This window comes from Monodelphis domestica, chromosome 4, assembly GCF_027887165.1.
Source record: "Monodelphis domestica isolate mMonDom1 chromosome 4, mMonDom1.pri, whole genome shotgun sequence".
NCBI lineage: Eukaryota > Metazoa > Chordata > Mammalia > Didelphimorphia > Didelphidae > Monodelphis > Monodelphis domestica.
In genome coordinates this window covers 241,907,266-242,038,652 of record NC_077230.1, presented here as the reverse complement: position 1 = coordinate 242,038,652, position 131,387 = coordinate 241,907,266, and the positions used below count along the sequence as shown (strand labels likewise).

The following is a 131,387-nucleotide window of genomic DNA, read 5'->3' as shown; positions in this document are numbered from 1 at the left end:
AGGCTGCATTCATTATTTCTGCTTTTCTGCATTTGTGTGCTATGTTTCTGTGACCTAATGTATGGTCAATTTTTGTGAATGTGCCATGTGGTGCTGAGAAGAAGGTGTATTCCTTTTTATCCCTATTTATTTTTCTCCATATGTCTATTAATTCTAATTTTTCTAAGATTTCATTCACTTCTTTTACCTCTTTCTTATTTATTTTTTTATTTGATTTATCTAAATTTGATAATGGTTGGTTTAAGTCTCCCACTAGTATGGTTTTATTGTCTATTTCTTCCTTCAATTCTCCTAGTTTCTCCATTAGAAATTTGGGTGCTATATTATTTGGTGCATACATATTGATTAATGATATTTCCTCATTGTCTATAGTCCCTTTTAACAAAATATAATTACCTTCCCTATCCCTTTTGATCAGGTCTATTTTTGCATTGGCTTTATCAGATATCATGATTACCACTCCTGCCTTCTTTCTATCAGTTGAAGCCCAGAAGGTCTTACTCCATCCTTTAATTCTGACCTTGTGGGTGTCAACCCGCCTCATGTGTGTTTCTTGAAGACAACATATGGTAGGGTTTTGGATTCTAATCCATTCTGCTATTCGTCTACGTTTTATGGGTGAGTTCATCCCATTCACGTTCAAAGTTATGATTGTCATTTGTGGACTCCCTGGCATTTTGATTGCCTTCCCTAATTCTAACCTTTTCTTCTTCGGCTCTACCTTTTAGTCCAGTGATTTACTTTGAAACAGTCCCCCTTGTCCCCTCCCTTGATGTTTCCCTTTTTAGTCCCTCCCTTTTTGTTCCCTCCCCCTCCCCCCTCTCTTTCCCTCCCTTTTTGTTCTCCCTCTCCCCCTCACCCCCTTGGTTTCCCCTTCTCCTTACCCTTGTTGGGTAAGATAGAATTCAAGATCCCAATGGATCTGGATGTTTTTCCCTCTCAGAGCTGATTTCCCTGAGATTGAGGTTTAAGTAACCCCCCCCCCCCTCTCTTCCTCTCCTTCTTATAGGAGTTTTCTTCCCCTCCCCTTCCCATGTGAATCTTTGTGTGAGAATGATTATTCTATTTGGTCTTTCTTTACCCCCTATTTATACATTACATTTTCCCCACATGTTAGTATACATAGGTTGATATAAATGTAGTCCTTATAGAAGAGAGTTTGAGTTAAAGAAGAAGATAACATTTTCCCCTTTCCTTAATATTTACCTTTTCAGGTATTCCTTGCTCTTTGATTTTCGGTATCAAACTTTCCACAGAGCTCTGGTCTTTTCTTTGCAAAAAGTTGGAAGTCTTCTATTTTGTTGAATGCCCATACTTTCCCTTGGAAGTATATAGTCAGTTTTGCTGGGTAGCTGATTCTTGGTTGGAGACCCAGCTCTCTTGCCTTTCTGAAGATCATGTTCCATGCCTTACGATCATTCAGAGTAGAACTTGCAAGGTCTTGGGTGACCCTGATTGGCATTCCTTTATATCTAAATTGTCTTTTTCTGGCTTCCTGCAGGATTTTTTCTTTTGTTTGATAGCTTTGGAATTTGGCAATTACATTCCTGGGAGTTGTCTTTTGGGGGTTTAGTGTAGAAGGTGTTCTGTGAGCTCTGTCAGTGGCTGTATTGCCCCCTTGTTCTAGAATCTCTGGGCAATTTTCTTTGATTATATCTTGTATCACCATGTCCAGTTTGGTGTTTATTTCTGGCTTTTCTGGGAGTCCAATTATTCTTAAATTATCCCTTCTCCCCCTATTTTCCAGATCTATCACCTTGTCGGTGAGATATTTTATGTTCTCTTCTAATTTCTTGGTATTTTGGCTTTGCTTTATTGATTCTTGCTCTTTTACACGATCGTTGTCTTCCAGCTGCCTGATTCTGGCCTTTAAAGCCTGGTTTTCTTTTACAGTTTGGTCAAACTGGTTTTGTAGATGCGTGAATTTCTTTTGCATTATTTCCAACTTTTCCTCCCAGAAGGCTTCCATCTTTTTGGTCATTTCTGATTCAAATTCTTCATAGGTTTGTGGAGAGTTTCCATTTCCTTTGGAAGGTTTTGGAGCATTTTCTTTTATATTATCTTCTGTCTGCTCTGTATTTTGGATTTTGGCTCCATAGAATGTGTCCAAAGTCGCCCCTTTCTTCTTATTTTTCTTGGTATTTTGGGGCTTCTGTGGTTCTGTGGAATTTGCCATCTCTGAATGTGGAGGATTAGTTTTTCTTGCCTCTGTCTGGTGTTCAGAGGCAGTCCTGGGCAGATGGTTCTATGAGCTTTCCCTGGGTTAAACTGAATATGCCTCACTGGAACTGGAATGGAAGGGTCGGACCACGAGGCCACACTCTCCCCCGGGCTCGCTTTCCGGAAGTTGCCTTCAGAATCGCTGGCCATGAGGCTGTTTCGTCAGCCTGCGGGGGGATGGGCTGCAGCTAGCCCAAGCTCTGAGGGCAAGGACTTTCACTGAGACTTGGATAGCAGGATCCAGCCCGTGAGGCTGTCTTGCCCGCCCTGAGGGTTGCTGTTGTTTGGACCAGCTCTCTGCAGCGGAAGCCCCAGGCAGTAACTTTCACCGGGACTGTAGAAGGCCCTGAGGGTTCTGCTCTCTGAGCCCGGCCGGGCTGCGGCTTCTGGGAGCCTTGGACTCTGCGCTCCTACCCCTGAGGTCCGAGTGATCTCGGGTTCTGGCTTTTAAGGGGAGCCGTACCTTTTGAACCGGGTCCAGGTCCAGGAGGAGGGTTCCCAGGGTCTGTGCTGTTGATCGTTTTGAGTTTCGGCGCCTTAGGAGCTTATCGTTTGAGATCGGTCGGGAAGGGTTTTCCGGAGATCTGAGCTTTAGCTTTCTCTAAGCCGCCATCTTAACCGGAAGTCACCCACAGACCTCTCTTTCTAAGCTTCCCTGGGCTGGAAAAATATCTCACTGTGACTTTTTCTTGGCTTTCTCAATCAATACTTGGTATGGCACATTTTTTTTAAGTTGTTATGGAGGAGGCCTGAAGGGTGAGCTGTGCAAAATTAATACTTCCTCAGGGATCATTTCCCTAGAAATTCAAGGCTTTGCTTAGTAGAATAGCCTTTTTGGAAGTCCTCTGCCAACTCTGGGAGCTGCACATGACAGACTAACTCCCAGGTCCTCTCCTTAGACCTATTCCCCTGGATGTCTCAGGTATTTACCAACCCAAATGCCCCCTCCCCATTCCCTAGTGCCATGATGGTGAACCTATGACATGCGTATCAGCATTGACATATGTAGCCATTTTTGATGACACATGGCCCCACGAGGGCTTAGGGCACCTCAGGGAGCTGTGTGCCCTGTAGCCATGGCTGTGGCCATGCCCCAGCCTGGTGGGAGGAAGGGGGTGGGGTGGGGGGAGGGTTGCTCCACATGCTGGCCATGGGGGTGGGGTGGGAGGCCAGCAGCAGGTGGGATACATGGGGCTCCCACAGGGGTAGGGAGGAGGGAGCACTGAAGGAGTGCTCTTGGGCAGGCAGGCTGGCAGGCTGGGGTGGGGTGGGACATGATGGGGTGGGGCCAGTGGAAGACTGGGCAAGGCTCTGGCCCACATGCAATGGAGGAGTGCCTGGAACAGATTACCAGACACTTTTAGCACCCTGAAAAATATAGCAATGGCTTTACACACAATTTTCCCCTCTACGTACTTTTGTGAGATCTCACCTTATTCTCAGTGTTAAATAATATCAAAACCAACATAAGAAACAGACTGACAGATGAAGTTAGTAGCGCTTGCTTGGACTTGAAGTGTACAAAATACCAACCTTTAATTGAAGATTTAGCCAATGAAATTCAGCAACAAAAAAGTCACTAATAGGCAGGTTAGTTAAAGAATTCCCCTCCCCCTCACTTATCTTTACGGCACCCCACATAAGTTAAATAATATCAGGACCAACAAAAGAAACCAACTAACAGATGAACAAAGAAGTCACTAAGCAGGTAAGTATACAGTTATATATTACAATTATACATTTTTTGTTATTTAAACTATAAATATCATGAAATTGTTTTTTTTTTTTCTCAAATTGACACACCACCCAAGTTATGCTTGGGTTTTTGGCAAACTTTGACACACCAAGCTCAAAAGGCTGCCCATTACATTACTGCCCCAGTGTTTCCATCTTCATCACTGGACTTTTTAGGGTAGGATCCCAGTCAACCAGTATTTCCCAGTACTGTGGCTACCACTCCCACTTATTTCCACCTACTTCCACCTTAGTCTCTGTGTTTCAGAGCCACTATATGTCAGCCTATTATTATGACCTTCTTTCATTCCTCTGCACAAAAATCTTAAGTGGCTTGCTTTTGCTTCTGGGAGAAAAGTCAGACCTCTTAGCTTGACATTCAAGACCTCCACAACCTACTTTTTAACTTAAATTTATATGATTTTTGCATTTTAGATTATTCTCCTTTGCACACGGTATGTGACAACCAACCTGTCCCATCATCTGTTTCCTGAAATCAATATTCAATCTTCAGTGTGATGGCATTGTGGTCTGTCCTTGTCAGAAGACAGTCTTCAGTTCAGGTATTATACAAAGCCTTTCCCGATTCCCTACCTCTTCTCTGCCTCTTCCCCAGTTGTTAGTATTTTCTTTTCCTCCTCAAATTATCTTGCTTTTACCTCTTCATGTATGTATTGTATGTAATCTCCTGGAGGGCAGGAATTATTTTATTTTTGTCTTAGTACCCGTAGCACCTAGTATAGCACACAGGTTGCTGTCAATAAATATTTGTGGGATTGAATTGGCATATGCCACTGAGAGCCAGCAAAGTTGAGTGTGTAGCCTGCCAGCCTCTGAGTTCATAAGATCTGGGTTCAGTTCAGACACATCCTGGTTGTGTGAACTAGAGCAAGTCACTTAAACTGTCGGTTCTCCTGAGCAACTTTCTAAGACTGAGCTGCCAGTCCAGTGGCTGATCGCACTGGTAGAGGGACTGTCCTCATCATGAGCTCCTCCCACTCATAAAATCAGAGGTCCCAGGGGGTGGCTGAGTGATTCATCAGATTGAAAGCTTGGCCCAGGGGGCAGCTAGGTGGCTCAGTGGATTGAGAGCCAGGCCTAGAGACAGAAGATCCTGGGTTCAAATCTGGCCTCAGACACGTCTCAGCTGTGTGACCCTGGGCAAGTCACTTAACCCTCATTGCTTAGCCCTTACCACTCTTCTGTCTTAGAACCAATACACAGTACTGATTCCAAGATAAGGTAAGGGATTAAGAAAAAAAATCATAGTTCCTGATCTGTTTAGTTTAAGCTCAATCCTAAACTTTGTTAACCCAGGATCTGTGAACCTTGAAGCTTATCTTAAAACTACAGTAAAATTTTGGGGACACGCTGTATATGTGTAAGTGTAGATACATACACCTCTCACACGCTGGCTGGATGTTTCAGACAGGCCCATGTGGCCTGCCACTGGACCGATGGGACAGGGTCTACCGAGTCTCACCTCCCAAGGGGATGACATACAGGGACAAGCAAAAGTATGGAAGTCCATCAGAAAGCGACCTTCCTTCTTCAAGTTTAGAGAGTGTAGAAAGTAATCAGCTGAGCTTAGGGATCCCCCACTGGCAGGTACCCACTAGGTCTGTTCATAGCAGAATCTTGGGAAAGTTTGGGAACTACAGAAGAGTTTGTCAAGGTACCAAAAATGCCTTGTGCTCCTAGAGCAAGGGTTCTTAGCCATTTTTGTATCTTAGACCTCTTTGGTATTGTAGGGGGTCCCAAGGATCCCTTCTCAGAATATTCCATTTTTAATAAAGTACGTAGGATTACTCAGCAACCCACTCACACTGAAATAGTTTCTCACACACACTCATCCTTATATTTGAAAATTCATAGTCCCCAGGTTAAGACGGGGCCAGCTGGGTAGCCCAGGGGATAGAGCACCATACCTGGAGTTTGGAGGACCTGGGTTCAAATCTGGTCTTAGGTACTTCCCAGCTGTGTGACTAGGCAAGTCCCTTAGCCCCAGTTGCCTTACACTTTTCACTCTTCTGCCTTAGAATGGATACTACAGAAGGTAAGAGTTTGGGTTTTTTTTTTAACCCATCCTATAGGAAACCATTCATTTTATGATTATTAAAAATAATAAGTTGCATTTATATAGCGATTTAAAGTTTGCAAAGTGCTTTACAGATGTTAATTCACTGGATTCTCACATGGACCTTGTGAGGTGAGTGCTATTATTATGCCCATTTTACAGATGAGGAAACTGAGGTAGATGGGTAGAATGATTTGCCCAGTATCAGACAGCTAGCTAGTGAGTGTGTGAGTCTGCATGTAGACTCCAAGTCCAGGGCTCTATCCATTATGCCAATGTGGGGACTTTGCCACAAGGTAGGAGGTAGCTCTGCAGGAATCCTGTTCTGCCAAGAAAGACGTGACAGAGGACACTAGGGCTTAAACTGCAGAGAGGACCTGCAAGTACAAGAAATCCCATGACTTTCTGTCCACCCAGTGAAAGAATCTGGAGATTTCTGCCAAGTGGGAGGGAAGAGGACTCCACCCACTTATGGAGCCATTTACTCACTTACTACAAACTGGAAAATGCTTCCCAAAATGTGGTCAGCCACTTGGAAATCAGATTTAACTTCTGCTGCGCTGCTGAAGTCCCGAGACTCTCAGCGGGTAGCTGGCTGGGTAGCCCTCAGACTGACCACTGTCCGAAGGCAGATCATGGACAGATTTGGGGCTGGAGGAAGATAGGAAAATAATAATGACACACTCAATGCTTTAAGTGTGCAAATGATTCCCTCATACAACCCTGTGAGACGGGAAATGGAAATAGTATCTCCCTCTTGCAGAAGAAGTGGGACTGATTACAGAGTTCCTAAGGGTCCGAAAGGGGATTTGAACTCGGGTTTCGCTTCCTAGCTCCACGTCCAATGCTTCGTCCAGTGCCCCCCCCCCCCCCCCCCCCCCCCCCCGCACTCTCACTTCATCAAAGGAGGGGCAGGTTGACGAATGCCCGCGATGAAGGGCAAGCAACAGAAAAAGAAGGCTGTGCGGTCCAAATCGGGATTAGAGGGTAAAGCCAGAGATGATGTCAATCCAAACCAGAATTCGCCGGACAACTCAACCCAAGGGATGAGGCAAGAGGTGGAACAAAGACCACAGAAGCAGTGCCAACCGGGGAATCAGCCTGGATTATGTAAGGGCGAAAGGAAACGGCAAAGGATCCGCACAAGGGAGAGGCAGGAGGAATCACGTGGCAGGCAAGACCAGCAGCATTAGCTCCACTACCATCTTCCTTCAGATCCTCAGGAGACCGCCCAGGACCCTAAGCCCAAGAGCCCCGAGAAGAGCAGTGGCCCCCCAAGCCACCAGATCTTCCAGTCCAGACCTCACGGCCATCACCAAGGGGAAGTCACTGGGGAAGGGAGGCCCGTTTTATCTCCTCTAATGACAACTGCAGCCCAACCAGCAATAGTCAGATAGACACAGGAGACTACGGAAGGGAAACCTCCCAGAGTCCTGCTCTAGCCCAGCCCTCCCCCAGGGAAGCAGCTCCCCTCCCTGGGAAGGGACCAGCCATCCCTCCACCTGCCGCACACGAGGGCAGGCAGGCCTGTCTGGCTGAAGCAACAGCGCCACCCTGAGGGAGGAGGTAGCATGCGCCAGTCAAGTCTACCACCCTGACCATCATCTCCCTTCAGATTCTGATGGAGGCCACCCAGGGTCTTCCACCAGCATTCTAGAAAGCCGACCGGCAGAGAAGCAGCCTGGCATTTGCTCCTCCTGCAAGTGCTACAGCCACAGCTACTTGAGACCCAGAAAAGAAAGTTCTTACCGTCAAAAAAGTGATTTTATGTCAGAAACGTTATTTTGTCAGTGGAAATGGCAGGAAAGGCATTATCAGCTGCATTACCCCTGCACCCTAAGGATCTTCTTGTTTTTGTTTGCAACAAAAAATCTTCTGCATGTGTGGTTTCCCCCATTAGAATGTGAGCTCCTTGGAAGCAGCTGGGTAGCTCAGTGGATTGAGAGCCAGGCCTAGAGACAGGAGGTCCTAGGTTCAAATCTGGCCTCAGACACTTCCCAGCTGTGTGACCCTGGGCAAGTCACTTGACCCCCATTGCCTAGCCCTTACCACGCTTCTGCCTTGGAGCCAGTACACAGTATGGATTCTAAGATGGAAGGTAAAGGTTTAAAAAAAAAAAAGGTGAGCTCCTTCAGAGCAGAGATGGCTTGTTTTTCTGTTTGTATCTCTGGTGCTTAGCACAGTGCTTTGCATGTTCATTCATATAAATATATTCCAAAGTGAAACTGTAGGCACTGGTGAGCTCATAGTTTGTTCCAAACAACATGCATGCCCCAAACAGCCTTCTGTAAGGAAGATGGCATGCTAGCCTCCTTGTTCCATTGTGTCTCCATGGCATGAGACCAAACATTTGCTACTCACTTGGATAGCAAATGGGTGTCTTGAGGGCACTGAGTGGGTGGGAAAAGCTCTGTACAAAAGACTTCCATCTATGTAATTTTGCCTAAAGCTTAGCAGGTTTTCCAGGCCGCATGTCTCCATCTGCTCCTCTTTCAGGTTATGTTCCTCAGCATTGAGAGCCCTTCTCAAGGCAGCCACTAAACCCATCAATTTCCCGCCTGTCCTCATCCTACTGGTTGGGACTCCATCATTAAACGGGTAAATGATAGGGAAGAGACTCCAGAAGTCAACTGTGAAGTCTGGAGGCTGATGAAAAACAAAGCCAATCTGGTAGAGCAGCACAGCCCGAATGGGAAAGATAGAACTTTGAGACTGCTTAAATCACAGACTTCTGCAATTAGTAATCTAATCTGGCCTCTTATCTGGCCTAAATCGAGAGTTCTCCTTCTACAACCCTGGAAGAGTTTTACTAGCCTGCTAGGCACTAACATATATATATATATATATATATATATATATATATATATATATATATATCAGAAAATGAACCTGTATGAAGGAAAAAAATCTACCCTGAAACTTTTGACAAAGATATCTAGGAAATGTACTCTGAAATTTGGGGGAAAGCTCTCCTGCTTTCATGCAAACATAATCATAAGTCCTTTAATTCTCAATTTAAACAGTATATTTGTTTTAAGAGGTTATAATAGAAATTTCCAGTCTGGTTGCATCACCAATGTTTCATAACCTACGTCCCTGCTCTCAAGTTCTCAATAGCTCCACTTCCTTACTGACTTATTGCATTTGTTTAGATATAATTTTCTCATTATCGATTTATAACTTGGTTAAATGTCGTCTATAGTGGTCTCCAAAGCACTGGCCTACACATTATTTTTTTAAAACTCTCATCTTGTCTTAGAATCATCACTTAGTATAGATTCCAAGGCAGAAGAGCAAAAAGGGCCAGGCAGCTGGGGTTAAGTGACTTGCCCAGGGTCACACAACTAGGAAGTGTTTGAGGACTGATTGGAACCCAGGACCTTCAGTCTCTAGGCCTAACTCTCAATCCACTGAGCCACCTGGTTGTCTCTTGACCTACAAGTTCTTGATGTCTGAACATAACCCTAACTTTTTTACATTAAAAACATCACTTGCTGCTTACTGTAAACAGAACACTCAGTAGCCATTTCTTACTTAAGACCTGTCTCCATCTTCCTTTGTTGTTCATCTTTTTCACCCATCACTGAAATTACCGTCATTTTTTTTGTATGTCGTCAGTGTTTATTTCCATAAGCATGCAGCTGTTTTACCCCAGTAGTGCTCCTGGAGAGGATGGGCTCTTTTGCCTAGGGATCTCTCCAGTGCCTTGGACAGAGCCTGGTACCTAGTAGGCACTTAATAAATGATGGTTGAATTTGTTGAAGCGATTAGCCAGTGCTTCATAGGGAAGTGAGACAAGCTGAGACATAAAGGAATAGAAGGAAGCCAGAAGAATGGAAATCTATATTCCAGATAGCGGAAGAGGTGGTAGGCAATGTCATCTAGTAGAAAGCATGCAGGATTCAGAATCAGAAGAGTTGGAAGTCTCAGATCTAACACTCGCTAGATAAATGTTTATTCATCTGTAAAATGGGAACAAAGACTCACAGTAAATTACAGGATTACTGTGAGAAAGCACTTGGCAAAATGTAAAGCATAACAGAATTGTGAGTTATCACTAAAATCATTTGGTGTGAATTATATGTTAAAGTGTTGTTCAGTCATGCCCAACTCTTCATGATGCTACTTGGAGTTTTCTTGGCAAAGATCCTGGAGTGGTTTGCCATTTCCTTTTCTAGCTGATTTTATAGAAGAGGAAACTGTGGCAAACAGGGTTAAGTGACCTGCCCAGGGTCACCAAGCTAGTGTCATAGGCCACATTTGAATCAAGATTTCTGGACTCCAGATCTAGTATTCAATCTATATTATCCACCTAATTGCCCAAGCATACAGGTAGTTATCAACCTCATTTGCTAAAAAACAGCCCTACTAGGTTTAAAGTACCCCAAAGTTGGGAAAGCTACATAATAGTCTTAAATAACTATATTTGTATGTCTATGCATCAGAACTTTCATATCCAAAAATTAGAGAAGAGGCAGTGATTTTAGGTATTAAATTAACATTGCAGTTAAAACTATTACTGCACTTAGTTTCTCTCCAGATAAAATGAAACCAGCCCTTGTTGGAAGTTCCAAAGGGCTTCTCCTTGAACTTTTCAGGCCATTCTTGACCACTTGGCTTTTGGGGAGGCAATTTGATGTTATGGTAAACAGTCTCCTTTAGCTGCCAGTTGCCAAAAAGGAATGAAAGCCCAAGAGCAAACAGAAAGCAGTCATCTCTTTAAAAAAAAAAATCAAACCAAAGGATTTATTTGACTTTTGGTTCACGGTAAATACAATAAGAATATAATGTAAACAGTGAGACGTGAAATAACAAAGCGACCAAGACCAGGGAGAGAGCAGCACTGGACAAGAGTGTCCTTGCTTCAATGCCGAGCCTCTTGCTTCCTGATTTCATTTGTAATATGAATCACACACTTTAAAACACTGGGAAGATTAAAGCCAGAGCTTGTTTAGATTCAATGACATACCAGAGGCCTCTAAAATCCAATGATACTGTACAGAAGATGTCTGTCTATTTCAAAAGATTAAAGCTAGACACATGTCTATTTGGATCAACCAAATAACATTAAATCCATTTACTCAAGACATTTAGTGGAAGAGCATATAAACACAGTGATACATGATTTTTAATGTGTCAATGGAGGGACTGTCAGTTTAAACTTTTTCTCCCAGGCTGGGAAAAAACAAACTGTGATTATGAGAAATATGACATAAGAATTGGAGTAGTCTAATAGCAACCTGAATACTTGAGGCCCCATACAAATACTTCCCGTCAATGTACTTGCATTAAATGCACAGCTGAGCACCACCTGTTTCCCCAGGAGGTTTCTTACCAATGACTATCCCTCCCATCCCCAGAATTGTGCTAGTTTTCACCTCCTTTTCATCCCTAGGAGCAGTATAATAGAATGACAAGAGGCCTAGTCTGAATGTCTAGAGCTTTGGGCTCTAATCTGACCTTCACTGAGGTGTGGGACTTTGGCAAATCAGACTCTCATTTGGTTTTAATTTCCTCTGCTATTAACTGAGAGTCTTGGGATATATTATCTCTAACATATTTTCAAATGCTAAGAGTCTATGGTTGTGAGGATTCTGGAGAACTCAAAAATTTCTCCCTTTCCCAAGTCTGTGTGTAAAGATAAAATGACTTGGCTAAACTCAGGAGATTCCACCTTGGTTTAAAATGAAAATATTTGCTTCTAAGGGTGGTCTTCAATGATGTCTAAGTAAAGGATGATTGTGGTAGGAATATTCATTAATCATGAATATTCCAAAAGGTTAAAATGATCTATCTATAATGGTCAGAGGACATGAACAGCTTTTAAAAATGGAAATCCAACAACCATATTTCAAATCGCTAAGAAAATGAAAGTGAAAATGAAAAAACCTTTGAAGTTTTACCTTACACCTAGCAATTTGGCAAAGATAATGAAAAATGAAAATGTCACTGATCGGGGGGAGCTCTGGAAAGACAGGCACAGTAATAAGCAATTGCTAAAATTGTGAATTGGTCCAACTAATCTGGAAAACCAGTTGGAATTGTTTGATAAAAATGACCCAGAGATTCCACTTCCTGGGCAAGGAAAACAAAGGCGGAACTGTGTAGTCTCATATATGCCCAAAAATTCATAGCAGAAATTTGTGATTATGAAAAACTGAAAAAAGTCAATGAATGGTTGTACAACTATTTAATGTATCAGTATAATTGAATCTTATTGCACCATAAGAAATGGCAACTATGAGGAATTTGGAGAAGCTCAGAAAGATTTGTAAGAATTTATGGAGAGCAGAACAAGTAGAACCAGAAAAGTAGTTTACTATAAGAATGTGAACAAAAGAACACTAAAATAAAGTTGGATGTTAACGTCAGGCCAGATCAATAATAATTTATTAAGCACTTACTATGTGCCAGGGCACCATGCTAAGTTAAGTTCTGAGAATACAAACACAAACCAAAAGAAAGGCCGTCCCTGCCCTCAAAGAGTTTATATTCTAACGAGAGAAGACAACACATAAAAGGAGGCTGAAAGAGTAGAGGAAGGGGAGAGGGGAGAGAAAAGATACCCAATGCAGGTGTATGGATTTCTGGAGTAGAACCTAGAAAGAAAGGAAGACATTTTTCTCAAAAGCAAAGTTCTGGGAGAAATCATTCAATAAGAAGAAGGAGCCACAGGAGCAGAATGAACTTGCAGGGTAATTGTAATGATCAGCCTTAACCCTGAAGAAAAGATGAGGAAATAACCTCATACTTTTCATTGGAGAGGTGGAGGATCATGGGTATAAAATGTTACCTATGCTGTCTCAGTTGGTTTTGATGAAGATTTTTTCTTTTGTTTCAAAGAAACTTCACTGGGTGATGAGTGGGGAATGGAGTAATAGAGGGGGATATACGGAAATGATGCGGTAGAAACAAAAAGCATCAATAAGACTTTTTAAAAAATTAATTAAATTATCTGAATGCTTTCACATCAGATTAAATCTACCAGGTAGACACTGAAAATAGGTGTGATGAGATGCTGCTACTCTAAGTCACAAAGTCAGAAGTTAAAGTTAGGCAGTTAAAGGGCTTGTGTGCAGAGAGAAATTAATCTACCAGGAATAAGTTCTAATATCTAGTAGTCCTAAATACAAAAACATTAAACAAAATCAGAAGCCTTCTTCTATCCAATTTTGTCCAATGATTCTCTCCACTATGATAATAAACAATATACAATTTACAGGAATAATTCTTTTGTCATCACCACAAATGGATTGACCACCCTGGAAGGGCAGCCAAAATTCTGCTAGAAGTTGATTCTCTGGATGAGGAAAGCTACTTACCTTGGCCCCATAGCAGTTCTCCCTTCTCCCTGCAAACCTATTATACAGTTAGCTTTCTGAAGACAGAAATTGTATCTCCTTACATCAGGTACCTCACACATAACATTTCTTGGTTTGATTCTCTTAACAGACTCAATAAGAATAAGTATCAAAAGGGGTGAGACCTGACGTTTCTGATAAATGTCTTAGATTAGGCTTTTTTGTGTTTTATGTTTCATCAATGCAGACTGCACCCACTCTCTATCCTCTCTACCATCTTTATAAATTAATATGACCCCCCAAATTCATCATCTTGTGACCAACCCTCTGATGATAAACTCCTCCCAACTTAACTAGGCTGGTTACCAAATGATACATAGTCTCTGGTTAGAGCCACACTTTCCTAGCTAGGAGTTCCAACAGGAACTTGGCCATGTAACCTTGGAGTACCAAGGGTCATCTCCTGGCCAAGATGAACCATCAGTATACTTTTGTGCTTTTTCAACTTAATTCCTTCCTTTGAACTACTTTACTTACTAGCAAATGCCTAAGTCTGCAGTGACATGTAAGCACTGCAGTGCATTTACCTAAGTGGCATCCATCAGTGCTCAATCTGTTAACCCTTCCAAAAATGTTGGCAGAAGGTAGAGGCCTTACTTCAAGGTCTGGATGCTTTTAGCCCTTGGTCAGGTTGGTATGGAGCCAGGGTGGGCAAAGAAATTTAAAGTCATGGACCTCTGAAGCACCTAAGGAAACCCACATTAAATACCTTCTATGTTGCTTACAAATCTTGTCTGTTCTTCTATCCAGACCTATTGCTTCTGAACGCTTCTGCTCTGTCTCAGACACTCTCTGAAGTGGGAAAGCAACTATTCCTTCTCTTACTAGCTCTCTTTTCCTCTCCAAGCTTTGGTCCTGCTGAGGTGTCATTCTTTTTTTCTAGAATGTGCAATAGAAATGTCAGAAAATTAATTTATCTCACTTGTAGATACTAGAAATTATTATTCTTGAAGATTTTTGGCACCTTACTTAAACCGAAATGTTTAGGAACAGTACTGATGCTGACCCCTGTGGAGCCCAGCAGAGGAATCTGACTCAACAGTGTACTCTTTGTTCTCCAGAGACAGGGGAGCCCATAGCTATAGAGGGAGCTGCCCAAACAATACCAAAACAGATACTCCCACACACCATGAATATAGCCTGAAAGGAACAGCTTGGTCCCAGTAGTCTGAGTCATGGGCAGCCCCACCCAAACTCATACCCAAATAAAATCACCTCCTTAAAATGGAAAGTTCCAGCATTCATCCAAACCCCCCCTTTCAGGTCATGTTTTCATAGTTGGGTTGGGAACCATCCTGACTGGTCATCTGGCTCTTTCTGATTTTCTGGCTCTGTTTCTCTGAGTGTCTTTGCTACATCACCAAAGATTCTGCTTCCAATGGCACTGCTAGAGATGCATTGAAAACTCACTGGTCCCCTTCACCTCTTGCTTCACCCCCCTACTCATTTCAGTTATATACTTTTTTTCTTCCTCTCAGAGTCTTTTAGAAACTATCTCTCAATCACTGCTTCCAGAATTTGCTATGCATCCTACAAAATATATTTTTTAAAATTATGATGTCATCCAAAGAATTAAGAGTAGGCACTTTCCTCCAAATATTCCCCATTCACTTAGCATTTAAGGGAATGTACACTGCTTCGACTTATAGAAACTCTATATGAAAAGGAATGAGAAAATGGAAATTATGGGTAATTACAAAAGAATACAAATCAGGTCATAGTTGCACAAAAGTTTGCCTCCTTCCTGAGCTACATCTCCAGGATAGAAATCCTGGTCTGGCAAAGTACTTAACAGAAATTTGGTTTTGCTGGGGGGGGAGCAAAGATGTGTGAGTCGATATCTGATGGTCCAAATTCCACTGCTGGGAATAAGCACAAGGAGGAGTGCCAGGAGGAGATGCTGAGCAGCAAAGGGTGGAGAAGCCCCAAAGGCAGGAGAGTGGCTGAGGGTTTCTCTGGTGCTCAACTAGAGTAGAGAACAGCTTACTAGAAGCAACCAGTACACAGCATTTCAAGTCTTCCTGATGGTTAGCTCTGTTCTTTTTTCAGTCCAAAATAACTGAACAGAAGAAAATGCATTTACAGATATTGTAGGAGAAGTCTTCACTGTCATAACCCAAGCTGTTCCAGTTCACACAGCTCTAGAGGCAGAGCAGAGAGAGACAGGCAAGAACCAAGAGTATGTAATTAATTCACTTTGAATAGCCTGAGGCACCTGGATTCCAGTATTCGAGTTGGAAAATCTTTATTGTGAATGTTACAAGTGATGATTGGAGGGTATGCCATGTAGCCACTAGGTAGCAGCAAGGGCTGGTTCTTTGGGAACCACACATGTGCTCCTAACCTCCAATCTTCTTCCTGGCTTGCTTTCCTTTCCGGGGTTTGAGGATGGTATAATTCACATACACTGTATGCTTTTCTGACAGGAAAGGAACATAAAATGCTCGAAATAGTCTTGAAGATCTGAAAAATAAACAAGGGAAAAATAAGGAGTTAATTGAATTATTTAACAATATACCAAGTGATCCAAAAAATGTTCCCATGGGGCTCAAGATGATTATGGGAAAGAAATCAATCAACTGTTATTAAGTACCTACTATGTGTCAGGCACTGGGGATGCAAAGACAAAAATGAGACAGTCCTTATCTTCAAGAAGTTTTCATTCTATCTGGAGGGAAAATGTGCTAGCATAGACAATACAAAATAAAAGGCCATGTAGGGGAGGGAAGGCACCAATGACCAGAGGGATCAGGAAAGGTGGGGGGATAAGGGGGGAAAGTTTATGTGGAAGAGGTGAAAAAGGAGCCATTCCAGGCACAGGGAACAGCCTAAGCCAGTGATGGCGAACCTTTCAGAGGCAGAGTGCCACTGAAGGCGGTACTCTCTACCCCCAGCCCACCCCCTTACCCCACAGAGGGAAGGGAGGAAGTGCTCCCATTGGGCCACTGGGCAGAGGGGCAGGTGATGAGAGGCTTGTGTGGAGAGAGGGGAGGAAAGTGGCCCAAGCACTCCACTCCCCTCCAGCTCTGCTCACCTCACACCTAGCCCCTCTCCAACCCCACCATGGGAATCACCTTCAACACAGACTCAACAGGCTGCCATCTGTGCCGCCCCCTCATGTAGCATATTAGCGCTCCTTCCTGCTCAATTTACCCCAGACAGGGAGGAAGTGCTCCCATTGATTTCTGGGAAGAGGGTTGGGGGAGTGAGGAATGTCCTCAGGCACATGGAGAGGGGGAGGAAAACAGATTCTAGCAACAAACTCTGGTGGTGATTGTAGACATATCCACAGAGAGGGCTCTGTGTGCCATTTTTGGCACCCATGCCATAGGTTCACCAACACTGGCCCAGGACAAGGCTGATGACAACAGAGGTGAGACCACAGAACTCAGGAAAAGAAGTAATGTGGAGTGAGTCTGGGAGGTAGACTGGGACCATCTTGTTGGAGGGTCATGCCAACAGAGAAGTCTGTATTTTATCCTAGAAACAATCATCTAGGGCTTTTATAATCAAAACAATACGAAGTACTATGGTCAAGAATGCATTCCTGGAGCTATATCAGAGAAATTCATTACTCAACAAGATGGTGTTGTTACCTCATCAAGATCAGACACTGTACCTACCCATTCCAAAAAATTCTCCATCAAGGATGACCATATCATCTCTTTCAAAACAGCACTGATGGGTCTATACTAATTTTGTACTAGGTTAATCCCCAGAAATCATCAGTCAATTGCAAAGGTTCATAATGATTAATATATAACCTCATTTATATGGTCAAGGCAAAAATAAAGTACAGGTGTCCCAATCCTCAACAGGTCTAGTCTCTGGCCCTTTCTTTCTTCAGGAATTAAGGACACCTCTGTGGTGAATTTCAAAGGGCTCTTCTGGCTCTAGCTTGGGCTCTCGTCACCTCTCCTCTTAAATTTTGACATTTGTCAAAATGATTTTCTTATTATTGGCCATATCACTCACTCCTTAATCAATAAACTCCAGTAGCAGCCCATTGACGTTTAGGTCAAATACTATATCACCTTTCTCATCCTAAGAAAATGTCTTTTCTTGAGTGAGTTTTCTAATGTATGCAACGAATACACACACACACACACACACACACACACACACACACACACAATTATACTGATAGAGCCTATGATTTTAAAAGTTTAGAGTCCTGAGAAGTTAAGTGACTTGCCCAAAGTCATGCAGATAGTGTGCCATTTAGGACTTGAATTAGGTCTTTATGACTTCAAGGTTAGTCCTTTATTCACTATACTACAATGCCTATCACCTTGCACATAGAAGATACTTAATAATTATTTTAATTGAGCTAAATTGGTTGGGCAAAATGGGAAGACCGAGTGCTTGAGCACAGCAGTTCTGGGCTATAATATGTTAAGCCTATAGGATGTCTGAAGTAAATCTAACACAATGTGAGCCCCTAAGTGTGGCTAATATCCCTGATTGCAAATGGAACAGGTTCCCATGCTGTTCTAGGTCCATGATTGTCTCCTGCACTTCTATCCTAGGTAAGCTAGGGAGACATGGTCTCAAACATAATAAAACTTAAACTAAACTGAATTCCTGAAACATGAGGAAAACCTGAAATCTGAATTTCTGATGAGTTTCTAAAGAAAGGGAACATGCTAATGTGAGAGAAAAAATCCCCCTAGCCCCTTATATGAAGATTAGATTTTAATGTTAGCAGTAGTCTTGAGATAATAATAATTGTAATTCTAAGATAGTTAGTATAGGTCATGATTTTAGCAGGCTTTTGTGAATATTCTGGTATAAGTACTAAGGTTTTTGGATTAAGGAAATAACTGCTTTTGCAAGGCCTTAGTGGCAGCCCCACCCTTCAGTGTTGCTATATCAGGCACCCTAACTTGTGATCCATTATACATCAGGATGCCTGACCTTTAGTTCAGAACCTGGTAGTACTGGTCTCCACCCACTCTTAGCCCAGGCATCACTGCTTCCCCCCTTTCCATCAAGTGATTCTTAAGTCATGGTCAAGAGATTTCTTTCACCAAATAAGGGGTGCTTCCTAATTGACCTAACCTATGAACAAATAAGGAGTGCTTCCTAACTGACTTTAACAATGAATATTGCTTCTGGGTGTCTCTATTCTTTGAGGGGTATGACTATTTTGTACTATTTTTTTTTTACTGGTATAAAAGTTGTCAAATTCTTTGGGGTATAAAGAAAGGTCTCTTATAGTGCTAGGGGTCCTCTGATCATGACCAGGGGTCCAGCTTTGTTGTGGGATTGGCCCTCCCACAATAAACCTCTTCTTTATGGCTTGGATATTTTGCTTATCATTTGCAAACCTGTGGTTAGAAAAATTACACAACACTAAGGGGACAGTTTCTATTCATCAGTAAAGAAATAATACTATACTAGTTTCTACATTAGCCACTGTTTCTGAGCTATATGAGGGATGTTCCTAGTCTTTCTTCAAATCCCAAACTATAAATGTTAGTGTGGTATTTGCATTGGCATCATAACCCCAAGTCTGGCAAATTACTGCAATACCCAAACACAATGCTATCAAGTTTGGCCCACACACTTCTCAATTTGAGAGCTGGCAGCACTGGACTGCCCTTCAACAATCTGCAGCTTAGAGGCTTGAACAGAGAACACTGGCTCTGAAGAGAGGAAGACAAGGAAAGGTCGGGTTCTTATAAAGATGGGCTTTAAGCTTGGGAGATCAAAACCAAGAGGAAATACTTTTGTTTGTCAAGAAATTATCTGTTCTATCTGTGCTACGTGGCTTAGGGGAAAGTCAGAATGAAAGGCAGTAAGCCAGTGTAAATACCTAAAAGCCCAAGTGTAGCACACATGACTAAAACCAAGCATTTCATTGAAATGTCATGCTCAACAAAACACAAATCAGTACAAAATATAATCAGTACCTTGTCCTGATCAACTTACCAGAATAGAAAGAAATCAGATTTGCAAGGATCACAAAAACTCATTTCAAAAGATTCTACTGGGTCATCTATGGGATGTAAGATCATGAACAAATATTTATTAAATATTTACTAGGTGTAGGTCACTTTTTGAGATCCTGGGGATACAAAGAGTTATATAAGGCATGAAGTCAAAGGATCTGGCAATAAGATTCTAGTTGTACCAGTTATTATTTGTGTGACTGTGAGTAACTCACCTAATCTTGAAAAATTTGGGTTTTTTCCACCAGCAAAATGAGAAAGTTGAACTAGATAGTCCTTTGCAGGGCCACTACCAGCTAGATCCCATGGACTCTGCCCCAAATAATAATCCATTTGAGAGGCCTAAACATGTACTTGGTGGCAGCTGCCAACCAAGAACTGAATGGTTATTACAGACTTTAAAAAAATGATCCCCAAGATGTTCAAATGGTCAAAAAAAGCTTCCCAGAGAAGGAAGTAGAAAGTGAGCTGGAACTTAGAATTGGGGGAAGGAACATTCCAAATGGGAAGAACAGCATGACCAAATGTATGAGGCAAGACATGTATATGATGTGTTTGGGCAACAATGAATATACCAATTTGAGTGGAAAGTTCCCATAGAGTAGTTATAGGCAACAAGGTTGGAGAAATAGAACGTCAGTCCCTGGAAGGCAGAGACTGTTTTTCATTTTGTCTCTATTCTAGCACAGGGCCTTACACACAGATATAGGAATAGGGACTGGACCTGTGATTTCACTAATAAAGGGAACTCCTAGATAAAGAAAATCTCTCAACCAGCACTGTTTCTGTAATTTATACCCTTAGAAAATCTTGAATATTGTAGGTTATTATAAAACATGATGGACTAATATGCAGTATGGTCAAAGTAGGACTTTGTTTTGCTTGACTATGTTTATATGATGAAATAGTGTTTTTTTACAAAGTGGGGGAGGAGGTGGGAGGTAGAATAACTTAGTGCTTGTTATATGAAAAAAATTATTTAAAAAAGTACTTGGACTGAAAGAAAGTAGAGCTAAACTGTAGAAGGCCTTAAATTTGAGACTCAGCAATTTAGACTTTATGGGCAAAATAAAAACTACTCTCAATACCACCTTTCCCTGATGAATAATTATGTAGTTCTAAAAGCAACGTAAGACCTTGTGGGGAAGGGAGACTATATGTCTTAAACAGGTCCCATGAACAATAAGAAAGTTGGACTTTCTACTTCCATTGCTAGAATAATTTAAGCAACAAGAATAAAATATCTTTTTGTACTCAGCAGTAAATGACAAGTGACTATGTAAATGTTTCTTCATCCTTCTGAGTGTATAACTTTGGCTGTGAAGTTATCCCACTGAGGATAGATAGTCTTTGGATTTGACTCAGACCTGTCTGTAACCCCCACCAGAGAGAACAAGATCAAGTCTTCCTCATTTGGACTGACTCAGTCAAGGAAGAAAGTCATCCTTACTATTAACTCCTCCCCCACCAGCCCCCCAAAAGATTTGGCCTCTAGCACTGTGCTCAATAAGGAAAGGAAAAAGAAACATCTAAGATCCAAACACAAAAGTTATGTAAAAAAAGATGGGGAGAAATTCAAGGATGAGCCCAGAAAAGGTCTATTCATCCTTGGAGTTCAGATCTGAATGGCAAACCAATTTCACTTTGCTTTTCTCTTGCAAATTCTACTTGTGACCCATAGCACATGAAATTACCAAGTTTTACCAGAAGATGAAGTGATGGGGAGGGGAATCCTGAGTATGCTTGGCTCTATTCCCACCTCTGGGCTAGAATGGGATTCTGTGTTGGGCGTTTTGTTTTATTTTTATTTTTTATAAAGAATAAATTGATTATAATTCATCTCTGATATATTCAACACTGCAACAGCCATCCTGGATTTCTTTCTTTGTGAACAATAGCTTTGATATGCTAAGTAAGGTCAAGAACTTTGAGTATCTGGAGAGTAGTAGGGTTCTTGTGAAAGAAGGAAATTACATGTGTTATTTGCCTTCAGGAGAGAGATAAGGGTTTGGCAGCTGGAATGGCAAGTTTATAATATATGCATACATATACAAGGTCATATGCATAGGTCTCCATTTATTAAAAGAACAAAACAAATGCCCTATAAAACTAATAAAATCAATTAAGAATCCTACAACAAAAAGGCCAAACCATGTGGGACCATGGGCAGCCCAGCCTAAGGAGATCTGAAATAGAGCCCCCTCTCATGAGAGCTGAGGCACAGACCCTCCAGGTGAGAGAGTCACTCATGCAGTAGATGGATGGAAGATGAAACAGACTTGGACAAAGCAGTTGCCTAAACAGCACAATTAGCCGATGGCTCAGAATGCTTTCTAATTCAATTACCTGACCCATTTATCAGGGCTGGGGAGCATTCTGCTGTGGAGATTTAAATCTGCTCTTGCTGACGTCAATGGAAGACTAGCTGCCAGTCCCTGATGTCTCCAACTCAGCAGGCATGAATGGACCTGGTGGGTCCATTTTTTACTTTATAAAAGGAAATGAATCTAACACATTTAGAGAAGAGCTTTTATTATTTTTTAATTTTAATTTCTTCTTCCAGCATTTAATATCTTCTGTGAGCCTATAATCTGAAACCACTGCCAGTTTTCCTCACACTACTTTTGCTAATGTGGCTTTCTGAAGGCAGTATGTTCATGCCACACAATTCACAAACCTAAGCACAAAACAACTTTGAGAGTACTCACTCCTTGGTTCAGAAAAAGTGGTCCATATTCTCATTCAAGTCTCATGCTACAACCTACTCCAAAATCCCTTGCCAATAAACTCGGGAATCTCAAAGAGTTAGGACTGATCAAAAATGATTACTATTCAGAAAAAGTGCTCTTAAGGAACTGGATGGCACGGTGGAGAGAGTCCTAGACATAGAGTTATTAAGATCTGAGATCAAATTTAGTCTCAGACACTCACTAGCTGTGTGACCCTACACAAACGACTTAACCTTGTTCTACCTCAATTTTCAATAGTAAAATGGGATAATAGCCCATACCTTTCAGAATTGTTGTAAGGATCAAATGAGAAAATACTTTTAAAGTACTTAGCATAGTGCATGGCACAAAGTAAGTAGGTAGTTAATAAATGCTTGTTCCCCTTCCCTTTACATTTTAATAGGGGGTGGGGAGGGGAGAGATAATACTTGAAAGAGAACTAAGGCATGGTGGTAAAGAAATAAAGATGCTACCTTGGGGCCTATTCCAAAATGGAAGTTCCAGGAGTAACTAATAAATGGGAGAAAGGGTCCAGAGAGAGAAGGCAGCTGAACCACAGTGTGAAGCCAGGAGAAGGGGAAGCAGAGGTAGGAGAAGATCTACTGATCTTTATCACTGTCATATACCAACTTCTAGGACATCTTGCCACCTTTCTCCATAACTTCAGCACTTAGGTTCTAATGTCTTCTCCATACCTCATCCCCAGCCATCACAAATCTCACACTGTCCAAAAGCTGCACCTCATTCAGAATGCTCCACATGGCATTCAAGAATGGGTTTTTCTTATGCCACCCATGGAATCCATCCAATGACTTCTCAATATTTTTATGTTTTCTTGAACACTCAACTTACTGAAGTTGGTTTGTTTCCAATTTTCCCTCATATTACTTCACAGAGTCACAAAATTACAGAGTTGGAACAGTATCTCAGAAGTAAGTACAATCCTCCTGTTTTACCAATGCAAAAATGGAGTTTCAGACAGAATAAGTGGCTGAATCAAGGTCACAGTGGTAGTAAACAGTAGAATCAGCATTCTACTGAGATTCTGACTATAAATCCATCTGTCCCTCCACTGCATCAGTCTTATATTGATGTAGCCCACTTTAGGCTAGCTTTTCCAACTCAAACTGGCCTTGGCAGGTACTATCTAGACCTGCTCATGAGCAATTAATATTGTTCCAATTTTTTAAGTCTATCCTTACTTTTGCAAATAAATTTTTATGGATAGATTTAGATAATTCCTGAATGTCTTTCCATCTCTTCTTGCTAACTTTTGCTGTATTATACAGGAATGCTGATTACTTATGTGGACTTAAAAAATAAATCTGCAACTCAGATGAATATATTATTTCAATTAATTTTAGGTGGCTCTTTAGGGTTTTGGAGTATACTACAAAATTTTAAAACAATAATGGCTAGTATTTATATAATGCTTTAAGATTTGCAATGTGCTTTACAAGTATTATCTCTTTTTATCTTTATAAAAACCCTGGGAATTATAAGGTAAGTTCTATTATTATCCTCATTTTACAGATGAGGAAAGAGAGTCAGACAGCAGTGAAGTGACTTGCCCAGGTAAGTGATTGAAACTGGATTTCCAATTTCAGATTTTCAAATCTCAGGCCTTCCTGACTCTAAGAGGCAGCTATGTCTAATACTTTTGGGGCAATTTTTATTTGTAATTTAAGAAATATGGTATGCAAGCTGTAATGATGGGGAGTAAGACAAAAGAACTGTTGGGGGAAATTGGAATGTAGAAATGACAGTTGGAAACTGAACAAGGACTTCTGGGAAATGCTCCTGAGGAACAGGGTCTTGGGTGGTGAGACATAGAAGGGAGTGGAAAGAGGAGCTGTTTCTCTGGGCCATTTCAAGACACCTGTGGAGATTTCTATCACTGACTGAAATCCTATTATTGAGGATTCCTGTTTAAAACATCACTGGTTCCTGTCAATAAACCTAATTTCTTCAAAGACTTTCATTCCATGAACTATTGAGATCCTGGACTCTAATCAGTGAGCAGTGCTCTCCCCTTTTCCTGCCTCTCCCCTGGCTACGAGAAAACCTTGTACTTCAGTAATTAGTTTTATTTAGAAAGAGATTTAGGGTGACCCAGAACCCCTCTAACCTTTACCCGTTGCCCCAAACGAACCACAGCACTATGGTAGAGAGGCCTGTGAGCGCCTGAAAGCAGCACATATCCAGATTGAGGTCCCTCATACCTCTCCTTGTAGAGAAGACTTCCCCTCCTCCCTTGAGGGCTGGTACAGCCACTAAGAGGCAAGCCTTCACCGAAGGGAGATCTCCATTTTGTCTCCCTCAAGTAATTCAGGGACTCGGGGTGGGGATAGTGAGGGAGGCCATTTTCATCAACCCTTTCCTCACTGCCTTTAACCCTCATTTCTCCATACAAGGAATGTGAGCCCCCCAAATTTATAAGGCTTTTAATTTGCCCTTATTTTAATATGGTTCAACCATTTTTAGATTATCTCTCCCTGATCTGTTTTTAAGGTAGGTTGTTTATATTATTAATTTGTTATATTTTCTTCCGTTTGCTTTTTATTTTCAATCTTTTGGTTTTGTTTTTACAACCAATTCTCCTTGCCATTCTTTTCTTCTAGGTAATCTTTATTTGTGGCCAGGACATTTTTTTCTCTGAGGCTCTACTTGAACTTCTTGTGAAATTGCTCTTTTCCTTGGGGTATTCACCCTGGAGTCACTTGAGGTAAGGTGTTTTTCCTGACAGTATTTAGTATTTTTCTTGACTTGCTCATTTTAGCAGCCTGAATATCTAGGTTGGCAGAGGAGGAAGATAATGGATAAAGTTCTACTGCACTCCTTAATGGGGGTGGAGGGAGTAGATGTGCCTTGTCCTAACTGTAGTATACCAAACCAGGTCCTTTTTCTGGAGGAATTGTTGGAACTTTTCTTGTACTGTAGTTCAGAACAAGGCTACCTGTATACTGAATTGAGCCAGGGTTTCCAGGATGCAGCTCAGGATCCAAATCTACTGTGGTCAGGGCTCCAAGCAATGCTTTTCTCTTATTATTATAGGGAGTCCCAAGCCACCCCTATCACTTGGGTCTGCCCAGGGCCATTTCCTAATAGGCAGCTGAGATCCACAGGACCCTTCTTCCTCTTTCACTTGATCTGAGGTTTAATGCTCACCAGGGAGTTGTAGGCCATTTCTGAATTAAGTTCTTCCTGGTATCCCTCTCCTAATGCTGGGCTCAAGAGCCACCTCTCACTGAACTCTGGACTCTGCCCAGGGCTTCTCCCTTGCTGGGCTGCCTGAGCTGGTTCTAACCTGGGCTGCTGCCACAGGACTCCAGGGCAGCCTCTGAATTAGTCTCTATGTAGGGCCCATCACCTACCCCTTGAATATCACTGAGCTCATCTTAGAGCACCTCTCCACCACAAGTGTTTGGTGGCTGCTTTTCTTGTACTTTTCACCTTGTTTACTTCAGGGTTTCTACAGGATTCTGAAGGGCATTCTGTGTATTCCAAAACTAAGATGTAGTCAAGGTAATTCTCCTTATTCTTTTTAAAATATCTGCATTTTTAAAAGCTTTTTAAGGGTATTGGAAAGAGATTTGTGTTCCTATGGGTTGTAAACTGCCACCATCTTCTCAATCTCCCAAGACTCACCCATCCTTACAAAAATCTTCATTAGATACTACTACGCCCTCCAACTTTCCTCCTCTTCTCTGCAAAATTCCTTGAACAAGCCATCTACAATTGGTGCCTCCTTTTCATCTCTCACTCTTTTAAACCCTCTTCAATCTCACTTATGACTTCATCATTCGAATAAGACTGCTCTCTCCAAAGTTTCTGCTGATTTCCTAATTGTCAAGTCTAATGGTCTTTTCTCCAACTTTGTCCTTCTTGACCCCTGTGTAGCATGTGACACAATTAACTACTTTGTCCTGGATATTTTCTGGATTTTAGTGGCTTTGTTTTCCCTTGGTTTGCCTTCTACCTGTATGACTGCCCCTTCTCAGTTCCTTTTGTTGTATCTTCAGCCATATCATACACATGGGGCCCCTACTCCAAAACTGTGTCTTAGACTCTCTTCTTTTCTGTTTCTCTATGCTCTCTCACTTGGTATTCTCATCACTACCCCAAACTATTATAATTAGGTAGATGACTCCTAAAGAAAATACACACATACACACACACACACACACACACACACACACACACACACACACACAGAAAAATTACAAAGAATAAGCATGACTTAAAAAAAGAGATATAATATAACACAGACAAAACTGCTTACCAGATCCAGGAAGGGGGAGGGAAGAGAGAGAGGAAGACAATTTGAATCATAAAACTTCAGAAAACTTGGGTGGAAAATTGCTACTACACCTAACTAGTAAAATAAAATATATTTACAAAAAAACATTTTTTTAGAGATATAAGAAGACAGTTCTACTCTTCCCCTATACAGAGGTAGGAGGCTCACAAATGTTGCACAAGACACATTTTTTCAGACTTTTTCAATGTTTTCATCAACTATGATGATGTTTTTCATCTTTTTAATTTTTTCCAGTGGGAAAGCCTCCTCACTCCATTTTCCTGTTGGTTCTTGATTCCTATCATTATGAGGCACTTTTAAAAAGATTCGTTTGGAAGGATAGAGCGGTTTTGGCTCTACCCCCTCCTTTTAATTTTTTTTTTATTTAAAAATATTATTTGTTATATAGTATGGCTCTTTGGGAGGGAGAAGGATACTGAGGAAAATTATGATGATGATAAAAAGACACCAATAAAAATTCTCCTCTCCTGGTCCAAAGAACTGTTTGTGTCATTTCCACTAAGGCTCCCTTCCACCTATTCTGCAAGGTCTGATTATACTTGTTGTCTCCCCTTCTTCCCCTATCAGATTGTCATTTCCTTGTTGACTCTTCCCTTCTCTTTCTTTTGAAACCCAACAACTATCCAATCCAATCTCATTCTTTCCTCACATCTCCCAATATTTGTGCAATTTATCCCTCTTCCTAGAAGAGCTCCCTCCACATTTCAGGCTATTGAAATCTTTTTTCTCCAAAATTTCCCATTCCCTGGATCACTGAGGAAAAGGTGTCTACAGCTCCTCTCCAATCACAAGTTTTTCTCTGCTTCACTTCTTTTTAAATACCCAAGATATCCCAACTTGTCTTATGGTTACTTCTGCATTTTTTTAACCCTCTCCTAGATGTAAGTTCTTTAAAGGCAAGGATTCTGTTGATTTTCATCACTTTATTCCTAGGTACCTAGTACAGTTCATTGCTGTCATTGGCAGCTAAATGGTCTAAGTACAGATTCATGAGAAAAGACTCATACTCACAGTGGAATGGAGTCAGTTTCACCTTCATAGCAGTGTACATTGGAAATTGAACTTCCTATTCTTAAGTGGCTATAAATCATGGATATAAAACATTCACTGCTGACCATTGTTAGAAAATTTTAGGGTTGTGACTTTAAATCTAGATTTAAATGGTCTCCAAATAAAATTCCCAAGTCTGTCTGGAAATTTATGGTAATTTAATTAATATAGAGGGAAGGAATTTAAGGAGAAGGAGAAAAGAGAATAAAGGATTTCTCCTACCTGACCTATGCCAGGGGGAGTTTTAAACTCCCCACCTCTAGGTTTCTGAAGAAGATTAGAGAATTCTGAGAGGAAAAAGTTGGAAAGTAAAGGAGAAAAATTCAGCCAGAAACTCACCACCAAATCAGACAATAGTTTACAGCCACGCTAAGATGCTGAAAGGCTCAGCACACAGCTCTCAGCTAACTCTCCACCACCAGTCACGGAAAGAGAGAGTGAGAGGGTCCCCATGAGGGACCAAAAAATCTCAAATATATAGACCTTTCATCCTTATTCTCTCTCCTCTAAATTTTCACATCCACCAATCATATTCAAGGCTTTTTCTCCAGGACTGCCCATACTTTTAGTTCTCATCTTCTTTGATTTGATTATATCTTTAGAGTTACTTAACACTTCTTTGTTAAGTTCACCTTTTGTGAGTTACTTGACCTTTTTGTGATTAATTTAACCTTTATAGTTACTTAATACCTTTTTGTATTAGATCTAAAAATAGACGTAGCTTAAAGTATTAGCTTCACTATAAGGTGAGAACTAAGTACTTTCATTGTTCAATCAGGAGATTACAACTTTATCTTCCCCTAAAGTACAGTCTAAGCAGGGTGGAGTAGTTTTTAAAGTTCACACCGTTAACATGCATTAAGTACTACAGGGTGCTCCTTCAAAAAACAAGACTGATTGACATTGCTATTCAAGATAGAAAAATCTTAAAGGAAAGTGGAGAGACCAGAAGCTGATAGTGGGAAAAGCATAATAAATGATACACTAGTAAAAGGCAGTTGGGGGCACAATGAATAGAGTTCCAGGTCTGATGTCAGGAAGACCCATTTTCCTGGATTCAAATCTAGCCTCAGACACTTACTAGCTGTGTGACCCTGGGAAAATCACTTAACCTTGGTTGCCTCAGTTTCCTCATTTGGAAAATGATCTGGAGAAAGAAATGGCAAACTACTCCAGTGTCTTTGCCAAGAAAATCCCAAATGGAGTCATGAAGAGATGGACATGAATTAAAAGACTAAACAACAATACCGGTAAAAGAATTGAAAATTGCAGGAATCCAGGCCTTTTCTTTCCTGTCTCAGCATATGTGACTAATGTTCAAACAGCATAAATGAAGGAAAAGCAGGGGGGAGGGGAGTGCTATAGTGATTGACACATGAGGGAACAGAAGGGAGCATTTCAATTACTGGTTGGGAGACAGAACTAATTCTATCCAAAGGATTCCAATACTCACTCGGGCATTCTGAACTGTTGGCATAGAACCAAATTCTGTCAAAGGTGTGTAATCTTGCTTCCCACCTGGGTAGTGAGAGCTACAGATGGGAACAGCTTGCTGGACTATTCTGTGAACCATATGTCTATTTCTTCAGGAAATCTCCTTAGGTAAGAAATTGTTCAGAAATGAGTCAACCAACACCTGTGGGAAACTGCATCAGTTCTCCTAACTTGGTTCCTTACAGTTGGATCTAACAGTTTCTTCAGATGTCTTTGTAGCACTGAGATGGGGAACTTCAATATTACTACCACTTATGCTGCCAAATAGATCTTAAATGTCTATAATGCCCATGGCCTGGCCATAGGATTCAGTTACTGGCTGTTAGGCATCACAATTGTAGGACTGGGGGAGAGAGGGCAGGGAGAACTAAAAGAAAGTATAACCCCAAGCTTTCATATTCATCTTCTACAAACTTAACTTTGTATCTAGTACGTAAATAGATAAAAATCTAGATTAATCAACAAGTTCCCTATAAACCCAGACCCATCTTTAGCCAATTCCTACATTTATTTCCCTACAAAATTTTATTCATGAGAACTTCCATTCCTCTTACATTCTGTAAAAGACTAAACTATGAGCTTCCATGTATCATTTCTCTATACCTGGTAAAATCTTCTTCACCATAATCTAATGTATATGTCACAATGAACTGATCCTCCTTTTTCTCAGATGAAATCACAAGAGTTTCAATTTTCTTTCTGAAAAACAAGCTCTTCCTTGTTGATCAGAATCAGACCTCAAAGGGTTTTGTGAAGGATATTTTCATTAAATCAAGTCATGGAACTACCCCTACAAGTGTCCAGATTCTTCATGTTTCCTATCCTTATACTACATTATGCCTTTGCCAGCCTTCTGATGTATTTCCTAAACTTCTCATTAATCTCTTCTTTCAGTCAAATTGGTCTGTATTATACTTTACTATTTGATTTTAGTTCTGATTTCCAGGATGTTCACACAAGTGTTCATGGTTTCTAGATTTCTTTATGAGCATGCAGCTTTCTAATATATAGTTTACTTTGCTCCTCCTTTACATTTTGAATAAATAAACTATATTCCAGAGCCATATACTAGTCATAAGTCTCATCTCAAAAAATTTCAATATTATAGATGATGTGAAATTTGCCTCTTCAAACTGGAATCTTTGCTTTCCTTCCTCTTTCTCTATGTTTTGTGCTCTTATATACAGACATGTAAGGTTATGAGTTTGCTTACTGGTTCATTCCTTAGATTTTTAGACACTTCTTTTGCTCTCTTCTTTCCTAGGTTTTTCCCATTTCCCTTTCTAAACTAGCTGCTTTGACTTTGTATGAGCAAGTTTTTTGGCACCCTTTCCTCCTATCCTTTTACTTGAGAAATCTCCCTCATATTTCTCTAAAAATAACTAATAATAATAACTGTGGCCACTAACTGAGAGCTCCTACTCTTCTACCCTTCTTATTCATCTAATTGCTTGGATACCTCCTGCCACTGCCACTCTTGTCTCATACGGAGAGGTAGTCCTCCGTGTCATGACAAATCCCATTCTCAGCACAAGTGATCCCATTTCATCCCATTTTCTCCAACAGATTGCCTTCTCTGTCATCCCTGTGACTTCACTTATTTTCAGTCTGTCCTTGTCTACTGACTCCTTTCCTAATGGCTATAAATATGTCCACATCTCCTCCATCCTCAAAAAAAAAAACAACCTACTTTATCTATCACCACTAGCTATCATCCCATTATCTCCTTGAAAAGGCCATCTACAAAAGAGACCTCCACTTTCTTTGCTCTCATTCTTTCTCTTGTATGATTTCTGACATCATTTTCCAATAGAAACTGTGCTCCTCAAAGTTACTGATTTCCCAATTGCCAAATCCAAGAAACTTTTTTCAAGCTTCATCCATCCTGACCTCTCTGCAGTTTTTGACACCCACTTGTTTGATCACCCTCTTATTCTTGATGTTCTCTTCTTTCTGGGTCCCATGATATTCCCCCTCTTCTGGCTGTCCTCCTACTTCAATGACCACTCTTCTCAGTCTCTTTTGATGTATCTTAATTCAGATTATGCCCACTAACTGTGGTTTTCCTATAGGACTCTGTCCTGGGCTCTCTTCAATTCTCCTTCTATATTTCACCTGGTGATTTCATCAGCTCCCATGGATTCAATTATCATCTCTTTCATGATGATTCTAAAAATCTATCCATCCTGCCCTAACTACTCTTCTGACCTTTGGTCTCATATCTCCAACTCCTACTGTACAGCTCAAACTGGATATCCGTTGAAATATTAAACTCAACATGATCAAAACTCTTATCTCCCTTCAATCCCTCTCCATTCCAAATTTCTCTATTACTATTGAGGGTACCACCACCCTCTGAATTTCCTAGACTTATAACCTAAGTACCATCCTTGACTCCCCATTCTCTCATTCCCCATATTCAATCTGTTACCAAATTCTGTCAATATGTCCCCCTGGTATGGGCCCTCAACACCTAATGCTTAGACTAGTCCAAAAGTCTCTTGGTTGATCAACCTGCCTCAAATCTCTTACTACTCTAGGTCATCTTCCTGTTAGTTGCAAAAGTTATCTTCCTACAGTAAATTAAGGAGGCCTGGAAAAGGTGTGTCTCTCTCTCTCTGTCTCTCTCTCTCCTTGAAGAAGTCTTTCCCAGGCCTCCATTGTTTTAGTGTCTTCCCCTCTGAGATTATCACCAATTTATCATAGTCAGAACAATAGACAGATTTAAGGACATCTATTATCCTACACCTATTATCCTAGTGAAAATAAATGACAGATATGAGGATAGATTGTGCATGTTATTGCCTCCACTGGACTGTGAATTCTTGAAAGATGGAACTTTTTCCCTAGCCTTTCTTTGTATCCTCAGTTTTTAGTAGTGATTGACATATATGCTTACTAAATTAAGTAGTTAAAATTATGTCCCTTGATTGGCTAAGAATTCTCTCTACTAGCTACTCTTGTAAAAAAGGCAACTTTTAAAATTATCTTAAAAAAAAGATATGTAGGTCATACCCTTTTTAAACTTATTGTGGTATACACTTTCATAGTCTAACCGTATGTTTTGCTACACTGCATTCCAGGATTTCCAGTGGCACTTGAGGAATAAAGGAGACCTTCTCCAAGAAGTTTATGTTCTTATGTTTATCAAACACGATCACTTCATAAAGTAGTGAAAATAGTGGAAGCAAAACCAAGTCTTCAGAAAACTTGGCTTGCAACCTAACTGACCCATATTATCCAAGAGAACATGCATAATTAAAATGGGGAAGAGGTCAACATACAGAAAACAGGAGAAATTAGCCAATATTTCTAGATAATTTCAACTATCTTCACCCTCAGTGAAAGAAGAATGAAAATTATCACTGAAGAGGAAATGAGAAGCAGCTAGGTGACTCAGTGGATTAAGAGCTGGGTCTAGAGATCCTAGATTCAAATCTGCCCTCAGACACTTCCTAGCTGGGTGATCCTGGGCAAGTCACTTAACCCCCATTGCCTAGCCCTTACCACTCTTCTGACTTGGAACCAAAACACAGTATTGATTCTAAGAGGGTAGGTAAGGGCATTAAAAAAAGGGGGGGGGGGTAGAAACATGTTCAACTCCCTAGGTTCTGCTACTAGTTATGTGATCTTAGGCAAGTTATGTTAACACTTGCATTTCATTTTCCTCATCTAAAAATGGTGAAAATAATAGTTGTGCTACCTACTTCATAAGGTCATTAGGAGGATTAAATGGGATAAAAGTTTAATTATAAATCATAAAACATGAGTATAAATTATTAATTCATGAATCTTCTGGAGTCTTTTGAATTGGATTATAAGAACAGAGAGGGGTTTCCTCCAGGAAACTGATAACAAAGGGAAATGGGCAACTGCTTCTTCTCTTAATATGCTGCTTCAATATGCCCAATTTCCATCTCATAAAAATGTAGTATGAAGAGCATCTGACTTAGATTTGGAAACTGTACAAATCCTGTCTCAAATTCCATTCAAATAGGTCTTAAACTGAGCTTATCTTTTTCACTTAACATTCCTGCTTACTGGCTATGTCAATGTAGACAAGTCACTTAACTGCTCTGAGACTCAGTTTCTTCTTTTATAAAATGACGATAATAATACATTCCTTATCTACTTTTCAAGGTTATTGTAAGGATCAAAATGAGACAATATATATAAGTAAAAGCACTTTAAAAACTGTGGAGTCCTAAAGAAATAAAATATTATTAACATTATTGTGAATCTATTAAGGATATTGCCTATTTAAGACTCATGTTCTAGCCTCAATCTGCTAACTAGCAAAGTATAAAGTTCTTTTGGACAAGACCAATGTACCCTAAAATAGGGAAACTTGAATCTTATACTCTGTAGATCCAGAATAAAAGCAAAAGTAGGGGGCCTGAGAAAGAGCTAGTTTCCTTCTCCACAGGAAGGTGGGAGGAAAGTAATTGTTCATAGAAACAACAGCATCACAATTTGCTTCAGTAAATATAAGTAGATTCTGAGGTATAGGAGCCCAATTCTAGCATTATGGAAAGGCATTTCCCTCCAGACAGCAGGAGCCATATATTCCCACCACTGTTGGAGAGTAGTTCACCAGCAAGCTGGTAATTTATTGCAACACTCCTGCTTCACCCCTCCCTGGGGAATCTCAGAGTTGGCATTATGTCCGCCCACTTGTCAAGCTATTTTATACAAGTAGCAATTATATCAAGCTTCAAAGGAAAAAAATACTGTCTTATTTTAGAATGTATGTAATGCAAGACAGCCACAGAGTGACAAATGTGCCTAGTTTTTAAAGTGATACTGTCAACTAGTTTAGAGTTCCTCCCCTCCACACACAAAAAAATTACCAACAAATAAGAGTAGATTATCCTAGGAATCTATATGGCTTTTATAAAATTAGATAATTATAGACATGATAGAGACAATGCGAAAAGTGATATGGTAATCAACAAACATCATAAGAGAAAGAACTGGGAAATGGTTATTGGTGCCATAATTTTGGGTATCACTAAATTTCATAGGATCTGTGGTCTGTAATGCCCCAAGAAAGAGAATAGTGAAAACTGCCTTCCAATTTGGCAACAACACAAAAAGAGATGAAGCAGTTGGGCTACCACTCCCTCAAACACACTTCTCAACTTGATCACCTCAAGAAAGTTGCTCCAACAGGAGATTGGGGTTTCCTTACTCTCCCCTATTTATCAGAATCAAAATAAAAAATTATTTTAATGATCTCAACAGAAAATAGACCCTTCTCACATTCATGCTAATCAGAAATTCTTGACGCTGGACCATTTATTCTTCTGTCCAATAACTTTGAGGCTGGTATTGCCCCAAGATTTGAGTATAGCAATAAATACTAAGGACAACAAAATTTTTTTTTTGTTTATTTTACTTTTTTTCAACTCTATTGGTGGAATAGAAAAATCAAAGATTGGATAGAACCACTGCTTGGGGTAGATGGGCTGATGAGTGTGGAGTAAAGGCAGAACTACTCAAGTCAATCTTATATTGATTCTGTTTTCTTTATCAAGCAAATGATCTTCAAACTGGAGTGGGGAACAAAAAAGATTAAAATTGAATAGGGAATTAAAACCCAAATAAGAAAATGGTAAGGGAGCATCACCAAAGTATTATCACTGGTATTATCAAATAAACTACATTCTAGGATAATGAAAGAACTGATGATAGGATTGCCGAGTCACTGATGGGCATCTTTGAAATATGAAAGAGAATGTAGACAGTGCTGCTAAACTGAAGATAGGTAAATATACTGATTTTCAAAAAGAGGCAAGGACAGAGATCTTTAAAGAACAGTCTGGTGAGACTGAATACAATTCCTTGAAAAACCATAGATCATATTCGTAAAGGGTGTCTGTCTCTTTTGAGCATTAATTAGGAAAGGGAAGTACTATCCACTAAGAACCAGCATGAACTATGAACAAATTTTTCAGCTAGCGTCATTTCTCCACAAGATTTTAGTAAGGCATTTGACTTATGTCTTGCAATAACCTTATGATAAAAATGGAGAGATATGACCTTAGTGGCAACAGCATTATGAAGAAAAAATAAATGATTTAGTATATCCTTCAACTTCTTAGTTTATGGAATGGAAGTATAGTAAACAGAAAGGAGACTAGAAATGATGCCATAAGAGGACTTGTTGAAAGATCTAGGAATGTTTAGTCTAAAGAAAGAAAAGATTTAGGGTAGAGATGTCAAATACATAGCCAGAGACAGAGACAGAGTAAAATATAATTGGGAAATATTTAACAAAATACAATAGAACATTTGTTAATATGTGGTTTTCTAAATCAGTATGAATATGTAGGGAGCCTTCTGTATGATTTAGTGGCTTCCATTTCAATTTGAGTTTTGTATCATTAGGGTGAATATGATAGCTATCTTCCATTATCTACAGAATTGTCAGGTGGAAGAGGGATTAGACTTGTTCTATTTGGCCTTTGGGGGCAAAACTAGGAGTAATAAATAGAAGTTAACAGAGAAAATGTAAAGAAAAAACTTCCTAACCATTAGAGCTATGCAAAACTGGAATGGGCTATTTTGGGAGGTAGTAGATTTCTCATTAATAATAGTCTTCAGGTGGAAGCTAGATAATTGCTTATTGAAAATACAGTATAATTAACTTCTATTTAAGAAAGAATTGAATGATATGACTTTTGAGGTTGCTTCCAACTCTGAGGCTCCTTTATTCTGAATCTTCCTGGACACAAATTTTGGCATCTGATTTAAGGACCATTCTTACCAACCCTCCAACCCAAGTTCCTTTTCATTCATGAGGCCAGATCAATTCTTACTGGATCCATTGCAGCTCACAGAAGAGGAAAAGGACGTGAACAAATAAAACTCTTGGGTAAACTACATTATAGCTATGGATTAAAGGAAATGATGTTCAGCTGTCTTTTCATTTTCCTAGTCTTGACTTTTGTTTTTAAATGAACTTTATTTTAGCTCCATAATTATTGGAGAACATTTCCATTTCATGAAAAGCAAAGATAAATACAAAAATCATGAGGACATTTCTTATCTGTTCACCTCATATACACTATGCTCTAATTCTGCCCCTATTTATACTATATACATTTCTCCATGAGCTAGGGAAGTTATTTAGCCTTATTTATCCCCTTAAGATCCAACTGAAACCTCACCACTTTCAGGCCCCCTATTCTCCATTGCTGTAAATAAAAATTAATCTGGACTTATTACTAGATTTATAAGTATTTATTAATAAAAAGAGAGAAAGAGAAAATGGGGTTTTTGACCTTTCTAACTTTAGGTAAAAATCTAATCCTCTATTGCAACCAGCACTCCAAGCTGCAGCTTGTCAGGGCTAGCCAGATAAGATAAGCAAGAGCAAGCCCAGAGACAGAGTAAGTTCAGTGACCAGTCCCTGGAGAGAGAGATATCAGCTTTTCTCACTGACTTTTCAAAATGTCTGCTCCTCCTAGCCCCACATCATAGGCTTTCAAACATATGTGACTGGGCTGGGATGCTGGGACACAGCATCAGAAAAGTGACTGATTCTATGTTGATCTGTTGGGGTGAGTCTTCCAGGATTGGATTGGGTTAGAGGTTCCCCCAGATAATTTTACTTCACACCATGAAAACACACACACACACACACACACACACACACTCTCTCTCTCTCTCTCTCTCTCTCTCTCTCTCTCTCTCTCTCTCTCTCTCTCTCTCCCATTGACGTTACGGTGTGTGTCTAATACAGGAATTCATAATCTGGAGTCCATGGAAAGATTTCAGGGGGTCCATGAACTAAGATGGGAGAAGATGGCATTTATTTTTACTGACTTTAACTGAAATGTACCATTTCCTTTAATTACTTAAAAATCTGAGAAAGGGTTCTTATGTATCACTGAACTGTTAAAGTAGTTTATGACACAAAAAAGGTTAAGAACTGCTACACTAATGCTATACTTGTTTTCTTTAGAGAAACTTCTATAGGGCTGGGTCCCCAGCAGGACATTTAATCTGTTCTTACTGAATGACAAAGTTGGGAGACAGACAAGCCAGGTCAGTCTAGAAAATTCTATTCATTTTCATGCTGGCTCCCTACAAATCCAAAGTGAATGGAAAAGCCCACAGATTTGTATTTAGGAACTAATCTACAAAGGCCATATCTGAGAAACTCCTTTTCTAAATACAAAATAGAATTTGAAATATGAGAAGCTTCCTCAAACTTTCTCTCTTCTAAATCAAAAGCTGAAAGAGTGGCACTCTTAATTCATAGATGTGTTTAGTATCTGACCATGGAAAATTGAGCGATGGGGTTGCCTCTGCTTGTTACATAAACTGCCAGAGTACTAAAGCCACAGTTATCTCTGGTGGTAAGAGCACAGTCTTAAGTGCAATGACCTCAGCAAAGAGGATGTAAGCCATTCTAGAATCCTCATAGCATCCAGGAACTTGGAAGATGCCACCAATGCTAGTAATAATTAGGCCAAAGTCAGCTCCAGGGATGTTGCAAAAACACGGCTGACAAACAAACTTTGAGGACATGTAAGCAGCAGGACCACAGTATTTTGTTGCTTGTACAGGTTCAACGTGTGCTATCCAATAACAAACAGAAAAAATGCAAAGAAAATCAGTAGAGAGCATGGACTGACCAGGCCATATTGGGAGCCTGTAGGCAGAATGGGCAAATAACTTGCATCTCTCAACAGGTTTCTCCTTTTAAACTCAGGATATATTCACTGACCCTTTGCTCTTACTGTAATAAATGGGAAATAAAATGTCTCCATAAAATGTTCTACTTGCCAATGACCTCTTTTGCCCTTCCATCCACATAAACAAACATGGTCGACCAGACAAACAAGGAACCCCATGCACACAGACAGTGGGGGGGAGTGGGGGAGAAGGTCATGGTCAGGCTGGTAACTTAAGTATTCTGGCTTCCTCAGAAACTACAAGAATCTCCTAATAGCTAGTGTAAGAGCAGAATTGAAAGAAGGAGGTTTGGAATGTTCAGAGTGGTTTGATGGACAGAGGTGGACCGTTGGAACCAGAAGAAAAGGAGTCTGGGAAAGGACCAAGGAAGCCTGGATAAGAGCCCAGGAGGAGAAGGGGCTTTTGGTCTGAATTGTAAGAGGAGAGTGAAAGGAGGAGGTTTCCTATCCCAGGCTCTTTTGCTCCTGGTTCCAACGGTCCACCTCTATCTATCAAACTACTCTGAACATTCCACACCTCTTCCTTTCACTCTGCTCTTACACTAGGAAATGCAAATTAGATATGTTTTAGGCATTACTCAGTGTAGTCTGCTCCCTTTGTATCAATTTATAGCAAAAGTTCTTTGTGGAGGATATGGAGATAAGAGGAGAAACAACTCAGCTACAGGAAGAAATCTATCTGTCTTAGTATCAAAAAACCAGAAGTGTAGCAAGAGCTAGGTAACTGGGGTTGTGACTTGCCCAGGGTCCAACAGCTAGAAAGTGTCTGCATCCAGATTTGAACCCAGGTCCTTCCAACACCAGGCCTAGAGCTCTATCTTGTAAAAAATAGACTCGAATCCAGGACTTCAATCCCCAGAAGCCCTTGCTCCACTTCCCCAAAATGCTTTGTAATCTCACTGAAAACCTTACCTGGACTGAGAACAAGATGGGGTATTTAACCTGATTGCAAAGGCTTCTGTGCCTCTTTTTTCTTCCCTGTTTTCCTCTTGCAAGCAGACGTGGCTCTTTTCATAATGTAGGTGAGGTTGTGTCTAGGCCTCTCTCTGGCCTAGTCACATGCTTTCTTATCCTGTATTTTCTTTAATCCTTAACCTTTAATAAACCTCATAAAAATATAATACTCCTTGCAGAGAGAAACTAATTTCTACCTGCCTCAGTTCCCTAAATTTTAATCTTTACAATCTACTGTGCTCCTAGCTGCCCCTTTGAAATAAATCCTTAAGAAGGGTGGGGGAAAGGAATCCAGGCCCCTTAGATTGAAAGGTTTAGTTCAGATATAGGTCTAGTTTGATTTTAAATCTCTATTAGGTCCTCAGAGAAGGGGTAAGTAGCATCTCAGAAAGAGCACTGAGATTTCAGGGCTTCCCAGATTTGCTCCTTTCAATCCCATCATGTATGTACATCAGCCCTGGGCTAACTAAGGAATTGGTGGAAAGGCAGCCCCCATAAGCCATTCTGGTGACAAATGGCTTTCCATAGGCAGGCAGTACCTACTGGGCTGTTTTGCCATCAATGGAAAAAATAAATGCACCTCATTTTACATTTCAAAGGTGATCTATTTAGCTCAAATATTGAGAAGAGCAAGAAATTCCCCAATGACATTTCCTAGACTAATTCACTGTTCAAAGATTTTTAGCTTTGACCAAGGAATTAATCAGCACTCTATTCAGCAGTAAGTTTCTCCTTATTACAACAAAGATGGTGGCTAGAGTCCAGATCCTGCTGCCACATCGACAGAGGAGTTGGGGCCAGACCTAGGGCCTCAGGCAACTTTAGTTTCCTCAATTCTAATATGATAACAAAACACTGAGCAAACTCAAGGTGCTACATGGAGTAATGCAATTCACCACTCAAAAGAAAACAAAGAATACAGAGTTTATATGAAATCTGATTTCTTTCTACTACAAGGTAAATTGGGGAGAAATGCAGCAATGTTCCTTCTATACAGAAAGAGCTGCCTAGGACATTGAGATAAGACATGCAGACACTTGCCTCATTTGCCCCAAGAAGAGAGGGGGTTTGTAGGGTATTGATGTGGTTCAGGAATCCTCATTTGGGGACCAACCTAAAACTCCCACCACACAGTTCTACTTCTCAGGCTACCTAAGAAGAAAAGTCTATGAGAAATAGAGAGTCAGGAAAGACTGGGTTTGAATCCCACATTTAACATTTGCTAGCTATAGAGAAGGTTGGCTCTCCAAGCCTTGGCTTTTTCGTGGGCAAAATGGGTATAACAAAAGTATTTTCTTTAGAACTTGCTTTGAGGATCAGATGAGATTGTGTGTGTGTGTGTGTGTGTGTGTGTGTGTGTGTACATGTATGTATATGTATGCATATGTGTGACTGAGAAAGTCACAGCCTTACAGTGTCCTCACACACTGCTCTAAGATTATAAGTTACAGCTGGCAATCTGCTTTAGTAAAGATAATTTCTACAATGGGAGTTCCCAAATAATTATTTTTTAAAACATCAAAATAAAAATCCAAATAAAAAGAGGGAAGAAATAGTGTTCACTAGGTCTGGATTTCTGGATTTCTTTTGGCAACTCTGTTCCTTTCCTTATTTCTTTTGGTAAACAAATATCACTTTTTATTGAAAAAGAAAGAAAGAAAGGAGAAGCCTTTATTTATAGTTCCAAATCTAATGAAAAGGGATTAGATAAAAATAAGGTCACTGGATACACCATATTAGTTAAAAATCAAGATCATCAATGTGAGTCAAGGACAAAAGCTGAGGAACACCTAGGCTTGAATTTTAACCCCAGTTAGTCTTAGCTAGAGTTATCTAAAATATGGGGCACAAAACCCTTTGGGGGGGTCAGTAATTAGTAAAATTATTAGATATTTTTTAGTATAACTTTGGGCAGAAATACATTCATTTTTTTAGTAGTCAACAACAGGGGCAGCTAGGTGGCTCAGGGGATAGGGAGCCAGGCCTACAGACAGGAGATCCTGTTTAGACCATATCCTCTTCTGCCTTGCAACCAATACTTAGTATTGATTCTAAGGCAAAAGGGTTTTTTTTTTACAACAGTGAATTTATGACACAAATGAGCTATAATAAATTATTAATTTTATAATGAAAAAGCTTGGCCCTGAATAAGGGATGAAAATAATACTTTTCTCCTTTTCAGGCAAAGTGAGAGAATGTCTATGAGCAAGGATTATAGCATATAACATCAAACTTAATATTAGTTTTGTAGAATTAATATTTCCTTTTTTTTAAAACAAGAAATGGCTTTTTGGGTAAGGGAAGAGGGGTAAGATACACATTCAAAAATAAAGTGAATGGATAGTAACAAAAATGTTAAATTATTTTTATTTGAATTAAATAGGAGATAAAATTATTTTCATAGATTATTTTATGAAAAGGAGTTATAATGTTTTATTTGATTAAAAAAAGGAAGAAGAAAATGCTACTACATAAAATTTGGAAAATCCTGATAATCATTTGCCTCTTTGATGGTCAAAGTCACATACCTGGAAGCATCAAGGAATGGTCTGTTAGCAAGGATGATCCATTCATCTCTATTGGATGAATACCTTGGCTCCCGAGGTGTTTCTGTCATTGTATCTAAGTCCACTAAATAATGGCATTTGCTGATGTCAACCTGAAATGGAGACAGGATACAATTCTTCAACAAGACTGTAAAAGGCATATGATATTATCTGAAATCCCAGGGATTTCCAAAGGATCTCAAGAATCAGAAATCATTTGCATCTCCATAGTAACACACTGACACAAAAATCACAAGTGTTCCCTCAACCACATGTACTAGCTTTGGATATAATGGTTTAGGAAACTTGGAAGGATGTTTTAACCCAGTTAAATATGCAGGGGACTCCTCGTCATCACAGCAAATGCTACTGTTCTTAGAATTATTATAAATCATTGTTCCTACCCCAGGAAATACACCATCTCACACTAAACTTTCAATTCATCACATCTTCTAACCAAGCACCAAGAGGAGCAGAGGTAGAAGAATAATGACTAAACACAAATTCTGGCCAAGGTATGAGGGAAGTCCTAACTCTGCTGCCTGAGTCATAGCATCTTCAGGAATCAATTATATAATATTCATAAATGTGTGCACAGGAAATCCCACATAAGCTTTTACTTCAAAAAATGAGTAGCATAGAGTACAACAATGCCACTGCTATCACATTACCTATCCTTGTATAGGTAAAGGAAATACTGCCCCCCCATCATTATAAGCACCAGTCAATCACCAGTATTTATAATAGGATATGAATCCAACTGAATTGTTTATTTCTTGTAAAATCTTGTGGGGGCTGTTATTCTCACAAAATTCATCAACTTAGAAGAGGATATGTCAAAAGCCCTATGATCTTCAGTGGGAGGAGGGAAGAAAAAATTTGTTAAATACCTACTATGAGCCAGGCACTGTGCTAAGCACTTTGCAAATCATTACCTCATTTGGTCTTCACAATAAATCTAGGAGGTATATGCTTTCCCGTTTTATAATTAGGAAATTGAGGCAAATAGAGGTTAAGTGATTTGCCCACGGTCCCATAGCTAGTGTCTGAAGTTAGATTTGAACTCAGGTCTTCCTGACTACAGCCCAGGGTTCCATTTCCTGGGCTAAAAGGCAAAATAAAAACTGAGAGTTGGGAAACTACCAGTCTTGATTGAGCCAGCTTTAGGAGGAATTGTAGATCCAGCAGTGACTTACTAAGACATGGAAAGAAGCAATATCATAAACACTGTAGGAGCTGCCTGCAGTTCCTATACAATTTACTCGTGGGTGGTTACCTGAGAAGGAGAATGGAGACTGGAGGAAAATGGATGAATAGATAATAGAGATAGAGGGAGAAACAAAGAAATAAAGACTCAGAGACAACAAGGTAAATCATGAGGGGTGAAGCAAGCTCTGGTGATGCTTCTCAATAGAAAAAAGAGGCCAGCCAGAGAGGCAAGCAAGAGGAGCAAGAGAGGCAAGGAGTAAGAGTGCAAGAGGGAGGTTCGCACGTGTCCCTGAACTTTTATTGGAGATTTGAGGCTTGTGAAGTAGGAGGTTAATTAATGAATACATGATATGGCATAGGTATTAGCATTGGTTGAATTGATAATCACAAAATCAAAGAGGAGGAGACTAGTCCAACATGCAACTTGGAAAGGAATGTGGTCTAACAAGGCATGAGCTAGGACTCTATGGCCAACAATGTCCTGCTCAGGAATTCTCCTGTCCTTTGGACTGAAGATTTAGAAATGCAATAATCAATAAGTAACATGACCATGAGTCTGGCATATGAACACATAAGATACAATATCAATACATCAATAATACTTCCAAGATGCTAATATGCCTGGTATGCTATAAGCACAGTACTTTTCAGAGTTCAAATTAAATGTCTTTCTAAAATTTAACAAGGAAGGCCTCCTGGGTTGTGAACTTCAGTCTGAGAGAAGACCATTAGGAAAAGTAGATGGAGAGTTTGATTTTCTCTGGACTAAAGTGAACTCTGTTATTCCCATCCTCTTTCCCCTTTCCCTCCAGCTCACAGCAATGTTCTCATTCTCTCACAGCATTATTTATATGTAAATAGGGCTTCAGTCTCACATCTGTCTCTACATATGGGCTATTCCTCCAGGGGAGAAAAAGCACACTGAGAATTGACGTCAGAACCAATTCCATTCCACAGAACTCTCTAAAAATGATCCTTTGCATAAACACTCCCAGCAGCAGTTTTTATTGTTTGAACACCCACTCTGTGGCTCCCATGCATTTTACAAACATGAAATGAGTTTAGAAAAACTTCCCAAGAGTCATGTCTGTGCAATCAAATCAAACCACCAAGAGACAAAGATATCCTGCATTACTGTTCCCCAACTCCTGGGGATGCTTCAGAAATGTCACGTCAACATTTCTGCTCTTGGCTGTAGCCAGCTTCCTTATATTATAGTCTATAAGGGGAAATGTCTAATCTAGTTTTACCCTTGACCATGAATATTGCCCTCCTACAGGTATGACCTGTAATCCTGCAATAGTCTAACCACTCCAAGCCTCAAGTCACTTTGGTTGGCACTATCTATTTAAGATAACAAAATAGATCATTTAGGCTTAGCATAATCAAATCAATCAATGGCTATTTGCTGTGTGCTGCCCTCATGCCCTTCAAGAGGGCCTGTAGAAGATACAGAGGAAGAAAACACAAGGCATAGTTTCTGATTTCAAGGTACTAACAATTATATTGGAGAAGCAAAATTAACATATTAAAACAGAATAATTGTTATTCTAAGTGATAATCAATGTAAATGCAACAGAACTACAAAAAATTCATTGAAAGCTAGAGATCATATGTAGTCCAATCCTTTCATTTTACAGATGAAGAAACTGAGGTCTACAGAGGAAAAGAAAAAGGGAGCTTCCTATCTAGTTTTCCTTCCAGGACATCATCCTGCACCTCCCAGTGGCTTAAAGCCCAACTCAAAAGCCTCTTTCATTGAGCCATTTCTCTAAACCTGTTTGTTCCTCTACCCCTTTCTTCATCTATGATCTCATATAGCATTTTGTTTTGCACCTCCATAATGCATATATTATTTTGTGTTAGTTATCTGTGTAAACATCTAAACTGGCTATGGTATTATCAGTTCTCTGAAAGCACATTGTATACCCAGTTAGATTCAGGTATCTCCTTCCCAAGCCCTAGTCCACTGCTTTGCATAAAGCAGGTATTTATTCATAATTTTGTAAATTGAACTGAGTGCTAAAAAAGGTTTCATGGAGAAATGGAAGTATTCTAAGTTGAAGGGTTAGAAGAAGGGAATTCTAGGTGTAATTAGAGCATGTCCAAAAGCAGAGGTGGGAAGGGCATGGTGAATGCCTATAGGGAGGGTAAAGTGAGGAAATCTAACAAAATAGAAAGGGTAGGTTGTAAGTAGGAGAAACAAAATCAAACAGGTAAGAGGAGAACAGATTATGGAAAGGACTGAATACCAAGAAGGGGACCTGAACTTGACCAATCAAGCAAGCAACACACATTTTTAGGTACCTAATATACTCTAGGCCTGGGGCTACATGCTAGAAATACAAAAACAAAAGGAAAACAGTCCTTACCTTCAAGGAACTTATATTCCATTATAGAAGGCAACCTAAACATATAAGGGTATATACAAGACACACTTCCAGGACTCCCCAACAGCTAGTATCCTCCCTTCTAAGGTTACCTAGAATCTGCTTTGCAAATGTAATGGGCCCTTTTGGGTATGGATTGGTATCCCCATTATACATACAGAGTAAATACAAATAACCTTGGAGGGGAAATAACTTGCATTTAGGACAGGCCTCTATTGAAGAGGAGATTTGAGCTGAGTCTTGAAGAAAGAGGAAACTAAGAGGTAAGGACAAGGTGGAGGAAGGGGTAGGCATGAACACAAATAGCCAGTGAAAATGCATCAGAAATGGGAGCTGGAATGCCATATATGAAGAAGTAGGCCAGGAAAGCTGGATCATAAGGTGCATGGAAGGGAGCAAAGCATAAGACTGGAAAGGGAGGAAGGGGTAGGCACGAAGAATTTTAAATATCAAACAGGAGAGTTAATATTTGGTCTTAGAAATAACAGGGAGTCAAAAGAGTTTAATGAGTAATGTAGTAAGATGGCTAGACAGGTACTTTAGGAAAATCACTTTAAGAGTGGGATGAAAGATAGACTGGAGAAATGAGATGCCTAAGATAGGGAAGAGAACATTTAGACTTCTGCTTCCAGTCTAGGAGCAAGGTGATGAGGCAATGGGCTAGAATAGTGGTTATGTACATAGATCTAAGGGGATGTATACTAGAGACGTTACAGAGAGCAAAAGGAGCAGAGGAAGACACTAAGTTTGTATACCTAGGTGACTGGAAGGATTATGGCATCCTCAACAGCAATAGGGAAGCTGAGTCAAATGTTGCAGAGAGGGAAAAGCCATTAGACTTGGTGAATGCAATAACAATATGCAATCAGTTCTTAAGCATATCAGTCAACAAGTGTCTACTACATACCAGGCACTTAGTGCTGAAGATACAAAAAGAGGCAAAAGACAGACCCTGCCCTCAAAAAGTTCACTATCTAAAAAGAGAGACAAGAAGACAAATATGTATAAAAAAGCTGTAGGCAGGAAAAATAGGAAATAATAAAAAGAGAGAAGATACTACAAATAAAAGGGGTTGAGAAAAGTTTCTTGAAGAAAAGAAGATTTTTGTTAGGACTTGAAGGCAGTCAGGAAGCCAGTGGGCAAAAATTAAGAGGGAGAATATTCCTGGCCTGGGGGACAGCCAGAGCAAATGCATGGAGTGTTTTATTTAAGGAACAGCAAGGAGGCCAGTGTCTCTGGATCAAAGGACATGGCAGGGAATAAGAAAAGGTGGGGAAGCAATAGACTATGAAGGACAAAACAGGTTACTGAAGACCAAACAGCGGATTTTATGTTTGATCTTGGAAGGAACTAGGGGTCACTGGAGTTTATTAAGTGGGTTTGGAGGGGTGTGACATAGTCAGACCCACATTTCGGAAAAGCCTTTGGCAACAGAAGGGAAGACAGGCTGGGTGTTGGGGAAACCTGAGGCACACAGACCCAACATGGACTACTGTACAAGTACCAGTATGAGGTGATCACAGGGGCCTAGAACAAGGTGGTGGCAGTGTCACAGGATAGAAGTATATTCGGGAGATGTGGCAAAATTGAAACTGACAGGCAACAATTAGACTTGGAGAATGAGAAATAGTGAGAAGTTAAGGATGACACCTAAGGCACTGGGAGGACAGTGGCACCCTCAATGGTAATAGAGGAGTTAGGAAAGTGGAAAGGTTTAAGGGGAAAGATAATGAGTTCTGTTTTGGATGTCCAGTTTGAGATGTCTAATAGGCTTTTAGAGATATGAGTAAGGCAAGGCAATATTGAAGTGGTATGTGGGTATGACAGAGAAGACAATTCACTGGAGATGAGAAGGAATGAGACTGCTTTTTCAAGAGAAGAGGTAAGCCTTAATAAGGAGTAAAGCTACCTCTTCGTGTGAGACAAGGGTGTGAAGGAGAAGATAGTGACAGAAGTCATCTGAGTGATGAGACATAAGGAAGAGGGAAGAAGAGGGAGCTCAAGGCAAATGACCTCAATTTTTTCTATAAAATATGAGGCAAGCCATGGGAGGTTTGAAGAAGGATGAAAAGGCTGGAAGAGCTACTATGAAGAAGGGGATAATGATTTGATAAGAGAGGTATATAGAAGGATTTCCTATCAGTAGTGAGATTGTGTAACATCAATTTGTAGCCGACCTATTAGAATGGTTGTGTGATTTTTCTCCACCAACATTCAGTAGCATTGTGTGGAGTGAAGGTGATAGATGATGGAAATGGCCCAGGACTGAGGCTTGATGCAATAAGCAGTATAATAAGGGAGCCAAGGACTCTGGAGAAATGAATAGTAAAGAGCTGATCTGGTTTGTAAAAATGGAGATTTGAACCCTAGACTTCAATCCCCAGAAGTCCTTGATATTTCCCAGAATTCCCTAAAATCTCACCTGAGTCTCTACATAGGCGAGATCACAATTGGTATTTTACTGGCAATAATGCCTACCTCTCCCTCTTCAATGCTTGCCTCGGCCATTGCAATGATGTAGGAAATATAGTGGTAAACTAAGCTAAGTGCGGGGATTTTGAATGGGCTAATCAGCCACGGGCACATGGTTATTGTGTAATTTCTTTATTCCTTGATTTCCAATAATCCTTAATAAACCTCTTAAAATATAATAATTTTATTACAAGACACTAATTTTAAATGTTACAGGTTTACTAAGAGGTCAAATATGGGGGGGGGGGAGAGGAAGACAGTGGCTAGTACAAAGGAGATACCCTGGGAGAGAACTAAGAGTTCTAAGGCTACAGGTCACAGTAAGGACAATATAGAACAAATGTTACAAATACCAAGGAGGGGAAGAATTAAGAAAAGACTAAGGGGGATAGGTAAAGAAGCTGAACTAAGAGGGTACTCACAAGCAGGCTAGTAGTATTGTAAGGCTATAAGGACGTCACTAATAACCTGACTTCTTGTATCACCACTCTCCTGATCCTGCTGTCAACAAAGCTGCCCCAGCTAGAACCCTATCTATTATGAAGAAGAAAAGGATACAGATTCGCAATGAGGCATCAATCAGCTGGAACAATGACGCAAGTAGAGCTAAAAATAGATGCTTGATGAAGGGCAACGTGGAGTTCAGGGAAGAGCATACAGAAATCATCTCTTACACAAAATAGATCTCATTTTCCATAGAACTCTCTAAACTTTCCAGAGTACAACCATCAAGGTTGGGGACGTGGGGGTGGAAGAAAGCTGAGGGGAGCAGAGAAATCAACCACAACTAGTTATCCTGTATAAATCACCAAAACAAATAACAGGATTACAACAGCCTACTATGAAGTTACAATGAATAAGAGAAACTGTGCCCCCCAGCTAAATGTGTTACTTAGTCACATATTATAAATTCCTGGGACACAGTAAGTACTTAATAAATGTTTTATTCATCTTACTCAACAGAATGTATCAATGACTGATTTTAACAAAAATGCATTACTTTAAAACTAAGCAGCATATGGAGCATGATTTTTATTTCCAAGGTACACAACTGATTCACTGTCTTCTAATATCACCTTAAAAATGAATGCAATAAGTTTCAGGGGTTTCCTAAAGGACAATCCTCATGACTGAGCATATACAACATGGAACAACTTCAAATCCTGAGCTTCTGAATATCATGAATACCTATCATAATTCTCATCTAAAATTCATGGTAGGAAGCAACTAGGTGGCTCAGTGGATTGACAGTTAGGCCTAGGGATGGGAGGTCCTAGGTTCAAATCTGGCCTCAGACACTTCCTAGCTGTGTGTCTCTGGGCAATTCACTTAACCCCCATTGCCTAGTCCTTACCACTCTTCTGCCTTAGAACTAATACACAGAATTGATTGTAAGACAGAAGGTAAGGGTTTTAAATTAAAAAATAAAATCCATGGTATTTCTTTCACTATATTATATAATGCTAATCAAGTTATTATAGCAAATTCTATTAAAATATCTTTGTATAATCAAAAGACTTCTAAACTTGTCAAATGTACAGTTATTTTATTTTTTAAAACACCTTATTAATGCGCTTTAAAAAAATTGCATTGTTAGAGGCAGCTAGGTGGTTCAGTGGATTGAGAGCCACACCTAGAGATGGCAAGTCCTATATTCAAATCAGGCCTCAGACAGTTGTATGGCAAGTCACCTAACTCCCACTGCCTAGCCTTTACTACTCTCTTTTGCCTAGGAACTAATACACAATATTGATTCTAAGCTGGAAGGTAAGAGTTTAAAAAAAAAAAAACTTCCTAAAAACTCCACTCTGATTCTGCCCTTGTAGAGACTTCTCTCATAATAAGTAAGGTCAGTCGAACAAACCTGGCCAACAGATATAAAAATGTATTCACCTATGGACTGTCACCTCTCTATAAAGTGCTAGAAGGTAGTTGTATCATCAGCCCCTCTGATGCTGGATTAGTTAAGAGTTCTACAGCCAGTGGTTACTCTGAACATTGATCTCCTGGTTCTCCTTATTTCATTCTGCATCAGTTTGAACAAATGATCCTAAGTTTCTCTGAATTCTTCATATTTGCTATTTCTTACAAGGTAATAGTACTACATCACCTAAGAGGTACTCACTCTATTTCCAGCCTTTGTGACTACAAAAAATGCTGCTACAGTTCTGTGTAAAGGAGGTTCCAACTCTCCTTCTTAATGAATGTATTCACCGAAAAAAAAGAAGCAAGAAGGGAGTTATCTCCCCACATCAATTGATGCAGTTGTAGAATCAATTAACATTATGTGATGACAATGTCATTCACAAAATATAAAGTAGGTGTTAAGGAATTTCCTTAACAAATGTGAAAGAATTATATACTTTATAGCCACTGGATAAAGCCAAATAATAGTGCAAAGGAAACAGCTGAGAACTGTCTTAAAAAAAAATGAGTCATGACCCTTAGACCTATGCATAAAACACCAAGTTAGCTCAGGAATTCATTAGTCCAGTGATAGAGGATTCTGTTCTGGGAGTTGAAGACTTAGTACTCAACTTTCAAGACAGAGACAGAAGTGGAGGACAGGTTCTTAGAAGGAAATATTCTTCCTTTCCTACAAATATTAACTATGTTATCTGAGATACTAGACCAGTAATAATTGACAATGCATCTAATCAGAAGCAGAGAACAAGGACAGGCATGAGTATGGAGAAATGGTCACTTGAAAGAGGAGGAAGCTGCAAGAAGCATTACCCCTCACATTTAAGAATACTAGTGAGGGCCTTACGAAAGAAGCAGACCCTGGAAGTTGAGCATAGCAATTTGCCCAGCAGGGAACTGTACCCAAAGAGATCTATGTGAGAACTCTACAAAGAGAGAAAAGACTTTTAGTGCCATAAGTGGTGAGTTGAATTTTGTCACATGAATATCCAAATATGTACCCTACTATCATTGTGCTTCAGGTCTGTGCACTCAATTATACAAATCACTGAAAATTTGACTTTACATAAAGAATTCTGAAAGAAATTTGCATTCCAAAAAACACCTATGTATTATATTGGGCTCCTGCCCTGTGCTTAGCACTCTGTAGGCTCCCCACCACTACCCCCCAAAAAACCCTAAAAAGAAAAACTCTCCAAGTGAAAACAGAAGAACAGATGTGAGGAGAGACTACTAAAACAGGGATGGATAGGGGGTTTGATTTGATACCTCTAGGGCCAAGAGAGAATACCTTTACCCAGCTACACCCATTCACTCACATATTGTCCATCTATCCTCAGGTATTGCATGTTTGTCTTTGGTCCCCCATTTCACCCATCCATTCCTGTCTATGTCCATGTCCAAGCCCCACATGTCTGCCCCTGCATGTTCTTCTTCTTCTGGGTTCTGGCCAGGCCCCTACTTTGTCTTCCAGCTCTTACTTCTCTGTCCCTAGCCCCAATTCGTCTTTGAACCATGTGCCAGCCCCCTCCTTCCACAGAAGTGACCCTGTTTTTTGCCTCTCTCTTTTACTTCTCTCCTTCCACAGGTGAATTCACATTATGAAAAATTTGTTTTACATGTTTTACACAGAGGTCTACAGAATGGTCCATTTAGATAAAGCCATAACTGTCTGTGGTTGGACCAATTCATTGCTCCACCATCACTACATTTATGTACCTGTCATTTCATAGCTCTTCCAACATTTAAAAATATTTTCATATTTTGTTACCTTTTTTCAAACGTCTAGTTCTTTATTAAGATCTGTGATATAACTGTTGTAGGGAACTCCCTCATCAATCAGATCCACAATTACTCTGCAATTTTGTCTCAGAGAGCTGCCCAGGACCGTAGGATGTTGGGGGACTTGCTTAATATCACAGAACTATTAGGTCCCCAAAGCAGGATATAAACTCAGGCATTCCTGACCTCAAAGTCTATTTCCCATGTTAATTTTCAAGTGAAGCAACATATGGCACAAATTTGGCAACCCATGGGAATCCTAAACCATAAGATTAAACCTAGATGGGCCTCTAAGCTGGTGCCTGGACCATTAAAAGACTATGAGCTCTTTCAGGGACTAGTTTTTTGTCATTTTTTATATTCCCAGAACCTAGCACAGTACTCAACATACAGTAGGTGCTTGTTCACTGAATGACTCCAATAGGAGAGCTTTCAATTTATCTTCGCTAGAAATAAGTCAATACACCACTTCCTAACCATCACCCAAACATGCCACAATACAGTAGCCTCATTTTCTATGCTTTCTTATTCCAGTTCCTTCAAGTATAGTGTCTTCTTCTATTAGAGTTTAAACTCCTTGTAGGCAAGCATCTTGCTTGTTTGCATTTTTATCCTTATCACATTTGCCTGGCATATGGAGGTATTTATTAACTGTTTCTGCCATTCATTTAATCATTCATTTACAGAAGGGAAAACCAAAACATGAGGGAAGGCACTAGCATTAGAAGGGGAGAGGGAGGTAAGACACTTGGAAAGGCTTTTTGCAGAAGGGGGGGGGTAGAATATTTATATAGAACGTAAGATATGCCAAGCATCTTGGTACTTTACAGATACTATCTCATTTGATTCTCTCAATGATTCTGCTAGGTAGGTTTTGTTATGATCTGTTTACAGTGGAGTAAACACAGGCATAAAGAAGTTAGGTGACTTGCCCTGATTCACACAGCTATTAAGTGGATGAGGTCATAGCTGAATTTGGGTCTTTCTGATTCTACCTAATTGGTAGGATTCGAACTGAATCTTCAAGGAAGTTAGGAGTTGGAAAGAAGGAAGGAAAACATTCTAGAAATCAGGAACAGTTAGTTAAAAGGCAGGGGATCAAAAGATGAATTGTCAAGAGAAAGCAAAAAAGCTAATGACACTGCATCAGACCAGAAATGGGTGTAAAGTGTAAAAAAACTGGAAAATAAAATGTTGTGAAGGAATTTTTAAGAGCAAACAAGAGGATTTTATATCCTGGAGGAAACAGGGAACCATGGGAATTCAGAGGAAGGAAGGGTGTGATATGAATAGACTTGTATTTGAGGAAAGATCATTTTGGCCACAAAGTAGGGGCCGGCCTGGAGTAAAGAGATTTGAAGAGGGGAGACATTCAGTCTCAACAACTATTTCAAGATCTAATATATAAAAACTGCTGTGCCTGATACTTTTATGAAGAGTAAATGAGATGGATCTGATAAAATAAGATATGGCCATTGCCTTATTGGAACTTAAAAGTTTTAACTGAAGGATATAATACAAACACAAAAATCTACGTTATGCCGAGGCTAAGAGGAGATGGATCATTATTGACTTAGAAGTGGAATCAAATGGAGGAATGTAAACAAAAAATTAATAAAATAGATGGCATTTGAGCTAGACCTTACAAAGGATGGGAAGAATTCTAAGCAGAAATGGGGAAAGAGGAAGGGCAGTGGAGGCTGAGCAGGCTAGGCATGAAAAAAGAATAAGAAAAACAGGTGTGAAGGCAGAACACTATGGGACATTTTTGGATATTTACTTACTACAATAAGCAACACAGTTTAGATAAAGCATAGCTCATTTGGAATGAAGTAATGAGAAAACAAACTAGAAAGGTAGCGTGAAACCAGATTGTGGGAGAATAGAAGATGAACTTTAGAAGGCACTGTATACAGTAATTAGCAAAGGAGTAACAATCTGTCAGATGTATTACTTTACAGTAATTTGAAATATTTGTAATATTTGTACTGTAAGAATTACATAAATCTCTAGCTCCCAATCAATATGGTGAATTTTCTATAAATCTCTACGATTATGTTATTTGAAATAATGTGGTAATAAAAAACTATAAATTGAAAACACAATTCAAAATAGCATTATTTCCCTACATCAAATCTTCTGAAGCAGACTAATGACCTACTTATTTAAAGGATGAATAAATTAATGCTTAAAAAAAAGAGACTGATATAGAAGGTTGACTAGCCATTTTCTCTAATAAGAGATTCATGATGAAAAAGGACATCTACCACTATAGAAAGAACAGAATCCAAATACAGATTGAAACATACCATTCTTCACTTTATTTCCTCCATGAATTTTTCCCTAGTGCAAGCAATATGTATCTTGTTTTACAACATAATAAACAGGGAAATGTGTATTATATGATAATATATGTACAATCTATATCATATTACCTGACTTCTTGGAGAGGGGAGAAAAGGAGGAAAAGAGAATGAGAAAATTTTGAACATAGCAAATCATATATATTACATTTTTGTTATATTACATATTATATTGTTATATATAAAAAATAGTAACTCAAAAAGAAGAGAATCATAGAGTAAATAAGACAGAGGATTGGGGAGTAGTTTATTGTAATTTAATTATCTTAAGACAAAAAAGGAAAGGAAAGGAAAAAATAATACTTTGGAAAGAAAAAAAAAGAAAGGGAATGGAATGTAATATCTGATATAACCAGGATATGTAAGGAGACTGTATAAATTTGAAGCATGGGATGGGAGGACCAGATCAATTGAACCTCACTTTCATTTGCACCAGACAATAGAAGATTGAATACATACAGACAGTTTGGCGCCAAAAAAAAAAAAACAACATTAAAAAATTGAGAATGAGGCAGGAATACTGGAGGTGTGGAGTTGAAGAAAAAGAATGGAGAGGTCAGTCATAAGAAAAACTTTTTTATCATCAACTTGGAGAAAGGCACAGATAGTAAGTAACCCTATCAAATATGCAGAGCCTACAAAGCTTAGAAAAGTAATGAACACACTGGATGACAAAGCATGGTCCAAAAAGATCTTGATAGGTTAAAAACATCAGACTGAATATAATAAGATGAATTTTTTTTTAAACTCTTACCTTCCATCTTAGAATCAATACTATGTATTGGTTCCAAGGCAGAAGAGTGGTAAGGGCTTGTCCAGGGTCACACAGCTGGGAAGTGTCTGAGGCCAGATTTGAACCTAGGGCCTCCTGTCTCTAGGCCTGGCTCTCAATCCACTGAGCCACCCAGCTGCCCCTTAAGAAGAATTTTTTTAAGTTTTTATTTTTTTAATTCCAATGAACAACAGTAAAAACAAACATTTTCATATACAAAGTGGAAAAAAGAGGATTATATGTGAAACCACAAATCTCTATTATGTGTGGATTGCTTTTTAAAAAGTATTTAATAAAGCCAATGTCTCTGGGAAAAAAAACCCACAACAGCAGCTACCACTTATATAGCACCTACTCTGTGCCAAACTTCACAAATATTATCTAATCTTCCTGACCCCTTAAAACCTCTCCAAAAATAGGGTTATACACGAAATAAAGCAATTTCAGTCATCTCCATAATTTAGAATATCTAGGATCCCAAAGAGGTAACAGTCCAATAAACAAATATCAGAAGCTAACTTCTAATGCATTCTTTTAGTATCCCCTATTCCATGGTCTATCATGCTCCTGCAGAAATCAAAAAGGGAAAAGCTTGCTCATGCTGTGAGTCTATACTGTGCCAAAACAAAGCTTAGGCAGAGAACAAAGAAACTGAGGGAACAGAGGCAAGACAGGTGTGGTTGTAAGCCTAAGGAAAAGAGCCCAGAATCCAACTGGGACCAGTTCTGCATTTCCCTGGAACATGCTTGGATCATGCACCAAGGCTGTTTAGCCATCAATTGCCTGGCATGGGACAAAACTGATATAGTTTTGAGGTTCAGCCTCTGGGGAAATTCTCATCAAGGGGGAAGGAGACAGAAAGTGAGCAATTGGAGAGTATGAGAAGGAAAAAAATAACGAATTACCAAAGTTCTCTGGAGAAGTAAACTCAACTAGAAATCTTGTATACAAGCAATCAATGGGAGAGACTTTGATATCAGAAGGGAATGAGGCTTCCAGATCAAGCAAAAGAGTACAGATATTTTTAAATAAATATTGCAAGACAAAGGAAAATGAATCAACACCTGACAAGACATGGCTTACCAAGAAAGTAGGTAACCAGAAAATAAGACATTCCTGGTGGTTTTAAATAGAAATAAAAATTATGAAAGCAGAATTTATGGCCTACATAGCACTAACTGGCAAAACAGGAAAACAAACCCATGGTAGCAAGTATTCCCAAAGAAATAAAAAGAGAAAATAACCAATTGGAATGCAAATATTCAGAAGTAAAGGACAATCTAGAAGAAAAAAAGAAAAAAGTAAAAAATTCAAAAGAAACTATGGTCTCCATACAAGCAAAACATTCATCTTGAAGACAGGATGAGTATAGACAAATTAAGTAATATACACTGAAGTCAAAAAACCTGAACAACATAATATAATAAATAACAACAAAAAAAACTGTCTAGAACTTCTGAACACAGTAAACAAAGTGACATTCAAAAGAATCCATAGATTGCCTCCAGAAAAAAAAACAACAACTGAATGTTACAAACTGCAAAACAAGTAGTGTTAAATTTAACAATTCCACTGACAAACTAATTCTGCAAAGGTCAAGAACAAATATCTTCAATTATAAACACAGCCCCTCCAAACCATAAGATAGAACGGAATTACGTGTACTGAAAAGCAAATGAGCTCAAGATACAACCCAAGGTGACTTATCCTGCAAAACTGAGCTCTAACCATTAATGAAAAGAGGTATTTGAAACATTCCTGGTAAAAGAACCAGACGTGAAGAAAGTATCTGATTCTCAAACACCTTAGAGAACAGTACTATAAATACAACACCAAATGATAACAATGACCACAAAATAATAAGAGACCACTATAAGATTTCTTTCTAAATTCACAGAAAGGATATGTTTGGAGTTCTATAAGATTATTTGCTTATAAAAAGGAATAATATGAAAATATGTTTTGTGTGATAATACATGTATAACCCAGACTTAATTGCTTGTCAGCTCTGGGACGGGGAGGGAAAAAGGGAAAGAGACAATATGGATCATATGACTTCGGAAAAATTATGTTAAAATTTGTTATTAAAATTTTTAAATGAAAAATATATTAAAATTAAATCAAATTAAAAATAAAATAAAATGAGATGGTAAAAATTACTAATATGGAAAGATATTTCACTATTACACATGTAATCTATATCAGATTTCTTACTGTCTCAGAGTGGGGAGAGAAAGAAAAGAGGGAGGGTGAGAATTTGGCTCAAACTTTAAAAAATGGAGGTTAAAAATTGTTTTTCAGGTAACTGAAGAAAAAAAAGATATTATTTTTAAAAATTAAAAAAAAAACCCACATAAGGAGACAAGTGAACATAGTGACTATAGAAATCAAATAGAAGCGATGGTAATGAAACAGGCCTGAAATGTCATGGACTAAAACTTCAAAACACTTCATCTGAAAGTGAATTGAGGTCTTTTATAAGACTAAATTATGGGAGTGAGGGCAGTTAGGTGGATCAGTGGATAGAGTGCTAGGCCTGGAGGAGGGGGGACTGGGGTTCAAATCTAGCCTCAGACCGTTCCTAGTTGTGTGATCAAGGGCAAGTCACTTAGCCCTGATTGCCCAGTCCTTGCCCTTCTTACTAAGACAGAAAGTAAGGGTTAAAAAAAAAAGACTAAATTATTGAGTGGAAAGACACAGTAAAAAGGGGGAAGATGCTAGAGAAAAATGTGGTATATTCTAATCAAGTCAAAAGCTAAGAAAGAAGGGAAAATAACTTGTAGACTCTCAGGAAAAAGAGAGATTACAAGGGAGTGGGAAAGGAGGCAAAAGAATCAAAAATGAGGGAAAGAAATGGAAACAACTTGTTTTAGCTGTGGGATGGGGCAGTGCTAATGAAAGCCCCTGTGGGAAAAGAGACATATAAAGGGAGATTGGGAGTTAATGGGTATAATTTGCAAGGATTTGGGGGTATAAAGAGGCCACTCATCCTATGTTAGGAGAAGGGAATCTAAGTTTAAAGAATAAGAAGGCATAGGATCTGAGAGGAGATTTCAAGGCAAATGGGGGGGGGGGGGTGAATTATAATGGAGAAGACAAAGGTCAATAAGGAAATGCACAATCAAGGACAAATACCATGGAGCAATATCTTCCTCTATCACCTGTAGGAATTGATATATTTCTAAAAGTGAGGCACAACACATAAAAGGGAGGTGAGGTCAAGATCTATGAGGTAATAATACCTTAGAAGCTTTAATTCCATGAGGAATACAGAAACTACATAATTATATGGGACATGAATCAAAGAAAAAACATTAGACTAGATAGAAAAGATTAATAAAGAAAAAAATTTAAAGGAATAGAAATATTAAAAACTTACAGCAAAATAAATTGAGAAGGCTACTTTACTTAACGGGGAAGGGAGAAAACTGAAGAATCAAATAACTCATTAAAAAAGTAATAAAATAAAAAAGAAACCAATAAGCAAAACTCTAAAACTAGGGAAAAGAGTAATAAATGGAGAGGGTGGGGGCAATGTTTAAAGATGGAGGAAAGCTAGTGGGAATAGGGTTGCCTTACAAGATATTAAGCTAAAACAATCTGAGGGATGCAGTATTGTGTTTAGAAAAGAAGAGAAGGGAAAAATCCTAATTAAAAAAAAAACAAACAAACAGAAGCACATGGATGAAAATATAAACTTAAGCCTTATAACTTTTAATGTACTAAACTCAATAAAATTAAAAAGGGATAGATTGGCTATGAAAATAAAACCCTACAATTTGTTCCTTATAAGAAACACATTTATAAACAAAGCTATACAAAAATAAAAATGATGAGCCAGAAGATTTATTATCCATCAGATAAGTGAAAAAAGTAGGAGTTGCAATAAAGCTATCAGAAAAGACAAAAACATTTAAACGTTTAAAAAAAGGGGGATCTTCAGTTGAAAGTAACCATAGACAACAAGTCAATATCGGTAAGTTAAATGCTCCAAATGCTTTAGAATCTAAATTGATAAAGGAAAAGTTAAATGAATTAAAAGATATATAGTAATACAATAGTAGCAGGAAATTTTAATATCCCTCTGCCAATTTTAGGTAAATCTTAACAGAAAGATAAATAAAAGGAAAAATATAAAACTAAGTAAATTGCTGGATAAATTAAAAGATTTGTGATTCCTTTTAAAGGAGAAGGCTAATGAGATGAACTTTTAAAGTTGAACATGTAGGAGGCAGATGGGTGACTCAGTGGATTGAGAGCCAGTCTCAAAGATAGGAGGTCCTGGATTCAAATATGGCCTCAGACACTTCTTAGCTGTATGACTTTGGGCAAGTTACTTGACCCCCATTGCCCTTATCACTCTTCTGCCTTAGAACCAATACACAGTAGGGGTTCTAAAACATAAGGTAAGGTTTTTTTTAAAAAAGTTGATCATATATTAGGACACAGAGATATTTGCAAACAAATATAAAGGAGAATTAATGTAAATATATTCTTTAAAGATCACAACACAATAAAAATAACAGTTTAGGAACTACAAACAACAGACATAAACCTAAATGAAAACTTAACAATCAAATCATAAGTAAACTAGAAACAAAAAATTATAGAAATTATAAAGAAAACTAAAAGTAGGTTCTCTGAAAAGACTAATGAAAATATTTTCCTTTAGCCAATATTATTTATTAAGAGGCAGAAATCAGATCATCAAAATAGCAAAGTGAAATCACAAAACCAGAAGGAATAAAAACGAATTATCACAACAGTTATATACTACCAACATTGAAAACATCAAAGAAATATAGGAATACCTTAAAAAATATAAAATGTCCAAACTAACAGACCAAATAAAGATCTTAAATAATCCAATCTCAGAAAAATAAGCAGAATAAGTTAGAAAAGAAGTACCAAAGAAAAAAGTTCCTAGTCTTGATGGATTGGTTCACAGTAGCATTTTATCAAATTCTAAAAGAATTAGTATTCACACTTCCCAAATTATACTCAAAAATTGAGAAAGTACTCTACCAGATTCCTTTCATGAGCCAAATATGCTTTTATTATCTAAACCAGAAAAGGATAAAGCACAGAACTATAGTCCAATATCATTAATGAATATAGATTTTTAAACTTTAAATAAAATACTGTCAGACTATAAAAATTCATCCAAGAAATCATTCTTTAGAGCCATGTTGGATTTATACCAGGGAGACAAGGATAATTCAACATTAAGAAAACCATCAAGATAATTATTGATATTAAAAACCCAAATACCTAAAGCCACATGAGTATCTCAATAGATGCAGAAAAAGTCTTTGGTAGAAAATAACATTCATTCATGGCAAAGAAAAAAAAAAAGCCACTATATAGACATAGAAGGGCCTTTTTTTTATTTCAAAAAAAGTATTTATCTAAAACTGAAAGCAAGCATCACATAAAATACACCAAAAACTTTCCCAAGCAATATGAGAGCAAAGAAAGGATGCCCATTCTTCCTAATATTATTTGATAAAGTTCTAGCAAGCAAAGGCAACATTGATAAGACAGGTGAAAGAAATTAAAGACATAAAGATCAGTAAGAGGAGATAAACAATCCTTATTTACTGTGATATTTTACTTAATCCCAGGAATCAGCAAAGATAGTGAGACAATGGTTTCAACAGATTTCTAGGCTACAAGATAAAAATCTCAAAAAATCAACATTATTTCTATATGATTATATCAAACCCCAATAATAATAGGAAGGAGAATTGCATTCCAAATCACTACAAAATGCATATAAAGTCTCTGAGGATAAATCTACCAAAGTACACAAAATACTTGTAAAAATCTGATTACAAGTACTCCTTAGAGAAATAGCTGGAAGAATTTTGAGTACTCCTGATTGACTGTGCCAATATAATAAAAATAACAAGTATATACAAGTTGATTTACATTTTTAATGCTATACCAATCCAATTGTCAAAGGAATACTTTACAGAACTCAGTAAAGTAATAACAAAATTAATTTTAAAAAAAGGTGCTAAAATATCAGGAGAAACTGAAAAGTAGCCAAGATTGAAAGGGGAATAATATTTCCAGAATGCAAACTTCATTACAAAGCAGGAGTCATCAAAACCATCTGGTATTAGGTACTTAAATAATTTATAGATATATATGTACTTGTATTTATGTATGTGTGTATATACATATATATCAAAAAACCAAGAGTCATTACCTAATGAGTGATCAATGTATATTAAGAAAATTTTTTTTAAATTACATACTATTAATAACTATGTAAAAGAAAACTTCAAGTCATTAATAATTAGAGGAATAAAAATCAAAACAACTCTGAGGTTTTACTTCATACCCTGCACATTGGCAAAAATGACAAAAGAAGGGAATAGTCAGTGTTGGAGAGGTTATGGGGAAAATAAGCACACAAGTGCACTGTTGGTGGAGCTGTGAATTGCTGCAATAATTCTGGAAAGCAATTTGGAATTATTCAAATAAATTTACTAAAATGTCCATACTCTCTAATTCTAAAATTCAATTAACTAGGTTTATGCCTGGCCACTAAGAAGAATAAAGTCCAAAATACTTATTACAATAGCAAAGAATTGGGAATAAAGTAGATGGTCATCGACTGGGAATGACTGGGCAATTGTGGCATAGGAATATAATGGAATATTACTATACCAAAAAAAATGATGAATTGATGAGCATAGAGAAGTATGGAAAGATCTATATGAACTGATACAAAGTGAGGTATGATGCAGTCAAGAAAATTATACATATAATGAAAATAATGTAAATTAAATCAAAAGTATATGTTGCAAGATTTTAACAACAAACATGATTCAAAAGAAGAGATGTAAGAACTTCTCACCCCTAAGCAAGAGTGGAGGTACACAGGTGTTACATATAAATCTTTTCAGTCTTTTCCAATGTATGGATCAGTTTTGCTGATTTTTTCCTCTTCCTCTACTTTTTCTTATCTTTAAAAATATTGTTATGTAGAATGACTCTTAGGAAGGGGGAATGAAAAAGGTACTAGAGGAAATTATGATGTTGTAAAAACAAAATTCATCAATAAAAACTTTTTAAAAAATAAAAGGAGAAAGTATATTAAAACGAACACAAAAATTAGCTTAGCTCCATGGACCAGAAATCAGATTTGGAGTTCAGGTCTTAGCTTTGAGCATTAACTAGCTGTATGACTTTGAGAGTCATTTTATTTTTCTGTTTCAATTCCTTCATCTATAAAAAAAATAAAAAAAAAGTTGGACTATATGATTCTTCAAGCTCTATAATTCTACAGCCTAAAATAAATCAGTTGAAACAAGAATAAGAATTTAAAGATCAGAATGACATTAGATAAATAAATGATTTTAGATAAACAAATTTCATAGTACTATGTTTATCTTCTATACTCCTGATGCTCTCTATCACTGATAGAGACATTTTCACAAGAATTTGGACTTGAAATTAAAATTATATATATATCCTCCATAGAATCTGCAATGGTCCATAGCTATAGATAATTTTTGTATCTTATTTTTTTCTATCTGTAAAATAAAAGTGATAATAACTACTTATGAGGAAAATGAGATGACCTATTCAGGAATCTGTTGAGCTCTTTGACATTAAGGAGCTACTAAAGCTACTTAAAGATTGTTAGGACACTAGTAAATGTGGTAAAGGCTACTAACAACTTTATGGGAAGTTAAATAATGTTTGGAGGACCAAGGGTTTTTGCAATCCATCTATGAATCTATACTCAATCCAAAGTAGAAATACTGCTTCCCATATCTAAATGGGAGCTAAGTTCTCCTTCCATAGTCCATTTGAACCTGAACAAATGTAAAAGTATATTCCATTCTAAGGAAACACAATATATGAAAATCTACTGTGGCATAGAATTTTAATAGAGTATTATTGCACTCCAGGAAACAGTGAATGTGAAAAAAGCAGAGAAGCATGGAAAGACAGGCATGAAATGATATAACATGAAGTAAATAAACCAGGAAAATGATACAATGATAACAATGTAAACAAAAAGAAAAATAACAGCAACAAAAAAACTCTTAATGTTGTATAATTATAGATACCAAACTTAGACCCAGAGAAAATTAACCTCCCTCATTCAATAGCATTTCAACAGGTTTCAAACATTCCTTTGACATTTTATCAAAGTTTATGTGTTGCTTAGTTTTACTGAACTACTTATTTCCCTCTTTATTTGTTATTTTTTTGTTACAAAGGACCATTACCTTATAAGGGAAAGGTTCGTGAAAAGAAAAAGTGCTGTAAAAACATAAGATACCAATAAAAATAATTTTTTAGAAGGAATACTAAGTATTTTCCCATAACCATGGGTGCCTGGTACAAAGAAGACATTTATTTAATAAATGTTTACTGATTGATATAATCACAATGAGATCTCTTGTGGTCATCTTGGAACAAGATTTCTTAGATAAATATTTATGTCTGATGATACCAACTGACTATTACTTTATGTTTAAAGATCAGAATAACTTTAGGTAAGAAAAAAGGACAATCAGGTTCCACTTAAATGTACCAGAACCTCAACCTGAAAAGTCCAAAAATCCTTTTCAATAACCAGCATCATCAGCAACTCAAAAATCAAAAGGTTTTAATCTGACTTAAGAATTACACCAAAAAGATTATTTTGCTGTTTCTTCAGTTTTAATCATTCTTTCCTGCATCAAAAATAAAATTGCAGGGTGACATTAAGGCATGATCATGAAACAAAAATGTACTTCATTTCATTAGTCACAGGCTACACATCAGCCAGCTGTTGAAGCTAAAAATATGTAGCACTTAAAAATTTGTAAATCATAAGGCCATAATAAGATATAATACAACACTGAGAGAAATGTGCCTCCTTTCCAGTTCTAGTAGTCAGTTATATTTTAAAGACTATCTAAACCCTTCAAGATTTCCCTTACCAAAAAAATGAATCATGTTATAACTTACTGATCAACAATGTTCTGATTACAGTTCCTACATCACTGAATACCTGAATCTTGGAATCCTAGAATTAGAAAGGTCTTCAGATCAACCACTCCAAACCTCACCTAAAGCATCAATCTCTTTTTTACAATTACCTAATTATAAAATCTAGATCAGAAAGGAATATGAAATGTGATCTTTCTATCCTAGCCCCTTGCCTAAGAAACAAAGTCCACCAACCCCATACATACCCCAAAGTGGTCACCCACTGCTTTGTAGGATGGGATGTAATAGGGAACTAACTACATCAGAAGTTAATTCCAATTTCAGAAAGTACTACTATTTATGAAGTTCTTCTTCATCTTTAACCCATTAGTCCTCATCCTCCACTGTGGCACAAAGTGGGAAATGTCTAATTCTTCTTCCATCATTCCCATCATTATGGTAAGAAAGGCATTAACAACTAACATTTACTTAGGCACCTTAGGCACTTAGGCACTCAAGGCACCTTAAATACATTTCATTTGAGCATCATGATAATCCTGAGGTGTAGGTACTATGGAATTTTTATTCCCACTTCACATATGCTGAGTGACTTATTCAAGGGTAACAGCTAGAAAATATTAGGTGGGATTCAAACCCAAGCCATCCAAATTCCAAGTCCAGCACTCCATCTATTGTATACATCACCTAAAAAAAAAAAAGGCATCCTAAAGATATCAGATAACAGTTATAATGTCTAATCTTTGTGGTTCTTGTTCACAGGTTCCAGAAAACCCAGAGACCCTTAACATTGTATTCCAGATTGAGGAAATAAGCAGTGAGAGCAACAACCATCTTGTAGTTTTAATATCGCCCCTGGTACCATGCTCTTGCTCTGTTGGAGATTTAGAACCACAGCTTTAACTTAAAAAGAAATAGTAATAGAAATATTTTAAGGTGAGGCAGTTCTTGGACATCCATTTTGTTTTAGTAAGGAAAAATGAACTTGCCTGGCCAACTATGGCTGCTCCAGTGAGTGATTTGGTTGATCTAAATTGTTTACCAAATTGAAGAAAGTATGTACAGACTTAGTTGTAGACATCTGAATACATAAAGTGAATCAGAAATACAGAAAGAGAAAAAAAACTTATTACACATATATGGACAGAAGAGCTAGGGCCACTCTTAAGAGATTAAACTGGAAAAATAAGAACTATGCTTGGTAATATGGCCAAAATATATAAATAGGAAAATTTTGGAAGAATGTATATGCCATTTTATAGCAAAATTTTCTGATAAAGGTCTCATGTCTCAAATACAGAAAATTGAGTCAAATTTATTAGCTGCAGGACTTGGAATTCCCCTCCCTTTGTTTTAATGTAATCAATCATGGACTTGGAGGTCCTTTACCATTGAGATGTGCAGGGATACACACACCCACAGTGAAAGGAAGTTGAAACCAATGACACAGGAAATTGATCCCACAAGCACTGCACTCCTGGACAGTGCCAGACAAATTAAGGAACTATGATTGGTCCCTGAAGATGTGACAGGGGGTCTGGAGGACATTCTGATTCTTATTCTGGAGATTCTGATTTTCATTTGGACTGAGATTCACATTCTGATTCAGTCTGGGGTGGTAACTCTTGCTGAAGGGACATTCTTACTCTGGTGACTCTTGCTGAAGACACTCTCATGGACTTCTAGCCAGAGATTGAACATGAAGGCTGACTCCTGCTCTTCAGGCTGGAGACTGGACCCCTGTCACTGGGGAGCTTTGATTTCATCCGAACAGCACATAGGGTGGTAGGCTAGGCAACTCTCTACCTCTTTCCTACATTTCCCTCTCATTACTATCTCTACTTTGATATAATAAAGCTACTAACAGCCTCATAATTTAATTTTAATTATTACAAAGAATATAAGTCATTCCCCAAATGACAAATGGTCAAAGGATATGTATAGGCAATTTTCAGATGAAGAAATCAAAGCTATCTATAGTCACATGAAAAAATGTTCTAAATCTCTATTGAGTAGAAAAACTCACATTTAAACAACCTCATACCTATTGGATTAGCTAATTAGAAAATGAAATTGATAAGTATTGTAGGGAATATGGGAAAACTGGAACTAATATATTGTTAGTGGAGTTGTAAACTGATCTAACTATTCCAGAGGGCGATTTGAAACTATGCCCAAAGGGCCATCAAACTGTGCATACCTTTTGACCCAATAATAGCCCTACTAGATCTATATCCCAAAGAGATTAAAAAAAAAAGAAAAGGATCTATTTGTACTAAAATATTTACAGCAGCTCTTTTTATAGTGGCAGAGATTTGGAAGTTGAGGTGATGGCTATCAATTGGGGAAGAGCTCAAAGTGTGGTCTATGACTATGATGGAATACTATTGCATTATAAGAAATTGATGAGCAGGATAATTTCAGAAAAACTTGGAAAGACCTACATGTACTGATACTGAGTGAAGTAAGAACTAGAACAGTGAATATAGTAAAAGCAATATTGTACAACGACTTATGTATAACTTAGCTACTCTCAGCAATACAATGATCCAAGACAATTCTGAAGGACTTATGATAAAGAATGCTATCCACCTTCAGAGAAAGTACTGATAGGAGTCTGAAATGAAGATGGAAGTACAAAATTTTTCACTTCATTTTATGTGTTTTTGTGTATGTGTTTTGGTTTTATGAGAGTATTCTCTCACAACTTGGCCAGAGATAATAATTGAATCTATGGAATCTGATGAGATCGCTTCATGAGCTAGAATAGGGCAAAAAGAGGAGAGGAGAGTTCAATATCTGCCTACATATAAATCTTTCCTAATTTTCCTCCTACTTTCATATCTTTTGCTGGATCATCTGTCTCCCATCCCCTATTTGTGGCTATATGACAAGAGGGGTCTTGGGCCTTCTTTTTTCTTTTTATACTCCCCATCAGTGATAGCAATTGGTCCCATAGACTCAGTTATCATCTCTATGTTTCTGATTGCCAAATATCTATAGTCCAACATCTCTCCTAAGCTTCATTATCATATCACCAACTAATAGTGAACTTTTCCAACTAAATGTTCCATTGGAATCTCAAGCTTAACATGGAATTAGGGAATATATTATATATAATATGGAACTTATTATGTTTCCCCAAATCCACTCCACTTCCAGTTTCCTATTTCTGTTAAGGTCATTATCACCTATAGAGTTGGAAAATCTTGAACCCCAGGGCTACGTTCCCCAAAATTCCTTTTGTATTTCCCAGCATCCTTTCCCCTTCATTTATGTGTACTTTTATGTGATTGTTTATAACTTTCTGGGACTCTTCCCTCTTTTTCTTTCTTTATTGAGACTGTGGTTTCAGTTCGTTAGCTCCCTTTTAACTCTAGTTTTTATTTTAATAAATTTAAATAAATCTTATAAATATATTTGAGTTATTGTATATTAATTTTTAATTCTCACATTTGTCTGACCATGAAGAGATAGAATTCTCAAATATTTTTAAAGATAGAATAAATTTTGTACTCGCATTTTTTCTCCTGCCACCCAGCCTGCAGCCTCCACTTGCCACAACCAGACCCACCACAAGAGCCTGCCATTCTGAGCCGCTTTTTTCCACAGAGAGTGACATATCAAAAACCTTCCATCCCCTATCCCTTTGGCCACACATCCCTCCCATTCCACGTGGGTTTTCCTACTTGTTCTAGCCATTTTCTGAAGGGGAACACAGCATGGAATAGAAAATACTGTGCTATTGAGCCACACCTCCTTCTAGTTTCTAAGCCAAATTCTTAAGCTGACCCTGAGTTCCTGGCTGATAGAGAGACTTGAAACTTAGGATTTTTATTCACAGGAAGGGGATTCCTCTGCCATTTTTGTTTTTGTTTTGGGGGTTTTTTTGAGAGCACAATGCCCAAATCAGTAGATTTTAGATTTTTTTCCCCTCCTAACTAAAACACTAGGGGTAGCCAGTTCTTCATCTGCAAATATGCTATTGTTATTCCTCAAAGTTTTGCCCTATTTGTTTACCCTGTAAAAAAAATCCATTAAGCTTTTTTTTGAGGAATAATGCTATTAGGAAGCATGCTTAAAACTCCAAAACAACAGTTTGAGTTTTGGAAGAGCTGACAAGATTACACTAGTTCTGTTTCATTCTTTTACTGGCAATTTTTATTTTCATTGCATATTTCCCACTTTATTTACTTCTCCTTAAGAATACGCAGCAAGAAGCCAAGCTGCTTGAATTCCAGACCAAACTGGAATATTTTGACAAAGTTTTGAAAATCTTAAATAATCTCAACATGCAGAATGGAGATTCTGCCCAGAATGAGGAACTCCAAAGGGGTGACAAAAGAAATGCAAATAGATGATAAATACTGGGGAAGGGAATGAATTTTAAAAATATATGGGAGTTAATTGCTTGCTAACTATTTTGAGTTTATTCCCCTCCAAAACAGTGAAGAAGTCTATTATAATTATAGAAAAGGATTTTTGAATTCACTGCCTGTTCCCTGTCAATGCTTATTATATTTTGCTGATTGCTTTAAGGTCATATATTAATCTAATCAATATCTTTCTGTTACACTGAAATCATTTTAATCTACTGTGTTTTGGCCATTAGGTATATTCTGTTACATTGTTCAGTACAGTCATAGGGGAAAGATACAAATAAAAAAACAAAGTATCATTGTTCAAGCCCAGAAACACCTTTTACAGTAGCAAAACCATATAGTGCATTTGTTACCTGATCCATTGAGGTCACATGTTGCCGAAACAATTCCTTTTTGCCTTTGTTAAATTGTCACAGATGATGATGGATTAAAAAACTAGTTACAATTTATACACAACCTTTAGAGAATTTAATGAGCTAAAAATTTAAATTAATTTTAAGGGATCTTCAGAAATTATTTTTAGAGAACTAGTAGCCTCTAGATGGATGGTTTACACACACACACACACACACACACACACACACACACACACACACGTACATATATACATATATATATATTAAAAGGAATGTTGAAAAGGTAGAGAACAAAATAGAAGCTCCTGCCATAAAAGTTTTTATATAAAGCATGAAGCCAAAGTAAGCTTCTGCATGTTTTTTTTTTTAATCAGTTTAATCTACTTCCCCCAGAACAATCTAGATTTCTCGGTGATGTTTTAGACCCCAAAAGATTTTCATCAGCATTATGGAGGTTTGTGGTTTTCCTAGGCTCTTCTGCCAAATTTTGGAATAATGACAGTAATAGACTTTGTCAAAAAAATATCTTTGCCAAGGTTGAAAGATTTTCTACACTTGTAAACCTTGTGACAAGCATCCATTAGCTTCTAAGGATTTTTAAATGTCATACAGCAACTCATGTGTGTAACAGTTAAAAGAGTGGTTGCCATAAACTGTGACTGCAAAAATATGGTTTCAAGACTTTGAATTGCCAAAACTGTAAAGATAATTTTTAGTGTCTTGATTTTATATTAAAAATAAAGTGGTCCCCATGGGAAAATTCCCAAAATATGAAATACCCAAGTCAGCTGGGTTTTATGGAGATTTTAATTAATACAAATTAAGGAATTAAGGAAAGGGAGAGAGAGTAAGAGGAAATAATGAGAAAAGGGCTAGGCCAGCCTAGGCTTAAGCCTTAAGAGAAAGATCAGTCAGTCTTTTATCAACTCACCACAAGATCCTTCCAAGCAAAACTCTAGTGTTCAGAGAGACCCTCCAGTATAGCTCAGGAAGCTGAACTAAGTTCCGCCACTGAGAGAGAGACCAGCCTCCAATTCAGCTCCATAGCTGAATTCACTTTCAGAGGCTTTCTGATCTCTTTTTAAAGAGAATTTTCTCCTATGTCACCTCCCCTAAGTTTTTACATCTACCAATCACAGTAGACATTTTCACAGGACTGACCATTCTTAATTCACACCTGAGTAGACTAAAACTTTTGAGTAATTCAGACCTGAGTAGACTAAAACTTCACACCTCTTTTGTTAAGCTTGTCCCTTGCAAGTTTGCAAGTTACCTGACCTTTTAGTGATTAATTTGACCTTCATAGGTACTTAGCACCCTTTTGTATTAGATCTAAAAATAGACCTAGCTTAAGGGTTTTAGCTTTACTTTAAGTATGGGTTAAGTACTTTTCATTATTCAGTAAGGAGTTTACAACTTTATCTCCCCTAAAGTATGCCTAAGTATGGGTGGAGTAATGTAAAGTTCTCACATTCCTGATCAAGTACCTTCATTGTTTAAAATGGGGAATGGTCTTAACCAAATGTTCTCAGGTAGAGTCTGAGATTTTTTAACATTCACAAGTTTGAGAAATTTTTTAAGATTCACAATCCCCCCTGATGATCATTGGGAGACTAGTCTCCCCATTGATCATTTAACATAATCATCCTGTAGTCCTAAACACACTTCTAACTACAGATTCATACAATGTTCAATTTTCTTAAGAGGAAATTAGAGTAGTGAGGGAGGAATAGAAAAGAAAGAAAGCAAAACCAATGTTTTGCTAGGCGCATTGACAGAAAGCCAAATTAGGGGCAGTCCCTTTTGGCATAAAAGTGTACATTTACAACAAATGTTCAATCAGATTTCAGTTCAACCAACCATATCCAAAGTTCATTCTTGATCTTCTTGCTGTAGTGTAGGTTTTCTGGCATCTGGATTTAGAAATTAGCAAGCTTCTTCCTTGAAGATCTTTTCTCGAACAAAAATCAAAATCTTGGATTTTTTATAAAAATACAATCTCAAGCAAAAAAATAAAAAATCTTGGATTTTAAATTAAAATACAATCCCCCCTGAAGTAGGTGTCAAAAAACATCCAGTTCAGCTTAGGATGCAATGTTGAGTTATGGGGGTGTATGAGTCAATCAATTATCAAAAGAAGAGAAAAACAATCAAAAACATAAGGAAAAAAATCAAAATAGGCCTTTGTATAGGTCCAATTTAAAGTAATTTCTATCCCACAAGTCTTTAGGACAGAATACAATAATATTTCATTTGCCCATTGCCATATTGTAAGAAAGGAAAAGAGCTAGAATTCTATTTTGATAGGGAAGTGTCATTCCCTTGTATGATTTTTGTCATTCTCAGGGATATAAGGAGCCAGCATGATAGTCAAATTTTGTACTTGTATGAGTACTTCGCAAAGAGTATAGATACAAGGAAGTCCTATGACTTAACATATGTCAAGCATCACAACCTTGAGTCCACATTAATTTCAACTCCTTCCATACTGGCGTAGAAGTTCATCAATCCCACATGGATTGGTTTCATTTTGACCTGTGTGCTCTTTTTGGCACTATTCAGGTTAAGTCTGTGGTCCTTGTTTTTATCCCATTTTCTGGAATCATATCATCATATACAAACATTAATCATAGTCCCATAATATTTTATCAATACTTGTACAAAAATATTCATAGCTGCGCTCTTTGTGGTGGCCAAAAACTGGAAAACGAGGGGATGCCCATCAATTGGGGAATGGCTGAACAAACTGTGGTATATGTTGGTGATGGAATACTATTGTGCTAAAAGGAATAATAAAGTGGAGGAGTTCCATGGAGACTGGAACAACCTCCAGGAAGTGATGCAGAGCGAGAGGAGCAGAACCAGGAGAACATTGTACCCAGAGACTAATACACTGTGGTATAATCGAACGTAATGGACTTCTCCATTAGTGGCGGTGTAATGTCCCTGAACAACTTGCAGGGATCCAGGAGAAAAAAAAAACACCATTCATAAGCAAAGGATAAACTATGGGAGTGGAAACACCGAGGAAAAGCAACTGCCTGAATACAGAGGTTGAGGGGACATGACAGAGGAGAGACTCTAAATGAACACTCTAATGCAAATACTATCAACAAAGCAATGGGTTCAAATCAAGAAAACATCTAATGCCCAGTGGACTTACACGTCGGCTATGGGGGGTGGGGGGGAAGGAAAAGAAAATGATCTATGTCTTTAACGAATAATGCTTGGAAATGATCAAATAAAATATATTTAAAAAAATAATAATATTTTATCAATAAATGGCAGGTTCCCATAGTTTAAAGCTTTTGGGTATGCATTGATATTATAGCAAGAATATATATGTGTATTAAACTTATATTACTGCAGGAAAATAATATTAATTACATGTACCTCTAGTACAAGAAATGAGAAAAAAATCAAATATTGTAATCAAAATAAAAGAAAAGCAATAATAAAAATAAGGGGGAAAATCAGTAATTTAATGTGTTCTCGAAAAACAGCATCCACTTGTCTTTGGATTATTATCTCCAATGCATATGATAGGGTACAGTCAATCCTTCTCAACAGAAGATGCTTTCTTCACATGTGAGCAATGAATCCAAGAGTCCTTCTCTCCAACCTTTGTCTCCTGGGATCAGGTCATGAAGAGAAAAGATGTTCAAAAGATGTGTAAGCCAGAGGACATCCACCAAAGGCTTTACCACGAAATGCATGTTGGTTATATGCTTGACATGTAGAGCAGGTTGAACAGACTTTAGAGGCTATAGTAGTTATACCAGGGGCTATCCATACTCTCTTAACAGAGTCCACAATGCCCTGGGTGCCAAAGTGACCATTTTTATGAATAGATTGGCAAATTTGGTGATAGAAACTTCTAGGGATCAGGGGTTTTCCTTTAGATGACACCCATACTCCATTAATCTGCTTCGCTTTGAATTTTTGTTTCAATTTTTCCACTTCCTTTTCATTATAGGAAAGTGATAAATTTAAATCATCAGTGGTTATTAATGTTAAAATTAATTCAGGTCCTTCTATGGCTACTAGCTATGCAGTGGCATCTGCTCGATCATTTCCTCTAGAGACAGGGTCAGTGCCACCTGTATGGGCAGAGCAATGAACTACAGCTAGGGCTTCAGGCAGCTGTAGAGCAGAAAGAATCATTAATAATTTCTGCAAGGTGGCAGGGTTGAGTAGTACAACGTTTCAAGGTAATGTTTTTGCTATTTAACAAGGTTATTTCATACCTTGTAATTCTCTGATCCGAGAATGCCTGTGTTCTATGCTTTAGCAACAATGCTTTCTACCTCATGTGGGCACATGATTGTTAATGGACATCCCAATACTAGATTGACAGTTTTTGTTACTAGTAAGGCTGTAGCAGCTACTCCTCTAAGACATGGTGGAGCTCCTGATGCTACTGGGTCCAGTTGGGCAGAATAATAAGCAATTGGGTGCTGAGGAGGTCCCAAAGTCTGAGTTAAAACACCTGAAGCTACTCCTCTTAGCTCATGTACATACAAAGTAAATGGTTTGTTGTAATCTGGGATGCCTAGAGCAGGGGCAGACAGGATAGCCTTTTTTAGATCTGATAGAGCTGACAACTGTTCAGGCTCTAATTTGAGGGGTTCAGGAACCGAATCCTTTGTTAATGCTATAAGGGGTTTAGTAATTTCCCCATAGCAAGGAATCCATTGTCTGCAAAACCCTGTTGCTCCTAAAATTGCTCTCAACTGTTTCTTAGTGGTAGGAGCCCTTAAATTTTGAATATTCTGAGAATTTTTAACATTCACAAGTTTGAGAAATTTTTAAGATTCACATGTGAATCCTATATGATGGTGGGTTTGGTTAAGATTGTCACTAACTGGGCTATTGTGAATTTTGGGGATTTTGGTACTTTCTTTAAATGTGTATTATCTACTGTACTACTGTTTTATAAATCTGTTAATTTGTGAAAATCATTTACATTCACAAAGTAGTTCATGGCCAAGTTAAAAACGGAAATGGATCTCATTTTTGGGTGAGAGACATTTGTATTTTACCTCTCCTTGGGTGACAGTGTGTCATTGATTGTAAGCTATGTATTTTTGATTTTTAAAACTTTTTTATTATTATTTTTCTTTACATGTGCAATATAGTATTTGAGTTTTATTTTTTCTCTCCTTTTTGTGTTTGAAGCACATGTCACCAGTATTGAGATTTTCTTTAACTTTTTTTTGATTTTGCAGTAATATAAGTTTAAAATACATTTCTCCTAATGTCAATGCATACCCCAAAAGCTTTAGACTATAACAATGACGCCATTGATTTGTTTAAAAATTATGGGACTTTGTAATGTATGCTGGAGAAGATGTGGAAAAGTTGGGACATTAATGCATTGCTGGTGGAGTTGTGAATTGATCCACCCATTCTGGAGGGCAATATGGAACTATGCCCAAAGCGCGATAAAAGACTGTCTGCTCCTTGATCCAGCCAGAGCACTGCTGGGTTTGTACCCCAAAGAGATAATAAGGAAAAATGCATGCACAAGAATATTTATAGCTGCGTTCTTTGTGGCAGCAAAAAATTGGAAAATGAGAGGATGCCCTTTAATTGGGGAATGGCTGAACAAATTGTGGTACATGTTGGTGATGGAATACTATTGTGCTCAAAGGAATAATAAACTGGAGGAATTCCATGGGAACTGGAACAACCTCCAGGAATTGATGCAGAGCAAAAGGAGCAGAACCAGGAGAACATTATACACAGAGACTGAAACACTGTGGTACAATCGAATGTAATGGACTTCTCTAGAAAGTGATCCTGAACAACCTGGAGGGATCTATGAGAAAGAACACTATCCACATTCAGAGGAAAAAATGTGGGAGCAGAAACACTGAAGAAAAACAACTGCTTGATCACATGGGTCGAGGGGATATGATTGGGAATATAGACTCTAAATGAACATCCTAGTGCAAACATCAACAAGGTTCTGATCAAGGACACAAGTAATACCCAATGAAATTGCACATTGGCTGCGGGAAGGGTTGGTGGAGGGGAGGGAGGGAAATAATGTGATTATTGTAACCAAGAAATAATGTTCTAAATTGACTAAATAAACTAATTCAAATGGGGGGAAAAAACAACTGCTTCAATACATGGGTTGAAGGGATATGGTTGGGGGATGTAGAATCTAAATGAACATCCTAATGCAAACATCAACAACATGGAAATAGGTTTTGATCAAGGACACATGTAATACCCAATGAAATTGCATGTTGGCTGCAGGAAGAGTTGGGGAGGGGAGGGAGGGAAATCATATAATTCTTGTAACCAAGGAATGTTCTAAATTGACTAAATAAATTAATTTAAATAAAAAGAAAAAAAGAAAATCTTGACCTCCAGGACTACATTCCCTAGAACTGTTAATAACTTTCTGGGACTCTTCCTTCTTTTTTCTTTCTTTATCAAGACCATGGCTTGGGTTAGTTCCCTTTTAACTCTAGTTTTTATTTTAATAAAACTTATAAATATAATACTTGAGTTATTGTATATTAATTTTTAATTTTCACACACCCTTCTGGTTCTGTAGGTTCATAACCTCAGCCTCATATTCAACTTTTCATTCCCTTTCCCACTCCCCCCAATCCAATCAATCACCCAGTTTGAAGTATTCTTTCTCCACAAAATTTCTCACATCTATGCTCTTTTCTCCCTTGATAGTCACCACTCCAACTTGGGACCTCACTACTTCCCCTGCACTAGTGTAAAATACAAGAGCAAACATGTCTCATTGCTTCTCCCAACTTCCACATTGCTGCCTAAGTGATCTTCCTGAAGCCCTGGGCTGGCCTTGCCAGGCAGCTTCAGTGACTTTCCCATCTGTATCTTCTATCTGAAGTCCTTTATTCCCTCACTCTAGCAACCTCTTTCTGTGTTTATGGCACATCACTCTCCTTCACTAACTATTTTAGCCACATTAGACTAGTTGCTGCTTCCTGAACATGACATTCTATCTCTCTTGTCCATACCTTTGCCAGGATCTCCCCTGTTCTGGGTATAGGCTCCTTCCTCAGCTTCCTACATGGTCCTCAGGCATTACTACCCACCATCCCAGAAATCACTGTTTTGGCTTTGTATACATTTTATTTTTTTTAATGTTTTAATTCTTACTTTCTGTCTTAGTAACAATTCTCAGACAGAAAGTAAAGGCTAGGTAAATGGGATTAAGTGACTTGCCCAGGGTCACAGAGCTAGGAAGTATCTGAAGCTAGACTTGAATCCAGGTCCTCTCAACTCTAAGCTTGGCTCTTGACTCCACTGAATCATCTAGCTGCCCACTTTGTATACATTTTAAATTTATTTATCTGGGTTTATGTTGTTTTCCCTAATAGCATATTAAACCCCTTGAGGGCAAGGATTATTTCCTTTTTGTCTTTGTTTTCCCAGCACCTAGAAAAGTGACTGACACATTAGGTAGCACAAAATGAATTGGTAGTGAATGAAGCAAAAGAGTGGCATTCCAGATGACGGAACTGATATCCAGAAAAATCTCTACAATTTAGAACACTGGGAAGAATCTAATTAGATGGAATTTAATAGGAATAAATATAAAATCTTACAACTTGGATTGAAAAAGTTAAACTTCAGAATCAATTGATTTATTATCAAAAGAATCAATCCTTTATTAAATACCTTCTGTGTGCCAGGCATTATCCTAAAATAAAATATGGGACAGATGGTTAAGAGAATTTTATTTTTTCTAAATCTTAGAGTATTGATCTATTGCAAACTCCATGTGAGTAGTTGATAGAATGCTGAAGCTGGATTTAGGAAGACTGAAGTTTGACTCTTACCTCTAAATATTTACTAGCAGTGTGACCCTGGGCAAGTCATTGAACCTCTGTGAATCTCAATTTCCTCATCTATAACACAAGAGTAATAGCACACATACATACATACATACATACATACACACACACATATATATATATGTATTTATATATATATATATAAATCACTTTGTAAACCTTAAAGTGCTTTAGAAATCAGCATTATTAGAAATTCTTTGACCCCCATCAGCACATGGACTTCCTGCTGTGGGAAATCCCTCCACCAACAGACAATTTGTTAGTAACTTCTACTCTTAGGGAGATTTCTGTGGCACTGAGTAGGGGTGACCTACTAATGTTCACACAGCGAGTACAAGTGATGAGGGAGATGTAAACCCAGCCCTTCCTGCCTCATAGGCCAGCTCCCTCTTCATTGTGTTGCTTGCTCTTCACAAAGTGATAATGACAGACAGAAAAGCTACTGCAATCTTAGGCTACACCAATGGAAATGTGAAAGGAGAATTGGTTTCACTGTCTTCTTATATGCTCTGACCATATCTGTAGTACTGTAGTCTTGGGCACCACATTTTAGGGAAAAAAACTATAAGACACAAAGTGTCCAGAGGTAGGCCACAAAGACAGGAAAGAAAAATGATAGCTAACATTTATGTAGTGCTTCAAGGTTTACAAAGCGTTTTACAAGCTTCATTTGATCCTCACTACAACCCAGGGATGTCGGTGCTAGAGTTGCCCGCAACTTTACAGATAAATAAAATAAACTGTAAAGTAGCTAAAGAATACATCAAACACAGATCCACTGAAGGAAATGGGGACACCTAACCTTAAGAAAAGGATTTAAAAGTGGCAAAGGAGCTGCCTTCAAGTATCTGAAGTTCTGGCCAATTGAAAAGGTTGAATGAGAGAAAAGGTTGAATGGGAGATGCTGAAGAGAGAATTTCTGTATAGGAACCAACTGGCCAAGATGGGCTTCTTGGGCTCTCTCCTGATTGTGAAGATTAAATTGTAATCCCCTGTCTATTTTTAGATTTTAATCCCCAAAGTGTAAACACAGTACTTAAAGTTGAGTAAGGAGATCTACCCATTTTGGATTTTAACCACAAAAAGGTGTGAATACCCATTTCATACATTGAATGGGAGGTCTGTGACCCACGTGTGAAAGAGTGGGCAGTCCTGAAGAGGAGCGTCAGCTGTGATTGGTAGATGAAAAATTTAGGGGAAGTGACACAAGAGAAAAAGGTCTTTAACAAGTGGAAACAGACACACAGATAGAGACTAGAACTTGGCTGTGGAACTCGACCCTGGAGGATCTCATGTGGGAGACCTCAGACTGCTTTCCTTTTAGATGGTCACAGTGGTGAATGTAAAGACTGACTTCCTTCCTTGCCCTTTTTGGAGGTCCATCATCTTGAGACTCCTTTCCCTTGGCTTGGGCCTTAGAATTGCTACCTGGGGCAGAGGAACCAGAGCTTCCTCTCTCTCTTTCTCCCCTTTTCTCTCTTCATTAATATCTCCCCTCTATTGTAAAATAAACTATCATAAATTCCATTTGACTTTGGTAATTCATTTTTGAGATTTAGAAATTAAATTCCCATTGACCAATTAAATATTAAGTCCAATCATAAAATTCACAGAATTTTGACATTCTAAGATCCCTGTTTTCCCTCTGCCAGCACTCAGTATTTTCTTCTCCCAGCTAAATAAAACATACTATAAAGAAATTAGTGCTGAAGTCAACAGGACCTCAGTTTTCTCACTTGTAAAATTAGGAAGATTAAGTCAATAATATTTGTAAGGTTTTAGGATTCTACAAAACTGAAAATGGAAAGCTTAATATTCCTTATAGATACAGTACAAACATACTGTTTCAAGGAAAAGGGTCTGGATTATACAGCTTATTATGCTAGGAAAATGCAGTTTGGGGATAGGTAATGACAAGGGTATAAAGGATCCCATACTGCTTCTTAATCACAAGTAGTTAAGAATTTATCTAGCCAGGACTAGATAGCCAAAGTCTTTGATTTCTATCTGTAGGTATCAAGCCCCTTCAGGATATTGATAGGCCATGTCTCAAAAGAAGCTTTTAGCTCAATGAAAGATTTGATTAGAAACTGAAATTAAGAGATGAGGGCAAGATGAAATAGAAACATTCTTATTAGAAGCTAAGTGATTCAGTCTTTGGTTACCTCTATAAGGGATCACCCCAAGCATCCATTAAGTTTAAGAAACTCTAAGTAATATTGAGAGCCTAAGAGATGACCAAGATCACTCAAAAGACAATATGTTCAATATAACTGGAAAAAAGAATCTAAGAATTTCCCCATTTTCAGCCTACTGATCTCTATTATAAAGTATTTTCTAAACTATAAAGAGCCAAATAAATGTGTTATTGTCATTGTTATGTTGCGATACATCATGAAATAGTTTTACTCTTCTCCAGGGATATCTCCTGAGTTCTGAAAGAAGTTCAGGGATTATGAACTGTCTGCAAGAGGGAAGCCTTGAAAAGTGTCTCTGTCCTGTTTATAATTCAATTTATAAGTATTCATCTTGCTTTCAGAAATTCAGTCCTGAGCCAGGCACTGCAGGGAATATATGGTAAGCCTATTGCCCAGTCCCTGCCTTTAATAAACTCACAACTCAGTTGAAAAAAAGAAAATTTACACATATGAAACGACAGATCAAAACAGAAAAGCAGAGTTAAGCAAGACACTAGTTCTAGTTCCAAGTCTCATTAACTAGATTAATAGCTTTGGAGAATTTGACTTTAGTTTCTTATCTATAAAATTAAGAGGTTGGATATGATGATTTCTAAGGTTCCTTCTTCCTGTGCTTCTTTTTATCAGTTTAGAAGAAATGCTACAGCTCCATAAAGCCAAGAGAAGAAGGGACTGAATATATTCCTAATGGAGAAAACAAAAGCAATTTAATCAATAACTAACTTAAAGATCAAAAGATGAGAAAGTTTCCAGCAGGATAATCAAAGTCACAGAAAAGATGGATCTACAAGCTCTCTCTCCTAAGTGGCTGATTTCTTTCTAATATATGTATATATCAATTAACCAGATCTACATAACAGGAAAGAAATGGGCTTATTCTCTTACTTATACACATATATGTATATATATACATACAGAGATGGTTCCACATCTCTATAGATAGATAAATTATAAGTATTTAGATTTATCTATCTACAGACCTATAATTCTATCTATGGATATCGAGTGAAGAGTGTGGATGAGAGAGTTACAGACTGCATTATAAGGACTTGGTTTGCAGGAAAACATCATGCAGGAAGAGAATGAAATTCTGCTGTCGATGGGGGGGATGGGGCTAGAACCTCTACCCAAGAAAAGGAGATCAGCATTTAGGGAGAGGGTTCTTCTCTCTTTTGAACTTGAAGGGAGAGGAGCGTCTTGCTGAGCTCAAATTGTGATCCCTCATCTATCTGAAGAAAATCAGATTAGCCATCCTTCCTCAGTAGTGGATAGAGACTTTTTCCCTTTGGGGAAGATAGGAGACTATCCACCCAAGAAGGTTTTCAATTGACCTCTTCAATAACTGTACATCCTTCTATATCAGGAAAATACAACAGCCTGACTCCACAATCTCACCAGGGACTCAGGTTCCCAGACCTGAGCCCTTAACCCCTGAGGGGAATTTAGGTTAAAATATTAGGGATTTCCTAATTTTCCCTCTACCCTAAACCTACCATTCCTAAATACTATAAAGAATAAATAGATCTTATTAATCCAGAAGAAACTGAACATCTTATTCATCTAATGTGCTAAGGAGATCAGGATAATATCTATCAAGGGAAGAAACCAGAAACCAGAGACTGAAGGGGATTTCCTCCTTACCTTTCAGCTCTGGATCTTGATCAAATCTCTCACCTTCCCATGTGTAGCTCTACCTAAGAGAGGAAGTAGTGAGGTCTTTTTATCTGTCCCCCTCCCCCCCCTCTCTTAGAGCTTTCAACTTTAATTCTTGATCTCCCACTAGTATAAGAGGTAGACATCATATATAATATAAATACTGTATTTACATATGTATATATATTTTATACATTTCTATATATGTAAGGAAGAGAAAGAGGAGGGGAGAGAGACAGAGAGACAAATGAGCTGACTAGTTCTTCTGGGATAGGGATAAGGACTGAACCTATACTTTCATTAATATGTGGAACTCCTAGACGAATTTCTCTACCAATGGCAAACCAGTACCTTCTCTGAAGCTTCTAGTCTTAGAGAATTGTCCGGAGCACTGAGAAATTAAGTAATTTGCCTCAAACAACCAGTATGTGTCAGAGATAGGTCATGAACATGGGTCTTCCTAGCTTGGGAGCCAGTTTTCTACAGACCACCCTGCTCCCCTCAAGCAATTTTGCTGAACTGCCTTTTTTCAAAATTCTTTGTTATACCCAAAGATCCGAGTTTTGGGGACAAGAACCCACTATTTGACAAAAACTGCTGGGAAAATTGGAAACAGTATGGGAGAGATTAGGTTTAGATCAACATCTCATACCCTATACCAAGATAAATTCAGAATGGGTAAATGACTTAAATATAAAGAAGGAAATTATAAGTAAATTAGGTGAAAATAGTAGAGTATACCTGTCAGATCTATGGGAAAGGAAAGAATTTAAGACCAAGCAAGAGATAGAGATTACAAAATGTAAAATGAATAATTTTAATTACATTAAAGTAAAAAGGGTTTGAACAAATAAAACCAATGCAACCAAAATTAGAAGGAAAGCAACAAATTGAGAAAAAAATCTTTATAACAAAACCCTCTGACAAATGTCTAATTTCTCAAATTTATAAGGAGCTAAACCAATTGTACGAAAAATCAAGCCATTCCCCAATTGGTAAATGGGCAAGGGACATGAGTAGGCCGTTTTCAGATAAAGAAATCAAAGCTAACAATAAGCACATGAAATAGTATTCTAAATCTCTTATAATTAGAGAAATGCAAATCAAAACAACTCTGAGATACCACCTCACACCTAGCAGATTGGTCAGTATGACAGCAAAGGAAAGTAATAAATTTTAGAAGAGATGTGGCAAAATTGGGAATTGTTTGTCGGCTCCAGGAGGGGAAAGAACATGAAACATATAACCATGGGAAAATATTCTAAATTAATTAATTAAATAATTTTTTTAAAATTAAAAAAATTCTTTGTTATAAAAGGTGGCTTGTTGGGGAGGGAAGAGGAGAGGAATACCTGCAAATGAAGGTGATGTTAAAGCAAAAAATATCAATAAAAATTTTTTTAACTTCTTATAAAATTATTTCTACTATGTGGATCAAGTACAATACTATAGAACAGGGCAAATCAGGGAAGAAAAGAAGTTTAATAATGAATACTGAAATACTCATGCTACTACATTATTTGTTTATAACTAGTAGCTGCCTTCCAAAAAGCTGAAAGCTTTTACAAACTATATCTTATTAGTTCTTAACATCCTCTAAAGGAAAGCAAAGGGCAAGGTATAACTTGTATGAATGGGAAAGTAAAGGGCAACCCAGACAAACAACTCTCTATTTTAGCTGTAAAAAATGAGCTGTGGACAGTTTGAATGAAGATATTTGGGCAAAGAAAAAAATAGATCTGCAAAGCAAGGAGAGCTCAAAACATTGGAACACACAGATCATCAGGGGATGGGAGAGAGAAAGAGTTCCATGGAACTCTTGAAGGAGAGACTGTTGGACTTAGCCAGGCTGATCTCAGTTTTCCCTTTCCCTCATGATGAGGAGAATGGTTTGAAGACAGATCACTACACTTTACCTCTGGTCCTGACATTTCTACTTCTACTTGGAACTGGAAAAAAGACAGATCTTGGGGGCAGCTGGGTAACTCAGTGGACTGAGAGCCAGGCCTAGAGACGGGAGGACCTAGGTTCAAATCTGGCCTCAAATACTTCCCAGCTGTGTGACCCTGGGCAAGTCTCTTGACCCCAATTGCCTAGCCCTTACCACTCTTCTGCCTTGGAGCCAATACACAGTATTGATTTTGATGGAATGTAAGGGTTTAAAAAAAAAGACAGATCTTGCCCAGAAGAGACTTGTTAGCAGTGCTGTTATTATCTACTCTTAGGGGGAGATATTTTTTTGTTTTTATGATGAGACTTTATTTCAAAAGCCTTCAATCAACAAGATAATTTAGAATTAGGGAGACCCTGATTTCCCTCTTTCCCCAGCTTCATCTTATCCTCAATCCCAGTTAATTAGAAGAAAGATCAACTGTTATGAACATCTCTCTGGCTTATGCTAAGTTATCACAGACCTGACCAGAGAGCAACATCACATTACTATTAGTAACAATGCTGGCACATTTTCTTAAGAAGCTAATCACATTAAATTTAAGAGCTAATTTGGAAAAATGAATCATTGTGTAGAATTCAATAGTAAGACATCAGATGTCTCTTCTGCCTTACAAAAGCCCAATGTGAGTAGCCTGTGCTTAGGGAATACTTCTCACCAGTTGAGACTATGAGCCACAGAAATCAAAAGAAAATTTTTCAAAAAAAAAAACAAAACCCAAAAACTTAAATCATAAAGACATGGATAAGTCACAGGGACAATAAGTCTAGCTTATTTTTTTTAAATATGCAATTCTATCTGTTATCCATGCTTCCTTCAGTCAACATTTTAGAGATAAGAGACTGGGTACAGGCTTTATGCCAATAGTTCCAAACCTGGAGTCAGTGAACTTTTAAAATATTGTGATAACTATATTACCAGTATTCTTTGTAATCCTATTTATTTTATTCACAGGCTTCACGAGATTGCCAAAAGGGTCCATGACACAACAGGAGTTAAGAACTCCTGTTCTAAAAAACAGGTAAAACCTAATCTCCATATAACCTAGAGCATATCAATAATAATGTCAAACATGTCATCTTCCAAATGGAAATAAAATAAAAGAGAATGCCTATCATGCACCAAAATAAGAGGAAGTTTAATAAAACAACGATGTAGTGTCCCAGAGAAGCCACCATGAAAACAACATTCAATGACAATTCAATATGCCCAAATTAGAGCACAATTATAGTAAGTCAAAAGCAGAATCTAAAACCTAAAGGTCTCAAATTCCTTTTAATAGACAAAAGGATAACATAAGAGTTTCAGGATTCAAAAAAAGTAAAAGATTTCTCCGAGAAGAAAGTGAAAAAGCTTCTTATTCAACCAAGATAAAAGACTAAGCTATATGTTTTGCAAATAATAAAGTGAGGAACAAGACAGATTGAAAACAAAGTGATGATGTTTACACAATGAAGGTTTCTTTGTATAATAAGTCTGCAGGCTAAGAAATCTCCATTTTATAAACAGTCGGACATTAGGAGTACAACTCCTTTCAAAGGAGGAAAAGGAAAATGTTGCCCTTACATATCTGGATGGTTCTTCTTGGTTCTGGTCATTCATGTCTTTGGGAACAATCCGTGTGGCCATTGGTCCCTGGGCAAAAGGTTTCGGCAACTGTCCCCTGAACTCTGATGGAATGAATTGGAGTTGCCAACTGCCAGAAACACAAATATAAAAAAATAAGGAAAACACAATAGAAATACATTGTGACATTTATTTTAAGTAAGCAAAAAGAATCAAGTAAAAAGATTTCAGTTGGGGAAAATAATCATTCCTACTGTGTCTAGCAATGATCAGACTGAATATGATGTGCCATGGCCAATTCTGGTTACTACAGTTTAGGCTGACAACTGTGAATTTCAAAACTACTCAACCCTGTTCAAACCATCCTTTAGAGGATGGGATTTGGCTATTTCCTGATCAATAACAATAGAGATACTTGGAATGATAGAATCAGGTCCTGGAAACTACAATCTCCACCCTGCTCAAGGTAACAGGATTTAGAAAGGGCTGCAGCAAAGCTCAAGATTTAATTATTTGAGAATATGGCCTTCAACAGTGTGGAAAGGAAACAAGACTGACAGTTTGTGGGGGAAGGGCCCAACTGGGAGTGGCAGTTGGGTGTTGTGACTAGCACTTCCTTCCTGCCGGGTGGGACTGGGGTCCTGGTGTGTTGGAGGAGAGAGGAGCTTGTTCAGCCCAGTCTGGAGTGGCATGCTCTTCTTGGTTCAGTCCAAAGGCACAGGCTTCTAAAGGTTAGAATTGTTCTTGTTTGCTTTCTGTGTACTGCTAAGATTCTGAATTAGAACAACGAGAGTAGACGGGAGTGGGACAAACTCTCCGCCAGCCTCTGGGGCCTGGCCCTATACTCTGAAGCTGAGGAAAAAACTCTAATCCCAATGGGTTATTAAACTTTATATTACTGGAATTCACAGTCAGATAAGTGGACTATCTTTTCTGGTCATAGAGGGAACTGAACTTCAGCTCAATCATTCCAGGACAAAGAGTCCTTATCGGACCCCTGCGGCTTCCTCTCAGCAGGGGGCATCTCCCTCCCTTGCCTCTCCAAGCAATATACCCTCTCTCCCCTGCTACAAACCTCCCATTTATTCCCATTTTTCCAATCCTATTTCCATTCCCAATAAATATTACAACAGACATGTGCAAAGGGGACAGACCTCTGGGCGGTCCTGGGTTAAACTAGAGCCACCATTGGCACAGGTGAGACACAGGAAGTAAGGTAGAGGAGAGCTCAGGAGTGCTGGAACTTCCTGGGTGGAAGAGTGTGTGGTGGTTGGAGCCTGGTGCTTGGAGTGGAGGAGCCCTCAGACTGTTTCTCCATTTTGATCATGTGAGTGATAGGGACTGATCTCTTTTCTTTGCCTCAGCTATCTAAGGGCTTGGGCCTTTGGCCCAGCCTAAGCAGAGTGGGTATTTAAGCCTATTCTCCCCGCTCTCTCTTCTCTCCCTCTCTCTCTTCCCTCTCCCCCTCTTCCCACGCCTCCACCCCCCCCCCCCCCCCCCCCCCCCCCCCCCCCCCCCCCCCCCCCCCCCCCTCTCTCTCTCTCTCTCTCTCTCTCTCTCTCTCTCTCTCTCTCTCTCTCTCTCTCTCTCTCTCTCTCTCTCTCTCTCTCTCTCTTTCTCTCTCTCTCTGGCACTGTATATTTAAAAGCACAAATTACAATGAGAAAATACACAAACTTAAAGGAAATGTGGCAGCTACATCTAGGTAAGGATCAATAGAAAAATAAAAAGAAAACATTGCAATGAGTACAAAAAAGGACACTCAATAGGAAGAAGAAATGGATGATGAATCTGAGAAAAATATCATGGAGCTGTCAGAGGTACACAATATACTAGTGAAGATACAACAATGATGGAGGGCTTCAACTTATTGAATTATCTGTTGGAGTTCTTTCTGAGTTAATAGCTGAGTAGCAAATAAACTCTTCAATTGCCTTAATGAGCATTTCACTAGTCAAAAGATGGTAGAAATAACTAGTGGAAACGTTCTTCTAGATCTTGTTGTGATTTATAAGAAGAAATTGGTTGCTGAGGTAAAAAAGAAGAAAGAAGCAACCTTATAATCTTCAAGTTTGTTATAGATAAGAAAAGGAAGCTGGGAGAGAAGGGTTTTGAGGGAAAAAATGGGGCCTGTGATTTCACTAGTATAGGGAACAATTCCTGGGGCCCATCCACCAACAGAGACCAGGATCTGCTATGCAACTTACAGCCTTAGAGAGTTGCCTGGGGCACTGAGAGGCTAAATGGCTTTCTCAGAGTCACACAGTCAGGATAAGTTGGAGGTGGGTCTTGAACCAATATCTCCCTGACTCTGAGGTTGGGATTCTATTCCTATACCATGATATCTCTCCTACTTAGATTTTAAACAGATATGGAGAGAAGATGGTAGCAAAAGCAGAAGACTAAGGATAAATACAAAGAAGGAGAAAAGACTCATGTTAAGAATGCTAAATATCAAAACAGTTTGAGGTTGGCAATGGATGGGAAGGTCCCAAAAAGGGTATACTGGGAGTAAGGGTAAGATCAAAGAATGGATAGGATTGCTGCCCAGAGTGCCAAGAATATAATAATTGATCACTAGAAGGTTGAAAAATTTTCAATCTAGGAACAGAATAAAAAAGGGCTAATAGGTCACTGAAGTCCAACATGCATTCCTCTTTCCATCAGCACCTCTGTTTCGTTTGACCGTCTTTGAGCATGATGCCCCCATGCCAGGTACTCTCTGATGTTCCCCTACTTTTCAGTTTCTTCTTGTATGTTGTCTCTACCCCCATTAGATTGTAAGCTCCTCGAGAACAGGAGCTGTCCTCCTGTTTCTTTTTCTTTTTTTTTTTTTATATAAACCCTTACCTTCCATCTTGGAATCAATACTGTGTATTGGTTCCCAGGCAGAAGAGTGTTAAGGGTTAGGCAATGGGGGTTAAGTGACTTGCCCAGGGTCACACAGCTAGGAAGTGTCTAAGGCCAGATTTGAACCCAGGACCTCCCATCTCTGGGTCTGACTCTCAATCTACTGAGCTACCTAGCTGCCCCCTGTCCTCCTGTTTCTTATTAGTATCTCTAGCACTTATCAAAGTTTCTGGCACATGATGAACACTTAATATTAAACTGAATTGACTAAGTGCTTTCATACCCTTGCATTGGATTTTCCCTATATCCAGAATGCATTCTCTCTTCGCCTTAACTTCTCTAAATCCCTGATTCTTTTAGGACTGAACACACATGTCTCCTTCTGCAAGGAGCTTTTCCTTATCCTCCCAGCTGTTGGTGACACTAGCTCCCTCTGTCATTTTGTATTCATTCTGTAGGTATGTATATGTTGTTTCCATTGTTAGAATGTAAGTATCTTGAGGACAGGACAAGTTTTCATATTTGTTTCTGAATCCCTAGAAGCTTTCAAAGTACTTCATGTATAGTAGATAATAAATGCTTGTTGACTAATTATTTAACTGCCACATGGAAAAGGATTATTTATTGCTCCAAAGGATGGAACCACAGGAACAAAATTGAAGAAAAGAAGATGTCAACTTGATACAAGAAAACATTTCCTAATTAGTGCAGCCTAAAAGTGAAATAGGTAGCTTAAAGAAATCATAAGACAGATAATGGGATCATAGACTGCAGAGCTAGAAAGAACCTTAGAGACCATCAGGTCCAATCCCTTCAGTTCAAAGATAAGGAACATGAAGAACAGAGAAGCTAAATGACCAGCTCAGGGTCTTGGCTAGAAAGCTACTAAGGCAGAATTTTAATCTAGGCTTTGATGGCTCTGAGTCCAATGCCCTGTCTGCTCTATCACACTGCCTCTACAGCATAAGTCCTCCATCACTAGAGATTTTCAAGTGGAGGTTGGACATGCAGAAGGGATTGTTTAGATAAAATCTGGAGCAGATGACCACTGAGGTCTCTGGCAACTCTGAGATGATTCTGGTGATTCTCTTTAGCTGGGAGAAGAACTGTCTTCAAATGTTTGAAAGGCTATCATGTATAAAAGGCATTCAACTTATATTGTTTGGCTCCGTAGGGCAGAATCTCAAGAGTGGGTGAAAGCTAAAGGAAGGCAGATTTTGGCTCAATATAGAGAAACATTTCTAACAATTAGAGCTGTTGAAAAAAAAAGCAGAATGAATTGCTCTGAGAGATAATGCATTCCACCTCCCAATAATGGAGAACAGAGAACCATTGTCCAAGTTCCTGCAAAAGGAGTTCATGCATCAGGTGGAGTTTGGACAAGATGAACTCTGAAATCCCTTATAACTCTAGGATTTTCATTCTAAAAATCTAAATAGGTAGTGTCACTGCAAAAAGAGAGAACACAAATCAATTCAGGGCCACTACCTTTAGCATCTCAAGATCATTCCTTTAACATATTCTATTTGCATCTCATGAATATAATTTGCAAATTAATCACCATATTCTTAGTTCCATGTACCTAAGGACTACCAGTGAAATAATGTAGTCTTAGAAGTTATGAAACAACATTAGCAGCAGGAGTTCCTAAATCTGTACTCATTTTTGTACTCAAAGACAAGGATAAGGAACACACGTCAATAATAAAGCAAATTCAAAACATGCCTAAAGGAGCACAATTCTGTAGTGTGAGAATATCAACAAGCATTTATTAAACATTTACTGGGTTTTAGGCACTAGAATTGCTAAAGAATGGAGATACAGAGAAAGGTAAAAAAAACAAACAAACAAAAACCCAGTCTCTTCCTTCCTCACGGAGCAAAAATATACAGTCAATGTTCTATCAAGGATATCTCCAAGGGGAAGCTAGGTGGCTCAACAGATAGAAAGCCAGGCGTGAAAACAGGGCATCCTGGGTTCAAATCTGGCCTCAGACACATCATAGCTGTGTGAACCTGGGCAAGTCACTTAACCACAAATGCCTAGCCTTTGCTACTCTTCTTCCTTGAAACCAATACATGGTATGAAAGTTAAAAGTTTTGCCAAAAATATTTTAACTCAGTAGCAGTGGTTACTCATATTTACAGAGTGTTTTAATAAAGTGTTTCCCTCACAATAATTCACTGAGGTAAGTAACATTAGAATTCAAGTTCTATGGCCTCCATTTCCTTTTAACAGATGAGAAAAATGAAGCTTATAAGTAAATTGTCCAAGGTCACAGAGCAAGTAAATGTCAGAGCTGTGACTTAAGCTCAAGTTTATGGATTCTTTAAATTCTGAGGTCTACTATGCCACAATGTCTATGAGTATAATCAAAAATAGGATATCAGCTGGTAAAACTGCTAGAAATAGTACTCAAAAGAAGAGTTATATGACTCATACTTCCCTCACTCACATTTCTTTTTTGCCCTAATATGACTTGGTAGCATTAGCAGTGTTAGTTAAAAGGAATTCATAGGCCTATGATTGCTTTTTATCACATGTAAAATAGACAGGAGGATGATCTATTAATGAGATCCAAGTCACAATTACAAGAAGTACATATCAGCTAAAGAAGTAAAATTGCTTTTACAGACATCTCCAAGAGCTGATGTTAGTAGGCCTTTGATAGACCTAGGTATGTTTAATCTAAGAACAGAAATAAAAATGAACCTACATTAAGAGCTAACTCTTAAGCAGGTTCCATGCAGAGCCTAATCTATCACCCAGGAGCCTAGCTTTGGACTTTTGACCAAAATGTCTGAATAGAGCCAGACCACTCAACTCCCATACCTAAATTCAGCAAAAATTTGAAATTTCTACAAGACCAAATAAGACCCCAACCTGAGGAAGAAGTCTGTTCAAGAACCCAGGGAACTCAGGATAAGTTCAAGCAGGACTGACCATGAGAGACTGGCCCTACCACAAAGGTCCAATTTAGGAATTAAATCTGAAAAGATGAGTGAATCAAACAGTATATTGACCAGGATAAAAAAAATGTATGTAAACCTAGAGGTCCCTAAAAATCTATCCTAGAAGGAGATAGTAATTCCCTAATAACCACAAATAGAGACTCATAAGAAAAAAATGCATCCTCCATAAAAACTACATAAATGTCTATAAGAAATAAAGCAAGAGTTAAAAATGCAATAAAAGTTCAGGAGGAAAGAAATGGAAGAACAAGTAGTTTAGAAGAAAAAATATAGTAAATGGTAACAAAGTGCCTAAAAGCCAGAATAGTCTAAACAAAAGCAATGACCCCATGAGAAAGCAAGAAATACTAGGTTAAAGTCTGAAAATATAAGATATTTGGGCATATAATAAACAATAGACAGAAAACAAATCAAGAAATCATGATTTAAGAATCACTGACCTCCTTGAAAACTATAGTAAAACTGATATAACCCATAACAGACTACTTACCACTTAGAGAAGAAAAGGAATAAGTGATAGAATCTGAATCACAAAATGTCAGAAAACCAGAGTAATAGATTGTTTCTAAATGCAATTGAAAAACAAAAAGTTAAAAAGAAAAAGAAAACTATTGTGAAAAACAAAGTCTGGGCACTACACTTTAAGAAATGGGATGAAAACTGTCCTGATCTACTAGAACCAGATGTCAAAGTGAAAATAGAAATAATCTACAAGAACCTCCTAAAATACACTCTAAAAGGAAAAATCTGACAATGTCAACCAAAATACAGAACTCTCACATCAGAAAAAATGCTGCAAGCAACTAAGAAAAAGCACAAGAATTCACAAAAACCAAGGAAGGTAAATTTATTTGAGCAATTCAGATGAGATGTATGATAATATAGTGCTGATTCTCTAATAGAGAAGGAAAGAATAAGTAACTTTTGAGAACTTTAATGTTTTCAAGGATAAGTCTGAGGCCATGAAGTAGGAAAAAAAAGAGGCCCTGGGGATGAATTTGTTCTGTTCTGAGGGTTTGAAAGGGTAGAGAAGGAAGGGTAAAACAAAGAGCACACTACTACAAGAAAGAAGAAAGGGGTGGAACATGCTATTTCTTATAACTGGGGTGCATGATGCTGATATAAATATGGAAGAAAGGGTGGAAGAAGTGAGAATCAGTAAAACCTCACTCTTATTTGAAGCAAAAAGGAGAAAGAGAAGGGGTAAGAGGGAGATAACAAGATTAGAATCAAGAACATTTGCATCAATGGACATATTTTAACAAACTGAAGTATATGAGTGTAATAACATATTATTGCACAGTAAGAAATTATTTCAGGGAATCCTGGGAGTATGTACTGATACAGAGTGAAGTGGGTAGAACCAGGAGAACAACTTATACAAGGACAATACCACCACAAAGAATAACTTTACAAAGTATAGGCATTCTGAGCAACCATGTCTCTAGGGGAACTCCCATGATGAAATATGTGGTAGGCCCCCTGACAAAGAAAATGGATGCAAGGTACAGAAAAAGCCATACATTTTTAACATAAGTTTCAGGGTTTGTTTTGCTTGCCTATGCTTAGATGTTACGAGATTTTTTTCTTTTTTTCATATATTTATTTGGGGGCAAGGGAAAGGGAGCAATAGTGATGCCCCCCAAAAAGAAGGTAAATAACTCGTTTTAATACAAAAAGAACAAATGAAGTTTAGAAGGTAAGACAAAAAGAATACTGTTTTAAAAGTAATGTGTGGGAATTATGTACTATTTTTTAAAAGCAAGCAACATAAAATGGTGATATATGACTTCATACAATATCTTCTTGTGTTCTGCTGTATATATGTAAAATTTTTTTTTAGTTTGGGATTTTTAAGTTAAAATAAAAGATTCTAATCTTATGTGACATAAGACAAAGAAAAGCACATAAATAGATGAATTGGCTCTAGAAAAGCCAGTGAACTGATTGTGAAGACAGAATAATTCACTTCTTGCTGGGAAGCCCACAATATCTATATAAAGACTTGACCTTGGTCCTAACCTTTGGATAAAGTTGCAAAAAATAAAAACAAAAAACTAAGAAGATAGACTAACAGGTCTGTCATTTCCTTTCCCTCCATTTAAGAACTGGGTGGTAGAAGAAGAATGCAACTTACTTCTCAGGTAGAAGAAAGCTGCTGGGGTATCGGTACCACTCTTTCCCCACACAGACATTCACCGGCCTCCCTTCTGGGACTGTGTGGATAGCAGGATCAGTAGCAATTTGGTGGAATTCAGGATACAAATCAAGGGGTCCATGATACTCTGAAATAATTAGCAGAAAAGGAGATATACTGCAAAACAAGATTCAAAATTTAATTGTAATCCATATTAAATTCTTACTGAAATTCTTCACGCAAAGAAAGAGTTTGAAGGTTCATCATAGGCATTCCTACTTGGTCAATGCCTTTTCCATGGGTCAGATGTTAACCTAGTATATATGAATAAATTATATTTTCTCTTTATTTTGGTAAAAATTCTTTGCTCTATTGCCTTTCTCTACTCCTTTTCACCTTTTTGGGGATTTTGTTGTTCGTATCACATTTTAATGTCATGTATGCAAATTGCTATTCCTGGAAAGAATATTATAAGAATTCAGCCTCATATTAGAATCTTCAATTTTAGAACTTTCTTAATTTAATACCATCCCCTTTTTTAAAAAAAGTAAATGTATACAGATAAACAATTTACAGCTAATCATACTAAAAAGAATTTGCAATCTTCTCTACTCTTAACATAAAGTCAAATTACTCCTAAAGGGCAAAAAACTCTGATATTAAAGCAATAGCTATCAGAGATGATAGAGCTCCCCTCCCAGGCAAGAAGTTTCTTCTTAGCATAAGAAGCAAACATATCAAGTTACCACTCATCAGCTAAAGTCTTAGATGAAATCCTTCAGGGATCTAATTTAAGTTCTTTGCTAGAATATTTACCTCTGAACAATGCCACAGATCGAGACAGAGATAGCAGTCCAAAGAGGAAGACAGTCCCTAAAGCCAACCAATTGGAAGAAACCGTGTAATGTTCTAGACGATATCGTTGAAACATGAAGTGATAACATTTCTAGAGAAAAAATATATAGAGACATTATTGATGAAGAAATCGAATGTGCCCACAACATGTGTCATAAAAACCCAACTGCCACCCAAGTGGGAAAGTATAAAAGACCTGATAGAGTATTAGATCCAAGGACATATGGAAATACTCCACTGTCTAAGAAATGAAGGAATATATTTCCAAAGCTTTTTATACACTAGTACCAAAGAATGATGATATTTATGGTGTCTTGGTAGTTTAACAGGAGAAAATAATTTCTCTAGCCCCAAGAAAATTTTCTTTTAAAAAAATATTTGAATCAATGAACATATTAATTGTTTTGCTTTCATACCACAGAGGGGTTTTTTTTGGGTGGAGAAAGAAGGAAAGGTGTTTTTTTGATGGAGAAGAAAGGAAGGAAGGGAGGGAGGGAGGGAGGGAGAGAAGGAAGAAAGGAAGGAAGGAAGGAAGGAAGGGAGGGAAGGAGGGAGGGAGGGAGGGAGGAAGGGAGGAAGGAAGGAAGGAAAGAAGGAGGGAGGGAGGGAGGGAGGGAGGGAAGGAGGGAAGGAGGGAAGGAAGGAAGGAAGGAAGGAAGGAAGGAAGGAAGGAAGGAAGGAAGGAAGGAAGGAAGGAAGGAAGGAAGGAAGGAAGGAAGGAAGGAAGGAAGGAAGGAAGGAAGGAAGGAGGGAGGGAAGGAGGGAGGGAGGGAGGGAAAGGAGGGAGGGAAAGGAAGGAGGGAAGGAAGGAAGGAAGGAGGGAAGGAAGGAAGGGAGGGAGGGAGGGAAAGGAGGGAGGGAAAGGAAGGAGGGAAGGAAGGAAGGAAGGAAGGAAGGAAGGAAGGAAGGAAGGAAGGAAGGAAGGAAGGAAGGAAGGAAGGAAGGAAGGAAGGAAGGAAGGAAGGAAGGAAGGAAGGATGACGGAAGGAAGGAAGGAAGGATGACGGAAGGAAGGAAGGATGACGGAAGGAAGGAAGGAAGGAAGGAAGGAAGGAAGGGAGGGAGGGAGGGAGGGAGGAAGAGAGGGAGGGAGGAAGGGAGGAAGGGAGGGAGGGAGGAAGGGAGGAAGGAAGGAGGGAGGGAGGAAGGGAGGAAGGAAGGGAGGGAGGGAGGGAGGGAAAAAGAAAAAATCATTTGACAGGACATCGAGGAAGTTCTTTTAATTATATCTCAAGACCACTTACAAACTACAAAAAACATATTAAGACACATAGGTCATATATTCCTATATAATATATAGATTCTGTCAGGTGTTCATGAGTAGTTTCTTCAAGGTCTTCCTATTTTGAATCAGGTACACTACTACTAATCATTATGACAAGTCTTTTGTTTCATTTATACTAAAAGAAGAATGGGAGAGGAAGAGAGGAGGAAAAGAGAGAGACAAAAAGAATGAGAGATAGAGAGAAAGGAAGGGAAGAGGGAATAATGGAAGGGGGGAAATGTGTTCAAAATGGCAATATCAGTGTTAAAAATGCCTAAGGAAACGAAATTTTATTTTCAATTTCAATCTGAAGCAGGAGTAGGGAAGGTCTAGGAATCTGAAGATGTCATGAAATGGTGGGTACAGCTCAAAAAAATTTTTTTTAATGCACAAAAGTAGAAGAGTGTTTTGAGATCAAGGAATTGTCCTTAATATAAGTTTTAGTCCTTATCACCCACGGTCTTCAGTGGTTAGTTATTTGATTTAATCACAAAATGTAGAATAAAATTCTGCTCTAATCCAAATGTTTTAAGAAGAGATTCAATTAGTTCTGCTTTTTAAAAAATTATTTATTTTAATTATTTAATTTAATCAGGATCTAATTCTCTTTTAGTGACTTAAAAAATGAATTTAAAGTAAACAGTGCATGTTCTGAAATAAAAGAATAGTTATTTATGGAAAAAGTCATCAGCAAGTAAGATAACAAATAGCTAACCAAACAGAGGTATATAAATACCTGTATAGTAAATTACACTATGCAGATGAACTATTGGATCAGTGGGGATTCTTTAATCTGCTGTTAAATTTCTATGATGGAGCATAAAGAAACTCAAAATGAAACTTTAGGATTTGTTTCCCTGAAACTCACCTGAAGTGCTGAAAGAGCCACTGCACCACACAGACATATTAGAGGATAAATAGGGAAAAGAAATCTTTCCTCTTTGTGAGACTGAGCAAAGAAGATGATGATCCAAATGTACACTGGAGACAAAGTAAGCCAATAGGGGCGGCCTAAATTCTGAACTGTAAGAAATAGAAAAGAAGCAATTTCATATTTCACTATAGTAGGAAAAATGAAACCAATGAAGCTTTCATGTCCTCCAACTTTGGACTTGGGATAATGTGGCTCTGTTCTTGGCCACCTTGTATCCACTCACAAAATGGTCCATGACATTCATACTCCTCTTGACCATGCAGCAAGGAAATACCAGCTAATAAGAGAATCCTATTCTGTTGCTTCTAAAGAGACTGGATACATAATCACTAAGCCCAAATGGCTTATGGGTTTTGGTAAAGTGAATTCTACCTTAGATGGAGAAAGAAAAGCCTTTTCAACTAAGGGGTCCTGTTATTGGGTCTAGAGGCCCTTGAGATTATTTGTCACAACCTAAAATTAAGTTTAAATCCTATGAAATGGAATATTTATATGCTATGTCCTAGAAAACACTTTCCCTCCTTTTATCAATCAGCCTTTTTTTTTTAACTACACACAAACAACTGTAAAGAAGGGTCATTGGCCACAGGTTAAATATGGAAAGAAATGATGGAGGAACTAGCATTCTCAAACCCATTAAAACTCTATTTTATATTTTCCACAAACAGCTACTAACAAGTATCTTGCTGAAAAGCAAGAACAAAAACAACCCTGATCAAGCTTCTTCTATTTCCTTCCTACAATACCCTTCAATTCCAAATCCCTAACTGGAACCAAAATTTCAAAAAGAAAGCATGTGCAAGTACTAAAGGGATTTAATGATCACTAAGGCCCAAACCCCTGCTGAAAAGTTCCTGCAGTTAGGTACATGAGCCCTGAGTGATAAGCTTGCAACCCCACAGCGAGAGCATCTCCTCCTGTGCTTGAATTAGTTGTAATGAGCAGTGCGGCAGGAATTTCATGAAAAGGTTATAAACACAGTGCCCTCTGCTGCCCACTGCATCCATGTGCATAAACTGCATAGTTATTTATCCCACAGAATCAAGCCTGTAATCAAGGACCATAATTGTATAATACCTAATTTACAGTTTTTTACATGTATCTACTTTTATATATACTTTTATCAAAAGACTTTTCTTTTACCAAAATGAGCTTTTCCGTTTGACCAGGTACTCCTTGAGAGTAGGAATTGTCTTTTGCCTTCCTTGTATCTTACTTAGTCCCAGAAAGGACATAAGACAGCATTAATAAATGCTTGCTGACTGACTATTCAAGGATAAAAAAAATCTTAAGCTACACCTCCAGTTATTTTAAACATTTTCCACAATTATTGTGAGATCTTAGATTACTTTTTAGATTAACATCCTCCCACAGTTTAACTGATGGCCCAGAACAAATGAACACATTTTTCAATATGTGAAAATTCTTTTATAACCTACTAATCATTTCTGAAATATGATTTTACTTTTATATATTTTTAATGTAAATGTATTCCTTAGGGTTGATTTCATGTTTTCCTACCCCAAGCAGAAGTCTCTATAAACTGACATTTTTAACCTGGTCAATGCTTATAAGCAATAATGGAATCATAAAAAATACCTCATAACCCTTCCAAATGAGTCAAACAGATCAAGAATTAATTCTCTTCCCAATTTATAAGTTCTGCTTAAGTCTAACTTTACTGGCAAAGAAATTCAGAAGCACTTGATAAGTTAATAATATGAATCAGCACGGAGGTGCAAAACAGATGCTGAAAGATAGAAATACATGACTAGGTAAATTTTTCCAATGCAATATAACCAAAATGGATGGCAGTCCAAATGAAAGTACCAAATTCAGGAGTAGCTCCTCCTAATTTGGTCCTTCAGTTATGGGGGAAACTGAGTACTTTTTTAAAAATTTGGTTGAGGCTATTCTCACCAACATTTTTGCCTCCAATGTCTTATCAGATATACCCCACACTTTGAACAAAATATTCCTCATAGGATAAAGGACTCTAAAGGTTGTGTTCCCCTGAGATCATGCAAATGCCTTTTTCTGTTTGGTGGGTTAGCAAAGTGTATAAGTTTCCCCAATTGTAAAAATGTAAGACCCATCCTGAAGTCACTGAGAGCTGTGTGGCCATGAATGCATTACCCTTGCATTGTGGGTTCCTATAGATTTTTATTGATGTGGTTTCACTTGAAATATAATAAAGAAAACCTTCAGATAGGTCCTATAGGTATAGTGCAGCCTTGCAAATACAGACTGCAAAAACAGACCAGCCTGCCATTCCCCTGAGAAGGAGCACAGGGAATAAACAAAGAGAATTCTAGTTTCCCTTCATGGTAAACACTGTCAACTGGAGTAACAATAAGGCTGGGTAATGTTTTCTAAGGCACATGTCTTCCTGCCACCAGGCAGACTGGCATCTTTTATAATTCTACCACTTACCATGAAATCTCTGCAACAGGATCTCCATGAGGGAAGTTAGTGGTAAGACCAGAAGAGCCAATACAAAGACCACATTAAAATTCAGAAACCCATTAATTAAATAGAAATACCAGGGTTCTGTGCCTGAAGGAAAGAGAGACAAGGGACTGTTAGGGTGAGCCCTCCAAATAGGACTACAGAAGCTTTAACACACTGTGTTCTGTATTCATTAAATCTTGGTGATCTGCTAACTCAGGAAGTGGTAATTCACAAAATACAGAGAAAATACCTCCATTAAGTACCTACCACATGTCAGGCAGTGGGGACAGAAAGACAGAAAGTGAAATAATTTTGCCTTTAATGAGTTCACATTCCATGAAGGTAGATTAATAGGTACATATAATTAATACATGCAGAATGAATAGAAAAATAAATATAGAGCAGTTAGAGATGAGAAAGTAAAGGAAGGAACTAGCAGTTGCAGGATCAAAAAAAAAGGTTTCCTAGACAAGGTGGCTCTTGGGCTATATCTCGAAAGAAATAAGGGATTTTCTTAAAAGGAAAATAAAAGGGGCAGCTCAGTGGCAGAGCAGATGGAAAGCCAGGCCCAGTCAGGAGGACTTGGGTTCAAATCTAGACTGAGGTATTTTTTGATTGTGTGATCTTAGGTGAGTTACTTAACCCTGTTTGCCTAGCCCTTGCCCTTCCATCTAAGAGTTGTTATTAAGATAGAAAGTAAGGGTTTATTTTCCCAAAAAATAAAAAAATGGAAAATGAAGGAGGAGATGGTGGTGGTGGTGGTGGTAAGGAGAGTGCCCTCCAAGCAAGGCAACCAGCTCATGGGCTCTGGGAGGGGGGGATTGGAGAAGTGGAGGGAAAAAACATGAATCATGTAACCATAGAAAAAGATTCTAATTCAATTAATTAAATAAATGCTTAAAAATATATACTTTTGTATTTATAAAAAAAAATTCAGGTTGAAACCCTATATATATATGAGTATATATGTATGTATGTATTTAAAAATAGTTCTTCCTGCTTAGGATGATCTTCAGTGTTAAGTTTCACTTAGCTACCTTAAAGATCGAGAATGAAGCAAAATGATGGAAAACATAAATCTCCCTCTCATTATTTCTGACTCCTCAACTTGAGATGCTTAAGCCAAAAATGATTAAGAGTGGCAGCTCCCTCTGCACATTTAGCAATTTTCCCTCTGCTACTCCCCTCCCTGTGATTATTTCAATCAGCCAGTAAATGACACACACGGGTCTTAATCATTGTGCTGTTGTGACACCCACCATGCACCACAGCAATTTCCTGCAATCAGCACCGCTTAAAAGGGTAATCAGGAGGCTGAGGAGCAGTCAGGAAAACCTGACATCTTTGCAGCTTGCACTGCAAAATAAGACTGGAAACTAAACTCAAAATGTCAGAAATGTTAGAAAAAGAAGGGAAAGAGAAAGAAAGAGGACTCTAGTTCAAACAAATGAATGAGAACTTTAGCAGTAAGACCTCCTACAGAAGCCTGAATTCACTGAGGACAATAGCATCTTATGTCCCTTAAAACCCACCTTTCAGATTAAAAAAAGACTAATGAATGAATGAATGAATGAATGAATGCTGTTTCAAACAGAGATTCACTCCCCTGGGTTTGTGTTAACACTGTGCTAACTCTAAAAAGTGAGATACTAGCTCCTCGCCTGGCCTAACTAATTGCTACCTTCCATTCACAGGATCATTTTTGTAGGCTTTGAGAAGAAGAAACCAAGAAGAACAAAGGGAAAGTGTATCCCTCTTTGGATATCATCTATTGTGGTCAGTACGCCCTAATGGACACTCTTAGTCATTATCATTTCACAGCATTTGATTTTAATTGTTTTGAATGCTGTGAAATTATAAAGCTCAAGGTTGGCCCCAAATTGGAAATATGAAAATGTGCCTCTTATTCTTCTTTGTAGAGGTAGAGGATAAATAGGTGGAAAATACTGTATATGTTAGACTTAACTGACAAATTCATTAGTTTTCCTGACCTGCTCCCCACCCTCCACCCCCTTTTTAATTCTTTGTTATTGGTTATTACATCTGTAGATCATTGAAAACAAAGGATACCAATAATTTTCTGAAGCTTAATAGAAGGAACCCTTTTCTCTTTTAGATATTTGCAAATACATTTTGAAGTTAATGGAAACTTTAAACAAAAATAGTGCATAAATATTTAGGAAAGAAGCTCTTTAGTGTTCAACAAAGACTTAATTAATTAATGCCACAGATTACCTTGCACTCTTGTTGAGTATCATTAAAACCTTATAGACAATATTCTGAGATCCTGAATCAAAATCACAAAGTATTAAAGCCAACTGTCATTATTGTGATAACTCAAACATCAAGCTCACTACCAGACAATCTGTAAACATTCACAACTAATTACTGTCTTGTTGAAGGATGGAGCACAAGAGAGAGAGAGATGAGCCAAGAGTGGACAAAGTTCAGAGGAAGCAATCTTAGAAATAAGAGCAAAAGTTATAGAAAAAGAGAAAAGTAAACAGCTGCTAGAATACTCATTCTGCTTTGATGAGACCCCCTCCCCCTTTGAACAGAAAAAGGTAGAAACTTTTATCTCTGTCCAGAGAGGTATCATTGCTGTGGCTCAGAAAATCCTGAGGCTGAACCACGCAGAAATCTGCGTCAAAGTGGTAAGCTAAGGGCTTCGCTGATGCAAGGCTTAATGTAAAAATAAGCTGAGTGCAGAGCTTCTCTGCAGTAAATTACCAATTCAAAGCCACAGTCACATAGCATCTTGACAGAAAGCACCTCAATTTCTCTCTATTCCTAAGAGCTACAGGGAACTTTGAAAGAGTTTGCTAAGATAAGAAAGAGAAGTTATTTCTGATGTTTGCTATGCTGGGTGGAGGAAAGTCATTTCCCATGACTTAGTACCATAGGTACTAAGTGACATCACGTCATTCATATAAATGTCAAATTTGCACAGTAAAGAGTGGAAAGTCATCAGACATAAATGATTAACAAAGGCCTCTGGAGCAACTTTTATTGGCAAATAACTTTAAATAAGTCAAAAGCAGATTTCATATGCTTTTCCTTCTACTGCCCTCAAAAATGACAAAAAAAATGTTAGGGGAGGGAGACATTTACTACCCAGAGACATGACTTTCCTCAAACTTCAACTCCTTATAACATTATGGCCACTAAAAGGTTTGCCATTACTCCCCTAAGGGCCCTTTGACCCAACAATACCACTACTAGGTCTATATCCCAAAGAGAATTTAAAAAGGGAGGAAGGACCTATTTGTATAAAGATATTTCTAGCAGTTTGTTTTGTGGCAGTAAAGAATTGGAAACTGAGGAAATGACTATCAACTGGGGAAGGAATGAACAAGTTGTGGTATATGATTGTAATGTAACTACTGTACTATAAGAAATGATATGAAGGATGATTTAAGAAAGGCTTGAAAGACCTAAACAAATTAATGCAAAGTGAAGTGAGCAGAACCAGGAGAACATTTACATAGTGACAGTCAAACAGTTATTTAATAAAATCCTCAAGGACTCATGATGAAAAATGCCATCTACCTCCAAAGAAAGAATTGAAGTAGTCTGAAATGCATACCAAAAGATATACTTTACTATATTTCATTTTATTTCTTCACTTTTCTTTCATTTGTTCGAGTTCTATTTCACAAAAAGAATAATATGGAAAGATGTTTTACACTATTACACATGTAAAATCTATATCAGGTTGCTTGCAATCTCAGGGAGAGGGAAGGGGAGGGAAGAAGAGAGGGCGAGAATTTGGCTCAAACAAAGAAAATGAAGGTAAAAAATTTTATTTTCATGTAATTGAGTTAAAAGTAAAATATTAGTAAATTAAAAAAAAAAGAAAATAAGTGAGAAAGTGAAGATGATAGAGGGGGTAATCTATGAGAGAAAACAGGATAGAACTGAATCAGCTGTGCATATAGAAGGGTTTGCTTTCGCAAGAAGGGCCACCTCATGTAGGATGAGTAAAAGTGGAGGCAACAGCAGAGGGAATTTGGGAGACACTAAGTTATGGAGAGAGAAGAAGCTCTTAAGAATGGCTTCAATTTTTTCATGGCAATATGAGGTAAGGTTCTCAGCTGAGATGATGTGGGTGAGAGGATGTGTGGGAGATTAGAAGAAAGATAAAAAGATAAAAAATGTTTCCAAAAAATGGGGAAAAAATCACTGTAATGAGTAGAATAATGAGTCATTTAGGAAAGTATAAAAGGATTGCCTTGCTGTAGTGAGAGCCCAAGATTACATAGCATAAATTTCCAGTGGACTCAGTCAGCAGTTTCATGATTTCCTCCAGCTTCACTTGGCAGCATATAAGTAAGAGCAAAGGTAAAGGATGTAATGAGGAAGTGATCCTGGGATGAGGCTTGACAGGACAAGATCAGAGGTAGGGCAACAAAGCAAGGGACTCAAAGGACAGTGTAGAATTGAACTAGTTAATTAAGGTGATAAAACAGGGAAGAGGAGAATGTAGCCAGTGCAGGGTGATGGCCTAGGAAAGAACTAAAATATAGAGACTGGAGATCATAATGAGGACAAAGAATAAGGTTTGAAGTTGTAAGGAAGAACACTCATTATAATGGCTAAGATGACAGAAAAGGAAAAATGATAAATGCTAGAGGGGATGGGGGAAAATAGATACACTAATGCACAGTTGGTGGAGCTATGAACTAGCCTAACCATTCTGAGTAACAATTTGGAATTATATTCAAAGAGCTACAAAACTGTACAAAGTCTTTGATCTACAAAATAATTGCCACTAGGTTTATACTTCAAGGTCTCTTTCCCAAAGAGATCAAAGTATAAAGGAAAAGGACCTATATGTACAAAAATATTTATAGTATATTTTTATGGTAGTAAAGTAAAGAATTGGAAAGAGAAGGGATGCCCATTAAGTGAGGAATGGCTGAACAAGTTACAGTATATGAATCTGCTGGAATATTATTGTGCTATAAGAAATGATGAAGGGCTTAGTTTCAGAGAATACCTTTTAAAAAAAGAATTGGTCTAATGGTAAAGAGGGACCAAAATGTATTCTCTTTCTTCCTTTTGCTTTTTTTTTAGTGATATAGCTAATATGGGAATGTTGTGCAGGATTTCACATACATAATTAATATCAGATTGCCTTCTTTAGTGAAGGGGAGGGGTAGAAGAAGAGAATCTAGAACTCAAAATTTAAAAAGACAAATGTTTAATGAAAGAAAAAAAGAAAAACATATGGATAGATTTATATAAACTGATGCACAGTGAAGTGAACAGAACCAAGAGAAAAATCTATATAGAACAGCAGTATCTTAAAAAGAATCAACTGTGAAAGACTTAGTAATGCTGATCAATACAATGATCCATTGACATAAATGGACCCACCTACAGAGAGAGAACTAATGGACTCATATTGTAAAGGACTGAAACATTTTTTTCCTTAATGTGGAAATATGTTTTGAATGACTTAATATCTATAATGGTATCATTTCTTGGTGTCTCAGTGGATGGGAGATTAGTGAAGGGACAGAGAGAATTTGGAACTAAAAATACTTGATAAACTGATGAAAATAGTTTTCCATATAACAACTAGATTCTTGCCTCCATGTCTTTGCTCAGGGAACTCCCTATGCCTAGAATACTCTCCTGAACACTCCAATCATTAGTGATCCATGTTCCAAAATTATTTTGTATTTACTTTGTACATATTTTGTGTTCTCTTATCTGTGTGTTGTTTTGTTCCCAGACAGCTCCTAGCCAGCAGGGATTTTTTCACTTTTGTCTTTGTACCTTCAATAATATTAATAGCTGTCATTCATATAGCTCTTTAAGGTTTGCAAAATGCTTATCTCATTTATTCCTCATAACCTTGGGAGGTAGGTGTTATTATCATCTATATTTTATAAATGAGGAAACTGAGGCAGAGATCATAAGTGACTTGCCCAGGGTTGTGTAGTCAGTAAGACCTCAAATTCAGGTCTTCCTTACTCCAAGTCAAGCAATCTTGTCCCTATCACCTAGTTATAATCTGTCCCTATGACCTAATCTTTTCCCAGTTCCTAGAAATGTCATGTCTACATTCCTTTTCTATTTGCCTAGCAGGCTCTCCCTTCTCCAAAACATTCTCTACATTGTTCCCAATTCATTTTCTAGGCTTGTCATACTGACTATGCCTCTGCTACTTCCAATCATTCTTCTATCAACCCCTAAATTCAATTATATGCCTTTTCCTTCAGTCTTCGGCTATTCTCATCTCAGCTGCCTGGTTTTATCTCTTTCTATGCCTCCAATTCATTTTCTCTATTCAATCTTTTTAACTTATGTTTCTTTTACAGCATATGCTATAAAGTCCCTTAAAGCATTCATTAATTAACTCATTCATTTAGCAAATATTTATTGAGGTACTATGCTAGAGAAATACTAGGATATATAAGACATCATTCTTGACTTTTAAAAAAAGGTTACAATCTAGTAAAAGAAAAAAGATTCATAAAGGACATGAATCAGTTTCTAACTTGCTAAGTACTTTCTAATTACAAAGATACTACATATTTTGTATGCCAAAGTGGGTGTCCCATTTTGGAGTGAAAAAGTCCTTTGACAGTCCTTTGCCAAATAGATGAATAATATTAGCCCACATTTATGCAGTACTTTATGATTTACAAAACATTTTCCTGATAACAACCCTGAGAAGCAGGTAGTATGAGTAATGAGAGGTTAAGTAACTTACCCAAGATCACACAACTAGTGTTAAAGCTGGAACTTGAACCTGGATCTGCCAAATCCAGTGCTTCCTCCACTCTACCACACAGCAGGTCCAAAATGAATTGTCTTTAGTCTACAAATGAGGAGGCAAAAGAAAGAGGAGCCCTGTATCTTCCCTCTTTTCACAAAAGTCCCTCCATTTTAGAAAGTGACCTCCATTCCCATTAAAACCAAGAAGTCACATTTTTCTTCTAGTGCTCTTGAGCCCTGCCCACTTCAAATCTTGAGAAAAAAATCAATCCTACTCTGGGTTAATAAGGGGAAGTTTTGCATAAGGGCATACATTAGCCCATTGGCAAGATTAATACTAATTAAAAAGAACTAACCTTCCTAAGGACAAAAAACACTCCTTCACACCAGGGATGGATACAAGTGGGGAGGCTTTCTTAAAGAAATTTCCCCATGGACATCTCTTTACCTGTACTTCTACTAGCCTAGTTATGAGTAAGATGCAGTCCTTTTAATCTGATATAAGGAAAAATAAAGGGGATGAAGCTTTGACAGATTCCTGAAAAATTAGACAGTTTCTATGAGAAAGGACATACCACAGTATATTGTGGGTCTCTGACTCATTCTACAGCATCAGTTACCTAAACCCACAGCAGATGTAATCACTCCTACTGAATGGAACTATCAGCAAATTCCAGCCTTAGTAGCATCAGACAAAAAGATGCCAACACTTTAAAAGAATAGAATACAAGCAAAAGTCCTTGTCAAATCCTGTGAAGTTTAAAATAAACAAACACACACAAACATACACACATGCATATATTCTGTGACCCCTCCCTCCAACTACCCATATCCTAACAAGGTCTTTTCAGCAACTCAAAAAATTATTAGTTCACTTTAAAAACTCCTCCATCTAGTAACAAAAACTGAACACTAGCTGAGGTTCATCAAGGTCTGAACTATATGTTCACCAAATAAAATGTATACTCTGCTAAATGATTACTGTTAAACTAAACCTTTAGAAAGTAGTCTCTACTATTGCTTCCATCACCTTACAGCTCCTGTCCACTCTTATATGCCTTGCAGTGCACTTTTCTTCCTCACCACTAATCAGATACTATTTCTCCAAGGAAATCAAAGACTTCTTAACTGTCAAGTTCAATAGCATTTTCTCAGTCCTTATTCTCTTTCATCTCTGTAAAGCACCTTCTCCTTAATACTATCTTCTAGCTTCAATGACACTATGGACACTTTTCCCTAGTTCTCCTACCTGCACACTTACTTCTCAGTGCTCTTTCTAAGTTCAACTTTCTCCTCCTATCCCTTAAGAATTTGTCCCTGGCCCCCTGGTCTTTCCTCTTCTCTATTCTGACAATCTCACCTACTTCTACAGCTTCAATTACAGCATTATGCAAATGATTTTCAAATCTGTATATCTCTATAAGATGTCTCTCCCCTGAGTTCCATTCTCACATCCAAAGACCCTGATGAACATCTATATGTACATATCCTCCCAGGACCACAAATTCAACATACCTAAAAAAGAACTTGCAGTGGACACAGTGTCAGATCTGGAGTCAAGAAGACTGGAGTTCAAACTTGGTCTCAGACACTTAATAGCTGTGTGACCCTGAGCAAGTCACTTAACTCTGCCTGCTTCAGTTTCCTCAACCAGAAAAACGAACTGGAGAAGGAAATGGAAAACCACTCCAGTAGTTTTGCCAAGAACTCCCAAATGGTGTCACAACGAGTCAGACATGACTGAAAAATGGCTAAACAAAACAAAAAGAAATTATCATAATACCCAATACCTGTTAAGGCAGTATCAACCTCCTAATCTCTCAGGCTCAAAACTCCAGTCATCTTTAACTTTCTTCTCAATTATACACCAATTCCAATCAGTTGCCAAGTCTCATTACTGTTTGCTCCAAGGTTACTTTCAAATGTCCTCACCTCTATAACTCATTAGCATCCTAGCTCAGGATCTGTTTATCTCATTCCTATGTTGTTGTAATGGTCTCCTATCTGGCCTTCCTTGCTCTAATCTCCCCTCTTTAATCATATACCTGAGAAAGTGATTTTCTGAATACATACAAGTCAAACCATGTCACTCTGATTTTTTTTTTCTTTTGCAACCAGGTTCCCTTATATTGTCTAGACTAGAAATTCATCCCTGAATGGGTCTAACTCCACCACTGAATGGCACTGGAATTCTAATCTGCTCCATTTCTGACCAAGGTTAGTTTGCTCCTTCTTAGGTAGCCCAATGGCACTCCACTTTGTGGGGCTCAACAAAATGGCACCAGACTTAGTGTGGACACTCAATCAGTTTTAGCCCCCTACAGCTCAGAATTTCTAAGCTCAAGTGATTCCACAACCTCAGACTACTCAGGAATAGGAATTATATGTCTATAAAAAAAATTATATGTCTATATAAAAATATGTCTATAATAATAATATATGTCTATATACCTAGCCATTCCACTGATCAAAAATAGTTTACTGAATCCCTGTTGCATAAAAGGAAAAAATATAAACTTATCAGACTTGCATTTAATGTTCTACATAATTTGGCTCCAAACTACCTTTCCATTCATTTTATACTACTCTCTTTGTGAACTCCCACATTCCAGAAAAACTGGATTACACCCAATCTAGTCCCCCTCTCCTCTCATCTGCTCATTCATTGAGGATGTCTCCTACTCTGTGAAAACATTCCATCACATTTTTGCTGCTTGAAATCCTTCAAGACTTACTTCAGATGCCTATTCCTTCATTTTTCCTAATTATCCCCCTTAATTTAAAAATAAAATTAAAAAAAAATCTTGTTCTCTCTCAAGGTTTTTTGCCTGGAGATTTTAACACTTTTATCTCCAGATCTTTTGCCCCAGGTCTGCCACTATTCTGACTGGTGGATGCCTCTCCTGGACCACAGTATCAGAAAAACTCCATCTTTACTCTTCTCCCCAACATCTCCTCCTTAATATTGTCAATAGTATCCTTTCCTACTTCTCCCTTAACTTCAAATCATGATCAGATCAACTCTGACAGTTTCTGAAAGGAGTGTCAATTTCCAACCTTTTGCCTCCTATTTGGAACAAGATCTGCTCCTCTGGGACAAGAGCTGTCTTTGCTTTTGTATTCATATCCCCAGTGTTTAAAAGTACTTAATAAATATCAACTTAAGTCATATTTACTAAATACAGTGCCACATTTAACTAGTTTTTTTTTTCATTCATTCATTCATTCCTATGCTCCCAATCACATTGTACTTATACTACAGTAAATCTCCCGCAGCCCTTAAGATTATAAATTTATTGAGGGATTTTGCTGTCCTTTATCTTTGTATCTTCCCTTGAACTTAGTAAAATGTCCTATATATAGTTAATGTTTAATAAATGTTGACTGAATTTTGTTTTCACTTTCCAGAGACACCTATTGGGAGACCTTTCCTACATTCACAATGTTAAAAAAAAATGAGACCCTTTCCCTTTCTTCTCCCTCTAGCAAAGCACTGATTACATTGAAGAACAAGGTCAATACTCAAGGAAGGAAAAGTATTTCTAATGCCTCTGCATTCTCCTTAAATATATGCCTAAAAAGTAAAATTAGATGAGAAAGAAACAAACCTAAAACAGAATCTAGGCCTCTTTCCCAACTTTCCCCTATTCTTTTCCCACTTCTAGATTTAATAACTATTCAATCAGAAAGACTAGAAAAATAAGTACCTTTGTTGAATTTTTATGGGAATTACTTGAGTTATTGCAAATAATAGTTGGAATATCATTTGTCAAGGTAGAGATGCCAAATTTTCAAATTTAAGCTCAAATTAATGCAATTTATTGACTCACACAAAATAGATACTGTATTTCCAAAAAGCTCAATGCAAACTGTTCTCTAAAGTGCATTCTGGGCCTAAGAAAACAGTCTTCTGCTTATGTGTTCTTTGTGGAACCAAATAAAACCTTATAAATATCAAACCAAAATAGTTAGAAAATAAAGATAGCAAGCATACCTGGTAGAAGGGAGACACCCAGTGGCAGAAATCTAGAATCATGGCCTTCCATCAGAGCCAAGGAAAGGATATTTCTAAGTCTCTCTACCCACGTCCTATTCTCTGCTCCATTTGCTTCAGTTGAATTCAGCAAATATTAATTAAGTGCCTACTGTGTATGGCACAATTCTGGGCACCAGGGAAACTGGCAAAAACCAAAATTGTCCCTTCCCTCAAAGTTTACATCTTTTCTAGAGGAATACAACATATACACAATTAAATATAACATAAGACAACTTGAAAATGAGAGAGAACACTAGCAGCTATGGAAATCAAGATGTCTTCTTGGAAGAAGATGGCAGCTAAGCTGAGTAGAAAAGAAATCTAAAAGGCAGAGATGGAGAGGAAGAGCATTCTAGGCACTGAACACCATGCATTCAGAAGCCAGAGAGGGAGGATGAAGAATATAGGGAACAACAAGTAGGTGGACTGGCCTGGAATATCAAGAGTGTGAAGGGTGGTATCATGAAATAAGGCTAGAAAGATAGGCTGGGGAAAAGTTGTAAAGGTTAAATGCAGGTAAGACATTCCAAAAGGTACTGGAGGAATGTCAAAAGTTTTTGAACAGGAGAAAAGTCTTCAAAAGATATCAGGCAGTTAGAAGGAGAATAAGGAGAGACTGGATATAAGGAGAGCATATAAAAGTCTATTACAGAGCCCAGGAAAGAAGTGGCAAGGGCTAGGAGCTGCATAAAGAGAAAAGAGCAGATGAAAGAGATGCTATAGAGATAGGAGAGACAAGACTTGGTAGGGTAAGGATCATCATCCCAGAATCCTAACTTTGGAACTCCTAACACTCTCAGTTTATTTTAATTAATTTTTTTCAATTAAGCAAAATCCAGGGGTCTTTTTTTTATTCCCCAAACAGCTTATTTTAGACACAGGGTCACACACATGCCAGACATCTTGAAAGTTAATGATTACATTTTAGGTTTTAAAACAAAGTGTCCAAACACACATACACACAAACTAAGAGGGTGATTATATAGCATTTAAGTTGTATAAGCATTGTTATTTATTTATATTAATATTTTAATAAGATTAATATTTATTAGGTTATACTTGTTGCTATAGAATCCTCATTCTTTTTAAGAAATCTAATAGGGGGCAGCTATATAGCTCAGTGGATTGAGAGCCAGCCCTAGAGATGGGAGGTCCTAGGTTCAAATCTGGCCTCAGACACTTCCCAGCTGTGTGATCCTGGGCAAGTCACTTGACCCCCATTGCCCAGCCCTTACCACTCTTCTGCCTTGGAGCCAATACACAGTATTGACTCCAAGACGGAAGGTAAGGGTTAAAAAAAAAACTATAAAGATAATACATTAAGAAAACCATATAAGTTGTCTTAAGGTGATTTTTTTTTTGTTCATAAAATTTTTTGGACCTGTTTAACATCCCTATAATACAATTTAGATTCATTCTTGGATAAAGTTTGACCTCTTTACATTTACAAAACAGTAACTACTGTCACCAATAAGAGTAAGTAACAAAAGCAAAGACTATCTAACCTGTTACTTTCACATTTTCAAGTGTTTTTCTTTCTACTACAAAAAGAAGAATTAAGCATTCCAACATTTCATAGCAGAATGAGGATTCTCATGACTTTAAGAAAAACAGATAAGTTTGAAGGTGGGGTCGATTGAGGAGCAATGGTAAGTTTTGACTTGGATATGTAAAAATTGATATGCCTAAGAGATGTACAGAGAGCAATTGATGACATGAGCCTGGTATTCAGGAGAAAGAATGGGACCACATATGTAGATCTGGGAGTCATCTGGATAGAGACAATAACAGACTGGATCCATAAGAACCTAGGATGCAGCAAGAAAGAAAAGCCAAGTGTGGACAAGGCAATACTGCCCTAGGAATATTTACAATAGGAAGCAAGCAATGGATGATGCCCCAGCAAAGGTGACTAAGAAGAACTGGACTGGCAGGAGAAGAAATAGGAAAGAACAGTTATGAAAGCCAAAGAGAGACTATCCAGGAAGATGGCACTGCACAAAATAACATCAAGAAGAATGTCAAAAAGAACAATGAGAAAGGGAGTGAGGGGAGGCTATATGATTTAGAAATTAAGAGATTAGAATGGAATGGACAGTTTCTATCACCAAAACTCCTTCTTCTCTTTAAAATATCCACTCCCCAAATGGAAAAGAAAGAAAAACAAAACCTCTAAAATATATATGGTCAAACAAAAAAATTTCCCCCCTGGCCATGTCCCAAAAAAATATGCCTCATTCTACACTCTGAACCTTTCAACTTAATATCAGAGCAGTGAGAGGCACGTTTCTTCATGAGTCCTTTGGAATCATGGTTGTTCATTGGCTGATCAGAATTCCTAAGTCTTCCAAAGTTGTTCATCTTTACTATATTGTTGTCATGATATAAAGTTTTCCTGGTTCTGCTCACAATATTCTATATCAGTTCAGATAAATCTTCCCAAGTTTCCTTCAAACTCTCTCCTTTAGTATTTCTTACAGAATATAAGTTATCATAACATTTCTATGGCAGAATTTATTCAACTATTGTCCAATCGATGGGCAGTCAGCCCCTCAGTTTCCAATTCTTTGACACTGCAAAAAGCTACTATAAATATTTTTGCACATCCTAAAAGGTTTTTTTGCTTAAAATTAATCCTTCCCGGATGCCCTTCAATTGGGGAATGGCTGAACAAATTGTGGTATATGTTGGTGATGGAATACTATTGTGCTCAAAGGAATAATATACTGGAGGAATTCCATAGAGACTGGAACAACCTCCAGGAAGTGATGCAGAGCGAGAGGAGCAGAACCAGGAGAACATTGTACACAGAGACTGATACACTGTGGGACAATTGAATGTAATGGACTTCTCCATTAGTGGCAATGCAATGATCCAGAACAACTTGGAGGGATCTACGAGAAAGAACACTATCTATGTCCAAAGAAACAAATGTGGGAGTAGAAACACAGAAGTAAAACAACTGCTTGATTACATGGGTCAAGGGGATATGATTGGGGATGTAGACTCTAAATGAACATCCTAATACAAACACCAACAACATGGAAACAGGTTTTGATCAAGGAAACATGTAATACCCAGCGGAATTGTGCTTCAGCTATGGGAAGGGTGGGGGGAGGGAAGGGAGGGAAAGAATATTATTCTTGTAACCAAGGAATAATATTCTAAATTGACTAAATAAATAACTTACAATGAAAAAAAAAATTAATCACTCCCTTAATCTATCCTCACTCTTATCCTCCTTTTTCCCTTTCCCCTTTCCCTCCTGTTTCCTTGTTAAGTGAAATATAGTTCTATAACTGACTTCAAGTTTTTCCCCTTCTTTGATCAATTCAGAATGATGTTCAAATGTCAGGTAAAAAACCCTTCTTCATTATTTGTATAGTTATCTACTTGCACACTCCAATTATGTGAGATAATCTTTCCTAACCTGGCTCTCCCTCCCACCCCCAGTATACTCCTCTTTCTTTCTTTCCAGTTTTCCTTTACTATAGTCAAGACATATTAGAAGTACTCCCAGGCCCACTACCTAATTAATTAGATTCCCTCCCCTAAGATCACAAAGCATGAGTTTATAATGAGTTATATACTTCTACATGCAAATGAAAAGGGTGATCCAGATCTGAGAGCTGGCAAGATATGAATACTCCTGATTTCTTCCAGGGTGTTAAATGGCTAACTCTAGGGTAAAGACTGTGCAGAACTAGCTGTGTGATACTGGGCACTTACCTCCCATTGCTTAGCCATTACTGCTCTTGTGCCTTCGAACCAATACAAAGAATTGACTCTAAGATGGAAGTTAAGGGTTTAAAAAAAAAAAAGACTAGGCAAAGAGGAAAGTGGTGATGGAATTAGAGAACAAAGAAGGATAGAGGTATTAGAGATTGCAATGATGATAAAGAGTAGGTTTAGGAGTGAAAAGGCAAAGAAAAATACTGAAGGATAGGAAAGTATTATCCAAAAGGTAATTTTAATAAGTTTATATTCATAGACCTGGAATAGTTCTAGAGTAAAGATGTAGGTTATGAGAGATGAAAAGATTGATGAATTAGGGGACCAAGTTGTTCCAAGAAACATGACTATATACATTAAAGTTTTCAAGTATCAGGGCAGAAGTAAAGGTGGAAAGGAAAACTGTAAGGTTCTGAATTCCTTCAGAAAGGAAGTAGAGTGGCTTAGAAATCAATGGATTACAGCCACAAAGACGAGGACCAGGGGATATTGATTGATGAACCCCAAAGTTGGCCATAAAAGGAAGATAAGAAAGCAACAAAGGAAAACATGGACTCTTCTTCCTGGCCCAGAATGTTGGGGAACAAAAATGTCTGTAAGTAATGTGCATTAAGCACAAACACTGGAGGCCAGTGTTCCCCAAAATGAGACCCTTCAAGTGTAGTCCTTGTTATTACCACCATCTTTAGTCATCAGACTGCTTCACTGGCAGGAAGAGTAGGAATGTTTACACCAAGCTTCTCTTCCCCAAGACTCACAAAAGAACTCACCTTAAAGGCTGAACAAATATATGCAAATGCAGACTTTGAAAGGTAAAGACAGAGAAACTCTCCTTCCTTTAAGCCAAAGCCTGCTTTACCTAGGCTGAGCTAATATTGTCTTGGCTATCATTATTCTTCTTTTCAGAGACAAGAAAGCATTGCCCTAGCCCTATTACCAATGTGTATCCTCTATAGAGCTTTCCCAAGCCTGTTCTCTTTAGATTAGGGGTTCTTAATCTCAGGTATACAAATTGTCTTCTAATATAACTGGTTTCCTATATATCTTGATTCATCTATAGAAGGGTTCAAGGTCTTCACTAGACTGCCAGAGGGTCTGTGATACCCCAAAATGGTTAAGAACCTCTGCTTTAAATGGAATTAATGAAAAACATTTTTAATTAATGAAAATTTTAAAACAATGTCAATTTAAAATTTTTAAATTTAAAACAATGTCAATAGATTTTGTAGGCATAGCAAAATGCTGAAGATTAAGAGAAAGCAGAACAAAAAGAACCTCCATGGGTACCTAATGACCTGTCAAGTCCACAAGAATTTTCTGAGCTCCTGCTATATACCTCCTTCTGCAATGAATTCAGCAAGAAGCCATCCTGGAAATTATCCTCCCACCCTATTTATTAATAAGGACAGAAAAAGGAACAAAACCAGGATGCCATCTTTACTCAGTTAAGAGAAAGGAAGTAAGCCCTGGAGCTTAGTTGCATGAAGCTAGTTCCTGAAATTTTTCCCAGTTCCTTAGAGCTTACCATATAGATCAGGTCCATGGGCTGTAAAAACATTATACAAAACAATGTTGAGAGGTGCAATCACCAACTTCCCATAATAGTAGCTATCAATGACCACTGTTGGTACCTAGAAAGAAAAAATTCAGATCTATAATTTAACTCAATTAAAAAACATTAATGAAAAGAGCAGAACCAGGAAAACACTGTAAACAGAGACTGATAAATTGTGGCACAATCAAATGTAATGGACTTCTCTACTAGCAGCAATGCAATGATCCAAGACAATTCTGAGGGACTTATGAGAAAGAGCCCTATCCACATCCAGAGAAAGAACTGTCAAGGGGATATGATTGGGGATTCTGACTTTAAATAATCACTCTATTGCAAATATTAATAATATGGAAATAGGTTTTGAACAATGATACATGTAAAATCCAGTGGAATTGCTCATCAGCTCTGGGAGGGGGGAGAGAGGAGGGGAGGCAAAGAACGTGAATCGTGTAGCCATGGAAAAATATTCTAAATTAATTAATTAAATTAAAAACTGTTAACTAAGACAATGCTTCATAGAATACTTTGTGTTTTTGTGCTTTGACATATAATAGGAATTTGATAGATACTTTTTGGGGGCAACTAGGTACCCAATGGATAAAAAAACAGGCCTAGAACTGGAAGATCCAGGTTCAAATTTGATCTCAGAAATGTCTTAGCTGGGTGACCCTGAGCAAGTCACTTAACTCTCATTGCCTAGCCCTTACCACTCTTCTACCTTGGAACCAATACTTAGTATCAATTCTAAGACAGAAAGAAGGGTTAAAAAAAATACATAATTGTTGGTTGACTGATTGGGGACACATAAGTAAGACAGTTCTTGCTCATAGAACTCACAATCTTGTAGGAAGACAACAAATACATGTATAAAAATAGTACAAATAAGTTAAAATAGATAAGCATATAGAAGACTAATGTGTCTTAAAGGATGAATAGTATTTCCAGTGGCTAAAAGAGTTAAGAGAGACAGAGCTATTCCAGGCTTAGAAAATGGTGTGGACAGAAGAAAGTGGGCAGAAATGTAGAGGACCTATCCAGGAGACAGGGAGTCATCCAATTTGCTGAAGCTAAGAGTAGTGGAAAGGAGTAGATGGGTATGAGTAGGAGTAGAGGGTTTTCAATACAAATGATGGTACTGTAACTGTAGTAATCATAATTTTGTCCCAGGTTGATGCTTCCTTTTTCTCTTTTATTTTCTCTTTTATTCTATGTTTCATAGCCATTGACAAAAACAAAATACACAAACAAGAAAAAAGATGTCATGTGAAACTATAAATTTCCATTATTTACATATTAACAAGAAAGTGACAAAAGTCCTATTTGTCTCCATGTCCCCTTCTCATCTCTCATGCAGTCTTTTTCTGGAATGTTTCACTGATTTATCATTTGAATAGCTGAAATTAGAATGTGTCTAAATTAACATGACTGAGTTCTACACTATCTTCCTCCTTCAAATTCTTCAAGTTTTCCAAATTTTCCATTTAACACAATTAAATACAGGAATAAAAGACTCACCAGAAAGAGTACTAAAGCCAATAGTGACCAGTGAAGAAAGCTCTGCCACCTTCTTTTTATGATCAGCAAATCAAAGGCAATAGGTAATCTAGAACATTCAATAAGGAAACAGTAATTGAGAAAAGCCACCTTGAAGTCACCAATAATGATAATGAATATTTGAATAGCACTTTGAAGTTTGTAAAGCACTTCCTTCAGATAACCCAGAGTGATATTACTATTCCATTTTATAAATCAATGTAATTCAGAGAAGCTAAGCTGTCTACCAAAGGCCACATGGCCAGTAAGTTTCAGAGCCAGGCCACAAAACCAAGGTCTTTTGGTTCCACTACCATCCTTTTTGTTTATGCTCAGAACAAACACTTTCTGCTATTTTTCACATCTCTGCAAATAATTGAAAATAACTCCATCCAGGTGATCATTATTTGCAGTGATGTCAAAGCCACGGCTATAGATGGCTGGGCTGGGAACAGTAGTAAAGGCAGAGGCAGTAAGGATTGGTGTATGGTGGAAAAAGTAAAGCTAAGGGCTCTAGATATCTAGAAAGTCTCTCATAGACATCTTAAATTCAACATGTCCAAAGCAGAACTCATTATTTCTCTCTCTAAAACTACCTCTCTTCCAAATTTCTTTAGTCACCCAGGTTCACAAGCTCGCTGTCATCCTCAACTCCTCACTCATATTTACCTCACATATCCAATTTCATAAGACCTATTGTTTCTATCTTCACAACATTTCTTGATCCCCTTCTATCCACTCACACAAAACTGCCAACTTGAAGTAGGTGCAAGACCTCATCACCTCATGTCTGGAGCACTGAAATATCCTGATGGTTGGTCTCACTTCCTCAAGTCACTGCTCACTCCAATCCATCATCTAATGAGCTGCTAAAGCAATCTTACTGAGATGAACATGTTATACCATACCTTATTTGATAAAACTACCATGTTATCCCATTACCTCCATCAAATGTAAAATTCTTTGTTTGGCTTTTAAAGCTCTCCACAATCTGGCCCCTTCCTACCTTTCTAGTCTTCTAACACTTTACTTCCAGCCATGTACTCTGATCCAGCAACACTGGCCTTCTTGCCATTCTTCTCATACAACATTCCATCTCCAAAATCTATACCTTTTTCACCATGCCAAGAATGTGCTCCCTCTTTACTTCAGCCTCCTTGGCTTCACTGAATCTCACATTCTGCAAAAGATCCTCCCCATTCACTGCTATAGCTTTCCCTTAAATTACTTTCTAATAACTCTATCTAGCTGAGGGCAACCAGGTGGCATGAGTGCCAGGGGTGGAGTCAAGAAGGCTCATCTTTCTGAATTTAAATCTGGTCTCAGACAGTAGCTATGTGACCTTGGGCAAGTCACTTACCCCTATTTGCCCCAGTTTCCTCTTCTGGAGAATGAGCTGGAGAAGGAAATGGCAAACTACTCCAGTATCTTTGCCAAGAAAACCTCAAAATGGGGTCCCAAAGAGTCAGACAGGACTGAAAACAACTAAACAATCTATCTACCAATCATTGTCAAAATGATGTTCCCCTTCCCCATTAGAATATGAGCTCTTTAAGAGCAATGTGTTTTCTTTTCTTTGCATCCTGAGAACTTAAGTACAGTATCGCAACATGGTAAGTTCTTAATAAATGTTTGTTGACCGACTGAACTCTATTTTGGGTGTGTTTCAAAGGATGGCTTGCTGGGTAGGAAAAGAAGAAAATGATACATTTCTTAAAAAAAGAAATCTAAAAACAAAAGATATCAATACAAATTTTTCAAAAGAATGTAAACAAAAAAAAGTACAAACAAAAAAAAACCCCAAAAGAATGTAAACTCCTGAGGGCAGGGACTTGTTCAATGTTATATTTATGTACACAGTGCGGAACACATAAAAGTACTTAATAAATTCTTGATTGACTGCTTGAAATTCTTCCATAGATCATTCATCATACCTCTTCCAATTATTGCTCTTCCTTATCTGCTTAGTTTTCTTTTTTTATTTCTTTAGCTAGTTTGCCCCAAAGGCTTTCGAATAGCTTTGGATATCATGTAAAGCTTTTGAAGTGTTCCAGAGATTGATGTAATTAGCATGATGTCATCTGAAAAGAGGTGCATTGAATGACCTCACCAACTAACATGGAACAGTACTTCAATTTGAGCTTTATTGTATATCCTCAGACAGTGGTAAACTCCTTTGGAAACCATTCATCTCCCTGTTTTCTGCCTCACTTGATATTTATGATCAGAGGGTCACTGAACCCCAATGTCTACAAGAAATAAAACTCCCCCAGAAGTGATGATCGCCTTCTTTCCATTCCCCCTCATTCCTCTCCCCAAAGGATCCCTCATATGCTTCCCCCCAATCTTTATAACCTCTTCTCCCATGAGAACCCCTTAGACACTAAGCCTACACACACACAAACACACACACACACACACACACACACACACACACACTCTCACTATCAAGCAAAATCCAATTTACTCAACCTGGCATTTAAAATGGTCCATCAATGAGGGCTACCTTTCCTACCTGACAGCATCTTGTAGGACTCCTTAACAAATAAGAATAAGCTCACTAGCAAGGCAGGCATTCTTTCAGTGCCCACAATAAACCATACTTATTCTTATTTCTGTAACTTGGCTAGTATTGTTCTCCCTACTTGGAATGTCTTCCCTAATCCTCTCTGATAAGAAATATTCTAAATTTTCATTGAAGTTCAACTATACCATGAAATCTTTCCAAACCAACTCAAGGAATTTTTCAGCCACCCAAGGAACTTTCCTTTACTTTGAATTTCATCAATACTTCTGATTAGTCTTAAGACATTGTTATATAATTGCTTATAAAAAAAACCTTGGAACTGTCTTCTAGAGCAGTGGTGTCAAACTCAAATAAAAATAGATACCTATGAGCAACAAACTGACTTAGAAAACCACAAATTAACATTGCCTATGACGACAGTGAGGAAGCCAAGTGGTGTAATGGATAGAGTAACAGGCCTCAGATACTTAGTAGCTATGTGATCCTGTGCAAGTCACTTAATCCTGTTTGCTTCAGTTTCCTCATCTGGAAAATGAGCTGGAGAAGGAAATGGCAAACCCCTCTGATACCTTTGCTAAGAAAAACCCAAATGGGATCACAAAGAATTGAACACGACTGAAAAAAATGACTAAATTGAAAATGAAATGAAATATTATATTTTTATTTTGTTAAATATTTCCAAATTATATTTTAATCCAATTTAGCTTAAAGGCCAGCCACAGGTTTAACAATTCTGTAGTAGGTATTTCTTGCTTTACCAATTTAGAGAGCAAACTCTATGAGAACAAAGACTTTTTCTTCTACTTTTTGTTTCCTCCATGGTACCTTGGCACAGATATTAACATATGATACTGACTAGATGAATACTTGTTTAATTTGTTAGGCAAAAATGACTGGTAAGATTCAGTGTCACTCAGTATACTCTCTGCCACTGGCCTACCCATACTAGAATATAAACTCAGCAATCATTTCTGTCTTTATAACAAGCACATGACCAGCACTTAGTAAATGATGTTGAACTAAACTGAATTGGTCTTCTCAGGCTTATAGAAGTTTACCTAAGTCCCATATTAAATCCTCTTCCATGCTGCAGCTATATTACAGATCCAATTATTGTCTACAAACTTCTGTCTTGCCCAGACAGTTTGCAGATAACAGCATTGTGAGTTAATGTGTGTTTGGGGAGGGGGAATTAGACTCAGCTTCTTACCCTAGAGCTGCACTGAATGGCCAGCCAACAATAGCCCCAGCAGCTATTGCCAGCACAGCAATGGAAGTCTTGTCCATGAACCAGCCAGTCATAGCTATCACGGTTGTGTACATACAGAAGCTGCTAGGAAGAAAGGCTGAAAAAGTACAGAAGTGTTTCAAAAACAACAACAAAGATTTAAGTCAACTTATCAAAATCTTCATTAAGATTAAATATTATCATACACTGTAAGGCATCAGAGAACAGAAGCATTTGCATACCAGTGGCATGTTACATAATAACAAATGGACAGTAAGAAGGATCCATTTTTTAAAAATTTGATTTCAGTAGTAATTTCCTGTTTCTTGATATATAAGCATCAAACACAACAGAGGATGTATCCAAGGGATTTCTCACATAGAAACCCAAGACCACTGAATGTAACCTGCAATTTCAGACTCACTATGCTCCAGAAATCCACAGGATTGTCCCAAAGTTTCATGTACACAGTGGAATCGGGGCTTTAAGAGAACCACAGCTGACAGAGAGATTGACTTCTACTAGTTTTCTAGGGCTGCTCTGATCCAAACCTGTTGCTTCTTGGTAGTCACAGGTGCTCTAGAGGGCCCTTTCCAGAGCATGGAAAGTTGGCAAGGGCATTCCATTATCATCCTGAACCCACTGATATGAACACTTTCGCTTCTGGACACTCTTCAAACTTGTAACCATATTAGAAACCTGGGCACCCTACCTCATGGATCTCCTAATAATAGAACCATTTCATATTTCATAGGTAAAAGTGGCCTTATAGATCAACTAGTCCAACCTGCTCATTTTACAGATGAGGAAACTGAGGTTCACATAGGTGAAATGACTTAAATGAAAATGTTACAGGTATAAGTACAGAGCCAGATTTAAACCCCAATACTCTGATTCCAAATATACTATTAATTCTAATACAATAGCAGCTGCCAGTCCTTGGTAGCTGGGATACAAATCGTCTCCCTCTGGCCAAGAAGCAGGATTTTCCTGACAAAAAAACTTCTCCTCATGAGCATAGTGCCTGAAGCAGAAAAAGTGCCTGCTTACATTTTGCTCCACTTGACAATGAAATGATATGCCACAGTGCTCCTCAATGGGTATTTTATGCTACTCATCGCTTGCTCCACCTATTACTGGGGAAGTAATGATCATCACCCAATTCCAACAAGAATTGAATGAAGAAGCAAGGAATTCAGCAAAAGGCTCAGGAGCTCCATGTTCTAATTATGGCTCTGACTGAAATGATAACTTTGATGCCATAACATTCTTAACTGCAATATAGAAAATCAAATTTAATCCTGGAACCTCCACCAAAGGTTAATCTTAGGAGTAACTCATGAGGTAACTACAAAATATTCTGAAGGACAGATTTTTCCAGATAAAAGTAGCATAATATTGGTGATATATAGGGCTGACAACTCTATTTGCTAATGCATAGAGAAAAAGGTAATTCAGAATTCTCAAAGACAAAGTCCTGGTTGTCACCTATAGTTCTAAAACAAAAAACTATAGCTCTGGTTTGCTGCTCATCTCAAATAGACTTGGGAAAAAGTACTTAGAACCCAGAGACAAGGGTTTTTTGGGAGAAAGTGTTTCCTTGTGGAGAACCACAAAAGTACCTTTTTTACATCCCAACAGCACAGGAAAACCTGGGGTTAATTTTATGTTGTAAAGAATTTCATGGATTTACTTTTTAAACTTACACTAAAACAAAATACTCCCTTTCATTGCAACTACAAAGTCTATGGATATTTTCCTCCCCTTGTTTCTTACCTGCCGATGAGCAAAACATCCCACTGCTGAGAACTAAAAATGCTAGCATCAATCGACTCACATGGAGGCCAAACTTCTTGCACACAGCCCTAGACAGAAAGGAGAAAACATCAAACATGGCAGATCTCAGGAACATTTACTTCAAAGAAGAATATAAAAAATGTCTACCTGGTTAGTGATGAACTGATGATCTGAATTAAAATGCAGGGCAGTTGTGACACCTAAGACATCTCATCTAAGACTTTGCACTAATGAGAAACCTAAGGGTGATCAGTCTGAAAGGAAGAGTCCATTGGGATATATGAATGTTCTAGGAACTAAAATACTATAATTATCACAACAAACAGGAAACTAAATAGCTTAAATAAAAGACAGAGAGAAAAAAAAGATTTAAGATTGTCCTCTAAACATCTAGTTTACTAAGATGCCCATTGAGACTTTTAACAATCATTAAACAAATGAATATTGATATGCAAGGTACTTTTCTGGGGTCAGAGAAGAAACAAATCCTTCACTGTGGCATCTACCTGCCAGCTAACCTTGAGGACAGGGGGAGAAAAGTTATATGGAATACATGTAAGATATTTTTTAAAATGTTAGCCTATACTGCCAAGGAAATTTAAAAATCCTTACACTTCTAGAACACATAGCAGTTACAAAGCAAATTCACATAAATCATACTACTTAATTCTCCCAGTAACTTTTGCCTAGGCAAAAGCCTAGGCAAATGGGATTGAACGACTTACCCAAAGTCACATACCTAGGAAGTGTCTAAGGCCAGATTTGAATTCAGGTCTTCTCAAATCCAGGCCTGGCTCTCTATTCACTGTGCCACCTATATGCCCCCTCCAAATAACTTTCTAAAGGTGATACCAATATTATTATCCCCTCTTATACATACAAACACAAAATATCAATGTGATAAGAGCCTCCAAAGCTATCTGATCTCCTCTATATGGAAACAGGAGCCTGCCTTAGATTAAGGCTCCAAAGTTAAGTGACTTACCGAAAGTCACAAAACTTGAGACAAGTCCAGGAGGGCACAAGGACAAACAGAACTAAAATGATCATCATAAAAACCAGATATTTGAAAGCTTCTGGTGAGAAAAACAACAGCCACAAGTAGCTCTTTGCCTAAAATAAATTGCTTATTTTAAATGAAAAAAAAAAATCCGAAAATAGCCTTGCAGGGAGGAAAAGGAGTGAGGGCACGTTTCAGCCACTGCCATGCATAATGGGAAGAAAATGCATTCTATCTGGTATCTTACACAGTGATTTTCTACAAGCAAAGCTTTCTGTACTCACTTATAAAAGTAAAGTTCACAAACAGAGCTCACAAAAGCCAGGATACATCGCAAAAAGTAAAAGATGAGAACCTAAAAGAAATCCAGAAAAAAAATAGAAGTCACAGACACAAGCTAAAACAATTAGAAAAAATAAAACTGAGGAAATAGCTAGGATAATATGAGTTAAGTCAAATATCTTCTGAAGTATTCACATGGTTATATCTTCTATATTTAAAGTACTTTTTTAAGCTACTCAGATTGAAACTATTAATTTAAATGAAAAACATAATTAGAACAGGATCTGCATATAACTAGGAACATCATCAATTTTCTTTATTAATAACATCAATTTTCAATCTCTATTAGCAAATAATTCCCATGACTGAATAACAAGTAACTAATATGCCACATTTTTAGAACACTACTGACTAACTAGAGCTTCACCCAGGATGATGAAAGGACTGGAAACCATGCTATAAAAGGATTCACTGAAGGGATATTTAGTTTAAAAAAAGAATTAGGAAGGTCATAATCACAGTCTTCAAATATTTGAAGAAATTATAATGCAAATTTTTATATATATATATAATGCAAAATTAAACAAGCATTTATTAAGCTTAAATGAAAGACACTAGATTAGATTTTAAAGACAAAACATTTATTATTCCCTGAAATAGAGAAGTTTACATTCTATGAGGCAAATAAACACACACAGAGATAAGTAAATCCTAACTACAACTACAACCAAAGAGATAGAAGACACCTAGTGTAGGTGGCACTAGAGCCAAATCCTTAGATAAGAGGCAAAGGCAGCTTGGGTTTATGTTAGGACTTTGACTGGAAAACAAACATTAAGAAATAAATGGAGCTGAGTAAAAGCTAGCATCCTATTTCAAGAAAGACCTTAATAGATTTTTCTCGGGAGCACCTAGTAACTGAACTCCCAGTAAGGCAAAAGGCAGTTTTTTCCTTCCTTCCTTCCTTCCTTCCTTCCTTCCTTCCTTCCTTCCTTCCTTCCTTCCTTCCTTCCTTCCTTCCTTCTTTCCTTCCTTCCTTCCTTCCTTCCTTCCTTCCTTCCTTCCTTCCTTCCTTCCTCCCTCCCTCCCTCCCTCCCTCCCTCCCTCCCTCCCTCCCTCTCTCTCTCTCTCTCTCTCTCTCTCTCTCTCTCTCTCTCTCTCTCTCTCTCTCTCCCCTCCCCTTACCCCAGGGTCACACAGCTAGGATGTGCTGAGGCCAGATTTGAACTGAACCACCTCAATGCCTCCAACAGGTAGTTTTTCATAGTAGTTAGACATGTTAACCACAAGAATATCACAGGATTGAGTACTTAACTCCTGGAAAATATGGTAGGTGGAGTCTTTCAGGGACTTGCAGAGAACATACTATGTTTGTGCCTCTGCCAGTAACAAATAACTATGCATACACTCATTGCAAATCAATCCAATTGCCAGAAGGCAGGACTATAGGATTGCTTTTCTATTCTCTAAGTTATTGGTAGAAATAAAGATTCCTTGAATGGAAGAAATTCTTCAGACAGGGGGGAAAAAAAAAGAATGGGAGGTTAGAGAGCAGAAAAATTTGACAGAGTGTAGGAAGGGAAGAGCCCACAGTGATTCTTTGAAACAGGGCAAAATCATGGTTCTATTCCGGTAGAAAGCAAGACTACATCGTCTGAGGAGGAAGCACTCCATATGCCACAAGGAATGACCATGTGGATTCAGAAGCATCACCAGGAGAAGAGGAGGAGGAGAGTGATGGTTGGCAGCACCTTGAGGAAGGTGGTTATAAGTAGATCTGATGTGAATAAGGATAGACACTGTCTTCCTGAGGTTGCCTCTGTTACAAAAGAGAAAACCTGAAATTTGTTAAGTTTGCCAGGAGACAAATGCTATCACCAGAAAAAAGCCAGATGGCTCTGGTAAGCATTCTAAGATGCTTCTGGATCAGAAATAGAAGACTGTATGTAGGATATCAAATTTCATTTTCATTACTGTTACCAACTGAAGGTGAGCAATAGATAAGATGGTGCCTGAGATAGAATTAATTTTTTTGGATTTTTAAGAACCTCTAGCTCTAGAATCTTATGATCCCAATAAGAAGAAAAGTAAAATCCTGAACCTAGGCTAAAAAAAAAAAATCTACCTCTATAGTCTAAGGGCAGTATAGAAAAGGTGCAGACCAAATTAGTGCATGTGAAAAAGATATATGGGTTTTAGTAGTTTGCAAACTAAATGAGTCAAAGGTATGACCTCATACTAACAGAATTTTAGTCTTCATTAGTTAAGACCTAAAAATGAGCTACCTTGTAAAGGCACTACCCTGCACTGTTTATTTTTCATGAAGAAATTGGGATTGCTTTACCTAAGAAGAAGGCTTTTGGAGTATGCAGTATACAGTATGTGAAACTAGAAAGCTGGAAAACAGAATATCCTTATTCTGCTTGGCCTCAGAGGGCAGAACTAAGGGGAAAAAAAAGTAAACACTAAACACTGCAGAGGCAGATTAGATTACACTGCCAGCAAAAGGAATGGATTGCCTCAGGAGATGGCGGATTCCCATCCCTGCAATTCTTTTAAGTAGATAAATAAAACTGGTTTGAAAATGAGCATTTTTTTTTGTTTTATTATATGGTGGGTTGGTTTGTTTTTTTAGGAGACTTATGTAAACTGGCATTATTAGTTCTGGATGACATAATTGATCCAAGGATGAGGACAAGAATAGGGAATGTAACATAAAGAACTATTGAAGAAACTCTGGATATTTAACTTGAAAAGAAGCCTTTGGGGAAACAAGATGGCTGATTAGATACTTGATGAACTATGAATTAAAAGAGGGAAAGCTTTCCTACTTTGCTTCAGAAGGAATAAAAAGGATTTCTTTCTTTTTTAAAATGCTGACTTTCTTAGAAACAATTCTAAAATAGAAGGGCAAGGACTATACAAATGGGGTTAAGTGATTTGCCCATGGTCACACAGCTAGGAAGTATCTGAATCTACATTTGAACTCAGCTCCTCCAGCCTCCAGGCATGGCATCTGTACTACCTAGCTGCCCCTAATGAAGAGATTTTCAATGAAATTTTGTTTATTTATAGGGTTCTGGCACTGCAAAACTTTTGAGAACCAAAGGAAGACACCTGTGACAGCAACCAGGAAATAACTGAGTTTTAGGATTAAAGATAGTTCATTCAGTTTGAGGTTTGTTGAGCTTGAAGCAATAGCAGGTTACCTAAGCACAAATTCTCTGAGGATAGCCCACTGCTCTTTTCACATTGTGCCCTTAAAAAAAAAAAGATATATTTCATAACATACTAAAAAAATGAATCTTTATATTCATGACTCAATAAAGTGATTGACAGCCATCAATAAATGTTTATTGATTAATGGATTATTTATTGACGCTCAATAAATAAAAGCAATACTTACTACTGTTTTCCTCTGATAAACTTGAATACTAGAAGGCAGATAATTGTAATAATAGTATACAGCTACTATCCAGGTTTAGGCCTTAATTACCTATAATTAAGAAAAGTTACTTACTAGCCTCCAAACCAGTCTCCATCCCATTTAATCTTTCCTTTGCAAAACAGGAATTATTTTTTCTAAATATTACTACTATCTATGCTATTATTGTGTACTTACCTCAAAGTCTTAAGCCTCTGTACCTAATTATAGTACCCTTATTTCTACTTAATTAAAACTCTGTTTTACAGTTGTTTTTGGTTTAAAAAAACAAAAATAAAAAAACTCAGTTGTTTTTATTGTTATAGACAAGTACTTCAGGCTAAGCCTGGTCTTACCTTGTTAGTTTGTAGGGCTTTTGCATGGAACATAGCTGGCAAGGCATAAAGCCACAGGTAAGCATAGGATCGAATAGCATAAGCTGGGGAATATTCCCATGTCTGGAACCCATTCCCAAAGATGAGGTAGTGCATCTAAAATTCCAAAAGAGAGAGATGAATTTGATGTTTTGGGGGCCAAAAATAATTTTCAAGAGGATATACAATAGCATGAAGAACTTCTTGGTAAATCTATGAACTAGGGTCCAAAAAAATAGCTGAAAGTCTATGCAGAATTTTGGTAGCTACAGGGTTTTAAACAGGGGCCAGAGGGAATTGTCATTATAAAAAATTTAGGAAATAGTATAACACTCTAAGATTATGGATGTCCTATTTTTGGTGCTCAAATATCCTTGAGTTATTTCACTATAAAATTTAAAATTATTAATTTTAATACCATACATACTTCCAAAATCACCCAAATACCCAAGAATATGAAGTATACACTACTCAAAACACCCAAACATATGAAGTATACTCCTTGAATAAATTTGTTTTATTAATAAAAAAGATACATCCTTTAACCATGAAAGTATGACACAAACACTGACTGCTGTGTTTGACCAAAGCTTTATTTCCTTTCTATATTGCTTTTATTTACACTGTTGCAGTTATAGTTATCTTACAATCAATTTAACTGCTCAATGGTCAGAATAGAGAAGCTCTAATTCTGATATTGTCATAGTAGCAAAAAATTAAGTTTTCTTTGGATACTATTAGAATGCAAAGTTATTTTTATGATATTAACACATCTTCAATGTGAATAATTTTGTGAAACAAGCTTTTCCATAATAAATCACCATGCAGCCAAAGACATAGAAACAGTCTTATATCCCCCATATATACTCCTACACACCTAAAACACTATTTTTCAAAAATGTTAAAGGCCAAGAAATAACTTACTGGTTCCCAGTAGTTGAATGTTTCATCACAATCAGAAATATTACTCAGGAGGGCAGCACAGAATCGAGCTGAGATCAAGCACTTGAAAGCAGTGGACCCTTCAGGTGCCCAGACTTGTCCTGCTTTACTCCCAGGTGGCCTGACCAAGGGCAAAGGATAGGTATCAGGAAGGGGCTACTAGGATGGGCATAAAGCTAGCAAGAGGGGAGGGAAAGAAAAGCAAAAATGCAACAAAGCACTAAAATTATTACAATAGAAAATGCCAAAAAAAAACAAAAAACCCAAACCTCAAAAACTTTTTTTGATTCTCAGTAGAATGTATAAAACCAAAATTAGGACTTTAATCCTTTCACTTCCTGGTTAGAGACAAATACAGCTGTAATTCCAAAATACCTCATTCATTCAATAATTAGCAAATGAATCAAGGATTTGAAGAGGAAACTGTTTCTTAGAAATTTAAGTTTAAAAAAATTAAGTGTACAAGTATGGTACAGGAAAGACCTGGCTTAGAAATAATAATATATATTTAAATTGTTCTTTAAGGCTTACAAAACACTTTTCTCTCATGCCTGTGAAGTAGGCAGCAAAAAGCAGGGTGGGGATTCCAAACCTAGACTCTTCATTCCAAATCCAGTATTATCCTCTGCATAGATGATAACACTAGCAGTTCATGTGGGAAGAGGTTTCAACTGCTTACAAGCTTATTGAGTTAACAGCATGACACAGAAGCCAATAAAACTAATTAAATCCTAGATTGCATTAAAAATTCACTAGCCTCAAAGGTCCTTCCAGCTTCAAACTATGATCCCACGTGGAAAAGCCAAGTGTCCACAAATCTAGAATATATCATATTTAGTTCTAAGTACTAAATGTCAAGAGGAATGCTGGCAAAGCAGAGCACATTCAAAAGAGGGTGACCAAAATGGTCATGGAACTAGAAATCATGGCATATGAATTACTAAAGGAACTGGAGACTCATGGCTTGAACCATAAATTACAAAAAAAAAAAATACAAAAAGGACATGATGGCTATCTTAAAATATATAAACTGCTGTCATGGAGAAGGATTACCTTTACTTTGTTTTGGGCCAGTGGACACAAATAGGAACAATAGTTGGAAGTTATAGGATGGCAGATTTTGATTCAATATAAGTAAGCACTTTCTAACCATTAAGTTTTAAAAAATGTTGTTGAGGGGTTTTTGATCTGTAAACTAGCTCAAGGTCATGTAGTACAGATGGGTCAAACATACAGCCCTCAACACTTCCAAGGGCACCAAAAAACAAATTAAAATATATATAACTTGGAAATATTTTAACAAAAAAATTTTAAATACAAATTTAATTTGTAGTTTTCTAAGTCAACATTCACCAGCAGGAACTCTTATGTATGGATTAGCCTCTCACTTCTATTTGAGTTTGGCACCACTGATCTAGACTACCTCCTTCATTTTACAAATAAGGATACCAAGACCTAGAAATGTGATTTGCTCCAGACTCATCTTCCTGAATTCAAATCTGGCCTATGTTCATCTGTAAGCCAAGCTGGAGAAAGAAATGGCAAATCACTCTAGTACCCTTGCCAAGAAAACCCCAGATGGGGTCATAAAGAGTCAGACAGGGCCCAAAAAAAAAACCAACAACTCAACAGCAACACAATTTTAATCTGAGGTAAAACCGGTCTCCTGACCTCCAGTGTCCTTTCCACTATATTTTTTTCTGACATTTAAAAGGAGTAAACCAATAAACCTAGTGAACTCTGAGGTCAAATTTTCCCTTCATGTCAGTCAGTCAACAGAATGTATTATGGATCAGCCATTCTGCCAAGTTCTAGGGCTACAAAGAAAAGCAAAAACACAAGCAGCTCACACAAAGCCCTAAGCAGCTCACATGCTATTGGGGGAGATAATAATGGGAAAAATAACTAGATACAAACAAAAACATAGATAGTATATATGAAAGAGTAAACAAAACCAAGTAGGAAATCTAGGAAAAGTCTCCAGAAGGAGGCCAGACTAGAGCTGAATCTTTAATGAAGTCAGGGAAAGTAAGATACTGAAGTGAAGGAGTAGAACATTCCAGGTCAGCTAGAGAGGGAAAATGGAGATGGGCAATGCACTGCCATGCTCCAGATCTAGAACCAGTGGAACTCAATCCAGGAGTACATGAAGGGAAATCAAGTGAAGAAGGAATGGAAAAACAGTAAAAAGCCAGGTAATAAAGAGCTCTCAGTGACAAATAGAGGACTTGACATTTGATCCTGAAGACAATAGGGAATAACTGGAGCTCACTGAACAGACCTATGCTCTAGAAAACTCCTTGGCAGCTGAGTGCAGGTTGGACTGCAGTGGCAAAAGACTCTAGGCAGTTAGAAGGCTACTGCAATAGTCCAGATTGATAGGTGAGGAAGGCCTGAACTAAGGCTGTAACTGCATGAGTGTAGAGGAGGTATACAACAGATGCTGTGAAGGAAGAAAAGGCAAGATTTAGCAACAGATTGGATATGTGGGGTGAGTGTGAATGAAAAGTCAAGGATAACACAATAGAAGGAAAAAATAGCTGACAGTTAAATTTCTTGAAGTAGCAAGATATAGAAATGGAGATGTTGACAGAAAAGGGCCATGAGAACTGCTGGAAAAATTTTCTAATAGAGAATTAGACACTGATAGAAAACAAAGGTTTGAGGCAGCTAGGTAGCACAGTGGATAGACCACCAGGCTTGAGGGTTAGAGAACCTGGGTTCAAATTTAGCCTCATACTTCCTTACTGTATGACCTTGTGCAAGTCACTTAACCTAACCTTTGCCTAGCCCTTCTTTTATATCTGTATTCTGATTCTAAGGCAGTAGGTAAGGGTTTAAAAAACAAAGGAAAGAAAGGGCTATGATAGGCTTATAGAAAAGTTCTCTGAGAGAGAACTTAGGTGCCAATAGAAAAGAAAGGGCCATCTCAAATTTCTACACTTTGTTGAAGGTCTAAACCTGGCAAGACCTTGAACCTAACAATGCAATGCTAGGTTCCAGGCCAAGGCCAGATAATCCCAACAACCAACTAACCATTTTCTCCCTCAAGTTTTTTGCTCCGGGAACCAACTCTTTAAATGGGAATAGAATTAATCACTCCAACAAATGCAGAGCTACAAAATGTGCTGCCCATGCAGAAGATACAAGCCTCCAAGCATCTTCCGATGCTAAGTCCTGGCATCTCTTTCACTGACTAACTGCTGATCTCCTGGATTTGGGGGCTGCTGGAGCCCCCTGGGGCAAGGGGATGCACGAAAAAACGCTGAGATGCCCTGATGCCATCTGAAGGCTCCGCTACTGACCACCTGGGTGGTCGTGGGCACATCACTCTATGGGTCTGTAAAAAGAGGGGACTTGAACCAACTGGGCGATCCCTCCCAGTCCCTAAGGGTCAGGGCTGCCCTAGGTTGAGCTCAAGCTTGCATTCCACCCAAAGTGGTTCAGACACCCTCCCCTCCTGCCCTGGGGAACCCGAGCCCGGCAGGGGGTCATCTGGACCCTAGAGCAAGGGAGGAGGGAGAAAGAGAAGAGGGAGGGAGGATTGGAGGAGGGGGCGGGCCCAGGAAAGGGGGGGGGGGTGCTCCAAGGACGGGACTGGGAGGCTGGGGCCAGGCGAGGAGTCGGGGAGAGAGGCCTCCCAGGCACGCCCCCGCTGCCTTCCCGCCCGTACTCAGGTCGCTGATCCGAGGCAATCGTCGCTTCTCGGCCCAGAAGTTCCTCCCGCAATTTGGCCGTATCTGCGCCGCTGCTACCGCCGCTGCTTCCCTTCAGCCGCTGCCGGACCCCGCGAGCCGCCATAGCAAGTACGGGCAAGAGAGGAGGATGTGCCCAATGAAATCCCCGCTCTAGATACCATAACTCCTTTGGAAGAACGGTGGCCTCGGAGGTACAAAATATGTCAAATGAACAGAAGCGGTCGAGATCCAGGAATTTTTGGTCATTTGAGGATAGTTTTTCCATGGGAAGAAAGAAATGGACCCTAGACTCATGCTCTCCCATAATTGCTAATTTGCGCCTCAAAGTTTCTTTCTTTTTCCATCCGTTCTGTTTCTCCACTGCCTAACTTTGCCCCTTTAATCACACCTCCAACGGACTCCCTTAGGGCAGGTCTGATTCACAGGACAAAGTGATACTTCGCTCGCCGAGCCGCGGACTGGACCTGCACCTTCCATTTACTTGTTTGTCTCTTCACTCCAATATATTTGGGGGCACAAAGTATCCTCTACATATTGATAGTAAAATGCACAAGACAGAATTGCTGGTGACCCCCCCCCCCCCCGAGAGAACCCGCAAAGTATGTATTAGTTTGAAGTCAATGTCAAATCGATCTGAAAAAAGGATTGTGTCTTTGTATAAGTATTTTGGCAGGATCCAGTTCTCAAGAGGATCTCTAGGCTATCGGCTAAAACACATTACTAATCTCCCTTTTTATCTGTGCAAAAATGGCCATGATGGTATGGTATGATTCAGCGTCTTCGAAAAAAATTTACTTATTCTGTATACATTTTATATGTGCTTATATATATGTACATGCTGCTTCCCCCAAAGACTATAAGCTCCCTATATTCTGCCATATAAGCAGAGGACATACCTTTTTCACCTTATATCCCTGTGCCTCGAACGAGTACCTGGCACAGAAAAGGCACTTAATAAATACATGATTGATTGAATGAAAATATATTAAGTACTTACTATATGCTAAGCCATAGAGATACAAATAAGAAAGGAAGATAGTCCCTAAATGGAACTCATATTCTAAGATGAGAGACAACACATATTGGCCTCAGCTACAAATGAAATAGTTCAATGGTGGTTAAACTATAGTGGTAAAATAGAAGGTGTAGAGATACAGGATGAGACCTTCAGATGAAGTCATTGTGTTGATTTGTCTTGTTTGTATTTGTTACAAGGGAGGCAAAGTTAGTAGTGTTAAAAATGCAAAAGAAAAGAATATCAATAAAACATTTTTTTAAATGCACAGAACAAAAAAGTATAGAAAGGGACAGAGAGCAATTTTATTATCATAGTATATGTGCATATATATATATATTTTTTTTTTAACCATTACCTTTATCTCAAAATCAATACTCTGTATTGGTTCCAAGGCAGAATATTGGTAAGGTTTAGGCAATGAAGGTTAAGTGACTTGCCCAGGGTCACACAGCTAGGAAGAGTCTGAGGTCATATTTGAACCCAAGACTTCTTGTCTCTAGGCCTGGCTCTCAATCCACTGAACCACCCAGCTGCACCCCATAGTATATATATATATTTTTTTTTTAAATAGATGTGAGTATTTTTAAATGTATGTGTGTGCCCCTCATTATGCATACATATGCATAATGAGAGGCAACTAGGTGGCCCAGTGGATAGAGTGCAGACCTAGAGAATGGAAGTCTTGGGTTCAAATGTGTCCTTAGATACTTCTTCTGCCTTGGAAATGATACTTAGTATCCATTCTAAGATGGAAGGTGTAGTGATTAAAATAGTGGGAGTTATAAACTGTGACAGATAAAAAAGTGGTTGTCTTAAATTGTGACCGCAGAAAATATGGTTTCAAGACAGTGTCTTGTTTTAAATCAAATATAAAGTGGTCGCCAGGGAAAAATTCCCAAATATTAAATATACCCAAGTCAACTGGATTTTATAGAGATTTTAATTAATACAAATGAGGAATTAAAGAAAGAGAGAGAGAAAAAAAAGGGAATAATGAGAAAAAAGGCTAGGCCAGGTTAGGCCAGCCTAAGAGAGAGAGATCAGTCAGTCTTCAATCCACTCACCACAAGATTTGTCCC

General features: G+C 38.0%; 1 protein-coding gene across 2 annotated transcripts; it reads right to left on the bottom strand.

The window, feature by feature from the left end:
* Positions 1-10,749: 10,749 nt before the first annotated feature.
* ALG9 (ALG9 alpha-1,2-mannosyltransferase) lies at positions 10,750-129,811 on the bottom strand. Of its 2 annotated transcripts, XM_003341222.4 has the most exons (15): positions 129,266-129,810; positions 125,575-125,713; positions 124,633-124,767; positions 120,855-120,925; positions 119,550-119,638; positions 117,756-117,891; positions 114,001-114,088; positions 112,456-112,561; positions 96,416-96,538; positions 93,917-94,071; positions 91,746-91,875; positions 90,930-91,077; positions 82,971-83,100; positions 41,128-41,258; positions 10,750-15,855 (listed from the first exon to the last, which is right to left on the bottom strand). In XM_003341222.4, the coding sequence occupies exons 1-15, from the start codon at positions 129,592-129,594 to the stop codon at positions 15,732-15,734; spliced, it is 2,034 nt and encodes a 677-aa protein (XP_003341270.3). In that variant the 5' UTR covers positions 129,595-129,810; the 3' UTR covers positions 10,750-15,731. The 2 variants fall into 2 exon arrangements, with proteins under 2 accessions (XP_003341270.3, XP_056650392.1); XM_056794414.1 differs by lacking the exon at positions 96,416-96,538 and having other exon boundaries at positions 129,266-129,811.
* Between the last annotated feature and the right edge of the window lie 1,576 nt (positions 129,812-131,387).

What these genes read in the sequence shown, in the direction of transcription:
- ALG9 (XM_003341222.4), bottom strand. Translation starts at nt 129,594, where the DNA reads ATGGGAGAGCATGAGTCTAGGGTCCATTTCTTTCTTCCCATGGAAAAA. An exon ending in TGTGAACTTTACTTTTATAA is followed by an intron (nt 119,639 to 120,854) that starts GTGAGTACAGAA and finishes CTTTCTGTCTAG; the next exon opens with GGCTGTGTGCAAGAAGTTTG. An exon ending in TGGCTTTAGTACTCTTTCTG is followed by an intron (nt 112,562 to 114,000) that starts GTGAGTCTTTTA and finishes TTTTCTTTCTAG; the next exon opens with GTACCAACAGTGGTCATTGA.